Source organism: Lethenteron reissneri, chromosome 11 (assembly GCF_015708825.2).
Source record: "Lethenteron reissneri isolate LAM-NWPU_2019-01 chromosome 11, ASM1570882v1, whole genome shotgun sequence".
In the NCBI taxonomy this organism is placed as follows: Eukaryota; Metazoa; Chordata; class Hyperoartia; order Petromyzontiformes; family Petromyzontidae; genus Lethenteron; species Lethenteron reissneri.
Window position 1 is genome coordinate 9,784,890 of NC_083789.1, and position 142,775 is coordinate 9,927,664.

General features: G+C 49.4%; 2 protein-coding genes and 11 non-coding genes across 16 annotated transcripts; 4 read left to right on the forward strand and 9 right to left on the reverse strand.

Annotated features, from left to right (window-relative positions):
• Positions 1–37,420: 37,420 nt before the first annotated feature.
• TRNAI-UAU (transfer RNA isoleucine (anticodon UAU)) lies at positions 37,421–37,514 on the reverse strand. Its single transcript has 2 exons — positions 37,477–37,514; positions 37,421–37,456 (listed from the first exon to the last, which is right to left on the reverse strand). It is a non-coding gene; the product is annotated as a tRNA-Ile (tRNA).
• Positions 37,515–38,791: 1,277 nt separating this feature from the next.
• Positions 38,792–38,885, forward strand: TRNAI-UAU (transfer RNA isoleucine (anticodon UAU)). Its single transcript has 2 exons — positions 38,792–38,829; positions 38,850–38,885. It is a non-coding gene; the product is annotated as a tRNA-Ile (tRNA).
• Positions 38,886–40,702: 1,817 nt separating this feature from the next.
• On the forward strand, positions 40,703–40,796 carry TRNAI-UAU (transfer RNA isoleucine (anticodon UAU)). Its single transcript has 2 exons — positions 40,703–40,740; positions 40,761–40,796. It is a non-coding gene; the product is annotated as a tRNA-Ile (tRNA).
• Positions 40,797–42,000: 1,204 nt separating this feature from the next.
• TRNAI-UAU (transfer RNA isoleucine (anticodon UAU)) lies at positions 42,001–42,094 on the forward strand. Its single transcript has 2 exons — positions 42,001–42,038; positions 42,059–42,094. It is a non-coding gene; the product is annotated as a tRNA-Ile (tRNA).
• A 1,162-nt stretch (positions 42,095–43,256) lies between these two features.
• On the reverse strand, positions 43,257–43,350 carry TRNAI-UAU (transfer RNA isoleucine (anticodon UAU)). The gene is made up of 2 exons: positions 43,313–43,350; positions 43,257–43,292 (listed from the first exon to the last, which is right to left on the reverse strand). It is a non-coding gene; the product is annotated as a tRNA-Ile (tRNA).
• Positions 43,351–44,130: 780 nt separating this feature from the next.
• TRNAI-UAU (transfer RNA isoleucine (anticodon UAU)) lies at positions 44,131–44,224 on the reverse strand. Its single transcript has 2 exons — positions 44,187–44,224; positions 44,131–44,166 (listed from the first exon to the last, which is right to left on the reverse strand). It is a non-coding gene; the product is annotated as a tRNA-Ile (tRNA).
• Positions 44,225–45,035: 811 nt separating this feature from the next.
• On the reverse strand, positions 45,036–45,129 carry TRNAI-UAU (transfer RNA isoleucine (anticodon UAU)). Its single transcript has 2 exons — positions 45,092–45,129; positions 45,036–45,071 (listed from the first exon to the last, which is right to left on the reverse strand). It is a non-coding gene; the product is annotated as a tRNA-Ile (tRNA).
• Positions 45,130–46,323: 1,194 nt separating this feature from the next.
• Positions 46,324–46,417, reverse strand: TRNAI-UAU (transfer RNA isoleucine (anticodon UAU)). The gene is made up of 2 exons: positions 46,380–46,417; positions 46,324–46,359 (listed from the first exon to the last, which is right to left on the reverse strand). It is a non-coding gene; the product is annotated as a tRNA-Ile (tRNA).
• A 1,255-nt stretch (positions 46,418–47,672) lies between these two features.
• On the reverse strand, positions 47,673–47,766 carry TRNAI-UAU (transfer RNA isoleucine (anticodon UAU)). The gene is made up of 2 exons: positions 47,729–47,766; positions 47,673–47,708 (listed from the first exon to the last, which is right to left on the reverse strand). It is a non-coding gene; the product is annotated as a tRNA-Ile (tRNA).
• Positions 47,767–48,550: 784 nt separating this feature from the next.
• On the reverse strand, positions 48,551–48,644 carry TRNAI-UAU (transfer RNA isoleucine (anticodon UAU)). Its single transcript has 2 exons — positions 48,607–48,644; positions 48,551–48,586 (listed from the first exon to the last, which is right to left on the reverse strand). It is a non-coding gene; the product is annotated as a tRNA-Ile (tRNA).
• Positions 48,645–49,953: 1,309 nt separating this feature from the next.
• Positions 49,954–50,047, reverse strand: TRNAI-UAU (transfer RNA isoleucine (anticodon UAU)). The gene is made up of 2 exons: positions 50,010–50,047; positions 49,954–49,989 (listed from the first exon to the last, which is right to left on the reverse strand). It is a non-coding gene; the product is annotated as a tRNA-Ile (tRNA).
• A 4,142-nt stretch (positions 50,048–54,189) lies between these two features.
• HAAO (3-hydroxyanthranilate 3,4-dioxygenase) lies at positions 54,190–74,326 on the forward strand. Of its 2 annotated transcripts, none has more exons than XM_061550087.1 (10): positions 54,190–54,884; positions 55,996–56,074; positions 59,604–59,687; positions 62,619–62,725; positions 65,393–65,482; positions 67,558–67,601; positions 67,976–68,124; positions 68,561–68,629; positions 69,393–69,475; positions 72,940–74,324. In XM_061550087.1, exons 1-10 carry the CDS (start codon positions 54,802–54,804, stop codon positions 73,031–73,033), a joined length of 882 nt encoding a protein of 293 aa, XP_061406071.1. In that variant the 5' UTR covers positions 54,190–54,801; the 3' UTR covers positions 73,034–74,324. The 2 variants fall into 2 exon arrangements, with proteins under 2 accessions (XP_061406071.1, XP_061406072.1); XM_061550088.1 differs by lacking the exon at positions 54,190–54,884 and adding an exon at positions 54,891–55,521 and having other exon boundaries at positions 72,940–74,326.
• A 3,227-nt stretch (positions 74,327–77,553) lies between these two features.
• On the reverse strand, positions 77,554–104,321 carry LOC133341435 (metastasis-associated protein MTA1-like). Of its 3 annotated transcripts, none has more exons than XM_061550072.1 (20): positions 104,043–104,321; positions 101,606–101,673; positions 101,248–101,341; positions 98,828–98,948; positions 98,192–98,255; positions 97,806–97,923; positions 96,784–96,892; positions 95,341–95,440; positions 93,665–93,853; positions 92,777–92,851; positions 92,601–92,659; positions 91,847–91,959; positions 91,488–91,705; positions 87,669–87,897; positions 86,671–86,760; positions 85,656–85,805; positions 83,881–83,916; positions 83,275–83,306; positions 82,309–82,466; positions 77,554–80,383 (listed from the first exon to the last, which is right to left on the reverse strand). In XM_061550072.1, the coding sequence occupies exons 1-20, from the start codon at positions 104,068–104,070 to the stop codon at positions 80,242–80,244; spliced, it is 2,193 nt and encodes a 730-aa protein (XP_061406056.1). In that variant the 5' UTR covers positions 104,071–104,321; the 3' UTR covers positions 77,554–80,241. The 3 variants fall into 3 exon arrangements, with proteins under 3 accessions (XP_061406056.1, XP_061406055.1, XP_061406054.1); XM_061550071.1 differs by having other exon boundaries at positions 85,665–85,805; positions 98,828–98,972; positions 104,043–104,320; XM_061550070.1 differs by having other exon boundaries at positions 98,828–98,972; positions 104,043–104,320.
• Between the last annotated feature and the right edge of the window lie 38,454 nt (positions 104,322–142,775).

Here is a 142,775-nt window from a genome sequence, read left to right on the forward strand (position 1 = left end):
ACAAAACAAAACCTCAAATATACAGGCGGCAGGGTCAGGATGGAACCCACGCCCTCCTGTATGCCAGGCAAAGAGGGTTAACATCCCACCACCGTGGCGCCCTACTGGACTGCCCTCACTACTAGACAGCCTTCACTCGTGTCGTGTGCGTGTGTATACGCTGCCGTTAGGGATAGGAGTCAACGGTGTGAATACTCAATGAGTTTACGATCCTTTGTGTATCCACTGCTGAATGAAGGCCTCCCTATGCACACCGTGGCGGTCGTCGGGGTTGTTTCACCGTACTTCACTTTCGGTGATTTGGCGAAACGGTTCATCCAGCAATGGATTGATCCATGGCTTTATAATATATTCGTATTGATTGTCGTTGTTTTGTTTGACTTCGCCGAACACAACAGTGGATCAGATCAGATGAATTAGCATTCTGTTATTTGTTGGTGCGCGCGTTAAAATTAATCAAGTTAGACTGCACGGAGGAGTCACCACTACCTCCCCCGACTGGTGGACTAATGCCCACTTGCAGGAACAGCTGACACTGGGGGGGGGGGGGTGCCCTTCGAATGTCTGCGCTTTGAGTTGCCAATACTTTTAAGGAATACGAAGATGGGTATCCTGAGCAACTACTCTAAACCAAGGCTGCATGGAGGGCCTCGACGATGCTGCACGCAGAAACGGCGTCTGTTTTCATAGTGGGCGGGGTGATTTACGGGAACCTTGAGCCGATTTAGATACCTGTAAAGGGATTATTGTGTTCAGATTCTGGGACAGTAACGCTTGCACGATCGGCTTTGACCGCTAGAGGGAGACACAGAGTTCTCATCAAAGCTGAAATTTATTAACCTGTATCGATACATAAATTGATTGATTAATATCAACCAAGTGCTGACTCATTCATTCAGGCTCTCAATTTGCATCGGAGGCAATATTCTTGTTGGTTCCTTTGTGGTGAACATAGCGGCCTCTAGTGGCTGGTCACGTGAACCCATTGCATCCAACATGTTCCCCCTAATTGGAATTTCCGCTTTACACCAATTTGGACGCCTCGTTTGTAGATTTGACGATCAATTATTCATAATTCCTTCTCTACCCCCATCATCATCATCACTATCCGCCGTGGTCAATCCACCGCCGGATGAATGCCTCCCACCCCTCGCGATCCTGATCCTGGCGCTACGTAATCACTCCACCCAGCACGAGTTGATTTCACCGCTCCGTCTCCTCGCTGCGTCGCGCTCTCGACGCAACAACCCCCACTAGGGCAGCACCTGCGTCGTGAGCTGAAGTTAATATCGTTGCTCCATCTCCGCGCGGCGGAGGAGGGTGGTCCCGGGCGTGTTTGTTCCTCCTTTGCCTGCCATTCTGTCCTCACTCTCGACCACCGGTCGACATCTCTTCTGGCAGTGACGCGTCGTGCTCACCGACTCGCTCGCCATCCGTAGTCGCTGTACTTATGCTTTTTAAAGTATATATTTATTTTACCGGGTAAGGCCCACTGAACTGTGTGGATCTTTTTTCCCAGAAGCGACCTGGCTCTCACAAATGAGAGCTCAACGAAGTTGCGGCTCATCACGTGGACATGTATTGCTGCCAAATACTCAAAAACGCGTATTTCCAAACGTGGAGGGGAAAAACGGGAGGAACCCGGACAACAAAAAAATTCACGCGACCACGTGGAGAACGTGCGCGCTCCAGAGCCGACGACATTCTGCGCACCAGGCGAGGTAGTCAACATCCCGCCACCGTGGCGCCTTTAGCGTGCGTGCGATCTACAATCTGAGGTGCAGAGAAAGTTAAATTGACCTCGTGACGCTGCATTGGCGATGGGGCACACAGAGGCGCAAATACCAAAACACCAACACGTTCCTCAACGACACACGGCCGCCCACCCGCCCCTGACGTCAACAAATGCCAAAGTGATTTGCTGTTCACGTGGCCAATTGAGGTGGCGCTCAGGCTCGCGTTTACAGCCCCTGAGCGAGTGGTGGAAATGCCACGTTCCTATGACAAGGGTGAGTCTATCCATAGATCACTTTGTTGACCATGTCCGGATTTGAACTCCACAGGCTTCCGATTGTGAGCCGCTCGCTCTACCGCTGGCAACACGTGGTCGGTTCTAAAAGGCGAGGCAACGACATGAGGCGACGTTTCGGCCAATGGCCCTTCTTCAAAGGGTTAACGCGTACGTAAAACGCTGCCGAGACCGGCTGAAACCAATCTGCGCCCACCCGTGTAGTGATAACGGAAAGGAAGTCCGTTTTGGTTTCGAGGTCAAAAATCTATGAACAGAGGGAAGCTCTCATTTAATAACAAGAAGACGAAGAAGAATGCGCCAGGCTCAAGTGACTCCACTCAATAATTAAGCAATTCCACCTCCACGGACATTGGCCCGTTCGCAGTGGCGTTTCACCAGAGCCGTGTTTTTCGCCGCGTGTTTTTCATGATGGTCGTGATGTTGGAATAAGAGAGCTGCGGGCTGGTGGGTGGGTGGCTGGTTGGGGGTGAGACATTTTTGGCCATGATAGAGCTGGGTTGATCCAAGGCCGGATTTCGCTGGACACGGGGGTTGGGTGGTATTTGGAGGGCAACGGGGAGGGGAGAGGTTGGCGGGGAGGGTGGGAGGGGGGCGAGCAAACGGAATATTTGTTCAGGGCCCACCAAAACTCCAGAGGGACCCACGAAAAAACACATGAATGCATTTGTTTTGTTTGATTAGGAAAAGTAAAGTCGGGCTGTTCATTCACGTTCTAATTTTAAATAATAATAACGATGTCTACTTAGAACACTACTGCTGGGAGAGAGGACGACCCATGGGTGCGAGGAGGAGGAACAGATGAGCGCGAAGGCAGACACATCCCCCCACCCAAGCTCTGTGCTGGTGAGATGTTAACTCCCTCGCCTGGTGCGCAGAAGGATCGTGGGTTCGATCCCGTCCCTGACGCCTGCTCTATATTTTGCATGTTTTCCCCGCGGTCGTGTGGATTTTTCTCCGTGTCCTCAGGTTTTTCCCTCCACAATTATAAACGGCACGCGTTTAGAATGCTTAACTGCTATAGATTTCCATATGATGATCACTGTTTCATGGCTTTATTTTGGTGATTTCGAAAAGTTTACTGGTTTGGCCATGTTTGTTTGTTGTAGTACAGAGTAAGACTGATGGCCTTAATCTAAGTTGTCTTGTGGTTGTTGTTGTTGTTTGACTTGCATCCCACTGGAATTTTTGCACACAGCGTTGGTGTACGGTGTTTTTTCTGCAATATTTTGCTGTCTTTTCTTGGATTTTCTGTTTGCACAGAGTCACATAGTCACTTTAAGATGTTTTCTTGTTCATGTTTTTGTTTTTTGTTTGTTGCGGTTGTACCCGATTCAAGAGCCGAATGGCTCATAGGACTATACCTAATAAATGAACTTGAACTTGAACACTTCGTGGAGTTGCCATTTGCGGCAAGGTCTCTACTGAAAAAGAGCTATTTAGCTCAGTGAGCCTTACCTGCCAAAATACAAAAAAGTGTATTTCAATATTTTGATTTAAAGCTTTCGTGACTGCAGAGATTCACATTCCTGGTTCTTTCGGTAAAGTCACGTAGAAGGGAAACAATACAATAATAAAAATATAAAACAATAAAATTCTCACGACGTTTCGACTGCAACACAAGCAATCATCATCAGGCGATAATGATGAGGTGCTGATGATTGCTTGTGTTGCAGTCGCAACGTCGTCAGAATTTTATCGTTTTATATTTTTATTATTTATTGTTTCCCATCTACGTGCCTTCACCAAAAGAACCAAGAATATGTATTTCAACATGTGAAAGTGTTATCGCCCACTTAATCCTTGTCTACATTGCGGGAGGAAACCGGAGCACCTGAAGAACCCCCACGCATGCGAGGGGGAAACATTCTATCCCGTACAGACACACAACACGTGACCTCCACGTGTTGCTCTTCTCCTGGCAGAGCCATCGTGGAGGAAGCTTCACAGCATCCGTGTGTGATCCACCAATCCTCGCTGCTGCCCCTACGGAGAGCTGATTACAGGCAGCGGTCACGTGCAGGTCACCCACCACCGCCGCCGCAGTCTAGGAAAGCAAGGGCTGCTGTGTTATGGCTTTAATCAAACAACATGCTCAGCGCTACCTTTGTTGGAATGCCAACCGGCGATGTGGGTTGTGCATGGATTGTGTGTCTGCGTCGACGTTGTTGGGTGTATGTTACGTGGAGAAGTCGTGTTTAGTGCACTGCGTTACGAAACCCAGCAACCCCTTAGTTTGACTCCCGTTCACTGCGAATAACAAAATCTGAGCCGGTTCTGGGCCTCCCCTAGGTCGACTCAGCCTCAAATGAGTACCTGGTGCGATGGGGAGAGAAAGGCGGCCGGGCGTGGTGTTGGCCACCCACCCCCTCGTGCGCTGTTCCGGCCTTAATAGGTGCTCGCTAACAGCACTTGCCCCAACAGCCTGTTAAAGGATATACGAGGGGTCTTTGTTTGTTGTTGAGTTTTTGTTACGTGGAGCTTCGGGAAGTAATCACGCGATACAATGTCAGCGACAAACACGGTCCACACACACCTCTAAATGACTATTACTATTTTTAGTTTAACCAGATAAGGCCCACTGAGTTATAAAGCTAATTTTTCAGAACGATATGGCTATCACAAATGATAGTTCACCGAAGTATCTTATCACGTGGACATGTATAGCAGTCAAATACTCTAAACGCGTGATGTTGATTCGAAATGTGGAGGGAAAAACCAGAGGACCCGGAGGAAGAGCCACGCGACAACCACGGGGAGAGAGACGCCGCAGACTCCAAATATACAGCACCAGGCGTCGGGGTCGGGGTCGAACCCACGACCTCCTGCACACCAGGTGAGGTAGTTAACATCTGGCCTCCTCAGCTCCCCTCACCCTCACCTCATCCTGACCGTCACACACACACCTCATCCTCACCTCCCCTATCCCCACACTCCCCTCACACCTCACCGGGGCCGCGTGAGTTGCCCACGTGGTTCTCATTCCCCCCGGCGGCGATGGCCGGACTCGGAGCAAAACGCCACCGCGTCGCTCCGAACCGAAACACGAAAACCGACCAACCGATGAAACGACGTGGACATGGCAGACCACACACGTGGTGGGTTGTGGCACCAGATGACCACTGTGGGGTTGGTGGTTGTGGTTGGTGCTGCTGGTGGTGGTGGTGCTGGTTGTGGTGCTGGTGATGGTGCTGGTGGTGCTCGTGGTGGTTGTGGTGCTGGTGGTGGTGCTGGTGGTGGTGGTTGTGGTACTGCAGGTGGTGCTGGTGGTGGTGCTAGTGGTGGTGGCGGTGCTGGTTGTGGTACTGGAGGTGGTGCTGGTTGTGGTGCTGGTGCTGGTGGTGGTACTGGTGCTAGTGGTGCTAGTGGTGGTGCTGGTTGTGGTACTGGAGGTGGTGCTGGTGGTGGTGCTGGTGGTGGTGCTGGTTGTGCTACGGGAGGTGGTGCTGGTGGTAGTGGTGGTGAACTGTGAACTATTCAACTCTGCTGGTCTCGGGTATCCACAAACACAGCCGCCCAGCCACAACAGCGGGGGCAGGCGAGGCTGCTGTTGCTGCTGTTGCTGTGTGTGGGGGGCATTCGGTTCAGTAACAGAGACCCTGAACCGGACGGTCGCAGTTCATGTTGTGTATCAGGTAGCGCGTATTCTGCGCGCAAAGTTTTGTTTTGTTCAATTTGGAGGTCGAATATCTGAAATAGAATGTGCACGATAATAATAATAATATCGAGAAGAATAATACATTCCAGCCATTCTCCAAAATTACCAGCGGATTAAGAAGGCCGCGTCAGCCACGGTTGAGGCATGTGGAGGATTGGGTGTGGGGGGGGGGTCGTGACTGTTTATGCAATTACTTGAACACTGCTGGTCAGCGTGCGGGTTGGTGAAGACCATCACTCGCCACTGATGTTAGCCGTGACCCCGGAATCGTACCGAGGTCCGCTGGGTTTGTTGTGCAGTGCACTCGCTGACTGCACGAACTGCGTTTGTGACAATTCACCGTCAACTAAGCACAGGCTCACCGGTTTGTTTTCATGCAAAGCGGCAGCATACTCTGATGGTGCATTTTATTTGAGTTGTGCGCCTTTTGGCGTCATCTGGTCCAACACCATGTGAGACTAGGCTCTAAGGAAAGCTGTCTCGGGTGTGGACCAATCAATTTCAAGGACAGTGCATACATCATCAGAGTTGTGTTTTTGTTTGCATTCCGACTGCAGGTATTGTGGTCAATGCAAACAAAAAAAGGTGTCAGTTGTGTTGCCAGATAAAAGGGTAAAAAACCAAGTATCATATTTTGCTACTGGCAAATGAGGTTCCAATGGTGTAAATCACTCATGATATTGGGCAACATTTGTTCCCTGCGGAGTAGCCATCCACAGAGTACACAAGGCAGCGTTGAGACGGACACGCGCATTAAAGTGCACGCGCCTCTTAGAGGGACATCATTCGGACCGTTCACTCAAACAAACGGCGGGGTGTCGGTCCAGCCCACGTCGCTCTTTGAGTGGTCGAAGCTAACCAACTAGAAACTATCTCAACTTGTTATTTTTTATTTTAGCAGGTGAGGCCCCACTGAGCTCTATAGCTCGGTTTCAGAAATGTACGGCAGCCAAATAATCTAAACGCGTGTCGATCATACACAGTGGAGGGGAACGGGAAAAAAACCCGCAGGGCTCGGAGAAAATTCCACGCGACCACGGGGAGAGAATTTTTGACTTTTAAACAACTTTTATTGCCGCCAGCAGCAAAAGCACTGGAGGCGATTTCGATATGAAATACACAAAGTCACCAGCAAACAAATGAAAATAAACGCTGCAAATCCACGCGCTGTGGCACGGGGAGAGAGAGAGAGAACACGCAAACTCCAAATATGCAACAGGCGTCGGGGTCGGGATGGAACCCACGACCTCCTGTACACCAGGCGAGGTAGTAAACATCTCGCCACCGTGGCGCCCACGACGGAGTGGCATCCGCAGGAGGACTGACTCGCACTCCTAGTCCCACCTTGCAGACGGAGCGATGAAAATCGGCCTCGTTGGCAGACCGGTGGTGTTGCTGGCTGTGTATTAACACACCACACCGGGTACGCATTTTAAGGCTGAGTCGATGAAGGGTGACGCCCAAGACATTGGTTTAGATACTCGCCACCGTTATTGACCGTGAGCGGGAATCGATCTCGGGTCGCCAGGTTCGTAATGATCACGTTCAACATACATACAGCAGCGCAGTGCGCTAACCGCAGCGCCACCGCTCCCCACGCATACGTACACCTCCCTTCTTAGCAGGCGCTCTATTATCGCGAAGGCGTATGCACTATTCGTTGAACTTCTTTCGCACCGTACGTAGCCAAACGCGCTAATCGGAGGTGCTCAGGAAGGATAACAAACTCAACACAAAAAAGCAGTTCTCAAGATTCAGAAATGATAGGTGGCGGTGACTGCTTTTGGGGGGGGGGAGGGAGGGGCATCATCTAGCAGTGGATAGATCACGGCTACTGCTGCCGCTGATGATGAGGATCGTTAGATCAATACGGGTGTAAATAACATTCCAGATACGAGCCCGTGGATCTCTGAATTTGACTCGTGCAGCTGTAAGCCTCGCGCCGTCACTGGCTCAGCCGCCAAGGGCTGGGCCTGGGACGAGTTTGCCGTGCGTCAGTCGGCACGTGACCGTGATACTCACAAAGGCACACAAAGGCAAAGATCCCCCGTATAGCCTCAACGGACTGTTGGGGGCTAGTGCTCTTTGCGACTGTGAAGGCCGGAACGGTACACGACTGGGGTGAGGTGACCAGCACCACGCCCGGCTGCCTTTGTCTCACGAGTGGCGATGTTTACACACCGCACCAGGTACTCATTTGAGGCTGAGTCGACCTAGGGGAGGCCCCAGGGCCGGTTTATATAATCGTCACTGGTGTTGGCCGCTGGGTTCATAGCGCAGCGCGCTAACCGTTACACCACCGCTCCCCACACACACATGCACACACACACGCACGCACACATACGCGCACACACGCGTGCACACACGCACACACACACGTAAACACACGCGCGCACACACACACGCGCGCACACACACACGTTCACACACGCGCACATACACGTGCACACACGCACACACACACACGTAAACACACGCGCGCACACACACACGCGCGCACACACACACGTTCACATACGCGCACATACACGTGCACACACGCACAAACACGCGTGCACACACGCACACACACGTAAACACACGCACACACACACAGGCGTGCACACACGTACACACGTGCACACACACACGCGTGCACACACGCACGCAAACACACGCACACACACACGCACCCGCGTGGGCCGCATTTCTTGGAAGGAACGATTCAACCTCCCGTCTTAATTATGTTTTCGATGTCTTCTGTATCGCGGTCGTCTTGGTTCCGCTTCTTATTTTGTTGTGTATTTTTGGGGGTTTGTTTTGCGCCGAGTTATGTTTTGTTAATGAAGGGTGGTTGACCGAGGTCACCCTATGCCGGTCTCTCCAGTGCTGCACGCGGTTAACCGACATGGAAAGAGCAATCTTACGCGGTGCCAGAGGAGGAGGGGGGGGTCCATAGTCACACACATTGTCTTCATCATTGCATTATTACGGCTATTATTAGCATCATCATCATTGCGCAAGTGACCGACGAACGGCGTTTTAACGTCATGGGAAAGACTTGCGTTTATTTTCCAGGACATCTACGACTTAAAAATAAAATGAAACAAGACATTTAAAATATGAGGAGGACCTGGAAGGGAAATATGAAGAAGTTGGAACCACGTGCGTTGTGCGTCACTCGTGGATGGTGCCTCCGGCTAGAGGAGGCTACGAGGTCCTTCTAGAGTTTTCCAGAACTCAGCCATCGTTGGAGCACAAAGGGCGACGTGTGATGGTGGCGGTGATGGCGATGCCGCACCAGTACTCGCTTCACCGTTGCGAGTCTACGCGTCTCTGTGGGAGTCTGTGGATCTCAAAGGGATTCATATTCTTAGGTTTTTTTCGGTAAAGTCACGTAGGTAAAAAATTAAAATTAATAAAAGTAAAATACAAATAAAATAAAAATCATGACGTTTCGGAGGCAACACAAGCTTCCACGATAGATATCGTGATGTGACGGTTCCACCTGAAGACGGAAGCTTGTGTTGCCTCCGAAACGTCGTGATTTTTATTTTATTTCTATTTTACTTTTATTAATTTTTTATTTTTTTACCTACGTGACTTTACCGAAATAAACCTAAGAATATGAATCCTTGCAGTCACGAAAGCTTCAAATCTAGGATCTCAAAGGGAGTCGATGAGACTCATGGATCAGTGATGATGATGATGATGCTGCTGCTGATGATGATGATGATGCTGCTGATGATGATGATGTACTGGTGCTGGACTCCCACCGGACCAGTTTCCATGGGAAGCTGTGTGTACTGCGAGCGCCATTCTGATGGAGAAAACGCTCACGATGAAGGCACTGCAGGCGCGGTCCAGACTCTGGGTGTCTACGTGAGTCTCTGATTCTCTTTAATAAAACTAATTTACACTTTCCATTGAGTCTGTGTGAGTCGATGGGTCTCTGTGCGAGCCTATGGTTCTCTGTGTGAGTCTACGGTGCTTTTTGTGAGTCTATGGTTCTCTGTGTGAGTCTATGGTTCTCTGTATGAGTATATGGTTATCTGCGTGAGTTTATGGATCTCTGCGTGAGTCTATGGTTCTCTGTATGAGTATATGGTTCTCTGTGTGAGTCTAAGGCTCTCTGCGTGAGTCTATGGCTCTCTGTATGAGTCTATAGGCCTCTGTTTTTGAGTGTCTGGCTCTCTGAGTGGATGGCTCTCTGTGTGAGTCTATGGTTCTCTGTTTGAGTCTATGGTTCTCTGTTTGAGTCTATGGTTCTCTGTGTGAGTATATGCTTCTCTATGTGAGTCTATGGCTCTCTGTGTGAGTCTATGGCTCTCTGCGTGAGTCTATGGTTCTCTGTTTGAGTATATGGTTCTCTATGTGAGTCTATGGCTCTCTGCGTGAGTCTACGGTTCTCCGTTTGAGTCTATGGTTCTCCGTGTGAGGAGTCTATGGATCTGTAACTTGAGAAACTACTGCAAGGACATTCCAGTTTCCCAGCGAATCTACGTGCACGCGTCACGCACATCGGATTGTTGAAAAAAAATGGAACGCGGGAGTTGAACTTCTCTGAAGCCTCCTCGATCTGGACCAAAGGAGCAGCCACTTAATGTGAATCTAAGATGTGATGATGCTCATCATCATCGTCATCATCATCCTACTTACATCATCACCACCCTCATCCTAACAGGTAGGGCTTTTGAAACGTCGCGTAACTGATTGCTGCCAAATTCGGTGGTGAGAATTGTCCTTCAGCTGGAGCTGAACGCCTCGCCAAAGGCTTGCACGCGTGGCAATTTTGATTTTGTATGACTCCGTCGGTCGGTGGATGGTCTTGCGACATCAGCTTTATATATATAAGTAAGACGATGATGATGAGGATGTATGTGGCGAGATCAAACATTCGGCATGGCTTCTGCAAACACATTACGCGTGGCGTGACGCACAAAGCAGTCACAGTCACACACAGCCCCTCCCCTCCCGCCATCACCCTCAGCTTCTGCTGCTTCTGCTTTACAGTACAGTGAAACCTTGGATTGCGAGTAACTTGGTCTGCGAGTGTCTTGCAAGACGAGCACATTTTTTAAAGTAAATATTAATTTGATAAACGAGCGAGGTCTTGCAATACGAGTAGTACGTGTGTACGCTTTGTCTGCCGAGCGTCACGTGATCACAACCGATATACGAGTGCTTTGATATACGAGTGCTTTGGGTTACAAACACGTTTCCGGAACGAATTATGCTCGCAATCCAAGGTTTTACTCTACTTTGTTTTGATTCCAAGTTCTTCGCAATCTCCTGGGAAATTCAAGTCGCTGAAGGAGGGGGTGAAACCTCAAACCCTTGGCAGCGATCAACACTCGCCGGGTTCTCTGTTCAGAGAAGATGAAGGAAGAGGGAGGAACGAAACGGAAATTTCGTTCGTTCGAGTTGAGTTGGCCGCATTTGCGCTCCGCCGTTCGTGCATGCGCCTCGATTTTTCAAGGTAGTGTCCCGATGATGTCTGCCTTTGATTGGCATCTTGTATGTGCTGCGAAGGAAGGATCAGTGCCCGAAACGTCGCCTATTATTAGAGGCTATCGACGCCTCTGTTGGTGTTGTTGTTTTTGATTGGATGGCATCGGTCACGTGTATCTCGTTTCCAATTAAGATTTCATCACCCGAGTTTCGCATGCTCTATAGCAGGGGCGGGGAACCTTTTATCTGCCAAGGGCCATTTGGATATTTATAACATCATTCGCGGGCCATACAAAATTATCAACTTAAAAATTAGCCTGTTATATTTGGTCAAACATTTAATTAACTCACCCCTAATGCGATGGCTGGAACTGCTTCTCTTTGGCGATGCGTGTGATGTTAGCTGGTATTGATGATGTTGCTGCTACTCGCAACTGCTTTTCCAGGTTTGCTCCTAGATTTATTGAATTTCGAGTCCCACCTGCGGTTGCCTTGGCAGGGCCACACCACATGATTCCGCGGGCCTCATACGGCCCGCGGGCCGTTCGTTCTCCACCCCTGCTCTATAGAACGCACGTATTGAGGAGGTGCGGGGATACCCAGCTGCTTGCGAATGGGATGAGAGTTTGTGTGGGAGGGCGATTGCTGGACACGTGAACCATCACGTCAACTCCGGTCATTCTCGCGGCCGCAACTTTTGGCTGGCCATCGAACCCAGGCGGTCACCGCGTCGCACGGCGCTTTCAGAAGCGCGCTTCCGCGGCCGTACGTAGCCAAAGGTGCTCCTCGGAGGTTGAGGGGGAAGGACAAAGAAACCAAACAGGCAAAAAGGCATTTCTACAATAAATTCGCTTGGCAATATAAATGGTTTGAAAGTGGCTTCCTAATATCGGAAGGAAGAGCGTTCCAGACGGCCGCAGAAGCGCGTCTGAAAGCGCGCGATGCGGTGGCCGTCTTTTTGTTCGATGGGTGGCACGCGTGTGCAGGGTGCAGGAGGAGGAAGGCGGAGACCCAGACCAGCAGTGGAGTGGCACCCAGAGATCGGTGACCAAGGGGAAGAGAAAACCAGACGGTGGTGGCGGCGCGGTGGTGGTGCCGGATTATCCCAGTAGCAAATTTAGCGTCAAATGCTGCGGGCCCCGCACTTTCAAGGGCCCCGCGCTAAACGCTTTCAAGCTATCAATTTCGGTTCAGTGATTCTGTACTTGCTCTATTATTATAGTACTATACCGCCTTCAACTTTTATGAACGACTGGGTGTTTAAGGTTAGCGATTTGTTGTATTATCTGGCTGTATAGCAAATGAAAAAATACAATAACTTTACTATGCAAGTAAAAAAGAAAATATTTTAATATTTACGTGTTTTTATTATTATGTAGGGCCCCTGTATAACAACGCATGCTACAGGCCCCGCACTAGCTTAATCCGGCACTGGGTATACCTACGTGACTTTACCGAAAAGTGGTGGTGTTGAGATTGCAAGAGCGGATCTTAAAGGTCACGTGTCAACATTACAACAGCTACAGGATCTGGCAGAAGGAAGGAAGCGATGGTGAGGTGTGGTGCCATCAAACGGGTATTCGTCATGATGACCCCTTGACCTCCCCCCCCCCACGTCCTCGGTGGGAGTTGTAGACATCGCGGTGGGGAGAGACGCCGGGGAGTTTTTTTTCTTTGTTTAATATTTCCGAGATGGGGTTGTAGTTTTTGTTGTTGTTGTAACAGCAAGGGAGGGGGAGAGAAAGGCAACGCCGCCTATGTGACCTTGAACTCGCGCCCCCACACCCACCATCCCCGTGGGGGTGGAGGAGCGGCCAGATTTAGTGGGGCAGTGGAGAGGGGGGGGTAGAAAAGGGATATTAGTCCAGGGCCCAGCATTCCTCCTCTGATCTCCTAAATCAACTGCACTGGTTACAAGTTCAATAACACATCCTGTTTTTTTTTTCGATTTAAAGCTTTCGTGACTGCAGGGATTCATCTTCTTGGTTCTTTCGGTAAAGTCACGTAGAAGGGAAATAATAAAAGAATAAAAATAAAACATAATTATTGTATTATTTCCCTTCTACGTGACTTCACCGAAAGAACCAAGAAGATGAACACATCCTGTGCTGCGCGTTGCTCTTTCTCTGCCGTAGAGAACAACGCGCTTTGGCTGGCTCGTCACGTCCCCACCTCGGTCTCCTCCTCGGTCTCCTCCTCCACCACCTCCTCGTCCTACTCCTCCTCCTCCTCGGTCACTCCTCCATCACCTCCTCTTTCTCCTCCGTTACCTCCTCTTCGTCGAGTCTGACACTCGGACCAGACGACGGGAACGTCGCATTCCCCTCTGCAATGCACTCCCTCCATGGACGATTCCCCATGGACTCGCGCACGCGCGCACACACACACACGCGCAGACGTAGACTGTGCGTGTGTGTGTAGACTGTGCGTGTGTGTGTAGTCTGTGCGTGTGTGTGTGTGTCTGCTCACGTAGAGTGGAGCTCTCGCAGCTCCGCTCATCAGGAGCTCGTTCCCTACCTCCACTTCGCCCCACATCGCCGCGGGTGTCTCCCTGCTGTCGTGGGAATACTCAAAGAGCTTCCTCTCTGCTCGGTTACCTCCCGCGCCTCCCAATGTCCCTTGTTCAAGTTCGCAATGTGCGCGTCGTCAATGCTGCTTGCGAATGAGACTTCAACGGCGGCTGTAACGCTGCTGCTGCTAATGCCTGCCTGCTGCTGCTGATGCCTGCTGCTGATGCTGCTGCTGATGCTGCTGATGCTGCTGCTGCTGATGCCTGCTGCTGCTGATGCCTGCTGCTGCTGCTGATGCCTGCTGCTGCTGATGCCTGCTGCTGATGCCTGCTGCAGTAGCAGCAACAGGCAGCAGCAGTTAACAACAGCAGCAACAGGCAGCAACAGTTAACAACAGCCAGCAGCAGCAACACTTAACAACAGCCAGCAGCAGCAGCAGTCTGATCCAGCAGCAGCAGCAGGCATCAGTCTGATCCAGCAGCATATGTAAGAAGCGGGGTGGGATGTGTGTGTTTGTTGCCCGCGTGATTGTGGAGGCTGCTGTGAGGGCCTCTCTGTAGGGAGTGGTGGTGCCACGCGCGTCACGGATCAGCGTGGAGCCTGAAGCAGCAGCTGAGACAACACTCGGGGGGGAGGGTTGCAGTGGGGGGGGGGGGCAGTTGGGGGGGGGCAGTGGGGGGGGGGGGCTGGCAGTGGGGGGGGGGCAGTTGGGGGGGGCGGTGGGGGGGGGCTGGCAGTGGGGGGGCTGGCAGTGGGGGGAGGGGTGGCAGCGGGGGAGGGGTGGCAGTGGGGGAGGGGCTGGTAGTTGGGGGGGGCTGGCAGTGGGGGGGGAGCTGGTAGTAGGGGGGGGGCTGGCAGTGGGGGGGGGGCTGGTAGTGGGGGGGGGACTGGCAGTGGGGAGGGCTGGCAGGAAGGCATGGGGGTGAGGAGGGGTGGGGGGTGAGGAGGGGTGGGGAGTGAGGAGGGGTGGGGGGTGAGGAGGGTGTCAGGTATAGATGGTGGATGAGCTCCGCGAATGAACTTCACCGCAACTCTCCTCCTGGTCATCTGGCATGAAATTCGGGGCAAAGGTTCGCGGCTAAAATAAATAAACAAACTGCCTCTGTCTTTTATTATTTACTGCAATATTAACAGATTATTATCAGCGCGGCTGTCTTCTCATTGGTCTCTCGGCTTCAATAACAATTCAAATATTCTCTCATCCGCGTGCTCCTCTTTCCCGTCGTCTCCCTGTGGACGAGTTCCCCCCAGCGTGCTTCTCTCTAGGCCAAGTTTTGTTGTTGTTGTTATCGCGTGAATTGTTGTGCGGTGTGGTTTTTTTCTTCCGTTCCCAGCATTTTTGCGTCGATGTCCGTGCCTCTGATATCACGTAGCCATCCGTGCCGATCGGAGGTGCTGTGCAAACTCCACGTGTGTGCCAATACGACGTTTCGGGCAATGCTCCTTCTTAAAAGAACATCATTTTTCTGCGTGTGTGTACGGTGAAGAAGGGCTATTACCCGAAACGTCGCGTATATATATTTACTTTGAAGGCCACACACGCAGTGCTGTTTTGTGTTATGAATCGCTCTCGTGCACCGCTGCCAACGCATCGCAATCATCGACACCACGAGCAGCAACATCAGCTTCGCCAATCGCCAAGTAACTTGAATTCAATGTCAAGGATGGATTTTCCAAAACCACCTTGAATCTTGTCATCCTTCCCCCGCACCTCCGATTAGCACGGTTGGTTAGATAGGGTGCGAAAGAAGTTGAACACACATATCTGTATGTGTGTTCACCCTGAGACGTTAACTACCTTGCCTGCTTTACAGGAGCTCGTAGGTTAGATCCCGACCCTTGACACGTGTTGGCTAAATGTCGATTTAAAGCTTTCGTGACTGCAGGGATTCATCCTCTTGGTTCTTTCGGTAAAGTCACTTAGAATGGAAATAATAAAATAATAAAACTAAAACATAATAAAATAATATAATAAAATAAAATAAATCAATTTATTTAATTTTATTATGTTTCATTTTTATTATTTTATTATTTCCATTCTACGTGACTTTACCGAAAGAACCAAAAAGACATGTTGGCTATTTGAAGGTTGCGTGTCTCTTTGCCCGTGGTTACGTGGATTTTTCTCCGGGTCCTCCGGTTTTTCCTTCCACGTTTAGAATCAACGCGCGTTTCCGGCATTTGGCTGCTATAAATTTCCACTTGATAAGCCACTTCGCTGAGCCATCATTTGCGGTGGCCAGGTGGCCTACGCAGTAGCTCAGTTAACCTCAACCTGGTAAAATAAAATCATTGTTGAGTTCATACATCTCTCTCCCTTAGGCCCTTCATGTCATCGACTTGTCCGCCTTCGACAACTGCCCTAGGTACGCTGACGTGTGCTGTTACCCCATTTGTTTTCTTCTTGTTGTCATTGTTTAGTGTGCACAGCCAATGAAAGGCACAGGCGCAGCCCTGCAACAGCTTTTCTCACGACCCCGTTGGTGGAAAGGTCTTCGCTGAAGAGAGCTCAAGAGAGGCCCCGCTCAGTGGTGGGGGGGGGGGGGGGGGGGGCTACGTTGGCCTATTCGTTCACGCTGCTCAAACGCCGTGTGGATGATGTGGGAGTCGCCACATTTACCCCACCACGCGCCACCTGCCGACCAGCTAACTGCGGCATACTGTGCTCATTGCAGAGGTCGCAACCGGGTACCCGATACCCGTACCTTACCCGATATCCGGCTACCCGTACCCGGTCGAGTACGGGTACGGGTACCCGTTTGCGACCCTGGTGCGGCCGGGTACGGGTAGGCCGTGAGTCACTGGTGAGTAACTGTTTGTCACTCATTTCCCAACGTCTTGTCTCTTCTCACAATTCAAGTTCCGAGAATCAACCCACCCGCGCCTACAACATGGCTTCATCCCAGAGGTCGCAATCAGGTACCCGATACCCGGTACGGGTACGGCCGGGTACGGGTACGGATACCCGTTTGCGACCCTTGTGCGGCCAGGTACGGGTACGGGTAAGGAATCAAAACCTTCATTGACACTGCTGCGTACACAGAGGGTGAGGGATGGGGTGGTGGGGGCGGGTGGATTGTGGGGGGCGGGGGAGGTTAGAAAACTCGACCCATAAAGAAACTCGCACAGTTGTTTTAGCTGCCACGCCGGGAGATGGAATCCAAACCAGTAACTTTCTGGATTGCAAGCCCAGTCAGTGGTGCCCTGCCCTCATTGCACCAACTGTGGCACCGTGCCACCCCTCCCAACAATTACGAAGTGACATTTTTCTTTTTTCTAATTATTCGACCCTGATATAATTCGCTTTAATTGGCCATTCAAGATCGAGAGAGAGAGGGAGGGTGTCGGTCATCGAATGCCATACCAGGCACACAAGAAGGACCGCTGCCCGGCGCATCGGCCGATCGTGATGTATTTCCTTTGAAGGGACCACGCGAGTGCTTTCTATCTATGGGGTCCCTGTTTTTTGCCGGTGTCAAGATGATGATGACGACGATGAATAAATGAATGGCACTAAAACAGGAGGCGTGAAGATATCCCAACGCCAAATAGAGAATTATCGCAAGGCGTCGCGTTTGTCTTAACCACACAGACTCGTGGTAACAAAAAAAACACAAGCACCGTGTTTTCGACACGTGTTTTTTTAATATATATTTTTTGTTAATTCTTATAGCCGATAACACTGTTTTGGCCTTAAAGTAAAACAATGTCAACGTATCGGGCAATGCCCCCCCCCCCCCCATTCTTCATAGTTACGTAAGAAAGGGCCATTGCCTGAAACGTCGCCTATTTTATATATACAGGGTGCTTAAAAATGTTTTAAACACTTACATGGGACCATCGGAAAGAAAACTAATTCTCAGAAGTGTCAACACTTTCTTTCGTGAAGCACCCTGCATATAAAATGCCCTTGAAATTGGCCACAGTGTTGTTTTTCTCTCTCTCTGGGGGTGACGCTCGCACAGAGACGAGATGTCTCAACGGGTTCCCAGCTGGTGCGACGTGTGGGGGGGGGGGGCGGGGGGGGGGTGCGAGAGGGGGTCCCGGTGCTGATCGGCGACATCGCTGCATTTTGCAGTTGCGAAAGCGAAGTGCGTTTAAATTTCGATTTAAAGCTTTCGTGAGTGCAGGGAGTCATCTTCTTGGTTCTTTCGGTAAAGTCACGTAGAAGGGAAATAATAAAATAATAAAAATAAAACATTATAAAATAATTCTCACGACGTTTCGGCCACAACGCAAGCAGCCGTCCTCAGGTGAAGACCAGGTCTGTCGGGGAGACAGCGTCTGAATGAAACACCGCCATGCTTGGAGCGTATATTTAAGCTGGGTTGGAAGGGGAGAAGGGCGCCTTGACAAAATAATTATTTTGTCAAATAATTATTTTGGTCTTCACCTGAGGACGGCTGCTTGCGTTGTGGTCGAAACGTCGTGAGAATTATTTTATGATGTTTTATTTTTTTATTTTTTTATTTCCCTTCTACGTGACTTCACCGAAAGAACCAAGAAGACGAAGTGTGTTTGTGCGCTGCTGCGGAGCAACGGAAGCGGGGATCGCGACGGGATCGCCGATCTTTGCCGATATTTGGCAATCAAATGAAGGGGGTGGTGGGGGGGCCGTGTCGCGTCGTTGCTCGATCCATTGATCCGTTGGCGGTGAATCGACAACAGTGAATAACTCGAAAACATGAATGGTCGCAGGTTCGATCCATAGCCGCTGACGCCTGCTGCTGTATATTTTGAGTCTGCGTGTTCTCTCTATCCCCGTGGTCGCGTGGATTTTTCTCCGAGTCCACCGGATTTTCCCTCCACGTAAAAAAAACCCCCATGCGTTAAGAAGCAGTGGTTCTTAACTCGGGGTGCACGCACCCGCTGGGGGTGCAATATGCCCTTTCTGAGAGCAGTAAAGGTTAAGAACCACTGGTTTATAAAAAAACATAATTGCTGCAATAAATGTCCGCTTGATAAGCCACTTCGTTGAGCTATCATTCGTGGCCAGGTCGCTTCTGAAAACGAGCTCTATAGTTCAGTGGGGCCTTACCTGGTAAAATAATGTTTTTAAAGTATTTTTAGTTTGGTGGTGCAACTGGTTATTATATACATACATTTGTATGCATATTTACACTTTTGTACCAGGCTAGGTAAGGCCCACTGAGCTGTACAGCTCTGTTTTCAGAAGCGACAAGGCCACAAATGATTGCTCAACGAAGTGGCTTACCATGTGGGAATTAATAGCAGACAGAAATTCTAAACGCGTGTTTCTAAATGCGGAGGGGAAAAATGTAAAGGACGCTGAGACAATCCACACGACCACGGGGAGAACTCGCAAACTCCAAATATACAGCAGCAGCAGCAGGCGTCAGGGTCGGGATCTATCTCAGGCGCTCCTGCAGAGCAGGCGAGAGAGATAACATCTCGCCACCGTGGCATTTAATTCAAGTCTAGGCAGACTTCCGCTCCTTGACTCACCCCCTCTCTCTCTCTCTCCACGTCCACACACGAATACAATGATTGCTTTGGTCCGTCAGCGTTTATGTTATTGGCTTGCCAGACCAATATCGCATGAAGCAGCGATTGTTGAAAGCGAACAAACTCTGGACCGGTTTCAATCTCCCGAGTATCATCAGTAGAGCCAGGCTTTGCAAAACAAAAAAAGCTGCTGCGTTACCAAATGTGTTTTTGGCAAGGGAACTCCATGTTAGACATTGCACCTCAGTGAACAACGCAACGTGATGTACATGTGTGTGCTGTACGAAGAATCTGGTCGCGTGGAGCAGTGGATAGAGAACAGAAGGACAACTTTGTACATGTGTAAGGTTGCACTTTAGCCTGGCACACAAGTGTGACGTCGTGGGTTGAAGGAGATGACCAGCTGGTTCAGAGGTCAGAGATCAGAGTCGGCACCGCGAAGGTCCAATGATCGGATTCTGGTTTTATCGGCTGCCCGTGGTTCAAACGGCTTCTCCAATTGAGCCGAGATGATGTGGCCTCAGCACAGATACCAATTGCTCATGTGGACCCACGGACTCACTCAAGAGAGACCCACACATTAACCTATCGACTCATGTAGAGCGACTGCCCACGCAAACGTAAATAACTACAACCTTGGGTTGTTATACACTTAACTTTGTTAACTTAACTTAGTTCAACTTCTGCTATCGATATTTCACGCGGCACACCTAGCCTGGCACCATGCTTGTTGGTGATGTCAACGTCACTTCCTGGCGAATGTTGTTTTTGTGTGTGCGTATGCGTATCTGAGTACGTCTGCGTGGAGTGGTAGCGCGGTGGTTAGCGCATTGCCCTACGGACCCGACCACCCGAGTTTGAGTCCCGGCTATGGTCAAATGTAGTTTACGATTATTATCTGCCGATTATCAGAAATTCCGGGTCGACTCCTAAGTCGACTCAGCCACAAATTAGTCTGTGGTGCAGTGTGTAAAATTTCAGCAATGGAGAGACAAAGGCGGCCGAGCGTGGCGACAACCACACCATCCTCGTGGCGGCTTCAGACAAATACGCACACGTGTTACACACACACACACGTGTGTGTGTGTGTCTAACACACACACACACGTGTTAGACACACACACACACACGTGTGTGTGACACACACACACGTGTGTGTGTGTCTAACACGTGTGTGTGTGTGTGTGTCACACGTGTGTGTGACACACGTGTGTGTGTGTCACACACACGTGCATGTGTGCGTGTGACACACACACACACACGTGTGACACACACACACACACACGCATGCACGTGTTAGACACACACACACACACGTGTGTGTGACACACGTGTGTGTGTCACACACACGTGTGACACACACACGTGTGACACACACACACATGTACGTGTTAGACACACACACACACGTGTGACACACACACACGTGTGTGTGTCACACGTGTGTGTGTGTCACACGTGTGACACACACACACGTGTACGTGTTAGACACACACACACGTGACACGAACGTGTCATACACATACACACGCACACGTATGACACAAACACGTGCGTGTCAGACACAGACAGGTATGACATACACACAACAACAACAACATTGGCTACGACGTGGCGGTGACGTCACCACGGCGCTTGTGCCAGGCTAGGTGCACTCCGAGCTCACGTGAAGTGTCGTAGAAGGTTCGCTGACAGGATGTCAGGGGACAGACCCAGCAGGTGCCATGGGTTGACTGACTGAGATGACTGGCAGATGCACCACCTGTGCCCCCTACTCTGCCAACTTTCTGTATTTTATCCGCCCGGCGCTCAGCTCGGCCGCCTTTGTCTGTGACAGTCCCACCTGATGACGGAGACTTGTCGTTGCCTCCGAAACGTCGTGATTTATTATTTTATTTCTATTATCAGTTCTATTATTTTTATTATTTATTTTTATTTTTTTACCTACGTGACTTTACCGAAAAAACCTAAGAGTATAAACAAAACTAATCATGAATTGGCAGAAAACATATATTTTTAAAACACCCAGTGAAAAATCACTCAGAGTGGTTATTTCTCTTGGACAAACAACGTTATTATTATTCTGATGGCGCACGCTGCTGACCATATTATATCCATGACTGGGAATTGCCGGCAGGTAACAGGCGGATATCGTGGGTTTAGCGAGAAGGGGGGAAAGGTTGAGAGAGAGAGAGAGACCGGCGGGAACTGCACGGGACGCTCTTGAAGAGGGCGAGTGCGATCTAGACATTGATCCGGGGGATTGCATCGGACTGGGAGCCCGGTGGAGGGATGATGGGGAGGGAGTGCTGTCGGGGAGTCACGTGCTCTCGTTTAGGGTTTGCAGGATGAGAGACGTCTGGCTGTCGCATCTGGTTTCATCACAATGGGCGCTTCGCCATCACTCAGCCGCGTTATTGATTTTCCCATGGTGCCTCTTCTCACGATGTACATTTTGATCAATTGACGCCGAATTCAAACCAGGTTGTACAACAACAGCAGCAGCCACCAAGTGGCGGTGACGTCACCACGGCGCCTGTGCTAGTCTAGGTGCCACTTTGAGGATGCGTGAAGTGTCGAAGGCTCGCTGTAGGCAGGAGATCACGGGACAGACCCAGATGCCACGGGTTAACGTGTAGAGTATTTGACTGATATACATTTCCACATGATAAGCCACTCCGTCGAAATATCATCTGTGGCCAGGTCGCTTTATATAAAAAAACGAGCTATTTAGCTCAATGGGCTTTACTTGGTAACATAAAAATTATGTTGAATCGTTTATAGACTGACTCCGATGACTTGCAGATGCACTACCCTGTGCTAATCCACTGTGCCATCTCGCTGCGTTTTATTGGCCCGGGCGCTCCGCTCGTTTATTGGTGAGCGTCGCTCCTCCAACTCCCGGTAGTTGTTGTCGTTGTTGTCGTCGTTGTTGTTGTCGTTGTTGTCGTTGTTGTCGTTGGGCGACTTCCTCCAACTGGCCAGTAGTAGTAGCATAAGGCAACTTACAAACCCAACAACTACTTCCCACGCAACCGCGTGAAAAATTTGCCGCAGACGGATTTTTGTTGTTGTTCGTCTTCTTCGTTGAGCCTGAATGAACCCTCGCGTCTGAACGATGTCTGTGCGGCTTTGCGGTGGCTGCATCTGTTCTGAGCAAAACACTTCCTCCGATGTGACTAATCAGATGTTGGAAGGAAATGGCTTTTGGGAAAGGATAAAAACGCGCGACTCAGCGCAAAACACGAGCAGTTGGCTCGGAGACGAGATGCCAAGCACATCGTCACGCACAGACCAGCAGGTGCTGCTGGTGGGGTTATTGAGCGTAACTTATTTGGAGTTTGCGTCTCTTTCTCTCTCTCTCTCCCTCGCTCCCCGTGGTCGCGTGGATTTTTTTTATTCTCAGGGTTTTTTTTCTCTCTCTCTCTCCACATTTAGAAACGTGCATTGAGATTATTCAGATTCAGTTTGCTGTTGTGGATTTGCACGCGATAAGCTACTTAGGGCGAGCCATCATTGGTGGCCAGGTAGCTTCTGAAAAGAAAGTTAATGCTTGAGTGGGTTTCACCTGAAATAAAATGAAAAAGTTTTATTTTAATATTTTTCGGGACTTTGCACTCCTGTCGAGTTTCTTGTGCACGGTTTGTTGTTGCGACGTTCTGACCCGCCCCTGCGGGACATTTGTGCAAAAATAGCTTTTATAGCTCATCGAAATCTTCCAGTGTGAATAAATATTCCCGATTCTGTTCAAACGGGGGCCCGGGCTATTTAAAGAGTGAGCGTGATGCCAGCCCGTGGCGGTGTAACGGTCAGCACGCCACTCTTCAATCCAGAGGGCCGCAGGTTTCAATTCCATCTTGAGGCCTCGGCAAGTTCAATGAATCTCGAGCCATACGATGGCTTCTTCAGCACCGCAGCCGTGGGGTTACATTAACAGACTGACACGCTAATCTCTAGCAACACAATAGCCGAGGTATGCCCAGCTCTGCGATCTTACATTTACTTGCAAATTCCATCTCTAGCCCCGCCTGTTTACCCTTGGGTTGTACCCATCTCAAACCTTTATAAACTTTGACTGCAGTAGCTCTCTCGCTACATTTATTCCTGCCTCAGCAGTCCGCCTGCTGTAGTTTTCACCTGAAGACGATTGCTTGTGTTGCGATCGAAACGTCGTGATTTTTATTTATTTTTTTATTTATTTTTTATTTTTCTATCTACGTGGCTTCACCGAAAGACCCAAAGATTAAGTTTCTTCAATTATAATTTAATAATACCCCCCCCCCCACCCCCCCCCCCCCCCCCGTCGTGTCAGCCACGGGGTTGTTGTTTTGTCCCCGCCTCACCACGCTGGTCGGTGCGGGTTGGTGATGTCTGCTTGCCAGGACCGGCGACACAGACACCACTCACTACTGATGTTAGGCCGTGGCCGGGCCCATGACCTCTGCCCCCTCCCAGTGATCGCGTACCCAGATGAAACGGGTTCGGTGTGCACGGCGTTCCCCCGTCATCAACGTGTCCGACTCTTCGACCGCCACTGCATCTCCGCGTCCACCCCACGTGTCTGTCCTTGTGATGAGTTGGCACAGGAAGGGGGCACAGGCGGTGCATCGGCACAGTCATCTCGGTCAGTCAAGCCAGGGCACCTGGGTCTGTCCCGTGACCTCCTGCCAGCGGGCGTTCGAAAACTTCACGTGGTCTTAAAGTGCACCTAGCCTGGCACAAGCGCCGTGGTGACGTCACCGCCACTTAGTAGAGAATGGCGGTTGTTGTTGTTGTTGTTGTGTGGGGAGCGGTAGCGCAACGGTTAGCGCGCTCTCGCTACGAACGAACTCACCCACATTCGATTCCCGCTCACGGCCAACGCCAGTGATGATTGTCTGAACCGGTCCTGGGCCTTCCCTAGGTCGACTCAGCCTCAAATGAGTACGTGTTGCGGTGTGTAAACATCGTCACTGGGGAGACAAAGGCGGCCGGGCGTGGTGCTGGCCAACCACCCCCTCGTGTGTCGTTCCGGCACTCATAGCTGCTCGGTAACAGCACTTTGCCCCACAAGTCTGTTAAGGCTACCCGGGGGATCTTTGTCTTTGTTGATTTGTTGTGTACGCGCCGCACTCGGAAAGGGCCGTGTGAGCGCCACATCAAGTGCCCTCGATCTTCTCGACCCCCCACCCCGACCCTCCCCCCTCCCGTTCCCTGTGAGCGCGCACAGGAGGAGGCAGTGAGGCACTCATCCCACTCAGCCACTCGCACCGGGGACACGGCCGAGGGGGGGGGGGCGCGTGAGAACCGCCCCCCCCCCCTCGCTCCCTTTGTTTCTCGAGTGGCATCCCCCGCCCCACCCCCCGCTCCGCCCCCATCCCCCCCCCGCCCCCTCCCCCCATCCCCCCCCCCCTCCCCTGGGCTGTGGCGACCAGAGTGGCACATTGAGCGGTGACACGCAGAGAGAGAGAAGGGGGCAGTGCAGGAGGAGATGAAAGGGGAGATGGTGGCGGAGGAGGCGGATATGAGAGGGGAGATGAAGGGAAGACGCGGGAAGGAATTAGAGGAGTAATAATGATGATGACGACGGCGGTGGTGGTGGTGGTGGAGTTGTAAGGAGCGATGCAGGAGGAGGTGCTGCGTGCTGGAGGAGGAGGAGGATGAGGAGGTGATGGGGGAGCGACGGAGGAGGATGAGGCGGTGTCTTTTATTTTTTTAAAAATCGGAATTCTTCACCCTCGCCCCACTGGCCCGCTGAGCCTGCGGGAAGCCAATGAACAGCTCCTGTCTACGGTCACAGAGTTTCCCGGTAGCATGAAGCCATCTGATTCCAAAAAACACAGGATGAGATGGTACTATCCTTTGTGCAAGCACTTCCAAGAGTTCATGAACAGTGAGCCTGGTGAAATTTGGGGAGCGCATCGTCAGTAGTGAACCTTTTCGTGTTTTACCAGGTAAGGCCCACTGACAGCTCTTCTTTCAGAAGCGACCTGGCCGCAGATGATGACCCAGCAAAGTGGCTTATCGTGCGGAAATATCCAGCAGCCAAATAGTCTGAACGCACGTTTCTAGAAGTGGTTTGGAAAAGTAAAAAAGAATCCACGGGACCACGGGGAGAGAGACACACGCAGACTTCAAATATATACAAGCGCAAGGGTCGGGATCGAAACCACGACCTCCTGCATACCGGGCGAGGTAGTAAACATCTCGCCACCGTGGCGCCAGTCCAGTGGCAGATTACACGTCCCAGGCCTCCCGTCACCTCCACCGCCAAAGGGGCACGCAACAGGCGGCGTCCTCTGCTGTGTGCAGGAGGTGTCTGCCCCCCCCCACCCCTCACCCCCCCCAAGGTGTCACGCGCGACGCCGCAAAGTCTCCCCGTGTCTGCCGCAAGTCCTGGGGAAGGGCGTGGGGAGAGGGGGTTGGGGCGTTGAGAGGGTGGGGGGTGGGTGGTGGGGGGGTCAAGTGGACGTCAAAGGGTTAAACTGCCGTCCGCCGAGTGACGACTCGTGACGCCCCTGCCGCTGTGGGAATGAGACGTCGGTGGTCGTGGAAGGGGTTGAAGACTCCGTCAGAGATGGTCCTGAGATGATACGCGTGTGTGTGGGTGTGTGTGGGTGTGTGGGTGTGTGTGGGTGTGTGTGGGTGTGTGTGTGGGTGTGTGTGTGGGTGTACGTGTACGTGTGTGTGCGTGGGTGTACGTGTGTGTGTGTGTGTATGTGTGTGTGTGTGGGTATATGTGTGTGTATGTGTGTGTGGTGGTGTGTGTGGGTGTGTGTGAGTGTGTGTGGGTGTATGTGTGGGTGTGTGGGGGTGTGTGTGGGTGTGTGTATGTGTGGGTGTACGTGTCTGTGTGTGTGTGAGGGTGTACGTGTGTGTGTGTGTGTGTTTGGGTGTGTGTGTGGGTATATGTGTGTGTATGTGTGTGTGTGGTGGTGTGTGTGGGTGTGTGGGTGGTTGTACGTGTGGGTGTGTGTGTGGGTGTGTGTGGGTGTGTGTGTAGGCGTGTGTGTGGGTGTATGTGTGGGTGTACGTGTGTGTGGGGGTGTGTGGGTGTGGGTGTATGTGTGGGTGTATGTATGGGTGTATGTGTGGGTGTGTGTGTGAGGGTGTACGTGTGTGGGTGTGTGTTTGGGTGTGTGTGTGGGTATATGTGTGTGTATGTGTGTGTGTGGTGGTGTGTGTGGGTGCGTGGGTGGGTGTACGTGTGGGGTGTGTGTGGGTGTGTGTGGGTGTGTGTGTAGGCGTGTGTGTGGGTGTATGTGTGGGTGTACGTGTGTGTGGGTGTGTGTGGGTGTATGTGTGGGTGTATGTGTGGGTGTATGTGTGGGGGTGTGTATATGTGTGGGTGTGTGTGGGGGGGCGTGTGTATGTGTGGGTGTGTGTGTGGGGGTATGTGTGTGTGTGGGGGTGGGTGTGTGTGGAGAGTGGCGGCGCAGCTGTTAGCGTGCTGCGCTATGAACTCCGGCAAACCGGGTTCGATTCCCGCTCACGGCCAACACCGGTGACGATTATATTATCTGAACCAGTCCTGGGCCTTCTCCCCTAGGTCGACTCAGCCTCAAATGACTACCTGGTGCGATGTATAATCATCGGCACTGGGAAGACAAAGGCGGTCGGGCGTGGTGCTGGCCACCCAACCACTCGTGTACCGTGCCTACCCTCATTGGTTCTTGCTAACAGCACTTGCCCCTACAGTTTGTTAAGGCTATACGGGGGATATTTGTCTCGTAGGTATTTTGAACTTCATTCGCACCGTACGTAGCCAACCGTGCTAATCGGAGGTGCGGTTATGATTTGTTTTTTTGCTACTAAACTTTGGCTACACAAATCCAGCTCTGAGAAGAAACAATAATATTATTTGGTTCTTTCGGTAATGTCACGAAGATAAAAAAACAAGAAATAAAGTGAATAAAAATGATGAGAATGAAAAATAAAATAAAAAAAAACATAAAACCACTAATGTAAACAATAAATATTGAGTTTCGCCATCCGGCCACGAAGGTTATGCCCGGTGGCAGGAGGGCCGCGTGCGCGTGGGAACGTGTGCGGACCAAAAGTCGCTCGAAGTGGTCTCAGAAGTAGCTCTGTGATATCCCGCATCGGTGGTCCCGTCCCCCCGACGCGAAGGGCGATGGAACAGTCCTGCGAGCGATCTAAACGTGGCATTTCATCGCAAGACAACCTCGCGTCTCGTGTACGAGACGTTACGTGTTTGTTAGGCATGATGTTAATGTGCTCCACGTGACCAGAGCTCGGCTCTGTGGGTGACCGAAATATTCTCTGAAGACACAGCCTGTTTCCCCTGGCCCATTGAGTGGGTGAGTGAGTGGGTGAGTGGGTGAGTGGGTGAGTGAATGGGTGAGTGGGTGAGTCAGTGAGTGAGTGGGTAAGTGAGTGGGTAAGTGAGCGGGTGATTGAGTGGCTGAGTTAGTGGGTAAGTCAGTGAGTGAGTGAGTGGGTAAGTGAGTGAGTTGGTGAGTGGATGGGTGGATGGGTGAGTGAGTGGGTGAGTGAGTCAGTGAGTGAGTGGGTGAGTGATTGAATAGGTGGGTGAGGGGGTGATTGAGTAGCTGAGTTAGTGGGTAAGTCAGTGAGTGAGTGGGTAAGTGAGTGAGTTGGTGAGTGGATGGGTGGGTGAGTGAGTGAGTGGGTGAGTGAGTGAGTTGGTGAGTGGATGGGTGGGTGAGTGAGTGAGTGGGTGAGTGAGTTAGTTGGTGAGTGGATGGGTGGGTGGGTGAGTGAGTGAGTGAGTGGGTGAGTGAGTGAGTGAGTGAGTTGGTGAGTGGATGGGTGGGTGGGTGAGTGAGTGGGTGGGTGAGTCGGTAACTCTGAGACGTGGGGGACCGAGCCTGTGCATGCACTGCGCCAAGACTCTGGAACTCCCTGCTGCTGCCACTCGTGATTCGACAGGCGAGCTCACTCACCCCGTGTTCACGTCTTCTCTGAAGACTCAGCCTCTTTCCCCTGGCCCATTGAGTGGTCGAGTGAGTGAGTGGGTAAGTGAGTGAGAGGGTGAGCGAGTGGGTGGGTGGGTGAGCGAGTGGGTGAGTAAGTGGGTGAGTTGGTGATTGAGTGGGTGAGTGGGTGGGTGAGTCAGTGAGTGAATGGGTGAGTGAGTGGGTGGGTGGTTGGGTGGGTGAGAGAGTGACTCTGAACCGTGAGTGATCGAGCCTGTGCGTGCGCTGCGCCAATGTTCTTGATCCGCCTGCTGCTGCCACTCGTGATTCGACAGGCGAGGTCACTCGTACTGTGTTCACGTCTTCTCTGAAGACTCAGCCTCTTTCCCCTGGCCCATTGAGTGGTCGAGTGAGTGAGTGAGAGAGTGAGTGGGTAAGTGAGTGAGATGGTGAGCGGGTGGGTGGGTGAGTGACTGGGTGAGTAAGTGGGTGAGTGGGTGAGTGAGTGGGTGAGTGGGTGGGTGAGTCAGTGAGTGAATGGGTGAGTGAGTGGGTGGGTGGTTGGGTGGGTGAGAGAGTGACTCTGAACCGTGCGTGATCGAGCCTGTGCGTGCGCTGCGCCAATGTTCTTGATCCGCCTGCTGCTGCCACTCGTGGTTCGACAGGCGAGGTCACTCGCCCTGTGTCCACGTCTTCTCTGAAGACTCAGCCTCTTTCCCCTGGCCCATTGAGTGGGCGAGTAAGTGGGTGAGTGAGATGGTGAGTGGGTGAGTGAGTGACAGGGTGAGTGGGTGGGTTAGTGAGTGGGTGAGTAAGTGGGTGAGTGGGTGATTGAGTGGGTGGGTGGGTGAGTGAGAGAGTGACTCTGAACCGTGAATGATCGAGTCTGTGCGTGCTGCTGCCACTCGTGATTCGACAGGCGAGGTCACTGGCCCTGTGTTCACGTCTTCTCTAAAGAATCAGCCTGTTTCCCCTGCAGGCCTACACTTCCCATGTGTGACCAGTGGACTCCAGACTACCTGGTAGAATTTATATTTCCTAACTTTTTGCAAGGCGCACTCAGATCCCTGGAAACAATTGTGCCTATAAATACAATCATTATTATTCGATACTCTCTGGACACCATTGCAAACGAGATGTTCTATCTAAAGGGATTATCCAAGTTAAGTGTTTTATGTTTCTATTTTTTAATGATGCCGACAGCACAATGGGGGTGAACGTTTTTGGTGGAAAAAAAACCGAACTTTTTTTTTAAGTGTTCTGCGCTGAGTCAGTCCCATGACGATTTCAAGAGGGATTACATCATTGGGCTGGCATAGTTCAAAGGGCAAATCTCCCTCTGACCCTCTGGCAGCCTCTTAAGTAAGCAGCGACTGCGTTTTCTACTTTTTAAAAATCTATTTGATCTATTGTGCATTCACTTCAACTTAAATTGTTCACTTCTGCCAACTTGCAAAATAGGACCCTCTGAAGGGAACACACTCCACCGAATAGTCAATAACAATGTTTTATTTTCTTGGTTCCTTCAGTAAAGTCACTTAGAAGGGAAACAATAAAATGCTCACGACGTTTCGACTGCAACACAAGCAATCATCACCTCACCATCATCATCACCTGATGATGGTTGCTTGTGTTGCAGTCGAAACGTCGTGAGCATTTTATTGTTTTATACTTTTATTATTTTATTGTTTTATATTTTTATATTATTTATTGTTTCCCTTCTACGTGACTTTACCGAAAGAACCAAGAATATGAATCCCTGCAGTCACGAAAGCTCTAAATCAAAATGTAATGTTTTATTTGTATAAATGTGCGTTATTCGTGCAAACTACGTCTCAACGTCAACGTAGAATCTGTAACGCGTGCAAGTTTCGCAGGGAGGCGCAAGGGTAAAGCACAGAAGGGCACCCCCGGTGAGCACGGCTTGGCTACGGAGGGCGCGGTCTAGGGCGAATGTTCCAGTTCTGTCCAGGGTTATGGCCAGGCCCAGCGCAAGAGTTACAGCTGCGTCTGCCGCTGGGGATTGAGTTTTGACTCAGGGAGGAGGACGCCCCTGCCATGCATAGTCCCATGGGATGTTGGCTATCAACAACAAGGCAACTCCTATGACTAATTGGGAATGGGACGCAAGCGTAGGATTGATCACCCTGTCGCTGGCCGCCTTTGGGGAGGGTGTATAGTATGAAAGGCCGAAATACCCTAGGACCCAAAGGTTCACTACTGACGATGCGCTCCCCAAATTTCACCAGGCTCACTGTTCATGAACTCTTGGAAGTGCTTGCACAAAGGATAGTAACATATCATCCTGTGTTCTTTGGAATCTGAATACGAGGTCCGTGCAATCTCGCGTCGTCTCACGCAAACACCATCGCAGCCCTGCTCACCCGCTCGTCGCAGCTGGGGGGAGGGGGAGGGCTGGGGTGGTGGTGGTGGGCTGGATGGGACGCTCACTGATAAGGGGCCATCTGCAGTCCACGTCTCCTCTGCCCATTCTCCATCTACTGCTCTCGGGGCGATGAAACTGTCAAGTGGTTCCTCGACGCGGCGGCTGCGATTCGTGACAGCTGCTCGACGTTTCGCACGGCCACGTGGTAGAATGAATAGGAGGGGAGGCAATAGATAAATAAATACACAGATCAACTGAGACACGACACAGACGCGGGCAATTGAAGCCTCTCCCCATTCGGTCTGCACGTGACGCAACCTCTGAGCGCACTGAGTTGTTTCAATGCAGCAGTGCTGAGAACGTGGCGCGAACGTGAATTCGATGGATGACGCTGATTAAGATCGTCAACTTTCGCAACGTCTCTTTATTTGCGATTGTTTTAATCCACAATGTCCAGTGCTATCAGGACACCGGAGTCTCAAGTACAATCTCCAACCGACGACAAGTTTGTGAATGACTCACTCTCCCTGTTTCTGAAGAAGGAGCCATTGACCGAAACGTCAGCCTACTGGGGTGTATCCTCAGGTCGTACGGCAGCGTTAATGACCGGGACGTGTAACGGTGAGTGCGGCGTGGCCTCAATCCGGCAGCACCCTGAGTTGAATTCCCGTCCATGGTCAACATCCGTTGAGAGCTACAGTACATCTGAACCGACACCGCACCAACTTGGTGAAGTATGGCCAAGCAACCCACAGCCCCACGACCCTCACGGCAAAGGGAGGACGTCGTTCACCTTGGCGAGAAGTTATCGCCCTCGCCTTGTGTTCAGGAGGTTCATGGGTTCAATCCCGACGCTGACGCCTGCTGTATTTATGGGGTTTTGCGTGTCTCTCTCTCTCGCTGTGGTCGCGTGAGTTTTTCTCCAGGTCCTCCGGTTCCCCCCCCCCCTCCCCCCACGTTTAGAAACGTGCGTTTAGAGTATTCGGCTGCTATACTTTTCCACGTTATTATCCACTTGGTTCAGCTATCATTTGTGGCCAGATCGCTGACGAAAAATTGCAAAAACAGCTCAGTGGGCTCCACCCGGAAAAAAATAATACGCACAAATAGTTTAGTTTTTTCGTCCGGCACTCTTGACGACGGGCTTGACGAGCTGATACCTCGTTGAATCCCAGCACCTCGTCGCGTCTAATATCGGAGATGAAATGCAGACTCTGGACTCGGTGGCAATGTCCTTCTCTGTACCACGCCGGGCGAACTTTGACCCCAAGAAGCAGGGGCAGGAGGTGGGGGCTGATAGAGAGTGGGGGCGGGGCATTTGCGTCCAAGGGAATTCACATGCCCACTTAATTCGTAAATTCGTTCATTCACTGAGTCGCTCGTGGATTCGTTCGCTGAGTCGTTCGTGCATTGGTTCGTTCACCGAGTCGTGCACTCGAGTCCCGCGTCCTGCACAGCACGTGGCCACGCGTTCCCACTCAACCCAGTGAGAGCTCGCTCGCCTTCTAGCCCTCTGTACCAGCGGCCTCAACGTGCACCTAGCCTGGCACAAGCGATTTGGTAGCGTCACCGACACTCGGTGGCGAAAGGCTGCTGCTGTTTCGCTCTCCCTCCCTCCCTCCTCTCGTTCATGGGTTCTGCTTAAGGCGCGGCTCCGGCTGGTGCACGCATAACCATACACATGTCGGTGATGTGCACGTCTTCTTCGAACGCTGGGGAGCCGGAAAAGCCCTCTGTACCAGCGTGGACGGCACCCTCGTGTTCACCTTCTGAAGCGCTCGCTCGTCACCGTGGCGTGCGCGATGACCACCACCACCACCACGTGGCTTTTATTTCGTGTTGTGCGCGGTGCTTTTAGCGCCACAGCGCGTGGATTTGTAGCGTTTATTTTCATTTGTTTGCTGGTGACTTTGTGTATTTCATATCGAAATCGCCTCCAGTGCTGTTGCTGCTGGCGGCAATAAAAGTTGTTTAAAAAGGCAAAAGTCTTGTAAAAAAAAACACTGTCTACGGTGGACACGTCAATCCCCCCCCCCCGTCTCTCCTACTCTCCTACTCTCTCACTCTCTCCCACTCTCTCTCAGGCTTTACGACTCTCCCTCTCTTCTGCCTCTCCCCACTATCTCGCCCACTCTCCAACTCTCCCACGCTCGCCCTATCTCACCCACTCTCTCCCAGTCTCCCTTCCTCCCTCGCGTTGCGCAACAGACGCGCGTGTTCTTCCTCGCCGCCGCCGCCGCTGCTGCTGCGAGGAAAGGGCGCGCCTCTTTCCCCGAGGGGCGGCGGGGAAACGCGGAATGCCCTCCCTGCAGCAGCAGCAGCGGCAGCCGCAGGGAGCCGCACGGAGCCACAGGAACGATGAGGGCGGTGCGGCCTCAGGGGTTCACAGCGTGGGTGCGAGGAGTGGTGGCGCAGCGGTGGGCGCACTGCGCTACGAAACCTCGGGCGGTAGTGCAGCGGTTAGCGCTACGCTGCGCTATGAACCTGGCGGCCCGGGTTCGATTCTCGCTCACGGCCAACACCGGTGACGATTGTCTGAACCGGTCCTGGGCCTTCCCTGAGTCTACATCAGCCTCAAATGAGTACCTGGTGCTGTGTGTAAACATTGCCAATGGGGAGACAAAGGCGGCCGGGCGTGGTGCTGGCCACCCACCACCTCGTGTGCCGCTCCGGCCTTCATAGGTACTCGCTAACGGCACTTGGCCCAGCAGTCTGTTAAGACTATAGGGGGAGCTTTGTATTTTCATGAGAGAGAGAAGGGAGAGCGAGGTGAGTGTGAGAATCTGCGAGAGAGAGGGGGGGCGATTGTGAGAGAGAGAGAGAGAGGGGAGCGCGAGGTGAGTGTGTGAGAGAGAGGGGAGAGCGAGGGGGGAGAGCGAGGTGAGTGTGAGAGAGAGCGAGGGGGGAGAGCGAGGGGGGAGAGCGAGGGGGGAGAGCGAGGTGAGTGTGAGAGAGAGAGCGAGGGGGGAGAGCGAGGGGGGAGAGCGAGGCGAGTGTGAGAGAGAGAGAGGGGAGAGCGAGGTGAGTGTGAGAGAGAGAGGGGAGAGCGAGGGGGGAGAGCGAGGTGAGTGTGAGAGAGAGAGAGAGGGGAGAGCGAGGGGAACCGCTTCCTCCGGGGTTACCGGAGTAACGCCGCTTCCCGTCAGCAGTCGGGGGAGTGCAGCTGCACGATTTGTCCCCGTGCTCGACAAAGTCTGTCGAGAGGAGCGGTGGCGCAGCGGTTAGTGCGATGCGCCACGAAACCCCGACCATCTGAGTTCGGTTTTTTCCGAGCACGCCGAATATCCGAACCGGTTCCAGGCCACCTCCATACCGAGTCGGCCTTCACTGAGTACTTGGTTACTGGGTGTAAAACAAATACAACATCAGCGCTGGGGAGGCAAATACCCCCACCTCCCACTGGCCTTCCGTAGGTGCTCGCGAAAAGCCCTTGCACAAAAACAAGTATGTTGAGGCTATACGGGTGATCTTTGTCATTTCGTGCGTGCCTACGTAGAGTACACGTGCATCTAACTCTGCGTCCAATGAGCACCTGGTGCGGTGTGCAAACATCGCCACTGGGAAGACAAAGGCGGCCGGGCGTGGTGTTGACCACCCGCCACCCCCCTCGCGTGACCGCAGTGCCGGCCTGCATAGGTGCTACTCACTCACAGCACTTGCCCCAACATTCTGTTAAGGATATACGGGGGATCTTTGTCTTTGTCTTGTTTGCGTTGGGGGTTTCTTCCAATGAATTCCCATCATCCTATTCGTGGGGGCAGTCTGCGTCTTGTTTGTGCGTCTGAGCGCAACGTGTTCGCTCGTCTGTTGGGGCAAGTGCTGTTAGCGAGCGCCTCTGCGTACGCGCATTTGTCAGCCCAAGCTAACGCGGACGGTGCCAACGTTAACCTCGGGCTAAGTTCACGAGGGGTAATCCGGGATAACAGCTGGACACGCGGTGGTCGTCGTCGTCGTCGTCATCATTAGCCGGAGTATTATTCATGGCGATAATGTCATCATCGTCCTGATTAGTGTTATATTGCCGCCGCTGTGAGAGACGCGGTTTCAGTCGCGAGTCGAGCGTTACGTTTCAAGGCCGTCCCACTTGCGGTGCAGCCTGGACAATAAATATGACGGGAAACTGGAGCCCTCCAGAATGTTCCACAATATAATACCAAAATAACAAAGGGCCAATAAACCGGCCCCCTTCAGCGTGAGTGCGTGCGTGTGTGTTTCGGGGAGCGGTAGTGTATCGGTTAGCGCTACGCTGCGCTATGAACCTGGCGACCCGGGTTCGATTCTCGCTCATGGCCAATACCGGTGATGATTGTCTGAACCGGTCCTGGGCTTCCCCTAGGTCGACTCAGCCTCAAATGAGTACCTGGTGCGGTGTGTAAACATTGCTACTGGGGAGACAAAGGCCGCCGGGCGTGGTGATGGCCACCCACCTCCTCGTGTGCCGTGCCGGCCTTCATAGGTGCTCGCTAACAGCACTTGCCCCTACGGTCTATTAAGACTACACAGGGGATCTTTGTCTTTGTTTCAGCAGTTGTGCTTGGAACCCTTGCGACCTGAGTTCGATACCAGGCCGCCACGGCTACCATAACAGCCAGTGGCGAAGGATATCAGAATCTGTGCTGGGGGCACCCCCCGTACCCCTAAATCCCACAACACCAACCACCACTTCACCAGGAATCCGCACTGACCAGCGTAGTGAAGTATGGTCAAACAAACCCCCATGGCCAACATCGTGGAGGCAGGCCCTCCTTCAGCGGTGGATTGATACACATGATATTGAAATACTCTGCAAGACTCGTATTTCTATTGTATTATTAATATTGTTATTGCCTATATTACGAGCCGTCACTCACAGCCAAGTGGCCGTAACTCAATTTTCAGTTCTCTCCTCCAGTCGGCAAACGGCAGTGAGGGATGAGTGACTGTCAACACGTGGCATTGATGGACAGAAGGCGCTTACATGGGCAGGGCACGGGCTGGGGGCGAGGAATGGGCTGATGCGGTACAGGAGGATGTGGAGTTGGGTGGACCTATCGATAACTCGCTACCTCTCAGCGGTGTCAATGTCGGCCTCTGTGGAAGGAGGGACACGAAGGACGCTGCTCCTGCTGCTGCCCAGTAGGTGGCAGTCGCCCTCCGGCAACAACGGAGGGCAGAGGAGGGACGCTCATAACAGCGAGCGGAGCGCCGGGCGGCTAAAACGCAGCTGGGGAGCACAGGTAGCGCACCTCTGCCCAGTCATCTCAGTCAGTCAACCCATGGCACCTGGGTCTATCTCCGTGACCTCCTGTCAGCAGCGAGTCTTCGACACTTCACGCGGCCTCAAAGTGCACCTAGCCTGGCACAAGCGATTTGGTAGCGTCACCGACACTTGGTGGCGAAAGGCTGCTGCTGTTTCGCTCTCTCTCTCCCTCCTTCGTTCAGGGGTCTGCTTAAGGCGCGGCTCCGGCTGGAGCACGCATAACCACACACATGTCGGTGATGTGCACGTGTACCAGCGTGGACGGCACCCTCGTGTTCACCTTCTGAAGCGCTCGCTCGTCACCGTGGCGTGCGCAATGAACACCACCACCACCACGTGACATTTCTTTCGTGTTGTGCGCGGTGGATTTAGCGCCACAGCGCGTGGATTTTTAGCGTTTGTTTTCATTTGTTTGATGCTGGTGACTTTGTGTATTTCATATCGAAATCGCCTCCAGTGCTTTTGCTGCTGGCGGCAATAAAAGTTGTTTAAACGTCAACGAGCATCGCCCGACAAAGAATATTGGAACACAAAATGAAATAAAAAATGCGCAGAGAAGCATGGAGAGATAGGTAGGTATGTGCACGCTTTGAATAGGGTGCAGAAAGGGGCGCCACGGTGGTTAGAAGATGTTAACTACCTCGCCTGGTATGCAGGAGGTCGTGTGTTCGATCCTGACCCTGACCGTATATTTGGAGTTGTGCATGCTCTTCCCGTGATCGCGTGGATCTTTCTCCTGGTCCGTCGGTTTTTTCCCTCCACATTTAGAATCAACATCACGCGTTTAGAGTATGTGGCTGCTATACATTTACACGTGATATAAGCCACTTCGTTGAGCTATCATTTGTGGCCAAGTCGCTACTGAAAAACACCTATCTATTCAGCTCAGTGGGGCCTAAGCTGGGAAGAAAAAAAAGTTTCGTTTCATAATAAGGAACACGTGGATCAGAGAATAAAATCGAGTTGGAGACATCATATTGTATGCAAGTGGATAGATCATGGCAGAGGGACCACGGTAATTATGAAGTCAACTTCCAGAGCATCGAGTAAGTGAGCCACTGCTGGACAATGCTGCCACCTGCTGTCGGGAGTAGAGAATGAGACGTGGGCCCTTTGAGCAGGTGGCCACGGCTTCATTTTGGCAACGGTGTCGATGTCTCAAAGTCGCATCGACACCTCGAGGGATGAGTTTCGCAAAACCAGAATGGGCCCTCGAACCGCTTTGTCCACATCCGAGCGAGTGGCTGCGCAATCGAATTGCCCACCAAAATCGTCGCGGGTAAATCTCGTTTCATTTTCACAGCAGAGCACGCGCGGACGCCACGATACGTGTGGGTGAGGCGGGTGGCACTGTGAGTTCTGTGCAAAGCAACGGAAAATGATTCGTCATTGATTTTTCGGGTTCGGCCAATGTAGAAATTATTTGGGCAAAATTATTTTTGTTGCAGCGGAACGTCATAAATTGTCACGTGGTGTCGGAGCATTGCACGCCCCTATTTATTCGTGTTATTATGATGATTCATGATTGTAACAATTTTCTCCACCAAATCGAGCAACGGTTAGCAGACGCGACGTTATGGCTTAAAAACTGCGTCAAGCATCTGCAGGAAGATCCGAGAGGCCAGAATTAAATCCTGAAAGTCAGAACCGACGCGGTAAGTTAAGAACGAGACAATGCAGCCACCATGCTTTCTGCAAATCTCACCGCAGATCGATCAGATTTTTTTTAAGTGGCGAGTGTGTGGGGGGGGGGATGTCATGTATTCCCACAGCTCCATCATCACCGATGCCCCTGAGAGGTCAATTGAATAAAAAAAAACCTCTGCTCCAGGTGAGGATCGAACTCACAACCTCGGCATGGCCAGGGCAAGTACTGCCTTATAAGTACCGCGCGCTAACCGGTTGCGCCACTGGAGCATTCGGATGCCCTGTGAGTGTAGTGACCTCTTAAAAGTGTCTACACAAGAATGGCACGGAAGAGAGATAATCTATGAGAGTGACAGAGCGGTGGTACAATGGTTAGCGCGCTGCCCTTCGAGCTTGGCGACCAGGGATTCGATTCCCCGCTATCAACACCAGTGACGATTATGCAAATTAGTCCTTGCGACTCCCCTAGGTGGACTCAGCCTCAAATGATTGCCTGGTGCGATGTGTCACCATCGCTATTGGGGAGACAAAGGCGGCCAGGGGTGGTGCTAACCACCCACCCCTCCGTGTGTCGTCCCGGCCTTAATCGGTGCTACTTTAAAGCCCTTTAACTGGTAGGAACCTCCTGGTTACACCAGCCTACAGGGGATTATTGTGTCCGTCCGTCGTGAATCCAAAAATGGGAGGGGAGGGGCTGGTGGGGAGGGAGGGGCTGGGTGGGGAGGGGAGGGTGGGGAGGGGCTTGGTGGGGAGGGTGGGGAGAGGCTGGGTGGGGAGGGTGGGGAGGGGCTGGGTGGGGAGGGTGGGGAGGGGCTGTTTGGGGAGGGTGGTGCTGAGAGGGGTGGGGAAGGGGCTGGTCACCCCGTGGTGCCCTGATAAAAGTCAACGTTTAACCTACTCACGCCGACTTGTGCCTGCCTCACAGTCGGCCATATTTGCGGAATACACCACGCCGCCGTTGACCCTGGCCATTGACTGAGCAACCCGACGTTCCTACCAGCTCCCTCCGCAGGAATGTGTTTCGGCTCACGCCGTGGTGGCGAGGTTTTTACTTCCTCGCCTGCTTGTGCTGGAGGTCGTAGGTTCGATCGCGACCCTGACGCCTGCGGTATATTCGGAGTCTGCATGCTCTCCCCGTGGTGGCGTGGATTTTTCTCCGGGTCGTCCGGGTTTGCCCTGCAAATGTAGAATCAAAACGCGCTGAGAATATTTGGCTGCTATAAATTTTCACGTGATAAGCCACTTCGTTGAGCGAAAGAATCATTTGTGATCCCAGGTCTCTTCTAAAAAAGGGCTCTAAAGTAACACCTATTAGTCTAGGACAACACACGGAGGGGTGGGTGGCGAACACCACACCAGGCCGCCTTTGTCTAACCAAAAGCGATGGTTGCACATAGCCGTGAGCGGGGAATCGAATCCCTGGTCGCCAAGCTCGAAGGGCAGCGCGCTAACCATTGTGCCACCGCTCTCTCATAGATTATCTCTCTTCCGTGCAATTCTTGTTTAACCACTTTTAAGAGGTCACTACACTCACAGGACATCTCAATGCTCCAGTGGCGCAACCGGTTAGCGCGCGGTACTTATAAGGCAGTACTTGCCCTGGCCATGCCGAGGTTGTGAGTTCGAGCCTCACCTGGAGCAGATAACTTTTTTATTCAATTGACCTCTCAGGGGCATCGGTGATGATGAAGCTGTGGGAATACATGACATCACCCACCGCCACCTTCCCCCTCACACACACTCGCCACTTAAAAAAAACTGATCAATCTGCCGTGAGTTCGAGATTTGAAGCTTTCGTGACTGCAAGGATTCATGCTCTTAGGTTTTTTCGGTAAAGTCACGTAGGTAAAAAATTTAAATTAACAAATTAAAAAATTCACGACGTTTCGGAAGCAACTTCCGAAACGTCGTGAATTTTGTAATTTGTTTTATTTTACTTTCATTAATTTAAATTTTTTACCTACGTGACTTTACCGAAAAAACCTAAGAGTATGAATCTGCCGTGAGATTTGCAGAAAGCATGGTGGTCATATTGTCTACCCATCAACCCTTCAAAGGACGTGTCCTGCCCAATTCCCAATGCTACGGTGGCGCGATGTTATCTGCCTCGCCTGGTATACAGGAGGTCGTGGGTGCGATCCCGACCCTGACGCCTGCTGGAAACCTGGAGTCTCTCTCTCCCCCCCGTGGTGGCGTGGATTTTTATCCGGGTTTTCCGATTTTTAAATCCTTTATATTAAGTTCACTTGCTTGCTTGCTTAGAACCGTGCAAATCTTTCGGTCGTTTTTTTAACCCACTTCCCGTGATCCAATCGAGCTGACATTTTCCACACAGACTCGTTGTGCCAGACAATTATTGTTCGTGAAAAAAAATTCCCAAAATTTGACACTTTTTAGGCAAAAAAAATTTATTTTACATATATTCAAATAGAACTCATTCATGGCTTTGGCTGAACGTCACAGTATAGGAGCCCAGAGCGTAACCCCTCCACAGGCCGTGGCGGAGTAGCGCAGTTGGTAGCGCCCTCGCTTCCCATGCCAAAGGTCGCGGGATCGATCCCCGCGTCCTCCACAGGCGAATATATTTTAAATCCTTCATATTAAGTTCGCTTGCTTGCTTAGGACCGTGCAAATCTTTCGCTCGTTTTTTAACCCACTTCCCGTGATCCAATCGAGCTGACATTTCCACACAGACTCGTTGTGTGTGACAATTAATTTTCGTGAATTTTTTTTTCCAAAATGTTACACTGTTTAGGAAAAACAAATTAAATATTCAATTACCAATTGCTTAATACTGGCAGACAATCATCTGACCCACAGATTGCAGCCATCTCAAGCCAGAGGACGAGAGGACTCTAGCCGCCACGCATATGAAGGATTTAGAGTGAAAAACTTTGTTTTTACGGGTTTACTTGTTTCCCCTCCACATTTAGAATCAAGGTGCGCTCAACGTGTTCGGCTGCAGTAAATGTCCACGTGATAAGACAATGTTGGCTGCCGCTCCGTCATTCGTGGCCTGGTCGCTCATGAAAAAGAGATGTATAGTGAGCCTTACCTGGTCAAGTAAAATTGTGTTTATTTTGTTCGTTTTACCTCTTTTTGCACACCTTTTATCCAGAGTCAAACTCACGTCTGGGTCTCTGACCCTCTCGGTCAGAAAACCAGACGTGGGTCTTCTCTCCCAGTATGTCTCTCTCGGTGCATTTGCAAGCGTGCACCACTGTCTCACACACACAGACTGCTGTTCGCTAACACCAATTAAGGCCATGACGACACACGAATGAGTGGGTGGCTAGCACCACGCCTGGAATCGAGTCGCTGGTCGCCAGGCTCGAAGCGCAGCGTGCTAACCATTGTGCCACCGCTCTCTCTCTCTCTCTCTCTCAGATTATCTCTCTTCCGTGACATTCTTGTTTAACCACTTTTAAGAGGTCACTACACTCACAGGACATCTCAATGCTCCAGTGGCGCAACCGGTTAGCGCGCGGTACTTATAAGGCAGTACTTGCCCTGGCCATGCCGAGGTTGTGAGTTCGATCCTCACCTGGAGCAGAGGGCTTTTTTTTATTTAATTGACCTCTCACGGGCATCGGTGATGATGAAGCTGTGGGAATACATGACATCACCCCCCCCCCCCCCCCACATTCGCCACTTAAAACACATTCCTGCGGAGGGAGCTGGTAGGAACGTTGGATTGCTCGGTCAATGGCCAGGGTCAACGGCGGCGTGGTGTATTCCGCAAATATGGCCGACTGTGAGGGTGGGCACAAGCCGGCGTGAGTAGGTTAAACGTTGAGTTTCATAAGGGCACCACGGGGTGTCCAGCCCGACGCCACCCAGCCCCTCCCCTCCCCACCTTGCCCCTCCACACCCTCCCCTCCTCACCAAGCCCCACCCTCCCCTCCCCACGCAGCCCCACCCACCCCACCCTCCCTCCCCACCCAGCCCCTCCCTGCACGACGGACACAATAATCTCCTGTGGGCTGGTGTAACCAGGTGGTTCCTACCAGTAAAAGATCAGATCAATCTGCCGTGAGATTGGCAAAATCATGGTGGTCGTCTTGTCCAGTTCTTAACTAACCACGCAGGTTCTGATTTTCATGATTTAATTCTGGCTTCTCGGATCTTCGTGAAGATGCTTGACAGTTATTAAACCACAACGTGGCGTCCATAACCGCTGCTCGATTTGATGGTGAGAATTCTTATTCGAATCACGCCACAGTGACGAGGTGTTTACTACCTCGCCTGCTTGTGCTGGAGGTCGTGGGTTCGATCGCGACCCTAACGCAAGCGGTATATTCGGAGTCTGCATGTCGCTCTCCCGGTGGTGGCGTGGATTTTTTTTCCGCGTCCTCCGGGTTTGCCCTGCAAATCTAGAATCAAAATGCGCTTAAAATTTCCATGTGATAAGCCACTTCGTTGAGCTATCACTTGTGATGGCCAGGCTGGGACGACACACGGAGGGGTGGGTGACTAGCACCACACCTGGCCGCCTTTGTCTCCCCAATAGCGATGGTTGCACATCGCACGAGGCACTAATTTGAGTCTGAGTCCACCTAGGGAAGTCGCAAGGACTAATTTACACAATCGTCACTGGTGTTGATAGCCGTGAGCGGGGAATCGAATCCCTGGTCGCCAAGCTCGAAGGGCAGCGCACTAACCATTGTGCCACCGCTCTCTCATAGATTATCTCTCTTCCGTGCAATTCTTGTTTAACCACTTTTAAGAGGTCACTACATTAACAAGGCATCCCAATGCTCCAGTGGCGCAACCGGTTAGCGCGCGGTACTTATAAGGCAGTACTTGCCCTGGCCATGCCGAGGTTGTCAGTTCGATCCTCACCTGGAGCAGAGGGCTTTTTTTATTAAATTGACCTCTCAGGGGCATCGGTGATGATGAAGCTGTGGGAATAATTGACATCTTAATTTTAGAACTTTCGTGACTGCAGGAATTATTATTTGGTTCTTTCGGTTAAGTCACGTCTAAAGATAAAATAATAAATTAAATTAAATAATAGCATACGACGTTTCGATTCCAACACAAGCAATCATCATCAGGTATAATGAAATAGCGACATAAAATCGAACCAGAAAACTATAGACAGACATATTAGCAGACAGATATCTTGGTGATTAGCAGACAGATATCTTGGTGATATCTGTCTGCTAATATGTCTATACCTGATGATGATTGCTTGTGTTGCAATCGAAACGTCGTATGCTATTATTTAATTTAATTTATTATTTTATCTTTAGACGTGACTTAACCGAAAGAACCAAATAATAATAATTGACATCACCCGCCGCCACCCCTCCACACTCGCCACTTAAAAAAAATCTGATCGATCTGCCGTGAGATTTGAAATTTAAAGCAGCCAAAGATTCGAAGCGATTTTGATTCTAAATTTACACGGCAAACCCTGAGGACCCGGAAAAAAATCCACGCCCCCATGGGGAGAGCATGCAGAATCCGAATATACCGCAGGCATCAGGGTCGCGATCGAAACCACGACCTCCAGCACAAGCAGGCGAGGTAGTAAACACCTCGCCACCACGGTGTGAGCCGAAACACATTCCTGCGGAGGGAGCTGGTAGGAACGTTGGATTGCTCGGTCAATGGCCAGGGTCAACGGCGGCGTGGTGTATTCCGCAAATATGGCCGACTGTGAGGGCGGGCACAAGCCGGTGTGAGTAGGTTAAACGTTGAGTTTTATAAGGGCACCACGGGGTGACCAGCCCCTCCCCACCCAGCCCCACCCCCCCACCCAGAACCTTCCCACCCAGCCCCTCCCCATCCTCCCCTCTCCACCCAGCCCATTTTTGGATGCACAACGGACGGACGGACATAAAAATCCCCTGTGGGCTGGTTGAACCAGGTGGTTCCTACCAGTATAATAATTCTCACCATCAAATCGAGCGAGTGTGGAGGGGTGGCGGTGGGTGATGTCATGTATTCCTACAGCTTCATCGTCACCGATGCCCCTGAGAGGTCAATTGAATAAAAAAAGCCCTCTGCTCCAGGTGAGGCTCGAACTCACAACCTCGGCATGGCCAGGGCAAGTACTGCCTTATAAGTACCGCGCGCTAACCGGTTGCGCCACTGGAGCATTGAGATGCACTGGGAGTGTAGTAACCTCTTAAAAGTGTCTACACAAGAATGGCATGGAAGAGAGATAATCTATGAGCGTGACAGAGCGGTGGCACAATAGTTAGCGCGCTGCCCTTCGAGTTTGGCGACCAGGGATTCGATTCCCCGCTCACGGTTATCAACACCTGTGACGATTATGAAAATTAGTCCTTGCGACTCCCCTAGGTGGACTCAGCCTCAAATCAGTGCCTCGTGCGATGTGCAACCATTGCTATTGGGGAGACAAAGGCGGCCAGGGGTGGTGCTAACCACCCACCCCTCCGTGTGTCGTCCCAGCCTTAATCGGTGCTACTTTAAAGCCCTTTTACTGGTAGGAACCGCCTGGTTACACCAGCCCACAGGGGATTATTGTGTCCGTCCGTCGTGATTCCAAAAATGGGAGGGTGGGTATGGGTGGAGAGGGGAGGGTGGTGATGGTGGGGAGGGGCTGGGTGGGAAGGGGAGGTAGGGGCCGGGTGGGGAGGGGCTGGTCACCCCGTGGTGCCCTTAAAAAAACTCAACGTTTAACCTACTCACGCCGGCTTGTGCCCGCCCTCACAGTCGGGCATATGTGCGGAATACACCACGCCGCCGTCGATCCTAGCCATTGACCGAGCAACCCAACGTCCCTACCAGCTCCCTCCGCAGGAATGTGTTTAAGTGGCGAGTGTCGAGGGGTGGCGGTGGGTGATGTCATGTATTCCCACAGCTTCATCATCACCGATGCCCCTGAGAGGTCAATTGAATAAAAAAAAGCCTCTGCTCCAGGTGAGGATCGAACTCACAGCCTCGGCATGGCCACGGCAAGTACTGCCTTATAAGTACCGCGCGCTAACCGGTTGCGCCACTGGAGCATTGAGATGCCCTGTGAGTGTAGTGACCTCTTAAAAGTGGTTAAACAAGAATGGCACGGAAGAGAGATAATCTATGAGAGTGACAGAGCGGTGACACAATAGTTAGCGCGCTGCCCTTCGAGCTTGGCGATCAGGGATTCTATTCCCCGCTCACGGCTATCAACACCAGTGACGATTATGAAAATTAGTCCTTGCGACTCCCCTAGGTGGACTCAGCCTCAAATCAGTGCCTCGTGCGATGTGCAACCATTGCTATTGGGGAGACAAAGGTGGCCAGGTGTGGTGCGAGCCACCCACTTCTCCGTGTGTCGTCCCGGCCTTAATAGGTGCTACTTTAAAGCCCTTTTACTGGTAGGAACCGCCTGGTTACACCAACCCACAGGGGATTATTGTGTCCGTCCGTCCGTCGTGCATCCAAAAATTGGAGGGGTGGGTATGGGTGGAGAGGGGAGGGTGGAGAGGGGCTGGATGGGGAGGGGCTAGGTAGGGAGGGGAGGGGCCGGGTTGGGGGTTTGAGGGGTGGGGTTGGGTAGGGAGGGGCTGTACACCCCGTGGTGCCCTTATAAAACTCAACGTTTAACCTACTCACGCCGGCTTGTGCCCGACCTCATAGTCGGGCATATTTTCAGAATACACCACGCCGCCGTTGAACCTGGCCATTGGCCGAGCAACCCAACGTTCCTACCAGCTCCCTCCGCAGGAATGTGTTTAAGTCGCGAGTGTGGAGGGGTGGCGGTGGGTGATGTCATGTATTCCTACAGCTTCATCGTCACTGATGCCCCTGAGAGGTCAATTGAATAAAAAAGCCCTCTGCTCCAGGTGAGGCTCGAACTCACAACCTCGGCATGGCCAGGGCAAGTACTGCCTTATAAGTACCGCGCGCTAACCGGTTGCGCCACTGGAGCATTGAGATGTCCTCCAAGTGTAGTGACCTCTTAAAAGTGTTTAAACAAGAATTGTACGGAAGAGAGATAATCTATGAGAGAGCGGTGGCACAATGGTTAGCGCCCTGCCCTTCGAGATTGGCGACCAGGAATTTGATTCCCCGCTCATGGCTATCAACACCAGTGACGATTATGTAAATGAGTCCTTGCGACTTCCCTCGGTGGACTCAGCCTCAAATGACTGCCTCGTGCGATGTGCAACCATCGCTATTGGGAAGACAAAGGCGGCCAGGTGTGGTGCTAGTCACCCACCCCTCCGTGTGTCGTCCTGGCCTTAATAGGTGCTATTTTAAAGCCCTTTAAAGAAGCGTCCTGGCTATCACAAGTGATAGCTAAACGAAGTGGCTCATCACGTGTAAATTTATATCAGCCAAACATTCTAAGCGCATTTTGATTCTAAATTTGCAGAGCAAAACCCGGAGGACCCGGAGAAAAATCCACGCCACCACGGGGAGAGCGTGCAGACTCCGAATATACCGCAGGCGTCAGGGTTGCGATCGAACCCACGACCTCCAGCACAAGCAGGCGAGGTAGTTGACACCTCGTCACCGCGGCGTGATTCGAATAAGAATTCTCACCATCAAATCGAGCAGCGGTTAGGGACGCGACGTTGTTGTTTAACAACTGCGTCAAGCATCCTCAGTAAGATCCGAGAAGAGAAAATGAAATCCTGAAAGTCAAAACGGACGCGGTAAGTTAAGAACTGGACAAGACGACCACCATGCTGTCTGCAAATCTCACGGCAGATTGATCTGATCTTTTACTGGTAGGAACCTCCCGGTTACACCAGCCCACAGGGGATTATTGTGTCCGTCGTGCAGGGAGGGGCTGGGTGAGGAGGGTGGGGCTGGGTGGGGTGGGGCTGGGGCTGGGTGGGGAGGGGCTGGTCACCCCGTGGTGCCCTTATAAAACTCAACGTTTAACCTACTCACACCGGCTTGTGCCCGCCCTCACAGTCGGGTTTATTTTCAGAATACACCACGCCGCCGTTGACCCTGGCCATTGGCCGAGCAACCCAACGTTCCATCCAGCTCCCTCCGCAGGAATGTGTTTAAGTCGCAAGTGTGGAGGGGTGGCGGTGGGTGATGTCACGTTTTCCCACAGCTCCATCATCACCGATGCCACTGAGAGGTCAATTGAATAAAAAAAGCCCTCTGCTCCAGGTGAGGCTCGAACTCACAACCTCGGCATGGCCATGGCAAGTACTGCCTTATAAGTACCGCGCGCTAACCGGTTGCGCCACTGGAGCATTGAGATGCCCTGTGAGTGTAGTGACCTCTTAAAAGTGGTTAAACAAGAATGGCACGGAAGAGAGATAATCTATGAGAGAGCGGTGGCACAATGGTTAGCGCGCTGCTCTTCGAGCTTGGCGACCAGGGATTCGATTGCCCGCTCACGGCTATTAACACCAGTGACGATTATGTAAATTAGTCCTTGCGACTCCCCTAGGTGGACTCAGCCTCAAATGACTGCCTGGTGCGATGTGTAACCATCGCTATTGGGGAGACAAATGCGGCCAGGTGTGGTGTTAGCCACCCCCCCCCCCCCTCAGTGTGTCGTCCCAGCCTTAATAGGTGCTACTTTAGAGCCCTTTTTTAAAATCGACCTGGGATCACAAATGATAGCTCAACGAAGTGGCTTATCACGTCGAAATTTATAGCAGCCAAATATTCTCAGCGCGTTTTGATTCTAAATTTGCAGGCCAAAACCCGGAGGACCCGGAGAAAAATCCACGCCCCGACGGGGAGAGCGTGCAGACTCCGAATATACCGCAGGCGTCAGGATCGCGATCGAACCCACGACCTCCAGCACAAGCAGGCGAGGTAGTTAACACCTCGCCACTACGGCGTGAGCCGAAACACATTCCTGCGGAGGGAGCTGGTAGGAACGTTGGGTTGCTCGGTCAATTGCCAGGGTCAACGGCGGCGTGGTGTATTCCGCAAATATGGCCGACTGTGAGGGCAGGCACAAGCCAGCGTGAGTAGATTAAATGTTGAGTTTTATAAGGGCACCACGGGGTAACCAGCCCCTCCCCACCCAGCCCCACCCCTCCAACCCCCCACCTCCCCACCCCCCCCAACCCAGCTCCTCCCCACCCAGCCCCTCCCCACCCTCCCCTCTCCACCCAGCCCATGTTTGGATGCACAACGGACGGACACAAAAATCCCCTGTGGGCTGGTGGAACCAGGTGGTTCCTACCAGTATAAGAATTCTCACCATCAAATCGAGCAGCGGTTATGGACGCGACGTTGTGGTTTAACAACTGCGTCAAGCATCTTCAGGAAGATCCGAGAAGCCAGAATGAAATCCTGAAAGTCAGAACCTGCGTCGTAAGTTAAGGACTAGACAATACGACCACCATGCTTTCTGCAAATCTCACGGCAGATTGATCTGATCTTTTTAATTAGCGAGTGTGGAGGGGTGGCGGTGGGTGATGTCATGTATTCCTACAGCTTCATCGTCACCGATGCCCCTGAGAGGTCAATTGAATAAAAAATGCCCTCTGCTCCAGGTGAGGCTCGAACTCACAACCTCGGCATGGCCAGGGCAAGTACTGCCTTATAAGTACCGCGCGCTAACCGGTTGCGCCACTGGAGCATTGAGATGCACTGGGAGTGTAGTAACCTCTTAAAAGTGTCTACACAAGAATGGCACGGAAGAGAGATAATCTATGAGAGTGATAGAGCGGTGGCACAATAGTTAGCGCGCTGCCCTTCGAGTTTGGCGACCAGGGATTCGATTCCCCGCTCACGGTTATCAACACCTGTGACGATTATGAAAATTAGTCCTTGCGACTCCCCTAGGTGGACTCAGCCTCAAATCAGTGCCTCGTGCGATGTGCAACCATTGCTATTGGGGAGACAAAGGCGGTCAGGGGTGGTGCTAACCACCCACCCCTCCGTGTGTCGTCCCGGCCTTAATCGGTGCTACTTTAAAGCCCTTTTACTGGTAGGAACCGCCTGGTTACACCAGCCCACAGGGGATTATTGTGTCCGTCCGTCCGTCGTGTTTCCAAAAATGGGAGGGTGGGTGTGGGTGGAGAGGGGAGGGTGGTGATGGTGGGGAGGGGCTGGGTGGGAAGGGGAGGTAGGGGCCGGGTGGGGAGGGGCTGGTCACCCCGTGGTGCCCTTAAAAAAACTCAACGTTTAACCTACTCACGCCGGCTTGTGCCCGCCCTCACAGTCGGGCATATGTGCGGAATACACCACGCCGCCGTCGATCCTAGCCATTGACCGAGCAACCCAACATCCCTACCAGCTCCCTCCGCAGAAATGTGTTTAAGTGGCGAGTGTCGAGGGGTGGCGGTGGGTGATGTCATGTATTCCCACAGCTTCATCATCACCGATGCCCCTGAGAGGTCAATTGAATAAAAAATGCCCTCTGCTCCAGGTGAGGCTCGAACTCACAACCTCGGCATGGCCAGGGCAAGTACTGCCTTATAAGTACCGCGCGCTAACCGGTTGCGCCACTGGAGCATTGAGATGTCCCGTTAGTGTAGTGACCTCTTAAAAGTGGTTAAACAAGAATGGCACGGAAGAGAGATAATCTGAGAGAGAGAGAGAGAGAGAGCGGTGGCACAATGGTTAGCACGCTGCGCTTCGAGCCTGGCGACCAGCGACTCGATTCCAGGCGTGGTGCTAGCCACCCACTCATTCGTGTGTCGTCATGGCCTTAATTGGTGTTAGCGAACAGCAGTCTGTGTGTGTGAGACAGTGGTGCACGCTTGCAAATGCACCGAGAGAGACATACTGGGAGAGAAGACCCACGTCTGGTTTTTTGACCGAGAGGGTCAGAGACCCAGACGTGAGTTTGACTCTGGATAAAAGGTGTGCAAAAAGAGGTAGAACGAACAAAATAAACACATTTCTACTTGACCAGGTAAGGCCCACTATACATCTCTTTTTCATGAGCGACCAGGCTACAAACGACGGAGCGGCAGCCAACATTGTCTTATCACGTGGACATTTACTGCAGCCGAACACGCTGAGCGCACCTCGATTTTAAATGTGGAGAGGAAAAAATCGGAGCACCCGGAGAAAAATCCACGCCACCACGGGGAGAAAGACGCACAAACTCCAGGTATACAGCAGGCGTCAGGGTCGGGATCGCACCCACGACCTCCTGCTTACCAGGCGAGGCACCGTAGCATTGGGAATTGGGCAGGACCCGTCCCTTGAAGGGTTGATGGGAAGGGGTGGTAAGTTAATAACTAGACAATACGACCAACATGATTTCTGCAAATCTCACAGCAGATTGATCTGAATTTTAAATCCTTTATATTAAGTTCGCATGCTTGCGTGCTTGCTTGCTTGCTTACGACCGTGCAAATCTTTCGGTCGTTTTTTAACCCACTTCCCGTTATCCAATCGAGCTGACATTTTCCACACAGACTCGTTGTGCCAGACAATTAATGTTAGGCAAAAAAAATTATTTTACATATATTCAAATAGAACTCATTCTTGGCTTTGGCTGAACGTCACAGTATAGGAGCCCAGAGCGTAACCCCTCCACAGGCCGTGGCGGAGTAGCGCAGTTGGTAGCGCCCTCGCTTCCCATGCCAAAGGTCGCGGGATCGATCCCCGCGTCCTCCACAGGCGAATATATTTTTAAATCCTTTATATTAAGTTCGCTGCCACGCATATAAAGGATGTATAGTGAAAAACTTTGTTTTTACGGGTTATACTTGTTTTAAGTGGCGAGAGTGGGGGGGGTGATGTCATGTATTCCCACAGCTTCATCATCACCGATGCCCCTGAGAGGTCAATTGAATAAAAAAAAGCCCTCTGCTCCAGGTGAGGATCGAACTCACAACCTCGGCATGGCCAGGGCAAGTACTGCCTTATAAGTACCGCGCGCTAACCGGTTGCGCCACTGGAGCATTGACATACCCTGCGAGTGTATTGACCTCTTAAAAGTGGTTAAACAAGAATGACGGAAGAGAGAATCTATGAGAGAGTGGTGGCACAATGGTTAGCGCGCTGCTCATCGAGCTTTTTTCCATGGATTCGATTCCCCGCTCACGGCTATCAACACCAGTGACGATCATGAAAATTAGTCCTTGCGACTCCCCTAGGTGGACTCGGCCTCAAATGAGTGCCTCGCGCGATGTGCAACCATCGCTATTACTTTTATTTTGTTATCTTTTATACAACGATTTGCAAAAAGCAACGCACAAATGTTATTGTTTGGCACTGCACATGCAATGAACACGTGGATGGAAACTGTGTTTGCGTAGTGTTAGATGCTTATAAACATCAGTGCATTTCTAAATCATTCTGAATGTGGTGGGAAGGGGTGGGATTAGCCCCCCCCCCCCCACTTCCCCGTATCCCCGCGGACTCGGTCTCGCGGGTGAGGGACGAGATTTGTGAATTTCATCTTCCCCAGCCACGAAGCCCCCCCCACGCCCCCCCCCCAGTGCGGTGCGCGTGCGCCCCCTCCTGGTGAACTCCACCCGAGGCGGCGCGGTGGTGGCTCTCGGCGTCCCGTTCTGACAGGCGCAGCCCCTGCAAATGCCGGCTCACGCCACTGTTGGCGGAAGGGCGTCCACTCGAGGGAACTTCTTACCGTCTCTCTCCCTCTATGTCTGTCTCTCTGGCTATCGAAAGAGACGGTGCACTGAGGCCAATATTCCACGTTCGCCGAGACGTCTTGGAAGGCCCCCCACGCTTTACCCCCCCAGCAGTAGCAACCTGCTGGCCATCGACTGAGGTGCAGCGATATACGGCGATGGTCCAGATGTCTTGTGATCCCCAATTAAATGACCCCCACCTAGGCCTCGGCAAGGTAAAAGGTAAAAACAACGAGCTTACCTTTACCCTACCTTGTACCTTACCACAATACAATCACTCTACCCTACCTTTTACCATTTAGCAGGTAAGGTAAAAGGTAAAAAGCAACGAGCCTACCTTTTACCCTACCCTTTACCCTACCCTTTACCCTACCCTTTACCCTACCCTTTACCCTACCCTTTACCCTTACCCCTTGGCATGTCGACACCTTTACCTTTACCCTTTTACCCGGTAAAAAGGGTACAATTACCTTACCTTGCCGAGGCCTACCCCCACCCCCCAAAAGAAATTTACTTCCAAAAATATCAAGTTTTAGATAATTAAACGCGCGTCACAAGACATCTGGACCACGCTGAGTCCATTGCTGGGTGGTTCGAGGAGGTCGTTGGCGCGCTGCGGTGGGGCTGAGTCTGGATTCAGGAATCGGGCACCGTCGTTTCAAGTGGCGCTCCTGGAGGTCGCATGGCACCGGCGACCTCTGCAATGCGCGTCCAGGGTGCTGAGCCATGGGTGTCGAGCACTACACCCGCAGGCATAGAGCACTACACCCGCAGACATAGAGCACTACACCCGCAGACATAGAGCACTACGCCTGCAGGCATAGAGCACTACACCCGCAGGCATAGAGCACTACACCCGCAGGCATAGAGCACTACACCCGCAGGCATAGAGGAAGGTGGAACGCGAGCTGAGCAGGGTGCCGAGACGTGAACTCCTTCGCCTGGTATGCAGGAGGTCGTGAGTTCAATCCCGACCCCGACGCCCGCTGTATGCATTTGGAGTTGGCATGTGCTCTCTCGCACCCCGTGGTCGCGTGGATGTTTCACTGCGGGCTCTCCCGGTTTTTTGCCCCTCCACATTTCGAATCAACGTGCGTTTAGCATAATTTGTCTGCGTATACATTTCGAGCTATCATTAGTGATAGCCAGGTGGGCCTTCATCTGGTGGAGTGTATGTGTCTCTTTGGCAGTCTTTGGGTCTCTAAGGGAGTCTATGGGACTCATGGATCAGTGAAACACGCGATGTGTGCTATGAGATCTCTTTTACCAGTGGCAAAATATAGTAGTAGGTTTTTACCCTTTTAAACTGGTACAAAACTGACACCTTTATTCAAGGCATCATGTTTGCAATAACCACAACACAAGTAGTCAAAAAAACAAACAAAAAGAAGCAACTCTGATAATGATAATAATATGCACATACATGATGCCTTGAATAAAGGTGTCAGTTTTGTACCAGTTTAAAAGGGTAAAAACCTACTACTATGCAATGTGCGGTTTATTTTAGTAGCGTGGAGAGGCGCGCGCTTGGAGCTACCCTGGAAGCCAGAAAGAAGAGCGCGTGGATCAGAGGAGACGCGCAGCTTCGAGAGACGCGGTGAGGACTGCAGGGGGACGTGGGTGGACTTGGGCACGCAATGTGTCACGAGGGATGATGATGATGATGGTGAGGACAACACGGTGTTCAAGACCAACGATGGAGCGGCAGCCAACAAGGGGCTTAGTGCGTGGAAATGTCCAGCAGCCAAGTCCTAACAAACGTGTTGTTCATCGTCTTGGTTCTTTCGGAAAAGTCACGTAGAAGGGAAATAATAAAATAATAATAATAAAACATAATAAAATCATTCTCACGACGTTTCGGCCACAACGCAAGCAGCCGTCCTCAGGTGAAGAACAGGTCTGTCGGAAAGACACTGTCTTTCCGACAGACCTGTTATTCACCTATTAGATTTGATTTTTATTATTTTATTATTTCCCTTCTACGTGACTTTACCGAAAGAACCACGAAGATGAATCCCTGCAGTCACGAAAGCTTTAAATCGAAATTTAAACGTGTTGTTGTTGTTGATTCGACATGTGAAGGTGAGCTGGAAACCCGGAGGGACACGGAGAAAGATCCATGTGACCACGGGGAGAGAGAGAGAGAGACATGTACTTTCTAAATATACAGCAGACGTCAGGGTCGGGATCGGGATCGAACCCACGATCTCCTGCGTACCAGGCGAAGGAGTAAACATCTCGGCACCGCAGCCACCCATCGACAAGGGAACACGCACGAGAGGACATCCATCGCGGAGATGGAGCGATGGAATCAGCTCGCGCTGGGCCAGGAGGGGGATTGTGACATCACATCGCATGACGGCAATGGAGGCTTTCATCCAGCAGTGGATTGATTATGGCTGATGATGGCAATGGGCATTCGTTCAGCCGTGGCTGTGAAATAGCTAATTATCGTGATGAGATATGTTTTATTCGTGATTATTATCATTCATTGATGGTGGAGATTGTGCGCGTCATGTACATTGCGAGAGGCAATTGCACCAAAAACAATGTGACGACGACGACGATGATGATGACGAATCCGAACAAATCGATTCGCCGATGTTGTGTCGTTGGCTGTGGGTCAACAATAGTCGGAGCGTGGAATGCGCTAAGCTCGCAGAATCCTCGAGCCAATGGGGGGAGGGGGTGGACGAGGGGGGAGAAGGGGGGTGGACGAAGGGGGAGGGGGGGTGGACGAGGGGGGAGGGGCAGCGGTGGGGACACGCCCCTCCCCGCAACCCGCCCCACCCCCACCCTAATCAGCTGATTACCGACACCCCCAAGACGACCATCACCTGCACAGCTTGGCATTGCCATTAACACGACATCACCAGCAGCACGGACATCACCGCGGCATCGCTAACATCGCCATCGCAACTCACGCCACTAGCATATCACAACCACGGCGACATCGCCAGGAAATATTAATAAAATATCAATAACATCATCGCCACTCCCTTCCCCCGCCCCTCCAATCAGCCGGTGCACCAATAACAACAGCCGCCAGTCGCCACTGAGTGGCGCTGATGTCAAACCACAGTGCTTGTGCCAGGCTAGGTGCACCTCGAGGCCACGTGAAGTGTCTGAAGCTTTCTGCTGGCAGGAGGTTACTGGACAAAGTGACAGACCCAGCTGAGACGGAGTTGACTGATTTGCGACGACTGGCAGATGCCGTCACCTGTGTTCCCCACTCTGCCAACTTGATGCGCTTTTTCCGCCCGCCTCTCCGCTCGTTGTTGTGAGCGTCGCCCCCCCCCCCCCCAACGCAGATCAGCCGATTATGCAACCACGAGTACGCAAATGATCTCGTCTCGCTGGGGTTTGAGTCGAACGCACGAATCCACGCCTCTCTCCGCCTCCCGCGTCAAACTCTCTCTCTCTCCCCGATAGCATTCCGCGGAGTCAACACACCCGCCACTCACAGCGGCGCGCTGTTCGCCGACGGGACACGCGGGGCCTTCGCCGGGCGGGACGACGTTATTGTTGTTGTTGGTGTGGTGGTTGTTGTTGTTAGAGTTGGTGGTGGTGGTGAACTTGGTGGTAGCGGTGGTGGTGGGGTTTCTGGTGGAGTTGGTGGTGGTGGAGTTTTTGGTGAAGTTGGTAGTGGTGGTGGAGTTAGTGGTGAAGTTGGTGAAGTTGTTCGTGGTGAAGTTTCTGGTGAAGTTGGTGGTGGTGGCGTTTCCGGTGAAGTTGGTGGTGGTGGAGTTTTTTGGTGAAGTTGGTGGTGGTGGAGTTAGTGGTGAAGTTGGTGAAGTTGTTCGTGGTGGAGTTTCTGGTGAAGTTGGTGGTGGTGGAGTTTCTGGTGAAGTTGGTGGTGGTAGAGTTTCTGGTGAAGTTGGTGGTGGTGGAATTTCTGGTGAAGTTGGTGGTGGTGGTAGAGTTTCTGGTGAAGTTGGTGGTGGTAGAGTTTCTGGTGAAGTTGGTGGTGGTAGAGTTTCCGGTGAATTTGGTGGTGGTGGAGTTTCTGGTGAAGTTGGTGGTGGTGGCGTTTCCGGTGAATTTGGTGGTCATCTTGGTTCATGGAGCTTCAGGTGGTGGCCGTGAGAAGGTGGATCGAGGAGAATTCGCGTTTCTTCACTCCTCCCGTGTGCAATAAATTAATGTGAGTGACGCCGACTCGGGATGATCGGTGGGCTTACAGCGACATGCACTCACACGGGGTGGCCTTCGTTGATTTCTCAGTGATTAGGCACCGCAATGGGAACCACGGCCAGAGCGAGATGTATACTGGATGTGGGTGTGCCGCATGCTGACACATGTTCTCGGTCACCGCTAGTCACGAGTTGGTGGCATGTGATTGACTGACAGAGCGAGAGGTCCACTGGTTGGGGGCTGTGCATGATTTGGACATTTCCTCCACACCTAATCCGTCGTGAATTTTATGAGACGTCCAAAAAAAAACAATAACATCACCATTCGTAAATGGGCGATATACTTTGACCTTCGTGGAAATAACGACGATTTTGTAAGCCTCATTGAGTCTCGTGACCCGTTTTCCAGGAGGGCCCTGCCACGTGGCGATGTTTGTCCCGTTCTGAAAGAACAATGCTCGCGTTAGGGGTCATGGTTAGCGTTCGTTAGGGGTGTGTGTGTGGGGGGTATGGCTGGTTAATCTTCTTCTTGTTCTTTCTTTCGTATGGCTGATGGAGCTGCAGAGTAACAGCTACACTTTCACATTGAGGTGGTTCAGCCAGTTACCTGCGGCAGGAGCAGCGGTGTGATGTTATCTTCTTCGCCTGGTATGCAAGGAGGTCAGGGATTCGATCCCGACCCTAACGCCTGGATGGTTTTGTTTTCTTTCTCCGGCTCCTCCACATTTAGAAGCATGCGTCTCGAGTATTCAGATAGTTTTGCTGCTATAAATGTCCAATATGATAAGCTTCTTGATTGAGCTATCATTTGTGGCCAGGTCGCTACTGAACAAGAAGTTGATACCTCAGTGGGCTTTGCCTGGTAGGAGAGGGGTGGTTTAGTTTTTCTTTGTATGTTGTTTGGGGTCATTTGTTTACCTTTCTTGTACTTTGAACTCCTACCGCGTGTCTGTACTGTTTGTTGTTGCAACGACAGAGCTTCATCACTCATCGGATTCCTCCAGTGTAAACGCAAGATTCTGATGCTGTACCCCCGCGATGTCTCCTTCGAGTGTGGATCGGCCATTGCGTCGTTATATAATTATTATTTTTATTGAAATGACGTCACTGCCCCCCCCCCAGGCACGCGGCCCAGCTCAAGGTGATGTTCGTGGGTGGGCCCAACCAGCGCGAGGATTACCACATCGAGGAGGGCGAAGAGGTAATCCACGGGGGGGGAGGGGGGGTTAGAACGTTACGTCAGAGGGTGGGGGGTGGGGGTCAACCTCCACCACACCCCCCTTCTACTGAAGGCGAAGCCCTCCAGACCACGTCGAGATGTTGACTACCTCGCCTGGTACGCAGGAGGTCGTGGGTTCGATCCCGACCCTGACGCCTGCTGCTGTATATTTGGAGTTTGCGTCTCTCTCTCTCTCTCATCATCATCTCTCAGGGTTTTCTCTCCACGTTTAGAATCGACATCACGCGTTTCGATTGTTTGGCGCTTTGAATGTCCACGTGATTAGGCGCTTCGTTGACCTATCATCTGTGATAGCCATGTCGCTTCTGAAATAGAGATCGATAACTCAGTGATCCTTACCTGGTGAAAAAGAAAATAGTTCAGTGTGACTAAATTGTTAAACACATTGGTAGAAAACTGAATTCATGCATTCAGAAAAAATTAAGAGAACATTGTGAATGAGTGATTGAATTTTCGAAGTAACATGTTTTCACATTTAAACTACCAGAGCTCGGCATTTCCATTTAGCTCCTGTACACGTATATACATACATTTTGCCATCGTACGCGAGGATGGAATAAACATTTGTAGCCCACACCCAACTGAACTTGCAAAGGACATTCAGCCGCACGGGAGGATACCTGAGAAAGAGAGCGAGCGAGGAGAGCGAGAGAGAGAGAATACAGCAGTGAGTGGGAGAGAGGGAGTGGATGCGGGAGGAGTCACGCACGCTGTAAGGCAGCGGTCTTCATCGCAAGGCCCGCCGGCCACTGGCGGTCCCTGGTGGCCTCTAGAGCGGCCTCTGACGTGCGGCGCCCCGGACAGTCCGCGAGGAGTGACAACACGGCCCATCACCATCGTCATCCTGCTGCTGTCAAACCCCTTGACAATGGTTTAAAATTTGTGGCGGACCTCACACTGATGATATCTTATTGGCGAAATTGAAGAACACTGCTGTAGAACTTAGTGAAGAACACTGCTGTAGAACTTAGTGAAGAACTCTGCTCTAGAACTTAGTGAAGAACACTGCTGTAGAACTTGGTGAAGAACACTGCTGTAGAACTTAGTGAAGAACACTGCTGTAGAACTTAGTGAAGAACTCTGCTCTAGAACTTAGTGAAGAACACTGCTGTAGAACTTAGTGAAGAACACTGCTCTAGAACTTAGTGAAGACCACTGCTCTAGAACTTAGTGAAGACCACTGCTCTAGAACTTAGTGAAGACCACTGCCCTAGAACTTAGTGAAGAACACTGCTGTAGAACTTAGTGAAGAACACTGCTCTAGAACGTAGTGAAGACCACTGCTGTAGAACTTGGTGAAGACCACTGCTCTAGAACTTAGTGAAGACCACTGCCCTAGAACTTAGTGAAGAACACTGCTGTAGAACTTAGTGAAGAACACTGCCCTAGAACTTAGTGAAGAACACTGCCCTAGAACTTAGTGAAGAACACGGCTGTAGAACTTAGTGAAGAACACTGCTCTAGAACTTAGTGAAGACCACTGCTGTAGAACTTAGTGAAGGACACTGCTGTAGAACTTAGTGAAGACCACTGCTCTAGAACTTAGTGAAGAACTCTGCTCTAGAACTTAGTGAAGACCACTGCTCTGGAACTTAGTGAAGACCACTGCTCTAGAACTTAGTGAAGAACACTGCTCTAGAACTTAGTAAAGAACACTGCCCTAGAACTTAGTGAAGAACACTGCTCTAGAACTTAGTGAAGAACACTGCTGTAGAACTTAGTGAAGAACACTGCCCTAGAACTTAGTGAAGACCACTGCTGTAGAACTTAGTGAAGACCACTGCTGTAGAACTTGGTGAAAACCACTGCCCTATAACTTAGTGAAGACCACTGCCCTAGAACTTAGTGAAGAACACTGCTGTAGAACTTGGTGAAGACCACTGCTCTAGAACTTAATAAGCAATGGGGAGTCGCAGCCTTTCTCCGTGTGCTGTGAGCACAGCGGCGCGTCTCTTGAGAGCCAGGCCCGAGTGCGGGCTCGAACATTAGTAGGAGCACAGATTGAAAAGGTAGAGCAATTTTAGATTGGAAGTTTTCGTGACTGCAATGATCCATACTCTTTGGTTCTTTCGGTAAAGTCACGTAGGTATAAGATGAATTAAATCAGGAGGAGCATTGTTAAATGAACCGTGGTAATCTTCTTGGTTCTTTCGGTAAAGTCACGTTGAAGGAAAATAATAAAATAATAAAAATAAAACATAATAAAATAATTCTCACGACGTTTCGGCAACAACGCAAGCAGCCGTCTTCAGGTGGAGAACAGGTCTGTCAAGTAGACAGACGGCTGCTTGCGTTGTGGCCGAAACGTCGTGAGAATTATTTTATTATATTTTATTTTTATTATTTTATTATTTTCCTTCTACGTGACTTTACCGAAAGAACCAAGAAGATGAATCGCTGCAGTCACGAAAGCTTTAAATCGAAATTGAACCGTCGTAAGTCTGCTGTGTTCGTTGTCCCGCCTCTTCGGTGTCGCTATCTATTTTTTTATAATCTTTGCGACGTCTTCCCAACTCCTCCTTCTTCCGCCGTTTCAGCTCAACTCGGTGTTGATTTGTTACGCAGAACAACCCACGTGGCCAGCTACCAAGCTAGTTTCGGTGGCAAAAGGTGTCAGTTTTGTTGCCAGAAAAAAGGGGAAACCCCCTATTAGTAGAACTATCGTCGGCGTGGAGAGGAGGCCCAGCCAGCAGCCAGTCAAGATATTCGACGAATATATTTTGTTGTTGAATAGCAGCTTCATGGCGATCGCTGTTCATACTCTCCCTATCAGTCCACAGTTCACGTGTACCCTCGAGTTACTAATTCACCTGCGTCAACTCACGCCATGCTGCATATGATTCAAGACAAACGTGTAAATATGTTTTCCCCATTCCATACGGCAACACCTTGACCAATGTTGTGCTCTAGTAAATCCTCAGAGAGCCACAATGATTTGCAACGATCAAGGTCCAGATTCAAATTTCATCGCAGCCAAATCTGTCAATGCCACCACCACCACCATCACCACGGGGTGGGGGGTGCGAGGGGCGGGGCACGTGTGTGTGTGTGGGGAGCGGTGGCGCTGCGCTACTAACCCGGCCACCCAGGTTCGATTCACGTTCACGGCCAACACCAGTGACGAACATCTAAACCCGTCTTGGGTCCTCCCCTAGGTCGACTGAGCCTCGAATGAGTTGCTGGTGCGGACGGTGTGTAAACGTCAGCACCGGTGGGGTAGACAAAACAAAGGCGACCAAGCGTGGGTTCCTTACCATGAGTCCCTTACCCTGAGTACCTTACCCTGAGTCCCTTAGCCTGGGTCCCTTACCGTGGGTTCCTTACCGTGGGTCCCTTACCGCACCACCCCGTCCTACGCCGCGCCTGATGTGATCGGCGCTCGCTCACAGTTCTCCCACCTCCTCCTCCTGCCAGCGGTCTGTTGAGATGACACGGGAGCCCTTCGCGTCTCTCGCTGTGTTTGTGTTGCCCACCGCTCTGTGGCGAGCAGCTCTTCTTCCAGATCGAGGGCGACATGTGTCTGAAGATAATGGAGCGCGGCCAGAGGCGGGACATCCACATCAAGGAGGGAGAGGTGAGGAGCCGTTGCTCGGTGACCCCCCAGTGGCGCGGAAACTACACTAAACTACTAAACTCTTTAAACCAGCATTGGAACCTCATTTGCCAGTAGCAAAATATGATAATTGTTTTTTTACCCTTTTATCTGGCAACAAAACTGACACTTTTTTTTACAAGGAGTCGTGTTTGCATTGACCACAATACCTGCAGTCGGAATGCAAACAAAAAAGTGCGACTTTTGGCGTCATCTGGTCCAACACCATGTGAGACTAGGCTCTAAGGAAAGCTGTCTCGGGTTTGGACCAATCAACTTCAAGGACAGTGCATACATTATCAGAGTTGTGTTTTTTGTTTGCATTCCGACTGCAGGTATTGTGGTCAATGCAAACATGACTCCTTGTAAATATAAAAATAAAAGGTGTCAGTTTTGTTGCCAGATTAAAGGGTAAAAAATTAACCCGTAAAAACAAAGTTTTTCACTATAGATCCTTTATATGCGTGGCATCGGTTTTATTGTATTATTCATCTCTGTTTTTCTTGAGTAAGAGTTTCATTTTTATCACATTGGTATTTTTAATAAAATATGAAAAGAAAAGTTCCTAAAAAGTGGAAAATTTTGGAAAAATGTTTTCACGAAAATAAATTGTCACGCAAAATGTTAGCTCGATTGGATCACGGGAAGTGGGTTAAAAAACGACCGAAAGATTTGCACGGTCGTAAGCGCGCAAGCAAGCAAGCGAACTTAATATAAAGGATTTAAAAAACAATTATCTTTAAACCAGGTGTGGCCCACTGAGCTGCCTCGCTCTAAACCAGTGGATCTGCACCTCGGCTGCACGCTGCGCCCCCTGGGGGTGTGAGATGCCCTTTCTGGGGGTGCGAGGCAAGGCCAGATATTGTTTTTAGAAGGTAAATCATCAAAAACACAAATTAAGCACGGCCACGTAAGTTACAACTAATTTGTTTAATCAAAACCAATGTAGAAGGGAAATAATACAATTAAAAACAATAAAATTCTCACGACGTTTTTACACCTGATGATGATTGCTTGTGTTGCAATCGAAACGTCGTGAGAATTGTATTGTTTTATTGTTATTATTTTAATATTTTCCTTTTACGTGACTTTACCAAATCAACCAATAATATGAATCCCTGCAGTCACGAAATATTTAAATCGAAACAAAACCAATGTATGTATTAACACCATAATTTATTTAAAGATTAAGAACCAAAGGGGTGCATGGCTTCAGTAAAGGTTAGTAACCACTAATCTAAACGCACGTTGATTCTAAATGCGGAGGGAAACCCCAGAGAACCCGGAGAAAAAAAATCCACATGACCACGGCGAGAGAGACACGCAAACTCCAAATATACAGCAGGCGTCGGAGTCGGGATCGAATCCACGACCTCCTGTATACCAGGCGAGGGAGTTAACATCTCCTAGCCACCGCGGCGCTGACATTATCAGCTCAGGCGGTGGGGCAAGCGGTCACGCGAGACCCCAATGTTTGATTTGTCTCACGCGGCCGCACCTCGGGCTTGCTCCTCTTGCCTAGTCGCAGCATCACTGCGCTCACGGTCTCGAACATTTCAACGCTTGCAGGGGCGCTCCGCCTTCGCCAAGACGCAGCCGTTCGTGATCTTTGAGTTCACGAGCCCGCTGATGAACTCAACTCACGAACGCCGCTCATTCTGCCCAAGGCGCTTTTGTTAACGCGTCTAAATACATAGGGGGGTGACGTCCCCCATGGTCGTTAATTATCCGATTGTAAAATCGTGGAGTTGTGCGTGCAGCCATTGGTAGCATGGTTGAGACCACGGACTGTCAATTCATTGGGGAGTCTGGTTTCAATGACATTGGCTTTTTGTCAGTGCAGAGGTCTCTGTGTAAGTCCATGGAACTCTACGTGAGTCTACGCGTTGCCACGCAAGTTATCGGCGACCGGGTACAGACAATCAACTCGCTCCACTCGTGAACCCGGTGTTCATCGCAATGACGACGTCTAGATGTAGAGATTCATATTCTTAGGTTTTTTTCGGTAAAGTCACGTAGGTAAAAAATTTAAATTAATAAAAGTAAAATAAAAATAAAAATCACGACGTTTCGGAGGCAACACAAGCTTCCGTCTTCAGGTGGAACCGTCACAGCACGATAGCTGTATCAGCTATCGTGCTGTGATGGTTCCACCTGTGATGGTTCCACCTGAAGACGGAAGCATGTGTTGCCTCTGAAACGTCGTGATTTTTATTTTATTTGTATTGTACTTTTATTAATTTAAATTTTTACCTACGTGACTTTACCGGAAAAAGAATATGAATCCTTGCAGTCACGAAAGCTTCAAATCTAGAATAGATGTCGAGAGTCTATGGATCTCCGAGTGAGTCTGTGGGCCTCGGTGTGAACACGTGCTTCTCCACGTGAGCCATTGGTGCCCGAGCCGAGACCATCAATTGACTACAGTGCATTGACCTCGAGGCTACTACTCCAAACAAATACAAAGATCGCCCGTATAGACTTAACGGACTGTTGGGGCAAGTGCTGTTCGCCAGGACAGGTTCATCGCTGGTGCTGGCCGTGACCGGGAATCGGACTCGGGTCGCCCGGTTTGTAGCGCATGCACGCTAACCGCTGCACTACCGCTCCCCACACACATTCACACACGCGTACGCATTGACACACACACACATACAAAGATCCCCCGTATAGCCGACACAGACGAGCTGGCAAAGTGCTGCTCACGGGAACCTCAAACCGGAGAACCCGGTTTCATCACAGGCGGCTAAAACGTCAATTCGAACGCAGAATCAAAGCGGTGCCGACGAAGCTCCCTGACCTCTGACCTCCACGGCTGCCTCATGCATTCCCAAGTCCCCCCCCCCATCACCACCTCGTGAGCCCCCCCCCCCCGACTCGTCCCATGTCTTTGCCCCCCCCCCCACCTCGTAGATGTTCTTGCTGCCAGCTCGCATCCCGCACTCTCCCCAGCGCCGCGCGGGCACCGTGGGTCTCGTGGTGGAACGAGAGCGCCAGGAGTCGGAGCTCGATGGCCTCAGGTTTGTGGGGGGGGGGGGGGCTAGTGGGGGTTAGGGGGGGGGCTAGGGTGGGGGGTGGGGCGGTGGATGGTGGGAAGAAGGGGGGATGATGATGGAGGAGGGGGGATGGGTGGGTGGTGTGGGGGGGTTATCGTCCGTGACGGTGGTGCCCTCTGTGTGATACCACTTGGCCACGTGGTTATGTTGCCAGTCATATTGTAGAGAGAGAGAGAGATTGGCAGTCATCGGCACAGCAGTGGAGTCTTGGGCCCTGAGCTCTAAGAGTGGCAGGGAGCCCACGGCACGGATTGCTGGGGGAGGAAGTTCCAGGCAAGAGGGGCACCAACAGCAGCAGGGGCGACACTGGCGATGTTGCCATTGTCTTGGTTGTAGAGATCAGCCCCGATCTTTTAAAAATGTTATTTTTTATTTTATCCTTTAATCTTTATTTATATTTATCCAGCAGAGCCACACTGAGTCGTCAGATAATCTTTCAGGAGGGTCCTGCTGCTGCTGCTACAGTGGGTTTGTATTATTTAAAGATGCTTCCAGCTGATTAATGATGGGTGTGTTTATTGTTATACACGTGGGTGGATAACCGGATGAACCAGGAGAAAACAGACGCCTTGCGCGAGGGGGACAAACGCTATATCCCCGTACAGATAGAAACAGATGGCGACTGGTCCACTTGCTCTAGCCAGGGCACGGTATCTCCTCGACGCCCGCACGGGAAGAGAGTTTCACCGCAACATCTGTGCGGTGGTGATCCATCAACCCCTCGCTGCTCCTCCATCACAGGCAGCAGCTACGTGCAGCAGCGTAGCGACCACCACCACCACCACCGCCACCGTCAATCGGCAGTCTCCCAGATCTATCACGACACCGTGGTCGATCCGCTGCTGGATGACTGATGCCCTCCACCCCGTTGAAGCCTTGTCGGTCAGAGGGGTCATTTGTCCACACTTCCGCCACCCCGTGCCTCCCACGCTGGTCACTCAGGGTGGGTTGTGCCGTGGTGAGGGCCGGGGCTGGACCACCTCGTGACGGTGGTCGTGGCCGGGTTTCGACCTCGTCTTGCAACGGGCTCGGCTCGCTTCATTTGCACGCCCTCGTTTCCTCGCAAATCTATCGAGCCGCGCGCGGCCCAAACGAAACTGGCGAAGCAATGCATCCGCTCGTGAGCGTAGCAACAAGCTCTCATGTGTCTGATGGCCATCATCATCAGCAACAACAGCAGCAGTAATTTTATATCCACTGCTGGATGAAGGGCTTCATACTCCGTCGCTATCGCCCACGATCTGGTGCCGTCACCATCCATCTCGTGTTTTTTTTTTAAACACGGACCCCAAAAATAATAATCGTTGTTCGATCCAGAACTCGGAGGCTGCGCGCGATCCGATTCCACCGCTCCGTCTCTTCCACCGGTGGAGCGGTGCTCGCAGTCAGAGAGCGCGCACAGGCGACGGATGCCGCAGTCACTCCCCGTCCCCCCCGCCCCCCGAAGTGACTGCGGCACAGATCCAATCGGCGCCGCGGAAAACCCGAACCGGATCATTGGCCCGCGGCACGCTGGACTGGAGTCGCACCCGTGACCCCGGAGATGAGGGTTACCTAACAGGCAGAACAAAGAGACGCGCACGCACACACGCACACACGGGGGCAGGGAGGGAGGGCACAGTATGAACCAATGGGAGCACGAGAATCCATGCAGCCCAGGGAAACGCCCATCGAGAAACCTGCCCTGAATGAGGGGCATCAGTGTGCGCGCGTGTGTGCGCGCGTGGGGAGCGGTGGCGCAGTGGTTAGCGCGCTGCGCTAGGGACCCCCGGCAACCAGAAATTCGATTCCCGCTCACTGCCACCAACACCAGTGCCGATTATCTGAACCGGTTCCTGGGCCTCCCCTAGGTCGACTCAGCCTCATATGTTTGTTTTACTTGGTGCGGTGTTTAAATGATTAATACTAGAGAGACAAAGGCGGCCGGGTTTTTCTCGTGCGCCCTGTCAGCCGCCAAGGTGCCCGCTAGCAGCACTTGTCCCGCCAGCCTGTGTGAGCTATATGGGGGACATTTGTGTTTGTGGGCATCGATGTGCACGCGCGTGTGCACACGTGTTTCAATTGTGAATGTGCGTGGGGAGAAGTGACCTCGAGGTGAATGTACTGGCCCGAGTTCAGTGACGAATATGTGAACTGGTCATGTGCCTCCTCTAGGTCGACCCTGGCCTAAATGATTACTGCCGTGTGTAAATGATTAGGGGGGCCACGGTAGTGAAATGCTAACTACCTCGTCTGGGATACAGGAGGTCGTACGTTCGATCCCGACCTTGACGTCTGTTGTATATTTGGAGTTTGCATGTTCTCCCCATGGTCGCGTAGATTTTTCTCCGGCTCCTCCTGTATTTCCCTCCACGTTTGTAAACACGCGTTTAGATGATTTGGCTGCTAAACATCCCCACGTGATAAGCCGCCACTTCGTTGAGCTATCATTTGTGAGAGCTGGGTTGCTTCTGAAAAACAACCCTATATAACCTGGTCAAAATAAAAAAGAAATTCGTTTAAGTTAACATCACCACCGGTTAGTGTTTCTGGCCACACCACCCCTTAACAGGTGCTTGCTTGCTAACAGCACTTGCCCCAATAGTCTATGTAGGCTATATGTGCGGTTCGGATCTTTATCTTTGACCCCAGATACTACGTTGGCGGATCATTGGAGGTGTTGTTCGAGCGATGGTTCCGCTGTGAAGACCTGGTCATCCAGCTCGCTCCCATCATCAAAGAGTTACGTTCGGTCTCGCCGAGTGCCAATGCTGATTGCCAAGAGGTGTCCTGCCGTGGTTCGTAATAGATTCCTGGGTCGTAAGATGGGGTGACACTGCAGAGGCGAAATGTTAACTACCTCGCCTGGTATGCAGGAGGTCGTGGGTTAGATCCCGACCCTTGACGCCTGCTATTTTGAGTTTGCGTGTCTTTCTCCCAGCTGGTTGTTCTTTCTCCAGCTCCTCCGGTGTTCCCCTCCACATTTGGAGTCAACACGCGTTTAGAGGATTTGGCTGCTATACATTGCCACGTTATAAGCCATTTCGTTGGGCTCTCATTTGCGGCCAGGTCGCTTCTGAAAAAAATAGCTACATAGCTCAGTGGGCCTCATCTGATCAAATAAAAATAGTTTCGTTTTAGCTTAGTGTGTCGTAAACCCCCATACCACCCGACATAGCCGATTAATAAAGCGGCCGATGTATTACTACTTTAGCAGCAGCAGCGGCGCATTGTTAGAGAGAGATCCACAACATCTGACAATATACGCATGGCGCGTTTACTCGCGGTGTCTTCATCACGGACATCATCGTCATCGTAATCATCATCGTTGTGAGCAACATCATCATTCGCGTCATCATGACATTCGGCGTCATCATCATTGGCATCATCGTCGGCGTCATCGTAATCATGATTATAATCATCATCATCGCCGTCGTTTCCATCTTCAGCGCAATCAGCATTTTTGTCAGCGACATCATTGGCGAGCTTTGAACATCATTATACCTCCTTTGCCAGTTCCAAAATATAATAATAGGGTTTTTTCCCTTTTTTCTGGCAACAAAAGTTGAACCTTTTTACGAGGAATCCTGTCTGCATTAACCACAATACTTGTGGTCAAAATGCAAACAGAAAACACGCTCTGATAGTATATGCATTGGCCTTGAAACTGATTGGTCCACACCAGAGACGGCTTTCTTTTGAGCCTCGTCTCAATTGCTGCTAGACCAGAGGACGCCAATGCATATATTATCAGAGTGTGTTTTTGTTTGCATTTTGACCACAGATATTGTGGTTAAAGCACACACGTGATTCCTTGTAAAAAGGTTTGAGTTTTGTTGCCAGAAAAAAGGGGACAAACCCTATGATGAGCTTTGAACACTTTCATCCCTGGCATTACGTTTGTATTGTTCGCCTTTTGGCTTCCTCTGGTCTGACACTGCGGGCGAGACAAGGCGATAAAGAAGGCTGTGCCTGGTGGAAGCCAATCAGATTCAACGATAATGCAAAAATACTTATCAGAGCTTGATTGTTCGCATATTTTACCACGAGTATGCGAGGTGTATGGAGACGTGATGCCTTACAATGGGTTACAACATCCTAGCAACCGTCTTATTGCCAGAAATGGTGAAGCCTATTAAAACAAATCCATCATCATCATCATCACCGGCGCCTTCATCGCAGAAGAGATAGGGAACCGGTATTTGAGTGTCCCCAGTGCGTTTTGGCCCAACTCCAGCACCGGCACCTCGGCCAAGTTCTTGGGTTGCCCGGTGACACAGACCAACCCTGGCCAAGTGTCACCCAGCCAGATTCACTGCCATAGATTTCCCTGCGTGTGTTGTGGCTGTGTGTGTTGTGCCTGTGTGTGTGTGCCTGTGTGTGTGTGCCTGTGTGTGTGTGCCTGTGTGTGGCGAGCGGTAGTGTAGCGGTTAGCGCGCTGCGCTACGAACCCGGCAATCGATTCCCGCTCACGGCCAACACCAGTGACGATTATCTGATACCGGTCCTGGGCCTCCCCTAGGTCGACTCAGCCTCAAATGAGTACCCGGTGCGGTGTGTAAACATTGCCACTGGGGAGACAAAGGCGGCCGGGCGTGGTGCTGGCCACCCACCCCCTCGTGTACCGTTGCTGGCTTGAATAGACGCTCATGAACGACACTTAACAGCACTTGGCCCAACAGTGGCTCATAGCTTGGGTTTGCATGGCCACATGGTGGCACAAGGTGGCTGTACAACTTACGCGACAAATTACGTGCTGACCGCCTGAGCGTCACCCCCCCCCCCCTCCTCGTCCTCACCGTATTTGTCTCCTTCAGGTTCTTCACTTCTGAGCAGTACCGGACCAAGACACCCCTTACCGGTGAGGATTTCGCCGTTTTGCAGGCACCGAGTCAAAAATAGTTGTTGGCTGGAGAGACCGGCATCTATTTTTCTCAAGAGAAACTTCCTTTGCGCGTGGCCTGCAATGCAACACTCTGAGAGGCAAGGGCTGGCGGATCACCGCACGCGTGACAAAGTTACGAGACTCCATGGGCATCGAGTTGCAATCACTACGATTTAAGATGATGTTGGAATTTTCATTGTGAAAAATCACCCACCAATATGGCAGGCGGAGGAGCTCATCAATTCAGCAGTGGATTGACAGAAGGGCTTGTACCTGTAGCTTGCTCGTTTTCCTGATTCATCACTGCCCCCCTCGCCCCCCCACCCCTTGTCCCTCCCCGCCCCCCATAGCTGCCCAGAGAGTGGATCCCCCGTTCCCGCTGGAGGTGGAGCGAGAGGTGGAGCCTCCGCTGCTCTTCTCCCCGTGGCTGGAGCGCCAGCGCCTGAACCTCCAGGAGGGGAGTGCCCAGTGCCCCTTCCAGGGCCGCTACGAAACCCAGGTGGGCCCCCCCCCCCCCCCCCCCATGTCCCCCCTCCTCTGAATCCCCCGCCCCAAGTTCCCCCCCAAAAAAAATCCCCCCCAAATCAACCCCCCCCCCCCCCCCGCAGACGTAGCCGGACCAGCTCCGTTACAAGGGTTTACGCAGCTCGGCGCACGTGGGGACACCCCTCTGTCTCCCTTAGCAAACGCCCACTGACCGGCGCGGTGAAGTATGGTCAAATAGAGGCCACGACCCCTCGCGGCGTGGATTGGGCCCCTCGTCATCCAGCAGTTGATTGGCTGAGGGGGATGTGGCGCTGAGGGAGAAAGACAGCGTGCGCATGGGCGGAGTGGGAGGAGGTTCATTTGTTAAATGTGCGTGGTTTTCACACATTTTAAATTCGTCATATGTTGTGTTGTATAACATACGTGTTGCGTTCGTTTGTGTGTCGCAGCTTAAAATCTACGGAGCCGGGCAGAGCGAGGGTCACGGGGAGGAGGCTGACACGTGGATCTGGCAGATGGTGCGTCCACTTGGGCTGCAATGCTCGCTGAAATGTTAGCTCCCTCGCCTGGTATACAGGAGGTCGTGGGTTCGATCCCGACCCTGACGCCTGCTGCCGTATATTTGGAGTTTGCGTGTCTCTCTCCCAAGTGGTTGTTCTTTCTCCAGGTCCTCCGGTTGGTCGCGTCGGCTTTTCTCCGGGTTCTCCACTTTTGCCCGCCACATTTAGAATCAACGCGCGTTTAGAGTATTGGGCTGCTGTGAATATCCTCGTGATAAGCTATCACTTGTGGCCAGGTCGCTTCTGAACAATAGCTATATAGCTCAGTGGGCCTTGCCTGCTAAAACAAACAAAATAGTGTAGCTTATAGTTTAACATGTTTAATACGGTTAATGAGGCTCATCCTCATGCTGGTCTCATGGGTTCTAAAATAATAAACTAAAAACGATTTCATCTTACCAGGAAAGGCCCACTGAGCTTCATCGCCCTTTTCCAGAAGCAGTCTAACCACAAATGATCGCTCAACGAAACAGCAGGCTTATCACGTCGACATTTATAGCGGCCAAATGTGGAGTCTAAACGCGGAGTGGAAAAACCGGAGGACCCCGTGAAAAATCCACGCGACCACCACGGGGAGAACACGCAAACTCCTGAATACACACGGGTCGTCAGGGCCGGGATCGAACCCACAACCTCCTGCATACCAGAGGCGCGGTAGTTACCATCTCGCCGGCCGCGGTTACACAAAACCACTTTGACACTTGTCGTGCGGACGATGCAGGAGGGGACTTCTCAAGTGGCGGTCGGAGACGTGACCCTGCCCCTGGGTCCTGACGACAGCTTGCTGATACCCGCAGGGACCAGGTACACGCACTCGTATTCCCTGCTCTCCCACCCCACGTTCTGTTTCACGATTCGTATTATCATTGCGTAGTTGCGGAACACAGGCCGAGGAGCCCAATATGTTAAGCGGCCGACAGCAAACAGTCCTCTACTGTCGGCAAAGTTCGGAATCAGTATTTACACTGGAGGGATCCGATGAGCTATGAAGCTATTTTGTCACAGATGTGGAAAGTATAGGACAACTAAGAAAATCACACAAACAGCAATTTGTAAAACAAAGTTTTTTTCTTGCTGTAGTTGTGCCACCTGTTGACGATTGCTTGTGTTGCAAACGAAACGTCGTGATTTATTTTATTTCTACCTACGTCACTTTACCGAAAGAACCAACGAGTATGGATTCCTGCAGTCACGAAAAGCTTCCAATCAAGTTAAAATTGCATACGTCCACCAATTCCCAAGCGAGGGCAAGGCAGCAGAACAGCAGCAAGAAGTCCCAGACCACACCAAACATCGACACACAGCCCACCGTTAGAATCGCACATTACGAGTGTGACTCGTTTATTGAATTGAGCGAGGTTATCGTTGTTATACGCTCGTTGGGGGGAAAGAGACGACGATGATGGGAGGAGCGAATTCCAGAGTGGAGCAAATAGAGAAGTGAGGGTGACCTGCAGTGTGGTGAGTGGGTGAGTGTGTTGTTGTGACCTGCAGTGTGGTGAGTGGGTGAGTGTGTTGTTGTGAGCTGCAGTGTGGTGAGTTAGTGCGTTGTTGTGACCTGCTGTGTGGTGATTGGGTGTGTGTGTTGTTGTGACCTGCAGTGTGGTGAGTGGGTGAGTGTGTTGTTGTGACCTGCAGTGTGGTGAGTGGGTGAGTGTGTTGTTGTGAGCTGCAGTGTGGTGAGTGGGTGAGTGTGTTGTTGTGGCCTGCAGTGTGGTGAGTGAGTTAGTGTGTTGTTGTGACCTGCAGTGTGGTGAGTTAGTGCGTTGTTGTGACCTGTGTGGTGATTGGGTGTGTGTGTTGTTGTGGCCTGCAGTGTAGTGAGTGGGTGAGTGTGTTGTTGTGACCTGCAGTGTGGTGAGTGGGTGAGTGTGTTGTTGTTACCTGCAGTGTGGTGAGTTAGTGCGTTGTTGTGACCTGCAGTGTGGTGAGCGGGTCTGTGTGTTGTTGTGGCCTGCAGTGTAGTGAGTGGGTGAGTGTGTTGTTGTGGCCTGCAGTGTGGTGAGTGGGTGAGTGTGTTGTTGTGGCCTGCAGTGTAGTGAGTGGGTGAGTGTGTTGTTGTGACCTGCAGTGTGGTGAGTGGGTGAGTGTGTTGTTGTTACCTGCAGTGTGGTGAGTTAGTGCGTTGTTGTGACCTGCAGTGTGGTGAGCGGGTCTGTGTGTTGTTGTGGCCTGCAGTGTAGTGAGTGGGTGAGTGTGTTGTTGTGGCCTGCAGTGTGGTGAGTGGGTGGGTGGGTGTGTTGTTGTCAACTGCAGTGTGTTGAGTGGGTGATCTTCCTAACTTTGATTTAGCTGTACAAATCATGTATCATATAAAACAAAAAAACGGGAACTTACATAACCCGTTAATATACAAACGCTGAGTCAACGTTGGGCTAACGTTGAGTGAACGTTGGCATGTGGTTGGTACCATTCGATCAACCTCTGGCCCAGCGTTCCATATCTCCTGGGAACCAAGTTGAAAAACGATGCAGTGTTTAGCATCAAGGGGAGGAATTGTATTTCATACGAAGAAAACCCCCCACCCCAATCAAGTAACACTCATTGTATAGCCCTTTGGAGCCCTGGCAGAGATAAACTAATTGGCACTCGAAATGTATTTCTACGGCAGGATACCGCATCTAAGCTTCTGCACCCAAAGAGTGACCAACGTGGAAGTAGCAAAAAGGTCACACGTAGAAGAAGACCTCGTGGCGCAGGCAGCGATGAGAAGGAAACTGGAACGAGTTGAACACACATGTAGGATGGAGAGCAACAGGACAATTTTAAAGTGTGCTGTTCGGTAAGGTAAAATGTAAGGAACCAGAAAGAAAGGAAGACCTAACAGAGAATGGCTTGACGACGACGTCATGAGAGATTGGTGCCAGAAAGATGTGGCCACCACTACTTGAGCATATTGGCACAAGACAGAGGAGAGTGGAAAGAAATGTCGAAATGTGCAGTGGACACATTCGAGCGATCTGCCCATGGATTCTGATCATGATGACGATGGGCCCTATTGCCACGATGTTACATTTTCTTAACATGGGCCCTTTGGCCTGTCATGCATCCCTTTGGAGGTGAAGGTTGACAGAATTGAGTCGAATTTTGGGAACGTTTCAAAAAGCCCCCTGGGGTTGTGAAGTGGCAGTACAGAGAGCGGGTGAGTCAACCCTCGTGTAAAAGAGCATTGGGTGTTGTTATCTCAGGCCCCGCATGTGGCACCGTTGGTCTTGGCCGCGTGGGGTTTTAATCTCTGCGCTGCAACCGTTGTTTGTGAAACGCAAAAAAAAACGGGCGCCACATTCATCGTCAGCTGCTTGTCTGCTCGGTTCTGAGATCTTTCGACGGAGGAAATTTGACGATCGCTCAGAGTCACCACAAGCTCTCACGTGGCTAAAGCTACGCAGGTGTACGTTTGCAATCTTTGCAACACAGCCATACGCACCAAGACCACAGTGCGGGCTTCCCCTTGCTTCATGCGGCAGTAGTAGATGCGTTCCCAAACAACGGGCACGCAAATCATAATACTGGTCAACACACTTTTCTGGCATAAGGTATTCCAACGGTTTTGAAGTAATTTTGGGGTGCTGATTGAAAATCTGGCATCAGTTTTTGTCTATCCCATCAGGTTTTTGATATATCAAATATTGCATTTTCAATCAAAATTGCAGAAGAAAAATATTAAATAAATGTGGATATCTACATGAAATGATATTATAAGCACACTATCCTAAAAAGACAGCACCATATTTTAACACTAAAACAGTCACTGACTCGCAACAACTTGCAATCATAAGTGACAGAGTTAATTTCGGGTAAAATCAATGAAAATGGGGTATGCCGATAGCATAAAAATGAGATGTGATACCGCAAATCTGAGATCAGATTTGGAATCAGCACCCTGAAATTAGTCTAAAACAGCTGCAAACGTCCAGGCCAGAATTGTTCTTGTTGTTGACCCGTGTAATCGTGTCACGTGGACTGCACAGTCACCCAACCCACAATGCACCGTACAAGGCAACCGCCTGCCGACTAGTGCATACAATACAGTACACACACAATGTTGTCCCACGTCCGACCGCTGAGTGAGCGAAGTCAATGAGCACGGTTGGCTACGTACGGTGCGAAAGAAGTCCAATATACATACATAGAATTCAATAGGCATGTAGCGAATTTTTTGGTTGAAATAGGTTTGGCCGCACATACGGGGAATCGTGGAAACCGAACCCGCACAGAGCGAGGGAAACATGTGCTGTTATCCCCCCCTCTGGTCCGTGCCACGCCAGGTACCAGTGGAAACGAGACGCGGGCTGTACGAGTCTCTACCTGGTGCAGAATCCCTCTCGCAAGCTGCCCTACAATTCCCGCTGGCGCAGCTGAAATCAAATCAAGCTCTCGAATCATGTGTCCGTTTGGTATGAGCGCCGTCAAAATGTTTTAACTATTTAAATTGTACAAGGTAAGGGCCCGCTGAGCTATACAGCTCTTATTGAGAAGGTACGTGGCCACAAATGATAGCGCAATTAAGTGGATAATCGTGTCGAAATGTATAGCAGCCGAATACTCTAAACGCGTGTTGTTGATTCTAAATATAGAGGGGAAAACCGGAGGACCTGGAGAAAAATCCACGCGACAACCACGGGGAGAACACGCGAGCTTAACGTATACAGCAGGCGTCAGGGTTGGGATCGCATCCACGACCTCCTGTATACCGGGAAAAGTCGCTTCACAGGCGGGGATTGTCCGCAAATGTTCTCGCAGTAGGGGGCGATGTCGCTGCGTGGTTTTACTCAATTAGATCATTTGCGATTTCAAGCTTTCGTGACTGCAGGGGTTCAACTTCTTGGTTCTTTCGGTAAAGTCACGTAGAAGGGAAATAATAAAATAATAAAAATAAAACATAATAAAATAATAATATAATAATACAAATAATCCATAATAAAATAATATATTATAATAATTATTTTTTTATTTTTATTCTTTATTATTTCCCTTCTACGTGACTTTACCTAAAGAACCAAGAAGATAGATAATTTGCGAAACTTTTTTTACTTAGCAAATTTGGATTGTGACGTCAGCAGGCGTCGCCTTACTTTTTTGAGAACGTCATGCGATCTTTAAGGTCCACTGTAAAGCTGACGGTGCACGGTATTAACGGTTAATACACACCCGATTAGTGTGGTTGGCTACGTACGGTGCGACAGAAGTTCAACATACGTGCATACACCCCACAGTGTTAATCAGGGCGGCCTCTGAGTTTGAACCGCGAACCTCTGCAACGAGCTGTAAACGCGCGGCTACCACTCAGCCGAGAGACAAACGAGTCGTGTTACCGCGATATCGGACGATGTAAAATCCACGATAATTGTATCGGCCGTTTTAAATATATATCGTCCTCGTGATTATATAATCGTTTAAATTTTACGAACAAATATATATATTTTATCCTGAAGTAATGTTTTATTGAAATAATAACAAACTTGATCATTAAAATTGCGAGCAAAAAAAACCCGTTATCCATTCGATTCATGTGTTCGGGAGGAATTGATGGCATGGCGATTTTGTGACGTCATCACTTGCGTAATTCATTTACGGTAATAGTTCAATTAGTTTTACTCTGACAGCACTGTGCTTTCTAAGCGTTATAAGTCATAATAATTTGAGCGAACTGCAGTTTAAAAACGTGAATGTAATCTGTATTTGTACTGGACGTACAGCACAGCACAAACACAATACAACGATTAGGGGCCGTCCATAAATGACGTCACGCACCTAGGGGGGGGGGGGAGTCAGAACATTTGTGACGATGTGTGACGAGGGGGGGGTGGTTGAGAAATGTGACGTCACGTAAAAATGCGCAACCTTAAATAAATATAGACAACACGTTCTACTTAATTAAATAGACTTTTTAATAAATGTTTTTCCCTACAACATCAGAGTATAGCGCCACATTAAATACGCACTACAATGACAATAGTTTAAAGCGAGTTTAAGCATGTTTATTTTCGGGGGGGAGGGGGGGCAGAGCTTTGTGACGTCATATTTGAGGGGGGGTCTGACTTTTTGTGACGCCGTGTATCGATTGGGGGGGGGTCAAAATCTCAAAATCGCGTGACGTCATTTATGAACGGCCCCTTATGCTATATCCAAATAAGAGTGTTTTGCATGTGGGAGAGTATTGGCGCGTGCGGAGTAAACGCGCGAAAGGGGCGACAAAACGAACATTGTGCACAGATGGGTTCATGAACCCACTTTGTCCAAATCTCGACGAATCTGAGGGCAGCTCAAACCGAGCGGGCAAACAGCGATGGCAACGTCCAATAGGATCACAGATCGAGGTCACGTGACGGCACGAGGTTATGCGATCTGTCGACCAATCAGGATGGCAGCCTCCACGTGGCCCACTCTGTTCAGTGAGAAATCACGACGAATTCCATCAACGTGACGACCGAACATCGATCATCGATCTCCCGGTCTCCGGGGCAACAACACGCAGTTGCTCATCACTTTTTCACAACTGTTTTCACTGAACAGACACAATTGTGCCAGTCTATGACATCGCCTTTTATCGCACCGACTTTTTGTTGAGATCGAGTGGGCTTGGACATGACTCCGTCGCTCGAAGGGATGATGACCGGTGGACAAGTGATGACCGAACGGAGAGAACGTGCTCAAGAGGACGATGACCGAGGAGATGGAGTGACGAAATCAACTCGCGCAGGAGCTGGATTGTGGTATCGCGAGAAAATCTAAGGGGGTGGTGACAGCGTGGGTAGGCCTTCATCCAGCAGTGGGTAGACTATAGTTATTGATAATTGTGGTACATCATGAATTAAAATTTAAATGACATTTTAGGCAAATTGAGTAAAATGACGAGCATTGCTTTCAGGTAAAAAAAAAATGCCGTTGAAATTTCGTAGCTTTATTTTCTCGACTGCGTGCAATACTTTGTAGTTTTATCAGAAAATTTAAGCAAACATTTCCCCCATCTTTAACTATAGACGGCACATGCGAGCAGATCATAATTGTTGTCCCAAATACTCTTTCTCAGTATTCCCCTACTTTTTAAATACAATATTTGTATTCCAAATTGTTGAATATATTCGACAATTTTTTGAACAAGCTAACGGAATTGTCAGGTTTTTTGGGGATTTCTTTTCAAACAATTGTGAAAAATGCTGTTCCACAGTGTGTAAATGTTTGGCTTTAACTGTCACCAAATAAGTCCTCAGAAATTGAAATTAACAAAAGTCGAATTATATACATATTTATTCATCACGCTTTAAAACTGCCAGATACAAACTTTCCTAGGGTTGTGTCAAAAAACAAGCTTAATGTAAAAAAAAACCCTATATTTTTGTAATCAAACAACCGTTGCACATATGCGATATTCATAAATACAGTACTTTTTGAGGGGAAAAAACATGTCAACAATGTTCCCCAAAAAAACCCACCACTGAACCTTTTACATAATCTTTCAATTGTATACATTCAGCCCGAGTGCGGTACACATTTACATTGTCAGACATAGAAAACAGGCGACTGTATTTAACAGTAAACTGCATTATCTGTGGGCCAAAAAAACCACCCGAATACTAATGCTCTCCGCTTTCCCTCCGTATCGTTAGTCACCGCCCCCACTTCATCATACAATTACCTACCGCCCACCTCATCCCAGTGGCACTCCCCACCCTCATCCATCTCTGCCACTTGTTTAGTCACGTGGCCCCAAACGCACACCCGATCTTGGACCCCAGACCCCCCCCCCCCTCTTTATCCCGTACCGATTTGGCTGTCTCTTCACACAATTCCCCCGGCCACCCGTGACGTCACCGAGATCGACGCCGAGAAGGTTAGGATCGTGTCCCGGGCTGATGTCACAGCCTCCATTTGCTTTTCGCAGCCGTTGTTGGACTCGATGCGCGCATGCACGCACGCACACAAATGCACCCCCCCCCCCCCGGTTCCCCGAAAACTTTGACCCACGATCATCGCGTTTCCATTGCAGCAAGGGAGTCATCCCCCTTGTCCGCATTCCACACGGCAGGATTTGCTCCCCAAAAAGGGCTTCTCCTGTACATTGAGATTGCCAGCCAGAGCCGCGTCCGTTTCAAGTTTACGAGCCGTTTTACGTCCGCGTCGACGCCTGTGAATGCACTTTGTTCATCTTCAGCCGCGTGGGGGTTTTTCAATTCAATCCATTTGCGAGCGAGACACTCAAAAAGTGTGCAGAGCGCCACCTGGCGGACACACTAAGGGTAGTGGCAACTCAACGCCAGCATTTAACGATACATGTTTTTGCTGTAATGCTGTTGAGTTGTACCGCGTTGTTGTTTGACGTTTCACTCCATGCGCTTTTGGGAAAGGAAGCTTCTTCGTGAACTCAAGCTCCCAATACGCGAATTGAAACCTGACACTTCATGCCCTAACAAAGCGGTACAACCCAAAAAACAGGTCAGTGCCAACACACATTGAGGCTGTTTCAGGGAGACCCAAACAAATACATCTATACACCAGATTGGACTTAGGGGAGACAGCCTCAAAATCAACTCTGCTTATTTTAATACTGAAATGTAACTTAACGTAAACATTGCAAGAACAGAGAAACTAAGGAGTGGAAGAGGTTTTGTGCAACTCAATTGTCAGCTGCCATGCGACAACTGACGGGAAGACAGACATTTGAAGGCTTCAGTTTATATTTGGAAGCATGTGACTGCCGACCGATGCAAACGTGTCAACGTTTTGCAGTGTTCCTCTAGCACATCCGATTTTTTGGTCAAAACGTGTTCAAGCCTCCCATCAACAAATGGGGGCAAATCACGAAAGAAACGAGGCTTTGGCCATTTCTTCAAGATGCGACTGTGGGGGAGGGAGGGCGAAACTTAACAACATGAGGCAGATTCCGAAAGGGTACTTATTTTATTACTGAATACCGTACACGGGGCAGATGGCAGAACAGCCAGTATATTCCAAAGGGCATGCGATTAACACTCCGCTCAATCCTGGGGTAGCGGCCCAAGCCCGCTACCGTGCTTGAAGCGCCACTTGCCTCCCGGGATAGCGCTGGAATGCATTTACCATTACACAAAAAAATTCAAACGAAACGGAAGAAAAGTGTATATACAGATGAGCAAAATTCAAATTGGTAAACCAAGCGTTTGAACAAAAAAAAAGTTAGCGGAGGTATCGCGTTACACTTCAAAATATAGTAAAAGCAGGGAAATTACAACTTGCACAAAAAAATGGACAATTTCAGCTCAGGCCACTGGACTTGGCAGCATATGCATTGATAATACACACGCCGCCAAGAGCCCAAGTCGCATTTGGATACAAAATGTAAAACCTTTAAAACAATTAGGTCCGTGTGGCATTTTGCGCCACGTTGGGGTAGTGGCTCGACGTGTTCAATTCTGCCAAATACTTTGTTGGAAAGCGAATGCCGCAAAAGCAGTCTACCAAATGTTAACCAGCAGCAGGCTGGAAAACCACTGATCACTCGGTGCAGAAGTTCAAAGCACTGCACTACTACACATGAACATCAAAATCAATTTATTGTATACCGTAAATATATATAAAAAAAAATAATTGCAAAGTTTCCGCTCATTTCTATTATATCCAAAGGAACCCTTTCAATGCACTGCAAAAACCCAGATGGTTAAAGTGTTTGCACAAGGTTGGGCATACATTTCGCAAATTGCGTTTTCTTCTCCCATGCAAAAACTGAACATGTACAATTACTACAAGGCTAGACACAGAAAGAAGAGACGGGGCCGCACACGGGGCAATTCGGTGAGTTTTACAGATCGACTAGGGATTGCAGGTGTGCTGGTCTCACGCGGTTTCTGCTCCATAGCAGCCGCACGCATAACTTACAGAACTGTACACAAGGTCCGTATTCGTTGGGGCCGATGGCTTGGACGACACGGGGTTGTTGTGGAGGTGGCTTAGGTGAACGAATGTGGAAACGCTCGTTTCTTAACCGGGAGGGATCAAGATCCGGTGGATTTGACACAACGGAAGGAAACATTGCCGCAGCCTCTCCCCCAACGAATACACCCACCGGTTGGAAGAGACTCAAAAGCAACATGGTAAACGGCAAATGTGTATTTTTCACACACAGGTCAACGTCTACCAAAGCGGTAATACCTGAATATGAAAAATTTACGTTATCAACGGTTAAATAATATTCAATCTGAGAGAAAGAGAGCAGACTTCTAATTGGTACTCGTGTGATTTTGGAACCATCAACAAACACGGGCGATGGAAACTATAAAGCAGTAGACAGGGGTGATGCTTCATTTACTAAATAAGAATCAGGTGCAAACAATATAGAAATCTGTCTGTTCCTGAACTCGAGTAAAATTTCTTACCCACCACTTTGTTCTATTTAATTCTCCTCCCTTCTGTGCCCTGCACGCGCCATTGCTTGCCATGGCGCACTCTTCCACAGGAGCCTTGCTCATACAAAGCGGTGTAAATGCTGCAGCAGGTCACAAGCGTTAAGGCTCCACTTTGCACGCACGGCTGGCGCTTTTAAGATGCCACACACCTGAAACGTAGCGGTCGCGAACGCAACCGCGCTTGTACACAAACTACGCCAGTTAAACAGGGAGGCTGCAGAATTGCAGCAACACAAACATGGCCGTGGTGAAAAACGGCCCAAAAGGGAAACATTACTTCTGCATGAGTTTGACACCAATGGGGAACTGCTTTAATAACCTAAATTGTTACAAACACGTTGTTACAAATGCCTGACGAGAAGAACACCACCTTTGGCTGAACCCCACTTCAAATGTTGGAACTACAAACGTCCATCTGTCATTTCAAGTAACACAAATCCACCTTCATTACACTGAACAACTTTCTAACCTGGAGACAATGAGTCAACCTGCCATTTCCTCGACACCTACGCCCCTTCCAAACCCACTCCCCCCCCCCCCCACTCCATCAATGCCCATCCCTGCCCCTTTTAACTCTTATAATTGTGCTCAGCCTAAATGTACACCAGCTAATGTACACGAATTTAACGGTGACAAACGAAGATCATAACTTATCAAATGCGTGATAAAAAAATAAAGTAGAACTGCCGCCCCCAATAAGTGGCAGCGGCTTCACTGGAGAGAAGGCAGAAAACAGGGCTGGTTATCCACTGTTCCAACCTTACAAATTACTGCCAAGGCATTCCACACAACTTTCTATTTAAAGGGTTCCAAAAAAGTTTTTTTAAAGTTTTTTTTTCATGTACTGTCATTTTTTTTCCTTTTTATTTTTTTTACATTTAAAAAGTATTTACTCAAGAAGATTCCGCCATTGCAAAAGCACTACCCGACTTTATGTTAATGACCACACGCATTTTAAAATGACAAATAAAAATAATAACAGCAATAGTATTAATAACAATATATTAAAAAGAAATCATAAGACCGGAGACAGAAGAGGGCTCAATGGTGATTTTTTTTTTAATAAGCCCTAGTTGCATTCTCCCGTGCAGCTCGTGGAGCTGCTGAACGAGGGCAACCGTGACAAGAGGGTGCGCTTCTTCTGCCGCCCCCCCCCCTCAGCCGCAGAGACATCACTGCTGCCCCCCCTCAGTCTTCGATGACGATGGGCTCCGTGTTCACAGGCAGCACTGCACGCTGGGTGGACGAGCTGGGACGAGTGGCGATGCGCTGGTAGGGACGCCGCGCCGAGCGTTTCATCTCCAGCGCCACCAGCAGCTTGCGCACTTTCCTGCGAAGGAGATAGACAACGGATGTAGCGATTCAGATTCACCTGCTTCACGATGCGATAATTACGCGATAGAAAGCTGGTCGCGTACGGGTCTGTTCTTGCAGTCGTAAACAGCCCTTAAGTCAGTTCGGTACTGTAGAGAGCCCCCCCCCCACTCCCCACACTATGGGTCGTGAGAGAAACCTGATCATCCTCAACACGCGCCGAGTCAGTGCGGGGTGGCGAGGGCACGAGTTATCTTAAACCCTCAAGGTTTTGCCCACCTTTAATACTGCCCTATATTTGTAGTATGATAGCATAACCCTAGATCAGCTCCTCAAAAAACTTAGTTTCATGATTGTCGTCAGAATAAGCCTTCAACTCAGCTCAGTACAACAAAAAACACTCAAGGGTGCCGTGACTGCCTGGCAGACTGATGTGCATATAAAGGTTCTTATATTGTCAACCATGTACAAGTGAGTTGTTACAATTCAGGGTCATGATTTGAATCTAGGTATGTACCAAATATTACAATATTTAATTGCATGTCAAATTCGATTTACCTCGATTGTTTTCACAATTTGATTATTTTTATTCTCTCCTGTGTGTAAATTGTGAAGTGATCAGACAAAAAAAATAGTGGTATAATTGAAATAAACTATATGAATTGAAAATAATACATTTCCACACTCACAAACGGATGAAAAATATATGCATAGCGCACAAAGTCAAAGTTAAACAGTACAATTTTCATGCAAAAACATGGAATAAAACAATGCTGTCCTTCTCACTCAATTTACAAGTATGCAACATCGATAAAATAAAGTTTCACTTATCTCTACGACACATAACTTCATTGAATCCCAGTTTAAAATGTTTTGTTGTGAAAGCAAAAACTCCCCTGATTGGCTAGACAAGTTCCCATTGTGATAATTGGTTCTTTACCCTTCTATCTGGCAACAAAACTGACACCTTTTTGCAAGGAGTCATGTTTGCATAGACCGCAATACCTGCAGTCATAATACAAACAAAAGAACATAACTCTGATAATGTGCACTGTCCCTGAAGTTACCCATATGAGACTAGGCTCGAAGGAAAGCTGTCTCGGGTGTGGACCAATCAACTTCAGGGACAGTGCACATTATCAGAGTTATGTTCTTTTGTTTGTATTATGACTGCAGGTATTGCGGTCTATGCAAACATGACTCCTTGCAAAAAGGTGTCAGTTTTGTTGCCAGATAGAAGGGTAAAGAACCAATTATCATATTTTTACTGGCAAATGAGGTCCCCATAGTGAAGTTCCCATTGTCTTTATGGCAACAATACATCGAACGTAGCTAATTTAATTATTTCATGCATGGCAGTGTGGAGATTTTTTAGAAAAAAAATGGATTAATCTTTGTTTAGGAATATAAGTAAATTACCTGAGTTATTTCCCTTATATTTGACCTTAAAAAATGCCTGATTCTGTTTTTCTATTAATAGGCCGAAGCAGTGCCTTTTCTTACCTATATCCCCTGCTGGACTCCCTGGGCCAGGCTACCCAGGCGAGAGAGGAGAACGGGGGTCAGACTTACCAGGCTTTATTGTCTTATACAAATGGGCCAAGATTGAGTATAATGGATCAGTAACAATCAACCGTGTTGCAAAATGAAAGCAACTGAATGTTTTCACGCGAAATGCTGCGCAACATTTGAACAATGCAATAAAACTACACGCGGAAAAGTTGCACCATCTAACGTCACGTAGAATAAATGTTAATCGGTGAATCTTTACATCCTGAGCAATCAGGGTAAAATGGCATTGGAGGTGCAATGGAGGACATTTGGGTCCAATGAGACACCAGTAAACCACTGAGTTCACCAAAAACGTAACTCTCACATTCATGAAAAATCCTGAACATCAGCAACACCAAAGGGCCTGCGCCATGTGAGCCTTGCACACACCTTGTATCTGCTGTGGCCATGAAAAAGACGTCATCTGGTGCATTGATGCAGTTGAGTCTCCGCCGCTTGGCCATGGGAGGAGTGGCCCCCTTGGCCACGAAACGTGCGCTCCCCGCAAACGGCTTCCCGTTCACCAGGTAGCAGCGGTTCGCAGACACCTGTCAAGATAAATATCCCCCATATAACCATACACCATAGTTTTGGGGCAAGTGCTGTTAGCGAGTACCTATAAAAGCCATCACAGCACGTGAGGGGGGGTCGGTGACCAGCACCACACCTGGTCGCCTTCGTCTCCCTAGTGGCGATGTTTACACACCACACCGGGTCTCATTTGAGGCCGAGTCGACCTAGGAGAGTCCCAGGACCGGTTCAGATAATCGTCACTGGTGTTGGCCATGAGCGGAAATCAAACTTGGGTCGCCGGGTTCGTAGTGCACTAACCAATGCACGTCGATGGAAAACAATTAGTGAGCAGATATTACAACACATCAGGGGGTGGTGAAGTGATTGCATTGTCTGGCCATCTGCCTCCCAGTGCTGATGTTTAAATACACTCCACCAGGATGCTTCTTTAATCAGGGGGCTAAACCCTAAATATCGCCGCATCAACTTTCTACACACATACATTCACCACAATATAATGTAAAAAAATATTGATAAAGTGTCTAAATCCAACGACATCTCAAAAAGCTGTACCTGTGCAGGAACTGTAGGTGTATTTGGTTCATAAACAGTCATAAGCAGAATAAAAAATAGGTCTTGAGTCTGGACTTGAACAAGGGCAGGGAGTCGGACAACACGGGTGGCTGGGGGAAGGGATTTTTTTAACTATTTCCCATAAGATAATCAGTATCAACTTCCCATTAAGCTAAACGGAGTCATTTACATTACAATTATGAGCATTATAAAAAATAAGATATTCCAAACAGACACTACGGTGTTTGCATCCAAAGCAAAATTACTCACCGTTGGCTTAACTTGAGTGTGATTCTTCGCAACTGTTAAAATACAAACAAATCACTTATAAGTTAACAAACCGTGCACGTATGCTATAAATATATAAACTGAATTGTAAATGTTGTGTTTACTCCCCAACACACCACGTGACAAACCGTACTAATTGGCTGTGTCGGGTGGTGGCGGGTTTAACGACACATTTATATTCACATGCTCTAACCCCCCAAAAAAAACCTTTATTATGGAAACCTAGTTTTGTCGATTTGGACTATAAGAATTCGGAGCACACAAGATGACAAACAATAGGATGCTGTGGGAAACGCACTACGAAGAATACCTGCACGAGAAAGATGCTGGACTCGGGGTGTAACATGGAGAGGGAAACCGTGTACCAAAGGGGGTGAGGGGAGCCTTTGTATGCACATTGCCAACCATCTTCGCATAGCCCAAATGCCAACAATCACGACAAGCCAGTGGAAACGCTGACACATAAAAGTGTTACGTGAAGCTGTCCATAAATGACGTGCAGATAATACAAATATATAACCATGACTTGCTCCAACAAATGAAGGGGGAACTTCCAGCCATACTATTGCCCATAATGTTAAGACTTACCACGACAAGGCATCAGCATTCTCTTCTTTGTGTTGCCTGGCAAGGAGAAGCATCACAACAGTCATTAGAACTTGCTCATTGTAGAGACAAAGCCATTCACTTTTTAATACAGAGTAATAGTTTTAAAGTTTTACACAAGACTGACTAATGCACATGTACACAGAATGGATGTATTCATTAAGATCCATAAAGGGCATTATCTGAATTGAAAATATCACTATATTCCAAACCTACATATTTGTGTTCCACTTTGCATGCTGCCTGTTTGGATTACACACAATTATGGATGCGCTAACAGTGACGACTAAAAATTGAAGAACAGCCAACATTTTAAAAGAGGATGAGAGAAGGATAACGTGTCGATGTTAGTAAAATTAATGGAGATTGATGAAAAAAATAAGCTGTTCACAGACCACCCATTCACAACTTTCGAATAGCAGGTTCCATGACAGTGGCAGTGGGTTTCGGCTCTAAGCAGTTCCACAAATTTGTCAAAATCGTACAAACCAATTTTGAAATTAAACAGCCTGCAGAAAATATTTATACATAATTGCAAACATCTTAGCTGCACTAATCGGGTACAAGAGGAGAATAGTATTAAACTGGCAACACTGCTCATTTTAAAACGCCGAATACAGAATTAAGAATGAATGCATACAGTCCCAGCATGATTAAAATGTAACGTATTTTCCCGCATATAACTCGCGGGGTAGACCACTTTTTACAAACCAAACAAGACCTTGCAGGGTATATGGAGGTGCGGGTTATTCCAAAAATATTTTACACGTGTGACATGTCATAACTCGTTAAATGTTTTCATGGTAGGACTATCCACTATGCAACACTTACCTTTGACGAAAGCACTGCTGAATAAACCACTCCCACTAAAATTGCACATGTTTTCACGTTTTAAATGATTCTAAATGTTTGTACAATGAAACGACAATGTTTGAAGTTGGCGCACTTTGTTTACCGTAATATTTTCAGTGGCTGTAGGGGGGTGCGAAAGTTTCAGCTGAGGCTATGGTATGCACAACGGGAAGGGCCTTAACAAGCGTCTACCAGACGCGGAATCATAATTGCTGAGTCCCTTAGGCCATTGCTATTGGCTGAGCACTATACAGTCACGACCATGAGCTTTGTTTCAAACTTCCAATGGCTTTGTTGCCAGGAGGCAATGGCGTTACCGTAGTGCCGCTATTGTCTGCGCAGTGCGCAATCTACCAGTGCTAAAACTGTACAGGGGTAACTACCGGTCCAGTAGCTGTAATATGATGAGGTCGAATGCTGGTAAGCCTAACAGCACGCTTACTTACTTATCTCCCAGTTATGTGTTACTTATTTATTGGATATTTATTTGTTACTTATTTACTGTTTAAAGTTAACTCGTTTCCGGTTATTTTGTTTTCTTGGTGCACGTTATGATTTTAATAGTGGAATGTATTACAAATGTAAACTTTGTATTAATATGATGGAATTAAGCTGCAGTAACGTCATTAAAGATATGAATACATACAGGGTATATGGAGGCGCGGGCTATCTGAATTTTTTTTTACACAAAACGCTATTTTTGCGGGGTATATGCGTCTGCGGGTTATATGCGTATGCAGGCTATATGCGGAAAAATACGGTACATGTGGCCTGTCAAAGGTATATGAAAGTCCTATTTGGCCCTCGGGAATGAAAATGTTCCTCACCCCTGTGCTAGACACAGGTCTCGCAATGTACCACAAACACCCAGCCAGCACGCTAGTAAGCGCTGCTTGGGAACTCACCGTCCGTACCGTTGTGTTGATCGTAGCTACGTTTGCCCAGGATGGTGGGCGAGCCGTGGTTGAGCACCGAGAGCACCTTGGTGGGGGTGATACTGCTCACAGTGCGTGGCGGTAGGGGCTGTGCCACACGTATGGGGCACGGGTGTGCCTCTGCATGGGGGTGGAAAGGATGGAGGGAAAGTGGCAAGGGGACACAGGGGTGACAACTGTCAGCGATGATTTTTTACACGTAAATGTCAATATACTGCTGGATGAGGGCCACCCCAAACCATGGAGCTTGTGGGGTTTATTCACTTATAAATCTGCATGATCCACCAATTCTTACCCTCAAAGTGCCGAATCAAAAGCATGCAGCAACATCCTCGGCTGATTTGGTATACGTCAGGGGTCGGCAGCCAAAATAACTCGAGCCATTTTATTTCTTGGTAGATAACTCAATATTTCAAGAGCCGTAATAATGTAAGCTATTGAATAACGTCACTATGCAGTCCTTAAAGAGCTGCATGCGGCTCTGGAGCCACAGGCTTCCGACCTCTGGTCTACGCGGACATCTCAGTTGCAACATTTAACACCCAAGGATTTCAGAATAATTTCCATCAAAACCGATTTGGTGAATGCAGTGCGAAATGCTTTCATTTCACTTTTACAAAAATGAGTGTAAATATGAATTTTTGCCGCAATCACAAAAATTTTTGTTGAACTTTTTTTCAAATGCATTGATAATAATTGTGGGAGTTACTTTTATGAAGACGTTTCCATTCAAAATAGAACAGATCCACAGGAGTGCTGTAAGCCTCTCTGCTGTGCATTATACCGGAGGACCCGTGTATTTACTGCACGCCCTAAAAACCCTGCCAGCCACAATAGTTTGACAAGACGCCAATGCTGGAATGTCACAACTTGTTTACAGTACAGTGATGGTGACGGCACAACGGTCATTCGGTCGGTAACGTGTACAGGCGTGGGTCGACGGTGGTGATGGTACGTTGTGTACATGTGCAAGTCTTGTATATACCCATGTACTTGACCACGCTCTCCAATGGCTTCCGCACCACAGGCTTGACCTTGAGAGGGGTTTTGGCTGCTTCAGGCAAACGTGCCGTGCCTGCACCACGACAACAAAACACAATGACAAAGATCCCTACGTGTAGCTTTACAGATGGTACACTTATTAAGGCAGCAACAGCTACAAGTACTCTGGCCAATTGCTTTTGTGTCCCCAATGCCAATTTTCACACACACTGCAGCTGGTACCCATATAAGGTCGAGTTAACGTAGTGTAAGGTCCAAGGCAGGTTCAGACATCACTTGGCACAAATTATTGCCCATGGCTGGGAATCAAACTCGACCCACTGGGATCACAGGACAGTGCACCATAATTTATTATTTATACCATGTCTCCCATGCAATGTATTTTGAGCATCAGTAAAAGGGGTATTTGCAATTACAGCGTAAATACATTTAAAAACAACACAGTATAGACAATATACACAGCAATTGAGAATAAACATTTTTAATCTAACCACTGTATCAACAGTCCTGACAAACACAAAGGAAGACTGTCCATATTTCTACCAAAAACAAATATTCCACTAAACTCTTTGCCAAACTGTTGGGACAAGTGCCGTTAGTGAGCCCCTCTTAAGGCTGACATGGCACGCAAGAAAGTGGTGTAGCACCGGCCCGGCCGCCTTTGTCTCCAGAATGATGATGTTGACACACTGCACCAGGTACTTACTTAAGGCTAGATCGACTTAGTCAAGGTCCAGAACTGGTTCATAAATGCATCACAGATGTTGGCAATGAAGCGGGAATCAAACTCGGGTAGACGAGCTCATAGCGCAGCATACTAACCATGACAGTACCACTCCCCTATGTTTTGCTTGACAACACACTCATACGCTGGCAATACCATCCACGTACACAGGTTTCATCACCACAAGTGGAAACTGACGAAACACATTCATCACTGGTTTGGCGTTCATTCCGGATGACTGCAATCAGTTGCCTTACACTCTGTCTTGATGGTCGTTGCATTGATGGGCTGGAAAGGGCGACGCGCTGCCTGCCGCCCGCTGAAAATGTCACAACAAAGACGGCGGGCGATGCGCGTCAGCTTGGTCGTGTGCAGGTAGAAGGCCTGGCGTGTCTTGAGGGCCACGCGCGAACTGCCCTGGCTTCGCACCGACAGGCCGTGTACTGCTTGACAGTGGCGGTACAGGTGCCCCTGTGTGCGGAACTCCTACACGGAGAGGTGCAAGACAGAACATCCATGATGGTTAAGAACCAACAATGAAAGGCGTCGTCTTAGTGACTTTAATACATTTTACAGGGTACTTTTATCAGGAAGGTCCCAAACAGGGTGGCATATGTAAATATCACTCAATGATATTTTGTAAATGTTACATTCACAAAGCTCATACTACCATTAGGACAATTTAAGATGCTTTTTTTCCAAAAAGAGGTTTGTGTTCACCACTCAGAAATGTGTATAAATATAAAAAATCATCATCCAGACAAGCATAAACGCAATATAACAAATAAACTATTTACATAAGTAAAAACATGTAAAATTAATTACATTTATAAGCATAATGGCAAGATTTAATGGGATTGTTTCGTCTCTGGGTAGCTTCAAATTGTACAGAAATTAAGACAGTAGGTGGCTCTATTTATTTCTGACATGGACATCGGCTCCAGAGACCAAACAAGCCACAATCAGGGCAAAAATCCACATCCTGATTAAATGAATTGCCTTGCCTTTTTCCCTCATTATTGGTGGTGGAGACATTGGCACATTTTTGCCAAAAATCGGATGAAATGGAACATTTGCCAGACGTGAACTTCGGAATAAACATCCCATTATTTTAACAAGAGGCAATGTTCCAAATGTGCTGATGATACAGTACCTTCCCAGAGAGACTAAGAATCCCACTCCTCCATAATTGCTGTGAACCCTCCCCAGATGATAGCAAAGGATACCACTTTTCAGAAGTATGGATTGCTTCTCCCCTGTCTGAGGCCAGCTTTCCCAATTTATTTTTGTAAATTCAGCCACCAGTTCACCAAGGTTTGATTCTTCAAATGGAGTCTGCACATTATATGTTGCAATGGCCAAATCGGGAAGGCATCCTGCTCTCAGTAAATTTTAAGAGCATCCTCTACCCCTACAGCTACCCTGCAATGGACGTGTTTGATGAAATAAGAGTTGCAAGTAACCGTGATTCAGGCTGCACTACCAGTCTGTAATGATGCGAGCTACGACTGTGTTTACAGGATAACGTTCAACCTGAATAACAGTATATAGCAGGTAATTTTATTAAATATCACAGCATTTATATTATAATTATATGAAGATGTACAGCCGTTTTGTTTTTTCACTACTGGATGAGAGCTTCCTAACGCCATATTGGTTATGGGGTTTTTGACCACTCTTCACTACACTGGTCAGAGAGCGAAAATAGACGTGAGAGCATAGATAGTACAGTATAACGGATTTAGCGAAACTGCCCTAATGCTTCTTGGTTCTTTCGGTAAAGTCACGTAGAAGGAAGATAATAAAATAATAAAAATAAAACATAATACACATAATAAAATAATACAATTCTCCCTTCTACGTGACTTTACCGAAAGAACCAAAAAGATGAATCCCTGCAGTCACGAAAGCTTTAAATCGAAATTTGCCCTAATGCCGTTATATAAATACTAGCCTTTTGCCTGTCCAAGGACGGGTGTATTACAGTAAATCTGAAACTTGCAAGCGAAAAGCAGACCGCGACGTGATATTCATTGCATTAATGCGCGTGCAATTTGTAAGAGCGCGGTGACACAGATCTATTTCATTTTCAGGTTATAATCCCTTGTTCATCATGACGTCCTTTTTACTTTGATGTCTCAATAGCGTTACGGAGATCGCGTGACGTGAGGGTTCTGCCTTTGCAGTGAGGGTTGTAAGTTGACGCTGAGGAGGGGGGAGGAGGCAACTCGGCCCTCCATGTGGAGTGACGTCAGCTGCTAATTATTATGAATGGGGGGTCCATTTGGAGGACGTCACCTGCTCATGATTATTAACGGGGGGCTGTTCGATGTGGAGTGACGTCACTTGCGCATGATTATGTGAGGGGGGTAGTGCTCCATATTGAGTGATGTCACCCACTCATGATTATCAATGAGGGGTGGGGTGGTGTCCATTTGGAGGATGTCACCTGCTCATGAATATTAATGAAGGGGGCTGGTCGATGTGTAGTGACGTCACGAGGTTAAGGGCATGTGCCTTAATGTCATCACAATTAAGGAAATAGTATTAATAATAAACAAAACAAGGGTAAACAAGAATAATTTATCACAGTAAACTACCAAATATTCAATTTCACGAATAAGTAATCATGTAATTTCCAACCCGTTTTAGGTTTCAAGGGCACATGGGACAGAGTTGCCCAGATAATATGGAGGTTCTTGAACCACGACAACTTGAAGATAATTCAAATAGAATGCTCCAAAAACAAGCATTGAAGCAGTAGACCAAATGTGAAGAAATGAACACATTTCTATGGGAGAGTAAAACAACATCGTAATGGGTGAATAATGTAAAAAGTCGGTAAAAGGTGCAGAGTACAAAAGGTAAGTTGGCCATTGAATCGAGGAATGAGAGGGGTGAGCGTCTTGCTGCATTTACAATGAGGTTTTACGACCACCGACAACACACATACTGCGAAGCCGATTCTGGACAAGACTATATAAATTCCCAATACACCTAGCTCTTGTAGACTATGGAAACGTATTTGCCAAAGAGGATATCGATGCAGTCAATCCCAAATCACAATCCAAGGCTTAAATAAAATAAAAAAGTACTTCCAAATTAAAACCATTTACAAAAACTAAACATCTACAAAGGTTGCATGAAAAAAGTAACAATACAAGTTCCCTGAACAAATGAGTATATCTGTTGGAGGAACACAACTGGAAGACAGCATAACCTAAGGCCCGTTATTGATGGCAGATTAGGGTTTAATAAAGAGGCAGACGAGAGTGGGTTGGAGTGCCTTTGGTAATCTAACCTTAAGAAATATTTGAATCAATGCTAATTAACTGCTATATCATATAGAAACATGGACATTCACAAGGAAAATTAACAACTTAAGATTATGCAAAGCAGCGTTAAGATATGCATGCTTGGAATAACAAATGTATGTATGTTGAATTTCTTTGGAACCGTACGTAGCTAACTGCTAAGCGGAGGTGTGGGTTGGGGGTAGGGAATACACTTCAATCGTGCAAATTTGAACAGATTGGCCAACACGTGAATAGTAAGTACCGTGAGATGGTGATATTACACTGAGACACAGGAAGAGAAACACAACATAATTAGAGAGATTATATTGACTTTTGACTTAAAACTTTCGTGACTGCAGGTATTCATATTCTTTGGTTCTTTCGGTAAAGTCACATAGAAAAGGGGGGGTGGGCAACACAAGCAGTCGCCCTGATGACAACCGCTCGTGTTGCGATCAAAACGTCGTGGTTTTTATTTTTGTTATTAATTCTATCTACGTGACTTTATCGAAAGAACCAAAGAATATCATATTGACTGTCAATAAAAGTTCCAGAGCTGCATACGGCTCTGTAAGGACTGCTTGGTGACAACATTTATTAAGGACCACCATCTCATATTCAATTGCATTGCAGTTCTTGAAATATACTATTTTCATTACCGATTTCGAAAAAAAGGGTCTTCTTATTTTGGTTGCTGACCCCTGGTCCAATAGAGCGAATCTGCAATGCCTGCATTTAGCAGTGGACAAATCATGAAGATGATGATGATGAAGACAATACCTTTCCACAACCATTGACGGCACACTTGAGAGTGCCTTCGCTGGTCTGGATGGATAGGGGCAGGCCAGTGCTGGCACGGTTCGGGCCCGGGCGCTCCCCGTCGAGGCGCGTAGGGAGACGCAGCCCGCCGTACTTCTTCCAGTAGGTCCAACACGAGGAGCACAGGCGGCACTGCATGGCAGGCGGGCCCCACGAGTACCACTGCTGTGACTGCGATGCTGCACACACAAGCGCGCACGTCACAACCAGTGTCATTGGCACGTGTCACACAGGTCGAGAAGCGAAGTAGGACAAAAAGTAATTGTGCAGCAGCATGGGTGAAGTTAATGCACGCTCGGACGTAGTGGGTGGTGACTCACCAAAGCAGCTCTCACAGGCTCTGCCGGTTCCTGAAGCCTGGCCGGGCCCTGCTGTGCCCGAGCCATTGGGCACCCCTTGCTTGGTGAAGATCTGGTTGGGGTTGGGTTTGTTGCTGCACAGAAAATGTTGAGGGCAAGATTGGAACAATAGATGTTCATTAGGCTTGTGAGAGGCCTTCACACGATGGCTGATAAAGAAAATGATGCTGCACACATTGTTCTACAAGCATTACCTTAAGAATGGCCAAATTATCTCAATAAAAATCTTAATAAAAGGGTCTCAAGAATGCGAGGCTTTCCGTCACTGAATGAGGTTAGATAATTTAGTATTAGAAAATGCTATTCAATGTAATGACACAAACTTGTTTATAATCACGTGAGCACTCACCGAGACTCAATGATCTTTTACAAATACAACCTAGGATAAATACACAATGCATATTTACTGAATTTCTAGTGCATACAAAAACAGCAGTCTAAAAAATTTTTTCACCAAAATATTAAAATGAAAAAGACAATGCAATTCAAGGGTGTTTCAACAGTCATGTTATAACTATTGAGACATCAAAACACAAGCCTCAATCACTCAGGGAATCGAGTGATTCTGGCACGTATTTCAGCTCCTCTAAAAACAAATCCTCAAATCCTCCCAAGAAGGTGAAACACCTTGTACCTGAACCATTTGGATTATGCGATTGTGTGCGACAGCTACAATGGCAAAACTCTAAGGCAGAAGGAGAAAAGGATTACTCACTAATTGGGGATGTACACCTGCTTCAATTTGCTCTCCGCTTCTGCAGCCTTCAGCCGCTTCTGTACAAAAGTAGACAGAAAATCAATTTCCTGTCAATCGGGACTGAACATTGGCATGCACAAAGAAACAAGGCAAAAAATATCAACGTGTGTTTTTTCATGGAAGCAACGGATTACCTGTTGCACGTATCGGTCTGTCGTTTTCCACATGTAGTAATATTCGATGATGCTGGTGAGCGACTTCCAAGGAAGCTGCACAAAACAGCAATGTTTGTTCATACAAATTACAGGCCAGGACTTTATCCTTTAAAAACAATGGTCTAAAGGAAAATACATCTCAAAGATTTCTGCAGATAAGCATGCAGGATGTGTCTGAGTTTGTCTGACAAGTTTTAATGTTCAACAATGAGAAGATACTTTAAAATCACAAACGTGTGTGTTTTAGATTATGGGACATCATTGCATTGATACATGTCACTCACTTGCTACTCTACTGACATCACTAAGTGCCATAAAGGCACAAAAGACAGCATTTAAATAGCTTATTTCTCAAGGTATATATCAAAAACCTAACAGATATTTGTTTTTTGTGTACTCTCCTTTAAATTGTAAATTCAAGGAACCCTGGGAAGAGAATGCATGGCAATTAACATAGATCACATCGCTGCTCTTGCCAACATTAACAAAATAACATTTGGGATTTCCTTCCATCCTTCACGAACAAAACGGCTATTTATTTTTAATGAGCAGTTCTTCATTTCATGTTCCCAAACACAGTGGTGTCCTTGACTGCCAGAGCAGTGATTGATAAAATAAATGTTATATACAAATATTTATTCGGTTCCATGTATTTCTTTGGGCTTATGGATAAGCAGGCAAGACAAGGGCCCCTGGAGGTTTGCTAAATGAAATAGGTAAGGTCGGCTTTTGGGAAATAAAGCAACTACTCCCAATGAGCACTGCTGCAGATAAAAATGTGGCTATTCTAAGCCTTTTCTAGGAGCCATGGGGGTTAGACACGACCGCTTACAAGCATTGCCACCAAAGTGGGGGGGGCTCACTTACAAAGTCGAGTCGAATATCGGTGAAGTCCTTCCCATACTTCTCAAGTGCCTCCTCGAAGAGGTTGGCCTCAGCGGCTGACCACTCCTCCATCTCGTCGCGGCACAGGACTGGCCCGCCCTGCGGCACGAGCAGGCCGATGGCCTTCGCCACTTCATACGCGCTCCGGTGAAGCGTGTCCATCGCGTGGAACTATTTGGAGATGCATGGCAAAGACATCGAGCATGAGTCACATTAAAAAAATGCTGCCTTTCCCAGAAGTACCCACAAGAAGACGACAATATAAAAATTTGTTATTGTCATCATCAATTTCCTATTAACTGCTTCTACGTGGAATGCCACAATCCATCTCACTCCTGCACTGTAATTGATTTATTCGATTCACATGTATGGTGGTCCTCATCTCTGGCATGTTCTCTTGGCTACCATTCCATAACCTAGGCTCCCACCTTCAGAATCATTATCTACTTCTCGGTCAAGAAACCTTGAATTGAAAATACATTCTAACTCATCTAAACTGCAAGCTAATACATGGCTACATAGTCACCAATTGTACTGCAAAACAAATCTGTCCAAAACCAAAAGAGCCATGCCTAATGTTATTACTATTCAAATTTACTGACCAAAAATAGCATAACAGCAACAATAATTATAATTAACTGACTTTAACATAAGCCAAGATCATGATGTCACCACGGCCAATGTCGATGTGGCCACACCTATCAACATCCTTTTCTCTTGATTTGAAGCTTTCGTGACTGCAGGGATTCACACTTGAGACAGTAAATCTTGCTGTGACGGTCCCACCTGATGAGAGAGACTTGTGTTGCCTCCGAAACGTTGTGATTTATTATTTTATTTCAATTAGTATTTATATTATTTATTTATTTCTACCTACGTGACTTTACCAAAAAACCTAAGAGTATGAATCCTTTTCTCTACCATGTCTCACAGTTGCTACAAAAGTCTGCTCTTAAGATAACCCAACATCTGGCATGAGGTCTTCTCCTTGATTGCCACTCCAATTCATGCCTCGGTAAACCGCCCTTCTCCCCATCCTGCAAATAGTTTTCACCCATCGCAATCTCCTCATTCTGATTAAATCTACAATACTTTCCTTCCATATCCATTCTGAGCACAAGTGGACTACACAAAGTCACTAAAAGATTTAAAAACCTACATTCAACCAAGTACATGATACGATGACATCTTGCGCTGGTGACCATCTCCTCCACCCAGGTTAGGAACCGGACGTTTCATTACTTCTGACAGTATAACATTGGTTTACAGCAAAGGTGGGGAAAACTTTTCCTTCCTCAAGGCGAATAGAACTATCAATAACTGTTCCGGGGCCAGCCATTACCACACACCTCAAAGTCACATCTGCCCCACAAGAGGCCCTATGCAGTAAGAAAAGGGACTATGCATGCTAAAATTAGAAACAGAGTCTTGCAGGTCAGAAATGTTCCTCTAATACCTTACTAGTATGGCTAAGATGCTTGCAGTGCTGACAAATATTGTTTGCGGGACCGTTTAAAAGGGGTAGGCATGTGGCTGCGGACAGAATTAAATTAAGTTGCAGGTGAGTTATGGCTCATGGGCCGCAAGTTTGCCTCCTCAGCTTAACAGGATTCAGTGACAAAACACGGGCCAGAAGGGGGCGCTGGGGCCAGGCTCACCAGCGTGATGTCGCGGGAGGCGGCAGCGGCACTCATATGCAGGCTGGGCTGCCGGACGGAGCTTGTACAGTCCAGTGCACGGGCAAATGTACCCACCGAACTGTGGGACCATGCATACAAAAATCAGGCAGTGACACCCACGAACACAGCACACATGCATTACGTGTTTTTATCATTAATCAACAATTACAACACATCCTTAAGATTCAATTCACATGCGTATACTCTGTGCACTTGTAAAATATATAAAACTTTAAATCTTATCCAGACATGGCAGGCTGCACTGCTTTGGAAGTATGGGTTGGTGTACATAAACATGTACAGTCGTTTTGTTAATCTACTGCTGGATAAGGGGCTCCCCATGCCATGCAGGTTGTGGGGGTTATTTGACAATATTTCACCACGCTGGTTAATACGGAATAGTGAAGGCAGGGAGCCTATACACAAGATGATAAATGGTTTTGCTCTAATGCACTCAGCTTGCCACCATTTAGCAACAGGATCCTAAAACAACCTGTCATGCATAGTTGATCTGTGAGACTACCAAACCCAAGTTGGTCATGACAACAATACAGCAAATGGCTTTTGCGAGTCGTCTTTGGGGACATTTGGGGGGTTATCCCCTCGAATAGGTGCATTATGAAGTTCATCCAGGAAGTGAAGTATCCTTCCACATCTAAAACTCTCAATAAAAATAAGGAATTGGTCAAACATGCCAATGCAGGAAACCACTGGGGCTTTCCTGCAAAAACAGCATTTATTCACTGAAGCTTTCCTGAATAAATCCTGCTACAAAAAAAATGCATTTAAATACCATATCAATACAACCATATCTTATTATTATTTTATTACATCTGGTTCATTTATGGAATACACCAACCGTATTTACGGCACAATCAAAACTGCCATTCGAACAAACAGGTGGAAAGATATTGTATACATGCAGAGCCAATAGCACTGGCTCCATTGTGTAATTCTATAAATCTATCAAATGCATTCGACAAAATTAAGCGTAACACGCCTTTCACAGATGGCAACCTCCCCAGCACATGCCTCACTACACTGCCTGCAATAGCATTCATAGAGACAGAGGTACAACATGGTCAAGGCGATATCACCATGGTTCCAGTTACAGGTTTGTTTCACAAATAGTAATAATGTCTGGGCTGAAGCAGTGGCATAGTGGTTAATGGACTGCCATATGAACCAAGTGACCAAAGTTCCATAACTGACCAGCGTAGTTAAGTATGGTCAAACAACCCCATCACCAACATAGCATGGGGAGAATTTCACCCAGTAGTTTTACTGACAAAGGGCCAAATATTTACCACAATATTCACACAATTACCCAAAAAGAACAAACACAAGGCTCGAAAGAAAAGGAATGCATAGCCCTCCCTGTTCCATAGCTATTCTAAGGTTAGGTGATCACGAATGGCATACCGAGCGATCACCATAAACTGGTCAATCTGCCGGTCCGTAAGTGGGCTCTCGGGGTCCCAGATCTTTGTTTCCAGCTTCACCTGGTCCCTGTCATCTTCAAAGTCGGGGCCTTGATTACACATACACACACACAAACATACCAGTCTCAGAACCAGTCGTACAGGACTCAACTACCGGGATTCCACTAATTTGGTCTTTCACACATTGATTGTTCACAATGGCATATTACAATTTTCACATTTCCCTCCCCCCCTGCCCACAAAATTAAAGATGCATAACCACCCATGGGTCAGGAGCAGCATTATTCTTATAATTGAGGCATTTTATCAGAGCTGTTGCCAGTGCTGTGTGAAATACATTTTTCGGCTGTTTAGGTGTGAAGCCTCATTACTTGGGTGTACTGCAGCTTTCCAAGCAAAGCGCAGGGCATCCTAGTTTGTCACACCACTGCAGCCATACGACACAACTGCCACCACCACCATCACTATTTCACAACCACCATCGCAAAAAATTCACAACTGTTGGGAGGTTTTTCTTACTGAAATTTAAGAAAATGCAAAGATGATACAATGCCCCAATACAACATTCTAAGCATTCATCAATTAATGAACGCACACTTCAAATGTTGACATTTACAGTATTTGCTTTTGGTGTTTGTATTGAAATTTTCGCCAAAATTAACATGGAACAAATCTAATGGGGTTACTGTTAAAGTTAAATATTTATAAATACATGACAAACAACAGTGTTCCCACAGGAAGCAAGCAGCCATGCCCATCCAACCCTTAACCAGAAGTTACGCTACCATGTGATGTTGTTTCGGCCTGGGGAATATTGCCCGCTCAAACTGAGATTGACAAGCTGGAGAGAAGAGCAAGGTGATAGATATGCCAGTAAAATTAAGGAAAACCTTTTTTTTTACATTTTAAACCATGCCCAATGACATATAACAATTTTTAAATAAGGGTAATAGAATCGTTGGTCTGGCTAAAATAGTGTGTGTGAAAATGTACTCAACGTACCTTCTTTCAGCATGTCTGGCACATCTGCCTGGTACCTTGGTCCAACACGGATTTCCCCTTTGTCGGCTAGTAAGGTTTTCTGAGCTGGGTCGTATACCAGAGAGTAGTAGAAACAGTCCTGTTTATGAAAGAAAAGAAGCATGTAGCTTAGAGATGCAAGGCAGTCTCATAAACAGCATCATTGACTATTCCTTTTGATAACACCATACCGCGAGAAAGTAAACAAAGTGGAGAATATCATTTAAAATTTCAGCCACGTGCAACAATCTAGAAACAATACATTCGCTATGAAGCATCAAAGTCAACAAGTCTACAAATAAAACGAACAATATATATAAATTTACAATCTCAAGATACACGATTCTCTAACTCTAAGGCGTTCTCACCTCCCTCTCCAGGTACGATGACAGGGCTTCAGTTTCATTCAGCAATGTCACACTACACTTCCCCCTAAAAGCAGGAATGGGCATTACGTTAATTGCTTTGCACTGATTGGCTATTGCAGACAGCCTAATGGACGAAGGAAAAGTGGCTTCACATTGACAATGAACAACTTAAATAATCCTTATGATCAGCAACCAAGCAAAATATAACTAAGTAAATTATAGCGGCAACCAAAGACTATTGCCAGTGTTAAAAATGCAACATAAGGCGATTTGCCCGAAGTAAACAAGACTATTACAAAATCTCAGGTAACCATACAACAGCATGAGGTGTAAAAACATATATTGCATACTTGATTTAGCTGGTTAAAATATGGGGAAAGTATCCGAAGTATGGGGGTTTTAGTCATTGTAACAATTTTCAGCCTTCGGGCTGTGAAATTAAAACCCACCAGCTCCTTAATTTTAGCTAAGGAACATATCATACACATAACATGTAAATATCTGCTCCAGTCGAACCAAAATTGTATCTGCATTGCAACAGCTGCCACAAATCCAATGTGAAACTGGCATAACGGACCCTGACAGAGTTCCACATGGCACTTGGGTGCTGAAATGAAGTGAGAGGTATTCACGTACCTGATGTGTGTGGCAGCGAGGCTCTCAAACTGTCGAGAAAGGAAGAGCTCACGGTGTTTGAGCTGATGCCTCTGCTTCTCAGAAAGGTCATCCACACTCTCCATTTCTTCTTCCATCTCCTCTGTTTCATGCAACAAAGAACCACCTAACGTGCGTCAGGTCAGTTTTACGCATTAGAAACGCAAGCCACATCACGGCAGCATGTGACAGAAGTAGTTACACAGGTCCTGGTAGTTTTACCTATTTGTTACTCTTACAACCTTTGTCAATCCACCGCTGGATGAAGGCCTTACCACACCATGTCAGCCGTGATGGTTGTTTGAAACCACTTCTCTACGTGGGTCGGTGTGTGATGGTGAAGTGGGGGGTCCCCCAGGACAAATTCAGGTATCACTCGCCACCGATGTTAGCTGGAACTGGGATTTGAACCGAGGCTGCCAGTGCGCTAACACAATTGCATCACCATCATCGCTCCATCCGCCATTATATGTTTACGTTCATAAGACACAAACAGGGAGGGTGAATTAATTGGAGCACCTTATCAAAAACTGTGCTGTTGTAAATATGACATTCCATGAAAAATTTGAGAATATATAACAAAAAAAAGGAAAAACCCAGTACAACATTCCAATTTTAAAACGTATGATAAAATAAGTGAGTGTGGCATCCCTATTCCCAGGTCATTCTTGCAAATAAGCCTACCCTGGTCTATTGAATTATAACCTGGTTAAACAAATAAACTTGTCTATTCATACACTGAATGATTTATAGGATGAAAATGCATTTATACTCTTCAAAATCTCTCTTGGTGAAAACAACCAGTTACAAAAACTTGAAAGCATCAATAACTATGAGCATTATAAAGCCAACTAAATGTGATTTACCAAATATCACTCTGCAATTGCTCCTACAGTATTATTCACGTACATTTAGATGATAAAAATATGCTCAAATTACCGACTATTTAAGCCAAAATGTAGAAAGGGGTTAACCTTTTTCTACATCCACAGCCATGGTCAGTAAAACTCTAAGGCAGAAACAATAGACGTTTGTATTAAATGTCCATTTGCTCATCCTCTTTCAGATGGGACATTAACTCTTTCTGTATTCACCCCCTCCACTACCACCCCGTCCCCCTGCCCCCACCCATTATTCCACGCAGGCGTCAAATGCGGAGTGACCCAAGCCACACGACTCGGCACGTCTCACTTGCCGTGACCTGTCTGCACAGGTTACAGCCCCTGCCAGCCCAACCAGGAAACCCCTTACATGCTGCGCTTCAAAAACATCTGCCTAATGACTCCAGCAAAACTTAACCCCTTCCCAGCCCCAGTATTTGCCTGCAGGCACAAACGTCATCTACAAGGCCCAATGCTGCACATTTTTCTACATAAAATGACACAATAGAGATGAAGATTATACTTTCCAAGCATTCGGTCACTGACGCAACATCCATCTTCTTTAAAAGTGCTGTTAGAATTAAACAAAATAACCACTACTTTTGGAGCACATTCCTTTGACAGTAAATAACCGCAAGGCCTGATGGAACAATGCACTGTATGCTGTAAACCACAGCTGCATCTTTTTACACCACTAATAATGTAATGAACCTTAACTGATCTAAAAAAAATCACATCAGCAGGGTTCCAATGCTTTCCTGTTCTCAACGTTATTTTTAATGAGGATCTGAGTAAATGGAGAGGTACACAACAACGCCACATCTCCATACACGAGTTTGGTTAGGGCATGGAGACACTTCTTTTTGTTCCTGAATACAACTCTTCACAAGGCCCATGACACATCTTTGTCCACTGGAAATGAAAAGTATGCAATGTGGTACTGGTTTTGCAAAATGGTGAGGCTCTACACACGTGCAATTTCAGTAAGTGCTCAAAAAGGAGGTCACATTGAGAACCCTGGGCTCTTTCAAGATGAAGGGCAATCATCATCGTTAGCCTGAATCAATCCACTGCTCGATGAAGATCTCCCAAGGCAATGCCATCTCTCACAATTCTGCTATGCAGTATTCCACCTCGCGCCTGCACACGAATCTGTTTTACTCACGCCATCTCTTCGGTCGACATTCTCTCGGACACTTCCCATTCTTTGGCTGCCGCTTCATTACGATGGGTGTCTTTATTTAATGGAATAATTTGCACCACAGTTGTGTCTACTACTCACAACGAGGCAAATGCCAATATAAAACTAACACTGAAACCAGATAGATGTGCCAGATTGCTTCAGTCTAAAGCTAAGGCAACAAAGCGATGTGAGCCATCGTGTTTACGGAATACAAAATCTGCTGGTTGAATTTCAGTGATGGATAATTAAGAGGATATATTTTTTTTCTGAGAGTCCCATTAAGAATGATATTGCCACCTTGCCTCAATGTTGCGTTGAAGGCTCTCTGCAGCACTTACTGGCATGTTTATCAGCGAGCGTGATCAACGTGCTGGAGATGTCCCTTCTCCTGTAGAAACACACGACTTTGGCCTCCACGTTGCCACTCGGCGTCTGTGACCAGCGACAAACACATTCAGAATTAGTACAAGTCTCAACTGCATGGTGTTAATGTGGTGAAACCGCACAAGTACATAATGACCACTAAAATTAAACATAACAATCAGTAAGTTTGTTTAAAAAACACTGAAAGAAAAACATTGCATTTGGGGACTTTTTTTAAATACTATCAATGACTTGTTGGGTTCCGGAATGGACAACACTACTCTATTATACCATGGGGCATTTCAAAGTGAGCAGTGGGTCAGTGAAGTTCACCTTATTGAGTTCTTCAATCCTTCTGATCAGATAGGGGTTGCTTGAAGAGTTCTCAAAGAAGACATAGTCTGCAACGAAAGCAACAGATGTGGTTACAATAAAGGAACTGGGACCAGCGAAGAGCCACGACGCAACATTCAGGGGATCAGACACAGCAGTAACCCTATGCTGCTCTCAAGAGTGAGACAGGCAACCTCAGGCTGGTGCAGTGGCCATTCACGTACATGTACGGCCCTTTTGTAATCCACTGCTGGAAGTGAACATCTCCACGTCGTGCGGGATCGTGGTAACTTTTTGACCATACTTCACCACCGTGGGTGGTCATTCCCGACCCGATAACGACCGTGCACATGTGTATGATAATGTATAACAAGTATTGGTGTACATAGATAGGAGCCAAAACGTTTGGTCAAATTACGAGTGAAATTCAAGCGTGGCGGGGCAACAAACCCCAACGCAGAGGGAGGCGACTACAATGGCACAGGATTTAATGTGGTCTTTCACTGCCCCCTACACGCGTACATACGTGAAATACTGTTTACGGTGTGTATATAACTTCCAAATATATGTACAATGTACATAAATTAGAAATGAAAACGTTGCGGCCAAGTGAACCCTGAACCAGGTAAGGACCCAAGGTCCAGGCATCAGTAATGGTGGTGGTTCAGAGCCCCACAAATGGACACGTGCGACTAAGCAGTTACATGTAGGTCCTTTCGACAATCCACTGCTGGACAAGGGACCTCCCCCTGTTGCGCAGTGGTAGTTAGGTTATACTGACCATCCTTTATTTACAAAGCTCGTCAGTGCGGATTGGTGAACGTGACTATATATTAGTACACAAATAACATTTATTGGACACGAAACAGTAATAATGATAAACGTATCTTGGCCAAAGTGGACGACACATGGCCGAGTAGATGAAAGTTACTCTCGTCCCCCAGTGTGAAATGGATACTGCCGTACAACTCTAAAAACTATACACACGAATAGTACAACCAATGATACAATTAAAGTCAAATAACGTCAATAAAAATCACAATTGCGTTGCGGATAAGTGAACAGTGAACCAGGACCAAGTGCAGAGAGGAAGTGACCCCTTCGCTCTCAGGGCTCAGTATCAAGTTGTTTTACTGCCCCACGAATGTAGCTGTGACCACATTGTCGTACGCGAAAAGGGACGAGTTTTAAAAAAACACACGAGTTAAATTATAAACTAAAAGTACCGTGGACCAAGCGGACCCTTACACGCACAGCCGAAGGAAGCGACCGGTGTTGTGGTCGCTCACAACTAAGTGTGAGCGAATGCACTCAAAACTACCACACGTGCACACACCATGAGTATAGGAGAGAAGAAAACACCACGTAAAACCGCGATTATAACAATAAATTAACAGCAAGTGTCGCGGATCAAATGAACCCTGACGCAGGGCCGAAACGAAGCGACCATCACCAAGTCCCCGGTGTGAGTACATCCAGAGACCCAAACAAGTGGACGAGCGACTACACTACAGACCCCTAAGCCAGTACACACAAACAAGACGGGCTTGACCACTAAATGAGTTGTGTTAACAACAATAATAATGATATAATAACAAAGTGTGTCGCGACCAAGTGAACCCTGACGCAGGGCCGAAACGAAGTCCCCGGTGTGAGGTCGTGCACAGAGACCCAAACAAGTGGACGAGCGCCTTTACTACAAACCCCTAAGCCAGTACACACAAACAGGACGGGCTTGACCACTAAATGAGTTGTGTGAACAACAATAATAATGATATAATAACAAAGTGTGTCGCGACCAAGTGAACCCTGACGCAGGGCCGAGCCCTCGGCTATCCTGGATGTGTCACCATCGCCATTTTTAATCCCGGACCGTGTTTCTACATCGGCGACCACCACTACCACCACCCCCCTCTCTCTCTCTCCTCCTTCTCCTCCTCTTCCTTCCTTTACTATCTCTCTCGCTCTCACGCACTCCATTCGGTCCACACTCAGGGCCGACATCGGCTGCAGAAGCGACCGACCGACGCCGAGACATTTAAGGGGGGTGATGTGGTTTGGTTGTATTCACGACGGCGTGTGCCGTGCTGGGGGTGCTTTGTTAAGTTGTGGGGGGCCCAAGGGGGTGCCCCCCACTACCCCCCACACACAACACAACAACGCGTGAGTGTCTGGAAAGCGAGTGGGAAAGGGGAATAGGGGACCCGGCGAGAGGACGGCAAATCGCGAGAGGCCGCCGCGATCCGAGACGACTTTCGTCGGCGGCGGCCACGACTCTCCTCAATCGCGCACGAACGAGACTTGCAGTAGTTCAAAGACAACAATAACAATCTTAATCGCGTAGAACCCCTCGCGAAAGGGGACCCGTGCCGTCGTCGTCGTCGCGAAGGGACTCTCTCCCACCCCCCCTCCTCAGGGGTTAAATCCACTCACTCACCTCCAACCCGGTACATGTTCGCCGCCATCCTCGCGACGTGAGGGGAAAAAAAAAAACCCGGACCGACTCCGCTTTTTTTTATTTCTTCTCCTTCTTATTCCTTTTCGTCTTCCGTCACTTTAATGAGGTAAATTTCGTCGCCTACTGTTGTTTTTGTTGTTGTTTTTGTTATTATTGTTGTTTATCGCCGACAAAATTGGCGGGAAAGGGGTTCGGCCGCGCGCGCGCGCGCGTCGTCTTCACCAGCGCCGGGGCAGCGCTCGGCGAGAGCGGCTGGGGGGGGCGGGGCGGGGGGTAGGGGGCGAGGGGCGGGGCGAAAGGGTCGGTGGGGGGGCGAGGGGCGGGGCGAGAGCTCAAAGAGGGGGGGGTGAATGCAATGGATAGAGCGGTGGGGGGGAAGTGGGGGGGGGGACCGAGGAGCGCGTGGCGAGTGCGGGGGTTGGGGTGGGGGGAGCGCGAGGCGAGAGCGAAGGGGGCGTGTCTAAGAAGGGGCGGAGCGTGTTGGTTGGAGGGGACGAGGGGGGGGGTCTTGCGCCCTCCCTCCCTCCCCGCCCGCTCGCACGCACGCGACACCCGAGCGCGAGCGTCTAATGCCCACCACCCCCTCCCCCGAGCGAGTGGCCGAAGCCGAGGCCCACTTCCGCCGAGTGACGTCACGCCGTCTTCGGCAATCTTCGGAAGAGGACTCGGTCGCCCGCGCGACGACTTGGTGGCCCCCCCCACACCCCCAAATGCCCCGCCCCCTACCAACTCGTGCCCCTCCCCCGCCCAGAATGGGGGGCGGGGGGGGTGGGTTTCAAATTTTGCATGAAACTTTCAAGAATTTTACTTTCTAATAAATTAATTTATTACAATTTTCGTTGTGGGGTGACGTTGAATTTTTTTTGCACAGGGGGTATCAGAATACTGCCTAAATAAATGACATGATTGTTTTTTTCCCCTCGCCTGGCTAAATGAAGGATTTTTTTGTTTATTAATCGGTTACCCTTGAACGGTATCCAGATATAATCTCTGACACTCATCGTGTTATGTTTGCACACACCTCCCTCGCACTTTTGCACAATCGAAACATCTATTTAATTAGACCGCCTGCAGTCTTTCACGAATTAGGCCAAACGGATCCCACCACCGTGTTTTTTAATTATTTTTTTATCCCCCTTCAAACTCAGCGGCGTTGAGGTTCATATTGCCAAAAGTTCACTTGGCGCTGCAACTTTACACGACGCTGTTCGAATTCGGCGAAAACGTCGCACGAAACGAACGCAATTTCACATTCACTGTAATTTGGGGCAATGTCGTTGCCCTGGATATGGTGGCTTGCGTTGCCCCGGCAACCACGATAGGTGACACGGATGTTGGGAGTTTTGTGTCACAAAAGCCACTCAACTTTCGTGTCCCCTGGACCAGAATTGTGCTGCAACATTAATTGCCCCCCACCCCTAAACCCACCCTGCCCCTCAATTAGAACAACAAAAACAAACTACACTATTCGCAGGATTGCGTTTACGTCCAGTGATAATGAATTTCTAATCAGCAGTGAGTTAATTGGCCCGTGAGTGTTCACCTGAGGAACTGCAACTGTATTGCTGCGCAGATATTAATTGCTCACACTTCTTAGCACACGTTATGATTCGACTGATTATGTGAAGCAAACCTGCCGCAGTGGGTTTTCGCCTAGCTAAATAAAGCATGTTCGTAAACATTAAGTGTAAATGGCTGAGACAGAGATGGAACCTTTGATAAAAAATTATATAACCATAGATTCCTCTTTTTAGGACGTAGCATCCTCGATTAACAAGGTTGGCTATATAGTATCTCCGATTAGGACGGTTGGCTACGTACGATGCAAATTAAGTGAAACATTCGTACATTTTAGGCGCGAGTTTCGGTGATTAATTCTATTAACTGTTTCGACCATGCTTGGATTTTATTAAACACAGCTCTCACATTGACAAAGCAGGATTGAGGCTGGTGATTACTCCATGGATATGGGACACACTGTTTCAGTAGTATCAGGTGTTATAGGCTTTGGTAGCGAATTGGCCAGGAGGTGGCAGTACAGCAATGAATTTTGGAATCCAGCCGTATGATCCTTTGAGTGCTATCTCCTCCTATACCATTGCAGGTTATCTCCAAGATCTCCAATTTCCTCCCACACGAAGCCCACTCATTAATAATGGAATTGGCCTAACATCCCAAGAGTCCCAAGGCTCGGTGAGGCTTTCCCGTGTAAATTAAAGGCATTATTATCACTCATACACCGATATCAACAAATCACCTCGTTATTCGCCCGATTTCATCACAGGGGGGCCAAGGCAACGAGATGTTAACTCCCTCGGCTGGTATGCAAGGAGGTCGTGGGTTTGATCCCAACCCTGACGCCTCAATATTTGGAGTTTTCATGTTCTCTCAGCATGGTCGCGTGGGTTTTTCTCCAGGTCCTCCGTTTTTTCACTCCACATTCAGAAACACGCGTTTAGAGTATTGGGCTGCTGTACATTTCCACGTGATAAGCCACTTCGCTGAGCTATCATTTGTGGCCAGGTGGCTTCTGAAAAATAATCTATATATCTCGGTAGGCCTTACTGCGCGTTATCATAGGCAGTACCGTGTCAAGTAGTCTCGCTGTGGGTTGCAGAGGGGAATTTCAGAACAATTCAACGCTGTACTGTTCTTCTATGTTCCCCGTCTTCACCAACCCGCACTGACCAGCGGGGTTGATTTATGAATGGTTAAACAACCCCCACCGACCGACACGGTGGATTGAACATACTGCCTGTACACGTCCATGCTGTGGGTTTGACAGTGGGGTTAGTTTTAATTGTGTATCACACTGTGACGCCATTCCAAGTTTACCCTCACACACAGAGAGAGGTGGGAGGGGTGGGGCTTTTTTATTTATACACGGAGCTGTGCGAATTATTTATAGTGCCCTGGAAATGTGGAATTTCCACGTCTGTCTCAGGGCCACCCGATCCCAGTTTGGGCGCGGAGACGTGTCAACGTTTGCTTTCGACTGTACGTGTCGTTTTGTAAATAACACCAATTTATTGGTCTTTCTGTTGTTTCGGCGTCAAACATGGAAAGGACTAAAATCTTCCAACTACTCCTTGTGGTGCCAGGTTTAAGTGCAACATCTGCGCAAACTAAGTGAGACTTAGTGGCGAGATGTTAATTACATCGCCTGGTATGCAGGTCGTGGGTTCGATCCTGACCCTGACGCCTTTATATTTGGAGTAAGCGGTGCCTCTCTCCTCTGTCGCGTGGATTTTTCTCGGGGTCCTCTGGTTATTCCCTCCACATTTAGAATCATGGGTTTAAAGTATTTCGCTTGTATACATTTCCACATAAGCCACTTCGTTGAACTATCATTTGTGGCCAGGTCGTTTCTGAAAAAGAGCTACATAGCTCAGTGGACCTTACCTGGTAAAATAAAAACAGTTTAGTTTAGACGAGAGGAGGCGGGGTGATGCATTTAAGCTAATCAGGGGGGCTAATGATGACCAGTAAAATTCAAACATACCCGTGCATACCTGTAATAACCTCTTTTATACAGCTACATAGGTATAGAGGTCACACAGATACACATAACAACAGCCGCCGTTCGCCACTTCATCGACGGTGACATCACCACAGCGATGGTGCCAGGCTAGGTGCACTCTGAGGCCACGCGAAGTGTTTGAAGTCTCGCCGGCAGCAGGTCACCACAGAAGTGATCGAGGTTGTGTGGGTCAAATGACACGAACACACACGCGCACACGCACACACTCTAACACCAAATACTCTCAACAGTTACCGATCTCAGGAAATGCTAAACAAATACATACCACGAATACCTAAGGCCATTTTAAAACTTCCTGTTTCCAGTTGCCCTAGCCTATTTTTGGTGGATCGGTCAAAACTGGTACTTGTTGGGGATGGGGGGGTGACGGTGGTGGGGGGGTAGTGAGGGCAAGTGAATGCTGCAAGACAAACCCCCTTTTGTGATACCACTCTCCGTGCTACTCTGGGTTTTAAAAAAAGTGCAGTGCAGCTATACGCTCTCGATGTGCCACCAAACTCTGAACTCCACGCCGGGTGTTGCGAGATGCCTTTTGTTTGTGGCCCTCCGTGCTGACTCACGCGCCTCCGTGTTGCATCGCCGTGCGCGCGGTAATTCCCAATGACCGGCGTGTATCAGTTTCCCTCCTGGATTCTGGATCACGGCGCAAGGTCAGCGCGCGTCACACGCTCAGCTCGCGCGTTCTGACTGCAGGCCAGGTTTTGCTAGGGGCCCTTTGTGTGTGCCAAGCGCTGCTGGGCCAAACACTGTCAATTAAGCTCGGGATGACCCAGCGCCCGGGATGGACTCCAGATGAGTGTGGATTATGGATTTCTGCAGGGCACCGCATCGCCGAGAGGCATTATCCTGGAACGCCACCTGCATTCACCGCATTGTGTCTCTATTCAATACCAACCCCCACCCCCACAACCCCCAAAGCTTGTGCAGTGCACGTCGCTCTTGCAAAAACTGGAATGGATTCCTGGATAGTGGACTCTCGTAAAGAGCAGCTGTTGTCTTTGGGTGCCAAGGTATAACAAGACTTTACATACTTTCCTGAAATGTAAATTATTATTTTTCTTACTATTGTCTCTAACCATGGATGCTTCCCGATGCATTCATCCAGCAGTGGATTCACCATGGCTGATTATTCTGACGATAGATTCTGCCCAAGGCTCACCGAGCTACAATAAAGTAATCAAGTGAACAAAGCTACGGCAAACATTTTGAAAACTGGCTGCCTTATTCTGAGCAAGCGAACGCCGGTTGACATTTGCACCACGATTGAATGAGTTGATGTTGGTACCCATTGACTGGTACCTGAGCCATTGTGCTCTCAAACCAGGCACATTGGGCAGATGATGATACTGTGTTATAATTCAGCTATGGCATCATCGTCATCATAATCGTTATCCCGAGTCATTTAATTGACTTGCTTACCCCGTCGCCATCCCTTACAATCCTGCAATCCCACCATCAATCGTTCTCTTGCGTGGTCGTAATTTCTGGCCCATTCTCTCCCTGAGTTGCCGTTTCCTCACCAGTCTCAACCTTTTTGCAAAATCCCTTCTAGCCACGACGCGTCCTGCCCGAGCCCACTTGATTGCCCTGCGCGTTCACTCGGATGCATCTGGTTTGATTTGGTTTACTGATCCGCGTGCGACTAATCTCCCAGTGTAATTCCGAGCACGCATCTCTCATTGATACATCTGCAGAACCGTGAAAGATGACGGCTCGCGGCGAGGCCTTCATCTAGCAGTGGATCGATCGTGGCCGATGATGATGATCTCTCCTTCATTTGCGCACTTAAAAAAGAAAGATCTTTCATTTTTTGTATGTTGATGCATACGATCCACATGTGCAAAGTAGGCTTTGGGCCTGAGAGAGCCAGCGGTAGAAATTCCACGTTTCTGTGGAGAGAACTAATACGTCCATAGCTCAACCATTGCTGACTCCCCTTTAAACCGTGAACACGTATCGACCACGCGGCGTCTCTCATTTTCTGATTTGCATTCCGTTCCGTGCTGGATGAAGACTGGATGAAGACCTGTCCATTCCGTGTGGGTCATGGAGGTTATTTGACCACACCTCACCACGCTGCTCAGTGCGAGTTGGTGAATGTGGGGGGAGGATGGGCGGCAGGCCAAGGACCGATTCAGATATCCCTCGCCGCTGATGTCAGCCGCAGCTGGGAATTTAACTCAGAAGGCCGGATTCATCCAGGAAAATCTCACCGAGTAATTAGGAGGGTCCTGCTACATTTCGGTGTTGGCTGATACCATGAGCGTTTGACTTCGTGTGGATGAAGAAGAACCCGGAGAACGCCCAGCGTGCATATGCGAGGAGCTCGCACTCGGCACTGCCATCTCCTGGCCACACCACACAGCCCCACCCTATAACACCTGGCAAGCCTGCTGGTGGTCAATAAGTACTTACCAGGCTCCAACCTGCTTAGCTTCAGAGTTATGACGAGAGCGGGCGCCTTTAGTGTAATTTGGTCGAAGGCTGGTTACAACTCGTTCGGCCTCTCACCTAACGATCCCTGGTTCGTATCCTTTCCTGGTTCTCCTTAGTTCTGTTCCGCCTCGCCTGATCACCGCTTGCTCTCCCTCTCATCTCGCCTTGTCCTCCCCTCTTCGCTCAACTCACTTCCCCCTCTCCTCACTCGCCCCTCTCGCTCCCCTCTCCTCCCACCTCGCTCCTTCTCCTCTCACCCCGCTCTCCCCTCTGTTCCCATCTCGCTCTCCCCACTCATCGCTCTCCTCTCACCTCAATCGTTCCTATCCTCTTACCTCGCTCATCCTTGTCGTCTCACGTCGCTCTCCCCTTGCCTCTCTCCTCGCTCACCCCTCTCCCCTCACCTCGCTCTTACCCCTCGTCTCACCTCGCGTTCCCCTCCTCCTATTTCGCTCTCCACGTCTCACCTCGCTCTCCCATTTCTTCGATCTCTCATCTCCTCTCTCTCTCTCTCCCCTCTCCTCTCACCTCGCTCTGCCCTCTCCCCGCGCTGTGATGGTGGTGGTGGTGGACAGGGTGGTGAGTGATGTCCACTTCAGTGCGCACGCGTGTGACGGTGTTGCAATGAGCGGCGGGGACAATGCCTGTATCCCATTTGAGCGGATGCGTGCTGAGTGCGTGACACTCATTAACGGAATTGGCCAAACATTCAAATGCAGGACCCTACTGAAAACTATATAGGAAAAAAATGGATTGTAAAATGGCAACGCGTGTATTAGCGAAACGTACCGAAATGAAAAGTGCGCAAAGAAGCACACAGAGAGACGCGTGCTCGGAATTACACTGAGACAAAAAGTGGAACACACGGATTAGAGGACACACGCAGCTCGATGGCATCAGTCAGCCCGTTAAGGAAAGTCGACGTGCGGCTTGGGCAGGACGCCCGTGGGGCGAGAATAACCACGGAGTGGCAGCCAAAGTAGGCAGTTAGGGACGGGTACATCCTCCACGGAGATGGAGTGACGAATTGAGCTCGTGCGGAGCAGCTGGGTGCAGTTACATCTGCAGGTCCGTGAGAAATGGCGACTGCTTTCAAGAGGGCCTTCATCCGGTCGTGGCTGATCATCGTGATGATGTACAATACACACGCAGCACTTTGTCGATACACTGCTGGATGAGTTGCTTCCCCACGACGTGGAATTTATTTGAGTATACTTCACCACGCTGGTTAAATGCCAAGATCGAATGCATTCGGGTTGATTTGGTAATTGGCAAAAAGTGAAATAACAATGCATGTTCTTGCCCAGAATAACCTCAACAAAGAAGGTTCACGCTTATTACTTTTTCTTTCAGAATGGGCCTGCAGAGATGATCGGTTCTTGAATCTGTCTGTGCGGAGGTCAGGGTTTAGCCTCGTACGCGTGGCATTCTCTGGAAGCTCTGGTTCCCCTCACGCACAGAGCCACCCACACTCATTATTGGCATTGGCCAAACATCCCAAAAATAGCAGCACCCTCATGAAAATCAGTTTTGAGACTCGCTGAGGCTTGCCTGTGTGTAAATTAGTGGACATATTTAGAAGAAAAAAAAACTGCTCGTATAGCTCATCGTATTCCTCCATTATGAACACACATTTTGATTCTGATATCGTAGTGAAGTATCGTGAAACGAGCCCTCGTACCGAAAAGTATCGGACGGACTTCATCCAGCAGTGGATTATTGTTACTACTGTACCATACTTTCAGCAGGACAAATTGCGGAGTTTGAAACGACATCGCGCTGATCAGTCACGCCCTGGTCCACAGACCCACACAAACAAGGGACGCCAGAGGATCCACAGTTACCGTAGTATCCGTCTTTTACGACCTCCCCACCTCCCATTCTGTATTTTAAAGCAAAAGTTGGGGGTGCGTCTTAAAATACGGTAGACGTGGTGTCCGTGTGTGTGTATGCGCGGGTGACCAAAAGTGTACGACTTTATTGGCACCGGGCACAAGTCTTTGACGCGTCTTAATGTCCCATTGCGTCTTATAATCCAGTGAATACGGTAATGTGTGTGTGGACTCACGCACACTCACCACAGCTCACTTTGTTCAAAGCGGCCCCCCCCACCCCTGCTGCGTGTTGTGTTGAGTGAGACACAGTGAGGGGGAGGGGTGGGTGTGCATCTTGGGTGTGTGGGACTGTGGGTTGTAGGAGAGATGAGTTAGGGGGTATTTATGGGGTTGTGCGGGCTCTGGGTGTGGTGTGGGGAGCGGTGGCGGAGCGGTTGACGCGCCGCGCAAAGAACCCGACGACCCGATTTGCGCACACGGCCACCAACACCGGTGACGATTATTTGAACCGGTCCTGGGCCTCCCCTAGGTCTACTCAGCCACAAATGAGCACCTGGGGCCATGTGAAAACATCGCCACTGGGTAGAGAAAGGCGGTCGGGCGTGGTGTTGGCCACCCACCCCCTCGTGTGCCGTTCCGGCCTTCATATGTGCCCGCTAACAGCACTGCCCCAACAGTACGGGCGTCTTTGTTTTGGTGGGCGAAGCGGTGGCATAGTGGTTACAAACCCGGCAATCTGAGCTCGATTCTCAGCCACGGCCAACATCAGCACGTGCAGAACAATGCATGGGCTGCTCCTAGGTATACTCGGCCCTAAATGAGTACCCGCTGAGGTGTGTGACATGTCAACACTGGGGATACAAACGTGGCCGGACGTCGTACTGACCACACAACCCACTCATACAACGTGCTGGCCTTAATAGGTGTGTACTCGCTATTAGCACTTGCCCGAAAGTCAGTGGAAGACTGTACAGGGGATATTTGTCTTTTGCTACTTGGGCTGTGCATGTGTGAAGGTGTATGGGTCTGGATGCGTCGTTGTTGGGCTGTGTGTTGGGTGTGTTGCTACGTGGGTGGTGGGGCAGTGGCTCAGTATTGTAAGGGGGGTGTGAAGAGTCTGAGAATATGTGTTGCGGGATGTTGAATATCGCTAAAAGTGTGCAACAGCATGTGTGCGTGTTTATACAGATGAGTAGATGCCAGTATAGTGTGTTCAAGGCTATACGGGGGATCTTTGTTTTGTGTGGGTTTGTATGATTGTGTAATGCTGTGCGGAAGCTGCCCGGCTGGTCACTCTGCACAAAGGTCTGGGTCTTCTCGGCCTGCGCAATTATGCCCTCTCTTGTGTACTCTTGCGAAATGTGGTCTCCTTAGAGGAAAACATGTGCCAACATTGAGGCTGGCCTGCCTACGATCTATCTTGGCTTTCACCAGACTGGATTATGCGAGAAGCTCACAGACGTTTGAAAGATCTGAACACAGTCCCATCATTTCGATTTAAAGCTTTCGTGACTGCAGGGATTCATCTTCTTGGTTCTTTCGGTAAGTCACGTAGAAGGTAAATAATAAAATAATAAAACATAATTTTATAATTCTCACGACGTTTCGGCCACAACGCAAGCAGCCGTCCTCAGGTGAAGAACAGGTCAGACGCTGTCTTTCCGACAGACATGTTCTTCACCTGAGGACGACTGCTTGCGTTGTGGCCGAAACGTCGTAATAATTATTTTATTATGTTTTATTTTTATTATTTTATTATTTCCCTTCTACGTGACTTTACCGAAAGAACCAAGAAGACAGTCCCATCAGTGAACTCCTCAGGCTGGCGAGGCTGCGTTGGCTTGGGTCATGTAGCCCGCATGCCCAGCCACCGCATGTCCAAGCAGCTTCTGTTTTGGCCGGATAGAGGGAGCTAAATGGGCGCGGCACGCGCTGGAGAAGAGATGGGCTGATGCGGTCCGGGAGAATGTGGAGCTGAGTAGACTTGCTAATGATTGCTACCAGTGGGGGCAAGACCGGCCTCTGTGGAGGAGACTTGTGAAGGACGCTGCTACTGGGCAGTTGGCAGCAGCCGTCCCCAGCATTAACGGAGGGCAGAGGAGCGACGCTCACAACAACGAGCGGCTGCAAGCAACTTGTGCAATCAATTGGTCCATCTGCCAATCATCTCAGCCAGTTAACCCATAACACCCGGAGTCTCTCCCGTGACCTTTCAGTGAGCATTTGACAATTCACGTTTTCTCAACGTGCACCTAACCGGGCACAGGAGCTGTGATGACGTCACTGTCACTTCGTGGTGAATGGCGGCTGTTTTGTGTGTGATTCTGGATGTATGTATATAGTATTTATAATCTTGTTAACCCTGGAAAGTCTCACCGACTCTCAATACTGTGTTTTCAGGAGGGTCTTACCATGTTGTCGTAGTTGGGGGAGGGGAAGGCGACGTTGCTGCTGTGTGCAATCCCGATTGAGTAATTGCAAGGAAGGTTTAAACATCGGGATGTTTTGGCAAATACGAGTTAAATTCGATGTGTTTTTTCTTCTTCTATGGGACGAAACCGTGGAACCCGGAACGAAAACCCAAGTCAGGACAGGGGGGGGGGGGGGGGAATACAAGCTCCATGCAGAATGAATTGCGCCCGAGTCGGGATTTGAACACAGGAACGTTTTGCTGTGAGGCGTCACGCGGTGGAAACACCGTGTGCGTGTGTGTATTGTAGGGTATGTGCATGAATGTGTTGCAGGGTGCATGCATGTGGCGTGTGTGTCCGGGCGTGTGTGTCCGGGCGTGAGAATGGCCACCCACCCCCTCGTGTGCCGTGCCAGCCTTCATAGGTGCTCGCTAACAGAACTTGCCCCGACATTCTATCCAGGGTATACGGGGGATCTTTGTCTGTGGTGCTGGCCACCTACCCCCTCGTGTGCCGTGCCAGCCTTCATAGGTGCACGCGAACAGCACTTGCCCCAACAGTCTGTTCAGGCTGTATGGGGGATCTTTGTCTTTGGTGCTGGCCACCCACCCCCTCGTGTGCCGTGCCAGCCTTTATAGATGCTCGCTAACAGCACTTGCCCCATCAATCTGTGTCTTTGGGCCTGCCCTAGGTCGACACAGCATCAAATCAAATATCTGATGTGCAGTGTATAAACATCAGTACTGGAGAGACAAAGGCGACCGGGCGTGGCCTCGACCACCCACCCCCTTGTGTGTCGTACCGGCCTTAAAAGGTGCTCGCTAACAGCACTTGCCCAAACAAGTCTGTTGAGGCTATATGGGGGATCTTTGTACAGTATTGTGTCTTTGGTCAGTCATCTAAGTCAGTTAACCCTTGACAACAGGGTCTGTCCCGTGACATGCCAGCGAGTCCTCGACACGTTACGTGGCCTCAGAGTGCACCTAGCCTGGCACAGAAGCTCCGTGGCGACGTCACCGCCACTGAATGGCGAGTGTGTGAATGGGGCCGAGAATGGTCCCAGGGAGTGTTGCGTGGAGCGACATACCAGGCGGCTTCCGTACATTACGCAGCCGATGGGAAAATAAATAAATGCATTTGGTATCGGTGCCATTCTTACAGCGCAAAGGGTATCACGCAGGGAAGGCAATTAGGGTTATGCTTTTTAAGCGTTACTGACGAATTTCCGTCTTGAGTCTACGAATGCAAAGCCGGTTGAAAAGATAATGTGACGATTGATTCACTGTGAGACCTCTGCTGCTGCCGCCAAACCAGACCAAATCATTAGCACACTGCCCAGATAGGGAACTCCAAAGACAAAGATCCCCCGTATAGTTTTAACGGAATGTTGGGGCAAGTGGTGTGGGCGAGCAAAGATGAAAACCGGCACGGCACACGAGGGGGTGGGGTGGCCACCACCACTCACTACCGGCCGCCTTTGCCTCCCGAGTGGCGATGTTTACACAGCGCGCACCAGGTACTCATATGAGGCTGAGTGGACCTAGGGGAGGCCCAGGACCGGTTCACATAATCGTCACTGGTGTTGGTGGCCGTGAGAGCAAATCGAACGCAGGTCCTCGGGTTCGTAGCGCGGCGTGCTAACCGCTGCGCCACCGCCCATCCATTACTGATGGAGAGTTCAGGCGGGGGGGGGGGGCAGTTCGGTGGCGCAAAATACCCAGGCAGGTATTTTTTATTATTATGGTGGGGCTCATAGTAAATCCTCATGTTTATTCTTTTTTAAATCCTTTAGATTAAGTTCACTTGCTTGCTTGCTTGCGCGCTTACGACCGTGAAAATCTTTCGGTCGTTTTTTTAACCCACTTCCCGTGATCCAATCGAGCTGACATTTTCCACACAGACTCGTTGTGCGTGACAATGGATTTTCGTGAACATTTTTCCAAAATGTTACACTTTTTAGGGAAAAAAAATGATATTTAATTACCAATTGCTTAATGGTGGCAGGCAATCATCTGACCCATACATAAGTGGCAGCCATCTCAAGCCAGAGGACGAGAGGACTCTAGCCGCCACGCATATAAAGGATTTATAGTGAAAAACTTTGTTTTTACGGGTACATTTTTTTGACTTTGCTTCTGAGTAGGGTTCTCATTTGCTTGGTTATGTATGTAGATGTGTGTCGCACCGTGCCAACCGCGTATACGGGATTTGTTCCTTAAATATAGTTAATGTACAGCGTTGTGGGATGCTGTTGGCATGAATGATTATATATAACATGATAGTATTATTATTGTGATGTATTTATGGCTTCAGCTCAAGCAGCAGAGTTTCCAACTCCTTCTCAAGAGTGAGCAGCAATCATCAGAATACATAACACGGTTGATCAGTAGACAGGATCTAGGCATATCGCAGCCTCCCATTGTCGCAGATGAATTACAGGGTTGCGATTTCCGCACCAATTTCCGCAAACATGCTGTTTTCGACCGCATTTTGCTGTAGTTTCTGTGACCCTCTTCCGCACAAATTTCCGCAATTTGCGGTGATTCCTGTGAAGACTTCCGCAAATCGTGACTTCGATTCCCGCCTTTCTCGGTGCCGTACTCGCGCGGTTGGCGCACATATCTTGCGTATGCCCATTTGGCTCTGCTGACTTCTGGAAAAAACGATATGTATATATGAACTATGGATTCCTGCATTCAGACAGCGTTGTTGGTGCGCACGAACTGTGAAAAAATCAATGAGAGCCGCGAGCTCTTGTGCGTCGAAGTACTTGTCGATGCCGTCGATGAAGCACACTTGCCACAAGTACACGACGCCACCGTTGACATGTTTGTCGCCGATAGGAATCCCTACGGTTGCATCTTTCCGGATCGACGCAACCCCCGGCGTTGTGCTCAGGCCCTTTTGCCCAGCCCCATGATGTCTCCTAGCGTCTGCCATTCGGAGCCCTCGCAGTACTCGTAGCGACAAAGGAAAAACAAAAAACTGTAGCATTTTCTTTATTCATATTCTGTCGATATGCAAAACTATTCATCGTCGCTCAGATTGCAGCGCGTTGGGAAATCCACTGGCAATTTTGGTCAAGCGCTCAGATACCCACGCTGTTTTCGATACGCTCAGATACACACGCGTTTCCGCTCAGGTAATATCCTCGTCCAGCGTACGCTCATTTGCCTCTGTCGTAGCTACTTTATACCTCCTGCGAATATATACACTTTACTGCTAACGATTAAAACTTTGGCGCACAGGTCGGTCGGCTGTGAGAGGGCTTTCTCTCTGCAAAACAACATCAAGCCCGAGGAGTGGTTGCTCCTCTCGTGCAAGCAGTTGAACGCGCTTATAGTTTGCGCCCGCGACAAGCCAAAACTCAGCATCTTTCACGCCGAAGACGACATGAAGCGCTGGAAGAATGCGAAGAAGTGAAAGTACATGTGCTCGTAATCACGGCTCCGCATTTGAATAAAGTATGTGGTTCTTGTGCGGAAATGCGGAAATCATATATTCATTCCAATCAGTAACTCAAAGCCCTACGTGATGCTGGGCCTTGCATGTATCCTTTCCAATAGAACGCATTAACGTGTTGTTAAAAGCGCGCGGTCATAGGAGTAGTCTTTCCACCGTTTGCGGTTGACTTTAGCAAAAATGCGGGAAAATTTGAACCCTCCTTCCGCATTTTCCATGCGGAAATCGCAACCCTGAGATGAAAATTTCACTCGCATGGCCAATTACATTTTAAAAAAAATATGTGATAAAAAATATGTTAAGCCAGAGGACATCTCTGTCACACCCCCGAACGCGGACAGGGAATAGCTCTAACTTCAAAAGATGCAGCCTTACCCGGGCCTACTCACCATCAAGAAAGTCCTTAATGATTGTGAGCAGAGCGTCAGGGACCCTGAAAGAATGAAGAATAGCTCAGAGCCCTAGCCTATTGATGATGTCGGTTATGTTGAAATTCCATATACCTCTGCTGTCGCAGACGAACAGAGAATATGGTGTCCGTGTAGGGCCGCCCTGGTCTAAAGCCACATTGAGGCTTCATGGCAAGGCCATGATGTATAAAACTTTTCGGGGCCATTTTTTGCACACTTAGGAGGGAGATTACCTATTATTTACCGTGAACAGTGCGGTCTTTCTTCTTAGGAAGGGAACAATCAGGGTATCCTTCGAATATTATTGATACCGTCTATTGATCCAAGCAGTTATAGCAATGTAATATAAGGCAGCCTGCTCACAAACACCACCTTCGCTCAGCAATTTACTTGGAAGATCATCCCTGCCCAGAGCTTTATTTGGTCCCAGGCTCTGGGTCACTATTCACACGTCTTCGGCAGCTGCACCCAACAAATCTAGCGGTCTCCTGCCATTCTTTCTGAGCTGATCTAGCCCATGCTTTCATCTCACTACCCATCATAAAACTGCTAACATTGTTACAGGCATTATAGTCCTCCAATAAGATGACTCTATCCCAAGGGGCTCCCACTAGCCAACATCTACGACAAGAGATCATAGAAGGCATCTGCTTCATCAGCTTTGCCCGTGTCCCTTCACAGATGTTTTCTTTTTTAAATCCTTTATATTAAGTTCGCTTGCTTGCTTAGGACCGTGCAAATCTTTCGGTCGTTTTTTAACCCACTTCCCGTGATCCAATCGAGCTGACATTTTCCACACAGACTCGTTGTGCGTGACAATTAATGTTCGTGACTTTTTTTCCCAAAATTTTACACTTTTTAGGACAAAAATATTATTTTTAATTACCAATTGCTTAATAGTGCAATGCAATCATCTGACCCATAGGTGGCAGCCATCTCAAGCCAGAGGACGAGAGGACTCTAGCCGCCACGCATATAAAGGATTTATAGTGAAAAACTTTGTTTTTACGGGTTATACTTATTGTTGTTGGGGAATAGGCCACTATCACTGAGTGCCTCTTATTGATATCCCACAACAGATTGAGGATCACGGCTTCTACACCTCACCTCCGTGCTCCCATGCGACCTTCATTATTTAATTCAGTCGAAGAGCCACTCCCAGTTGTTTGACGTCCTGCCATAAGTAGAGGGCTAGCCACCCCTCGTGGTGACTGGAATCAGACCCAATCATCTGGACCTCCCGTATTCTTCCACAGAGATCCAGGCGATACCGGTCCAGCTCCATCCAGTGGAATGACAACATCTCCTTCCCAGTGAGAATGGTGGAATTCCACGTGGTCAGACGTAGCGATTTGATTGTTGTTTCTGGAGGCTCACCAAGACAGGGTTTCAACTCCCTGATTCAGCCAGAAGGTTTGTATGTGTGTATGTATGTTGAACTTCTTTCGGACCGTACGTAGCCAACCGTGCTAATCGGAGGTGCGGACCAGGTGACGTCGGGGGCATCCGTTCCCTTGTGGCCTCTGGCGCATTCCTGCTTTGATTTGATAGATGGCGGTGATGAGGTTACTAGCCCCTTGCACCAGACCATAGCCACCGTCTGCCCCCGTGGTGGATGTGAGCGCGCCGTGACGACAATCAGCCGACTAGCGTCAGCCTTTCCTCCCCTGTGGTTCCGCTCACAGCTCGCCACAGCGTTACTGCACGTCTGACACCACGTGTAGGCGAGGGCAATTCTGTTAGACACAAACAACAGCAACACCGACTCACACACACACAGCAACATATCCTCACCCACGCACACACCATTAATACGCCCTTACCCACACAAAACCAGCAATTAAACCCTTATACACACGCAATCAGTAACGAATCCTTCCTTACACACTACCAGTTACAAAAAAAAAAACAAAGATCCCCCGTGTAGGCTTCAGACTGTTGGGGCAAGTGCTGTTAGCGAACACCTATGAAGGCTGGCACGGCACACGAGGGAAGTGGGTGGCCAGCACCACGTCTGGCCGTCTTTGTGTTTCCGATGGCGATGTATACACACCGAGTCGACCTAGGGGAGGCCCAAGACCGGTTCAGATAATCCTGACTGGTGTTTGCCGTGAGCGGGTGGCCAGGTTCGCAGCGCGGCGCGCTAACCACTACACTACCGCTCCCCACCCAGCAACACACACAGACCCCCAGCAACACAGAACCCCACACACACAATAACACAAAGACAAAGATCCCCCGTATAGCCTTCAGAGACCGTTGGGGCAAGTGCTGCTAGCGAGCACCTATGACGGGCCTGCACGGCACACGAGGGGGTCGTGTGCCCAGCCGTCTGTGTTTCCCCACAGCTAGATCCACACACACGCTACCGAAATCGATTCTCCCTTAAATTAGTACCTGGTGCGCAAGATTCTGTTCAGGCTTTTGCGCGGTGGGGGGGGGGGGGGTATCTTTGTGTTTGTGTGTGCGTGGTTTAAGCATAATGCTGGATGAGTGTGCAGATGTCCATGGGAGTATGTATATGCGTGTGGGTCTGGGTGGGTGACTTTGGTTCCTGCCCTAGGTCGACTCAGCCTCAAATTAATACCTGCTGTGGACCGTGTAAACTTCAGCACAGGGGAGACAAAGGCGGTCGGGCGTGGTGAAGGCCATCCACGTGTGCCGTATCGGCTTTCATCGATGCTCGCTTACAGCACTTGCCCGCACAGTCTGTGAAAGACTATCCGGGGGATCTTTGTTTGTTTTTGTGAATATCTATACCGACCTTGGGCCTCCCCTAAGTCGATTCAGCCTTAAATGAGTATTCTGTTGCGGTGTGTAAACATCACTAATGGGGAGACAAAGGCGGCCGGGCGTAGTCACACGACCCCCCTCGTGTACCGTGCCGGCCTTCACGAAGGTTATCGCGAACAGCACTTGCCACGAAAGCCATGTGTAGTCTATACGGGGGATCTTTGTCTTTGCTTTGCTGTCTTTGTGTGGGACTGGATGTGCGAGATCGCACCCGAGTTCGATTCCGGCTCACGGCCAAAAAGCGGCGACGGGGTCTCCCCTAGGTTAACTCAGCCTCAAAACGAGCACCTGGCGCGGTGTGTAAAACATCGCCACGAGGGAGACAAAGGCGGCCGGACGTGGTTGCTGACCACCCACCCCCTCGTGTGCCTTGCCGGCCTTCATCATAGCTGCCACTACCCAACAGCGCCCACAGTCTGTGAAAGGCTATGGTGGTGGGGAGGTCTTTGTTCGCTCCCAGCACTTGGCCCCCGCAGCCTGTTGAAGGCTACACGGGGGATCTTTGTCTTTGCATGTCTGCGGTGGACCCCCCATTTGCAGGACGGGTCACAGCGTCCTGAGAGCTGCACTGCCCCCCTGCGGTCGATCACTGCACGCGCGCACGCAGCCCCCCCCCCCTTCACCGCAACAAACAGCCGCCATTCACCACCAAGTGGCGGGAACATCACGCTCTCGTGCCAGGCTAGGTGCACGTGCAGTGAAGGTGACGGGGACGGAACCCAGGGGATTCATGGGTTCATTTACGGAGACGACTGGCCAATGAATGCGCCCAAAACAGTCCTCCTGCAGACAGCCACACGACCTTCCCTCGGCCCCGTACAAAGACAAAGATCCCCCTTATAGCCTTGCACAGAGTTTTGGGGCAAGTGCTGTTAGCGAGCACGTATGTAGGCCGGCAGGGCACACGAGGAGGTGGGTGGCCAGCCCTACGCCCGGTCGCACCGGGTACTCATTTGAGGCTGAGTCGACCTAGGGGGGTCCAGGACTGCTTCAGATAATCGCCACTGGTGCTGGCTGCTGAGCGGGTTCGTAGCGCAGCGCGCTAACCGCTACACTACCGCTCCCGATACGCAGAATCACAACCCTTCCAACAACAAAGACACATATCCCCCGTATAGCCTTAACAGACTGTTGGGGCAAGTGCCGTTAGCGAGCACCTGTGAAGGCCGGCACGGCACACGAGTGGGTGGGTGGTCAGCACCACGCCCGCCCGCCTTTGTCTCCCGCCAGGTTACGGTACTAATCGTCATCTCTGTTAACGGTGCAGAGTCTGCATCTAACTCAGCAACACACACGGACGGAGCTGTTAGCACTGGGTCGCAATTCTCTTGAACAAGAGCCGAGAAGCAGTTGGTCAATATCTCCTCCTAATCGATTTCAAATAAATAATCATCCGGCCACGTTCGATCCACCGCTGGATGAAGGCACCTCCCAATCCGCCGCCTCGAGCGCCAACCTCGCAAGATCCCCGCAAAGCGCGACAATCCAGCCGGACAGCCGCACAGCGAATCGAATTCATGGCTCCATCTCCCTCGCCGCCGTCGGTCACGCCGTCCTCTCTCGGACGCGTTCTATTCCTTGAGCTGCCGTTCCGTTATTACTCCCGAACGACGTCCGTCATCCCTTCGAGCCGCGACGCATTCCTGTACAACCCAAAAACGGTGTCGATCACGGCATTCACCTGCCTGTCTCCTCTTGCACAGTAAATCCAGTCCCGTGTATTTGGATTGGCCAATGATTAGTCTGCAAAGAGTAGCGACGCGGTGTCTATCCGCTGCTGGACGAGGGCCTCGCTACATCCTTAAACTTGACCATACTTCACCGCACGGGTCTGTGCGTGTCGGTGAAGACGCGGGAGTGGACACTACAACCGTGGTTTCTTGTTTTTTATATCGGGGATTTGTTTCGATGTGCACGCCACAACACACTCAGTAATGCCCTCTCGCTGTGGTTGTGGCTATGCACGTTAGTAGCGTGACACCTGCGACCCCACACGGCGTTTGAAGGCGGTTATACTTCCCCACGCTGGTCGGAGTGTGTTGGTGAACACGGGGAGGTCAGTGCCGGATTAAGCTAGTGCGGGGCCTATAGCAAATATTGTCATAAAGGGGCCCTAAAAAAATAGATAAATATTAAAACACAATTTTTTTAGCTTGCATAGTAGAGCAATTGTATTTTTTTATTTGCTATACAGCCAGATAATACGACAAATCGCTGACCTTAAACATAGTCGTTCATTAAAGTTGAAGGCAGTTTAGTACTATAGTAATAAAGCAAGTGCAGAATCACTGAACCGGAATTGATAGCTTGAAAGCTATCGAAAGCTTGAAAGCTTGAAATTTATCAATATGCTACTTTTGCTACGAGGATAATTCGGCACTGGGGGAGGAATGCCAGACGTGGGAGCATGGAAGGTACAGTACAACAATCCATTTTGCAGCCATTGTCAGCTGCCCACCGCGTAGCGCATCAGCAGCCGATAATAATAATAGTACAATTTGTAACGCGCGCAAATTTGCAGACGTAGTGGCCGCAACTCAGAGGCGCGGAGCCAAGCTCAGAGTCGCTCAAAAGCATGATTGTAGAGGTGGGTTTTTAAGTGTCTCTTGAAGGAGGCGATTGAGGTGATGCTGCGAATGTGCAGAGGGATATCGTTCCAGACTGTTGGGGCTGCCACCGAGAAGCGGCGCGTAGACATGACCATCCTGGATCTTGGTATTGAGAGGAGGTCGTGAGTCGCGCTGCGCAGGCATCTGCCGTGTGCTGAGCTGCAAGTTGTCAATAATGAAGAAAGATAACCTGTTGTGCATAACCAACAAACAACTAACATTTGTCAATAACGCTACCGAAACAGAAACATATAACAGACGACGTTTTGGGCCATGGCCCTAATTAATAAAAGTTTTTTCCTTTGCCGTAAAGGTTGCCTATTATATTTGTTTTCTTTATAAGGCAGTGCCAGTATCGGCTGTGCTTGTTCACCACTGACATAGACGCGGGGGCATAGAAGTAGAGCACAACCATTGATGTGGCTGCACTGCCCTCTGCTGCCCACAGTGTAACCCTGCAGCAGCAGCCGATGGCACCTGCTTTTTCTAATGCAAGGTGGTGGTCACACATCCGAGCCGTATTTATCCATGGGGCCCAATCCAAATCCTTCACTTGTTGGTACCAACAGAGATAACCTCTTTTGCACAGTACGTAGCCAAGCGTGCTGATGGGAGGTACTGGGGAAGGACAACAGACTCTACACAAAAAGCCGTTCTAAAGAAATTCGTTTTTAAATCTAGATGATATAAAATTGCATACCTCCGATGGCTTCCTAATATCGGAAAGAAGAGCGTTCTAGACGGCCGCCGAAGCGCATCTGAAAGCGCAAGATGCGGTGACCGTCTTTGTTCGATGTCTGAGTCAAAAGCCGCCGTTGCTGCGAGGATTGCCGAAGCGCTTGAGTTTTACGAGCATCTTTAAATCTCTCTCGGTGAGTAATGCAATAACGCCATTTAACAAGGATGTCATCACAGAACCCACAGCAATTAGCCGCACATTGCCACGGAACCCACGCTCTCGACCACACAGTAACCCCACTGCAGCCTGCACTCTCATCAACGGAACGGGGAGAAGGAAGAGCAAAACGACACTAACTCTCCTGAATGAATGCGTGTTGAGCTTCTTTCGCACCGCACGTAGCCAACCGTGCGAATGAAATGGTGCCGAATTCTGCTGTGGCCATGGGACTCTGTCCGGCCTCGAACCGTTTGCTTCGATTACGCGATCGGGCCGCATTTTGAGCGGTTCCTTCATCGGCTAAACGGTGGCCGACTCTCTTGTGACCGACACCCTCCCCACCCCCCTCAGTACTGCAGTCCAACCGTCCCGGCATTGGTGGCCAGGGTCAAAGTTCAAGCGCAGCAATGAGATCTTCAGCATGCAGCTTCTACTGCGTGTCTCCTGTACCCCCCCACCTCCCCCCACCCCCACACCTCTGACCCCTCCAACCCATCCAACATCCCCCACGACCCCCCGTGATGATGACCTCTTTATTATAAAAACACTGGAGGGCGTGGTCATTGTTTGTAAGATCCATATCAGGGCAATTGAACTCAAAAAGCTCATCGCCAGCAGAGGCACCATTGAGATGCATTACCCCACGTTTGTAATGGTTGCCTAGGAGACTAATAACGTCGGGACTGTTTTGGTTAGTATTGCTATCATTATTGTTGTTGATAAAATCCAATATCATTGATTTCTGTGTGTGGCGTGTCTCTCTCAGATGGAACATAGCACGTGTTGTTTGACTCGCGGCGCACTAGAGCCGACTCTTGTAATATTTACGAAAGGACCCCCATATCGTACAGAGGGCACATGACCTGTAGGATCATCACTTCACCAACATTGATTCAAGCATGCCTGATAACTATGCTACCGATGAGACACTGTGTGTCAAAACCAGTCCCTTGCCTTTAAGATCGGGACTTCACCAGCACTGATTCAAGCAAGCCTGATGACTCTGCTACCGATGAGACACTGTTTGTCGAAACCGGTCGTTGTCTGTAAGATCCGAAGTTCAGCAGTATTGATGGAAGCAGGCCTGACTCTGCGATGAGGCACTGAATGCTGAAACTGGTCCAGAGTTTTGCTCGTCTTGAAGGAATGCTGTTGAAATGATGCACTTCTGCAAGGCCGTGCGGCTGATGGGTTGTAAAGTAAATACTTACCGTTTATTTTTTATGTGGAGAGACAGAGATGTGGAGGACACAATGATTATCTTTTCTGTTATCTATCTTCTCCGCAATGACGCAAATGCTTACTATGAGTCAGTGTTCGTCACACATTTTCGGAGGGGGCCACTTTCGCTGACAAGACATCGTCAGTGTCAGGGCTGTCACACATTGGGTTTGGCAGCATGATGGGGCGGTGTTGTCACTCGTTGTGTATTGTCGGGGGCCCCGCGTCAGGGGCAGAGGTCGCAATCGGGTACCCGATACACGTACCCTACCCGATACCCGGCTACCCGTACCCGGCCGGGTACGGGTACGGGTACCCGTTTGCGACTATGGTGCGGCCGGGTACGGGTAGGCCGTGAGTCACTGGTGAGTAACCGTTTGTCACTCATTTCCCAACGTCTTGTCTCTTCTCACAATTCAAGTTCCTAGAATCAACCCACCCGCGCCTGCAACATAGCTTCATCCCAGAGGTCGCAATCGGGTACCCGATACCCGTACCGTACCCGTACCCGGCCGGGTACGGGTAGGGTACGGGTACGGCCGTGTACGGGTACGGGTATCCGTTTGCGACCCTGGTGCAGCCGGGTACGGGTACGGGTAAGGAATCAAAACCCATTTGCGACCTCTGGTCAGGGGCCGCACTAAAGGCCACCAGGGGTCGCCAGTGACCAGCGAAACTTGCAATGAAGAACGTCGCTTTGAGTTAAGTCCTCTTGTAATAATTGTTTTTTTTTACCCTTTTATCTGGCAACAAAATTGACACCTTTTTTACAAGGAGTCATGTTTGCATTGACCACAATACCTGCAGTCGGAATGCAAACAACATAACTTTGATAATGTATGCACTGTCCTTGAAATTTCAAAAACAGGTGTCAGTTTTGTTGCCAGATAAAAGGTTAAAAATTCCAATTATCATATTTTCTACTGGCAAATGAGGTTCCAATGGTGTAATTCCTCTTGTAATATTAATACATGGGGAGGCCGTCATCCAGCAGTGGATTGACCAGGGCTGCTGCAGCTGATGACGATATTGAGTATTTGTTCACAATCAGCTTCGCGCCTTTAATAGTGTCCGAAAAGCCTCACTGAGACTCAAGATTGGTTTTAGGGAGGGTACTGCTACACTGGAATGTTTCGTCCATTCCATGATAACGGGATATCGGCTTTGCGTAGGAGGCAACCGGAGTTCTCAAAGACATTTTCAGCGCGCCAACGAGGCTGGCGACACTCAAAGGCGATCCGCACAGATGGCCGCAATAATCCGTTGCTGTCCGGCCATCTCCTGGCCACCGAGCGGGACAAGCCTTCAATTATCCTCCAAAAGGTCCCACACGGCAAGTACTCCAGACTGATTGGGGGGCTCCTCCTAACCCGTGACATACTCCAGACCGAGTGGGGGGCTCCTCCTAACCCGTGACATACTCCAGACCGAGTGGGGGGCTCCTCCTAACCCGTGACATACTCCAGACTAAATGGGGGGCTCCTCCTAACCCGTAACATACTCCAGACCGAGTGGGGGGCTCCTCCTAACCCGTGACATACTCCAGACCGAGTGGGGGGCTCTTCCTAACCCGTGACATACTCCAGACTGATTGGGGGGCTCCTCCTAACCCGTGACATACTCCAGACCGAGTGGGGGGGGCTCATCCTAACCCGTGACATACTCCAGACCGAGTGGGGGGGCTCCTCCTAACCCGTGACATACTCCAGACCGAGTGGGGGGGGCTCATCCTAACCCGTGACATACTCCAGACCGAGTGGGGGGCTCCTCCTAACCCGTGACATACTCCAGACTAAATGGGGGGCTCCTCATAAAGCGTGACATACTCCAGACCGAATGGGGGGCTCATCCTAACCCGTAACATACTCCAGACCGAGTGGGGGGCTCCTCCTAACCCGTGACATACTCCAGACTGATTGGGGGGGCTTCTCCTAACCCGTGACATACTCCAGACTGATTGGGGGGCTCCTCCTAATCCGTGACATACTCCAGACTGATTGGGGGGGGCCTCCTCCTAACCCATGACATACTCCAGACCGAGTGGGGGGCTCCCCCTAAACCGTGACATCGCGCCGGTGATGATTCGCGTGCGACGACCCCGAAGTCGACATTGACTCCCTCGCCCCTCCACTCCTTCCCGTCCCTACCCGACCCCTCTCGTGATCCCTCTATCGTCGCGGTCACTCATTGCTCAACCCTTCCACGCCCCGTGCCTTCTAAATCGCTCGATTGTGTCACCGTTGTTTTGTTCTTGTTCAAACTACGTCGAGGGCGGTGAGCGAAGGGGTCTTATTACACTGGTCAACAACAACAAAAAACATTTTTTTTTGGCCTGGACTTTTGCAGCTGTTTTAGACTAATTTCAGAGTGCTGATTCCAAATCTGAGCTCAGATTTGCTCTATCACATCATTTTTATGCTATCGGCATACCCCATTTTCATTGATTTTACCCGAAATTAACTCTGTCACTTATGATTGCAAGTTGTTGCGAGTCAGTGACTGTTTTGGTGTTAAAATATGGTGCTGTATTTTTAGGATAGTGTGTTTATAATATAATTTTATCTAGATATCCACATTTATTTAATATTTTTCTTCTGCAGTTTTTATTGAAAATGCAATATTTGAAATCTCAAAAACCTGACGCCAGATTTGGAATCGGCACCCCAAAATTACCTTAAGACCGTTGGAATACCTTATGCCAGAAAAAGTGTGTTGACCAGTGTTATTTATAATGAAATATCAAGTGAGATTCGATGATGAGCTCCCCCATCTCCTGCCCCACGCGTCTCAACTCTGCAGGGGCTCGTGACCGCACCTCAGAGGTCGCAAACGGGTTTTGATTCCTTACCCGTACCCGTACCGGCCGGGTACGGGTAGGGTACGGGTATCGGGTACCTGATTGCGACCTCTGGGATGAAGTCATGTTGCAGGCGCGGGTGGGTTGATTCTAGGAACTTGAATTGTGAGAAGAGACAAGACGTTGGGAAATGAGTGACAAACGGTGACTCACCAGTGACTCACGGTCTACCCGTACCCGGCCGCACCAGGGTCGCAAACGGGTACCCGTATCCGGCCGGGTACGGGTAGCCGGGTATCGGGTACCCGGTTGCGACCTCTGCCGCACCTACAGGGCATCGACCCGGCGTCCGCCACTTCCTCAGCCCGAGCCGATGCCGAGCGAGGCCCCTCGTCACCGACACGACGCCTGCGAAACGTCACGGTTACTCGAATTAGAAAATGTTGCGGTTCACTCCCCAACACGTGACGAACCTCACGAGTTTGCTGTGCGGGATGATGGCGGGGTTCACGACACGTTCATATATTCCACGCGATCTAACCCAAAAAAATCCTTGATTATGAACTCTCTCCACTGTGACCTCCCCCCCCCCCAACTACGCGCCCACATCCCTAATCAGGCTAAACTCGAACACGTGGAGTTCGGCTTTCGCCACGAACGCCACTGTTCACATTCGATGCTGTTTTTTGGGGGGTGGGCAGATCTCCGCGTAAGTGACGTGGCAAATCAAGTAAAAGAGTCACTTTTATTATTGCTTACACACGTGGCGTCTTTCTGGCACAAATCTGCCACCCGAAGCGCCATCGTCACATTTAAAGCTCAACGTAAAAATTCCAAAAATTCTAAACAATGAGACAATATTTATATACTTTTCACAGTTGTTTAAACTTTAACAATAAATAAAGGCACGTTGTAGCCGCGAGCTAAGTGCTGTATGCAATTGCAAAGCGATGTGTTGTTGTTGAGTTATGACCAAGGCCATGGAGTCAACATTGGGGAGGACCACATCTTCCAGGGGGTCTAGGGTCCTCCCCCCAGAAAAAAAAATCTAAATTTGAAAACTAATTTCCTGCCTAAAATATAAAAAAAATTCACTAACACATGGGATGGACTTTTAATAAATTTTTTACAATAATGTCTAATAGTGTATTGTATTACATTGCTCTGTTTTTTTCTTTTTTACCTTTTCTTGTTTCATTGTATGTAATGGCAGAGATTAGGGATTGATAAAGTACAACCATAACCACAAACATATAAACAGAAATCTATTTTATAGCAATATATTGGGGGGGACAATTTTAGCATATTTGAATATTGGGGGGAATGTGTCCCCCCCAATTATAAATTATAATTACGGCCTTGGTTATGATTATCAATGTAGTGATGATGGAGTCAAGCGTGTAGTTTGTATGTTGTATGTACGTACGTATGTTGCCATTTTTTCGGCATCGTACGTAGCCAATCGTGCTAATCAGAAGTGCGGGGAAAGGACAACAAACTAAACATGAAAATCAGTTCGAAAGAAATGAGTTTTCAATCTGGATTTAAAAGTGCATAGCTCCGGTGGCTTTCTAATATCGGAAGGAAGAGCGTTCCAGACGGCCGCGGAAGCGCATCTGAAAGCGCGCGATGCGGTGATCTTCTTTGTTCGATGGCTGAGCCAAAAGCCGTTGCGAGGATGCCCGGAGTTTGCGTGATGCTTCGGGGAGATTGTTCCAGAGGAGTGGTGCTGCAACTGAGAAAGATCTGTCCAACCACGTGGTGAGTATTCTTGGTTCTTTCGGTAAAGTCACGTAGAAGGGAAATAATAAAATAATAAAAATAACACAGTAAATTATCACGACGTTTCGATTGCAAAACAAGCAATCATCATCTGGTGTGAAAACCACAGCAAGAAAATTCGAAAAAAAAATTATTGCTGTGGTTTTCACACCTGATGATGAATGCTTGTGTTGCAATCGAAACGTCGTCATAATTGTATTGTTTCATTTCTTATCATTTTATTATTTCCCTTCTTACGTGATTTTACCGAAAGAACCAAGAATACGAATCCCTGCAGTCACGCAATCTTTTAATCCTAATTTGACCACGTGGTAAGTGTTTGGTGGTTTGGAGGAGGAGTGTTTGGGTTGTGGAGCGACGTGATCTGTAGGTATCGCAGTCGCCTGATGAAGCTAGTTGTATTTACTGGCGAAACGTCGTACTCAGATTGTAGATGTTGTGGCTTGGCTCTCCAACACACCGGTTAGTGCTGTACTAGTGACGAATTGGCCACGTTCTGTTTCCGTGACAACCCTTACTAGTTGGCTGTGTCGGGTGGTGGCGGGTTTTAACAACACATTTATATATTTACGCGATCTAACCCAAAAAAACCTCTCATGGATGATATTGGTCGCGAAAGCCTACGTGTTAAACATTGCTTGATCTGTATGAAGTTTCTGGTCTAATGTGGAAGAGCTCGGTTGGGTATTGCTGCGCATGTTAATAGGATTCCGATTTTGAAGTCGAGTCTGTATTTGATTGGTAACCAGTGGAAGTTGTGGGATTATTATTTATGGAGGTTGCGTCGTAAAAAAAAGCCCTCAGCCACACGACACGGCCGATTAATAAAGTTGTCACGTGAACGAAGGGTGCCAACGCAATAACTGATTCAGCAGCAGCACCACCTGTAGTGTTGGAAAGTAAAATCTCAGACCATTTCACAAATGGGTCCGGACGTTTATTTGGCTGATCGTCACAACCGGCATCGTCATGCAGTTTCCAGAAGTGTGAAAAGGGGCCCTGCTTTAGCTGCTGCGAGATCTGACGCCACAGGGTGCATAATACGATTTGTTCGTAAGAAAGAAAAAACGATGTCGTAGCTTTAAAAAGGCTGTCGATGTTTGGCTCCTTGATAACATTTTAGCCATTCGATATTTTCTCAAGTAAGGTTCGTACAGTGTAGCATTGCTATTTTTAGCCCATGACCAAATCAGCCCGCAATGCGCCCCGATCGCGTCAAATCTCGAAAGCTAAGCAGGCTTTTTGAAGCCTGGACAATGTTTGGATGGGCGACCGCCATTCCCAACAGGTTTAAGAACGAAACAGGAGGATTTCTCCACAAATCCGGCTGTCTGTCGCTTGATGATGCTAGTTGTAATTACTGGCGAAACGTCGTTAACTCGAATTGTAAATGTTGTGGGTTTACTCTCCAACACACCGGTGCGCTGAATACGTAACGGATCGAATGTTTTTGTTTACGTGACAAACCTCACTAACTGGCTGTCGGGTGGTGATGGGTTTAATGGCGCATTTATATAACATAATTATATTTTATATTTCACCCAACAAACCTCGATTATGGATAATATTGCTCGCGAAAGCCCACTGGGTGTGAAACTGATGTTGCCATCGGCTGTTGTTTGCCGCGGTGCAACATTACATTGTTGAACCGTACGGTACTTCTATGACCCCCCCCCCACGTCTATGCTCCATCGCCTTCACCAATCAACCCCGCACTGACCAACGTGGTGCAGTGATGGCCAAAGAGCGCCACATCCAGCAGTGGATTTAACAAAGGTGCTCTACGCTCGCATGCATCGTTGCTCGTTCTCTGTCCGCGCGCATGGCGGTTCAAGAGCTGAATGCCACAATACCAGGGTCTGAGGCTCACGACGAAGAGGGCTTTAGTGGGAGAGAGTTCCTTTCCATGCCTGGCCACGTGAGGCCACCAGGTGGCGACAAGGCCACGTGTGTGCCCACGTTGCATCAGCTCCTGGCAACCACCACCACCACCACCACCAGTCCATCTTCCCTCCATTTGACACGCGGTCACCACCCCCACGACCATCCATCCCACAAGCACTATCCAGGCTCAAAGCTGCTTAGCTTATGTAGTTACTCAACAGAAACGTAGAGACATATTTGAAATGTTAATTCAGAATCAGAATCTTTATTTATCCGTGGAGAAATCCGATGAGCTATTAAGCTACATTTTTTTTAAACAAATGTCCACTCGCCCATGGTCAAGTCTACACCCCCGACTCTTTGAGACCTCGGAAGCTATGCAAGGTTTTTGTTGACCCACCGCGCAAAGACGGTCGCTGCAGCCCGCTGCTGCAGGGATATATTGTGGGCAGCAGAGAGCAGGTGCAGGAAAATGAGTTGTATTGTACTTCTATGCCCCCCCCCCACCTCCGCCAAAATTTGATCCTCGCCTTCAGCGTGTTGGACGTCACGGTTCAACTAACCGCCACGTGACCTGCAATGGTGTGAGGAGGCCCTCATCTAGCAGTGGATTGACAACATTGTGTTGTATAAAGTTCGTGCATTTTATACAAAGACAAAGCTCCCCCGTGTAGCCTTAGTAGTTTGTTGGGGCAAGTGGTGTTACAAGTAGCACCTATGAAGGCCAGTTCGGTACACGAGGAGGTGGGTGGCCAGCAGCACGCCCGACCGACTTTGTCTCCCCGCAGCGTGTACTCATTTGAGGTTGAGTCGACCTAGGGGAGGCCGAGGACCGGTTCAGATAATCGCCCACTGGCGTTGGTGGCCGTGAGCGGGAATCGTCGAACTCTGGTCGTCGAGTTCGTAGCGCAGCGCGCTAACCACTGCACCACCATTCCCCACGGATGGTGTGCAAACACACGAACTCTCTTGGGATGTGAATACGGTACAGTGTGCACATGAATAGCCTCGCCGTGTGATGTGTACGGCATTAACTCCGCTCTCCCCATCCACTCGTGCGTCTATCGCCACTCGACATCGTGCCTGCCCCATTTGCTCAGAGCAATTAGCGGCGTTCCTTTCGCCAGCGGGCTTTGCAAAGTAAATAAACCATGGCAGGTTCGGCGTAAGAGCCTGGATCTCACGCGCCGCTCGGACCACGCATCATCATGATCGTCAGCGCCGTGAGCCATGATCTATCCACTTCTAGATGGAGGCCTCTCCACGCCGTGCCAGTCGAGGAGGTTGTCTATCTCACCAGGCTTTAAACTTTCGTCGACCAAGGCAGCGGAGCATAGTGGCAACGTAGAAGTAGAGTATAACTATGGGTATGGCTCCACTGCCCTATGCTGTCCACCACGTGGCATTTGGATGGATACACTGGATACGGAGAGACGGATAGCTTTCAAAGATATTTTGTTTATCCAGCTTGAGAATTCACGAGTCAAGGATGCTCAGTAAACGTGGATCAGCGTTGGGTCAACGTCAGTCCAACAGCTACAACCGCGTGCAGACGTTGCCACGTGTACCGCGGTAATTGTCCCGTTTACAAAAGTGACCTGGGTCACGGAAAATGACAAGAAGCAATGAGGTCAAAACAAGTGCCGCCGAAGCAAGCGAAGCGCGCGGCTGCAGACGCACGCACCTCGCATCCGTGCAATGTGCACTGATGCCTACTTTATTCGAGGGTGATATTGGCAAATAAAATAAAGGTTTATTGATTGACACAATCCCCGAAACGCCTTCTCATCCCTCCCCCCCCTCCGCCCGCCTCCTCCCGTCTCGTGAGCTTCCAGGTGTCATACCCTGGCTCGCCAGGAGACGGCAGTAGAGCAAGTGGACTCATCTCGCTTCTGCTTTCATCTGTACGATGTAGGGGGGGGGGGATAGAGCGTTTCCCCCTCACGCAAGGCGTGGGTTTTCTCAGTATTCTCCGGTTTCCCCCCGCACCTCCGATTAACACATTCCTGCGGAGGGAGCTGGTAGGAACGTTGGGTTGCTCGGTCAATGGCCAGGGTCAACGGCGGCGTGGTGTATTCCGCAAATATGGCCGACTGTGAGGGCGGGCACAAGCCGGCGTGAGTAGGTTAAACGTTGAGTTTTATAAGGGCACCACGGGGTGACCAGCCCCTCCCCACCCAGCCCCACCCCTCCCACCCCCCACCCAGCCCCACCCTCCCCACCCAGCCCCTTCCCAACCTCCCCTCTCCACCCAGCGCCACCCCTCCCATTTCTGGATGCACGACGGACGGACGGACACAATAATCCCCTGTGGGCTGGTGGAACCAGGTGGTTCCTACCAGTATCACGGTTGGCTACGTATGGTGCGAAAGAAGTTCAACATACGTGAATCGGCTGAAAACATCTTCAAATAAAATTCCAATGTCGCAGGAGCCTCCTGACAACGAATCATTGGACGGAGTGTGTCCTTCCTGGCGAAATGGGTAATTATTACAGTGAGATATGTTTTCATTTTTCTGCTTGTTTAGTTTGTTACGAATGTTCAGTGCCCACCACTGCAGAAGCCACGTGGCTCTGGGAATGAACTTTGACTTACATCATCTCTTCCCCACGCGTCCCAAGACGTGGTCTGTCTCTGGGATTCCTCACCCCCCCTCCACCCCGATCTTGAGCCATCGCCCTCATCCAAACACGGATGCAATGGAAATAAAATGTTGACAAAAAATTAAAGAAAACACAGACGAGGGGAAAAAATAACTCGACCTTGGAAAATGGAAATAAATCATGAGAATGTTTGGTCCAAAAACGGCTGCGTTTCCGAACGATTCCGCGTGGACCAAACACACTGCGATACAACAAGAGGATGTCCATGACAAATGACGCCTCATTCCTACATCTGTCGCTGCACATACATAATACATAATAGACATTTGTTTGTATAAATAAATGAATGATATTCTTGTTACAAAACCCATCGACGGCATGGCCGTCTGGGAGTGCATGGGCAGGCCGTTTCAAATGAATCCTCGCCAGCTACGTGACGTGAGACGTGTGCTAGTAACCATCAGGCGCGAGCCGCTTGGCTAAGTTGTAAACACCCTGAATTCTCCGTGACAAAATAAAACGCGCAAACCACACACCTCAGAAAAGTACGTTTCACACTTCCCGTTAGTCGCCCGGCCCTCTGGGAGTGGATATTATCAGCAGCGTCGGTTCAATACAAGTGGAATGACAATAGAGCCTGCACGCGGTGTGAGTGGACTAGTTGCCACAGGAGGTAATGACAGGGGAGTCAGCCTGCAGTGCTAATCCACTAGTGGCCACGGGAGGTAATGACAGGGGAGTCAGTTGTAAGTGTGAAGGGACTGGTGGCCACGGGAGGTAATGGCAGGGGAGTCAGTTGTGAGTGTGAAGGGACTGGTGGCCAAGGGAGGTAATGACAGGGGAGTCAGTTGTGAGTGCGAAGGGACTAGTGGCCACGGGAGGTAATGACAGGGGAGTCAGCTGTGAGTGCGAAGGGACTAGTGGCCACGGGAGGTAATGACAGGGGAGTCAGTTGTGAGTGCGAAGGGACTAGTGGCCACGGGAGGTAATGACAGGGGAGTCAGCTGTGAGTGCGAAGGGACTAGTGGCCACGGGAGGTAATGACAGGGGAGTCAGCTGTGAGTGCGAAGGGACTGGTGCCCATGGGAGGTAATGGCAGGGGAGTCAGCTGTGAGTGTGAAGGGACTCATGGCCACGGGAGGTAATGACAGGGGAGTCAGCTGTGAGTGCGAAGGGACTGGTGCCCATGGGAGGTAATGGCAGGGGAGTCAGCTGTGAGTGTGAAGGGACTAGTGGCCACGGGAGGTAATGACAAGGGAGTCAGTTGTGAGTGTGAAGGGACTGGTGGCCACGGGAGGTAATGATAGGGTGTATCAGCTGTGAGTGCGAAGGGACTGGTGGCCACGGGAGGTAATGAAAGAGGAGTCAGTTGTGAGTGCAAAGGGACTGGTGGCTACGGGAATGTTCGAGAAGGGAGCGTGGTCAGGTGACGGAAGAGGCCGGTGGAGTCTGCCGGTGGAGCGAGCGTCCAGAGTCAGCGAGAATGACCGAGAAGGGGGGCGTGGCCTCAGTCGGTATAAAAGGGGGAGATGCGCGGGAGACTCGGGGCTGTTGCAGTGGGGGTCTCCACCTGACGTCAAGGGAACGCGTCTTCAATAAAAGTGCCATCTCAAGAGAAGTGTGTCAAGTCGTCATTACACAAGCAACACTGCGCCGGTTTCGACATTCAGTGTCCAGTTAACATCACCGCCACTCAGTGGCAAATGGCGGTTGTTGTTGTTGCTGTTGCTGCTGCTGTTAACGCCGCTGATGAGACACTGAAAGACAAACCCGGTCCAGAGAGTGCTTATCAAAGATGCACTCCCCAGGAGGCCGTGGGTTGTGTAAAACGTACCTTTAGTATTTATTTATGGAGAGAAACAAATATAGGAAGGAGGTGTATTGTCTGCTCATTTATTTTGTGATAGAGAATGATGTTTATAAACGTTAAACTACAAAGTGGTTACACGCGGCACGCGCCTGATGCTTGCTACACAAGTGTCACGTGACTTCGGGGAAGCGAATTATTTTGAAACAGCCATGCCTCACAGTAGACAAAGATATCCCGTGTAGCCGACGTGGACCGCCGGGGCAAGTATTGTTAGCGAGCACCTATCCCCACATACATAGACACAGATTGAAAGACAAACATCTCCCGTATCACCTCTTAACAGACTGTCGAGGAAAGTGCTGTGAGCGAGCCCCTAAGAAGATGGGCACAGCACACGAGTGGGTGGGCCGCCAACACCACGCCCGGCCGCCTTTATCTCCCCATTGTTGATTTTACACATCTCAGTAAATACTAATTTAAGGCTCGGTCGACCTAGGGAAGGTCAAGTATCGGTTCAGATATTCGTCACCGATGTTGGCCTTGAGGGTTGAATCGAACTTTGGCTTGATGGGTCCGTAGCGCAGTGCGCTAACCACTGCGCCACCGCTCCCCAGACGCCAATACGGGTACCCCCACAGAAACACGGAGCTTGCAGCTTTCCCCGTGTTTCCCCCCCCCCCCCACTCTTCCCACGCAAACAAACGACCTCACGCCTCGCACTCTTCGTCGAGCACGCCAGCGTAGATCCACACGATTTCAATCAAGCCGCTAATTGTTTGATAATTGCTCAATTTGAATTAGCATCAAATATATCCCATTAATTACGATATATAAAAAAACCTAAATACCACAGTTGGCGTAATAACGCTCGTGGCTTGCCGGGAAGTTGGAGTTTGGGTTGGGGTGCCTGGGTAACAAATTAAAACCAAAAACCCAGGATCAATATTTGACCTGGTTAATCATTTTAAAGTTTTGTCTCTCCCACCACTCCACCCCCGGTGAGGTCAAGGGCCGCGAAGTCATTGCTACCCCCCCCCTCTCCATAGCCCACCCACCTCCCCTATCAATGAATTATTAATTGACCCGGCCACCCTTGCCGGCGTGGGATTCCGATGTTGTGCCGCGGTCGCTTGGATCGGCTGTGTGAATGTCATGCCCACCCCCCCCCCCCCCCAATACAACCGAGGAGACCCAGGGAAGTTGCAACCTTTGACTTTGCGAACTTGCGGTGTTGTCCACGACCGGGAGTCGAATCCGTGTCGCCGCTGGGGATTGCGAGCGGCATCGGAGTGAGTTAACCGCTGCGCCTCGACTCCCCCCGCTTAGTCAACTCAAATGATGAGTACATTTCGCATTCGTGCCGGACTTACAGTGCAATGCTACCGCGAAGGAATGAACCGCTGTGTGTAGCAGACGGGTATAGTCTGTAGTAGTTTAGGAGTAGGTATGTATGTTGAACTTCTTTCGCACCGTACGTTAGCCAACCCTGCTAATCGGAGGTGTGGCGGATGGAGGGGGGGGGGCAACAACCGAAAGACACACACCAAAACAAACTTGAGTTTCATTGATTTTTCGATTTAAAGCTTTCGTGACTGCATGGATTCATATTCTTGGTTCTTTCGGTAAAGTCACGTAGAAGGGAAATAATAAAATAATAAAAAATAAAACAATAAAATTCTCACGACGTTTCGATTGCAACACAAGCAATCGGTCATCAGGTGTGAAAACCACAGGAAGAAATTTTGTTGTTTGTTGATTTGTTTACACGGATGATGGTCCCGTGTAGCCAAGTCGCCCCGGGGCTCTCTTGCACGGCAGATCCGTGGTGTTGCCCGTGCACAGCAGCAGCAGCGACACAACAAAGACACGGACACCGACACGGCAGAGGACAAGTGGAGCAGGCTCCTCCTTAAACAAACTTCTCGCAACTTAACAAGCGGGGCGTCGAAACGGTCGCGCACGGAACGCACGCGAATGAAAAAAAGAAGCAACTAAAATCCCGTTGCGAACATAATAATCAGTTTAACACGTAGGCTTTCGCGACCAATGTTATTCATAATCAACGTTTTTGGGTTTAGATCGCGTGATTTATAAATGTGTCGTAACCCTCCACCACCCGACACGGCTAATCAGTAAAAAAGTGTCACGTTGACAAAAGACAAATAGTTCACTGCTTTAGCCCACCGGTGTGTTGAAGCCACAACATTTACAATTTGAGTACGACGTTTCGCTGGTAATTGCATCCAGCATCATCGGGCAATTCGCCAGAATTCTGGCGGGCTAAAGCAGTGAACTATTTGTCTTTTGTCAACGTGACACTTTTTTACTGATTGGCCGTGTCGGGTGGTGGAGGGTTACGACACATTTATAAATAACGCGATCTAAACCCAAAAACGTTGATTATGAAGAACATAATAATGTTGAGAGCAATATGCGCTGGAAAAAAAGTTGGCCGCACTTGCAAGTCAACTCCGCGTCCTGGTCTAACAGGGACATTGTCGCGTTGAGCGCCGTGCGGTTTTAATAGGTGCTCGCTAATAGCACTTGCCCCGCCTCCCCTCCCACAGTCTATAACGGCGACACGGGGGACCTTTGTCTTTGTGTGTGTTTTAACGGGAGGTCGGTACGGCGTGGTGTGCGGTGTGTGCGTAAGCGATTTGGTTATCCCATAAATGCGACCCCCCCCCCTCCTCCATGCCCCCCCTCCCTCTAGCTCCCCCCTCCCCCTCTCACGCTACCCACACCCCCAACCCCCTATCTCCAATATCCCCACCCATACCCCCCGCCGCCGCCACCCTACGCCGGCTGAAAGGGGCTTATTCATGGACATGCATTGGGGAAATGAAGTTGATCCGCATACAGAGGGGGTATGAGGGGGCGGGAGGGTATGAGGGGGGGGGGGTGTGGAGGGATGCGGGGGGCGGGGCGAGAGAGAGAGGGGGCACTCGCCGGGCGCCGCTCAATCCGGTCGAATCCTCTACTCGAGTTTAGATGATTATGAAGATCGTGAAGATCGTGGTGATGATGATGATGACGCTGATGATGATGAACGCGATGATAATGATGATAATTGTGATGATCATCTCGGTGATAATGATCGTGATCACTATGATGATCGTCATAATGATGATATTGATGACAATTATCGTGATGGTGATGATGATCGTCATGATCGTGATGATGATGCTAATGATGATGATGATATTAATGCGTTTGTTGTGACGATTGTGCTGTATATCTCTCACATGTGTTCCCGGGTTGTATCGCGTGTTGTTTGGCACGATGTCCGACGTTCAGGGCTGAAGAAGCTCCTAGCACGTGGGGCGAAACGTCGGACACATTGGGCCGGGGGGGGGGGGGGATTCCGCCGTCCCTAATTCATCATGGAATGAATGACTTCACTCTCCAAACCAACCTTCTTCTCTCGCGGTTTGCAGGGCCGTGTTAATCATAGAAACCGAGGCATTTTATTGCGTGGAATAAAATAACGAATAGAATGTGTGGGGGGAAAAAATAATTAATCAAAGTAACTTTTCCACACGCACACACATATATACAAACGTACAAAAGCAGGCATTGTGTCACGGCGAGTCTTAATTATTTATTTTGTGTATATGTGTGTGTGTGTGTTTGTGTTCCCGGATATTTTTAGAGTCGGTATATAAAACGTTACACCCCGTCCAGAATCTCGCTTCACTCTCCTCCTCCGCTCGGGCTGGACTCTCCCGTACACCCCACGCGCCTTCCTGTGGAGGGCTTCCGTGGTGACAGCCGTGTCCGTGGATGGACCGACGCAGGTTCCATCGCGGGCTGGTGGTTGGCGGCTGCCTGCAGAGCCGGCCGAGCCACTAAGCGACCCTTGCAATTGCAAAGGGCCCCGTGGCCAGCAGAGGGCCCCCTAGAGTCACTGCTAGCTAGTGGGTGAATAAGTATAACCCGTAAAAACAAAGTTTTTCACTATAAATCCTTTATATGCGTGGCGGCTAGAGTCCTCTCGTCCTCTGGCTTGAGATGGCTGCCACCTATGGGTCAGATGATTGTCTGCCAGTATTAAGCAATTGGTAATTAAATATTTAATTTGTTTTCCCTAAACAGTGTAAAATTTTGGGAAAAATTTTTCACGAACATGAATTGTCTCGCACAACGAGTCTGTGTGCAAAATGTCAGCTCGATTGGATCACGGGAAGTGGGTTAAAAAACGACCGAAAGATTTGCACGGTCGTAAGCAAGCAAGCACGCAAGCACGCAAGCAAGCAAGCAAGCGAACTCAATATAAAGGATTTAAAAAATCAAACATCAAAGGGGCCTCCAACCAAATTTTTGCTTAGGGCCCCCAAACGTCTAGGGCCGGTTCTGGCTGCCTGTAATCGCGCACTTCGGAGGGGTTGGTGGGTCACCACCACACGGATGTCGTTGCGTGAACTCCCTTCCCCTGGGGGGCGTCGGGGAGGTGCCGTACCCTGGCTCGCCAGGAGTAAGGTGGATTAATCTCCATCTGTGTCCATCTGTACGGGGATAGGGTGTTGCCCCCTCGCGCAAGGCGTGGGTTTCGTGCGGGCGCTCCGGTTGCCTCCGCACGTGAATAATAATAATAATCATACTAAACACAACTCATCATCAATTAGCTGAAAGCATCTTATAATAAAAACCCAATGCAACTGCAAAAATGGTCCTACGGCTCCGTGTGGCTATACGCTTGGAAATGATGTGTTGTGAGCGAAGACCAAGTTAGGCCGGAACGGTGCACGAGAGGGGGTCTGCATGTGGCCTGGACCACGCTCAGCCGCCTTTGTCTCCCCAGTGCTGACAGTTACACACCATAGCATGCACTCGGTTGAGGCTGAGTCGACCTAGGGCAGGCCCAAGACCGGTTCAGAGTCGCCCTAGGAGACACCTATATCATTGTATCATTACTACCATTGAGTTCTGAGCCTCACTGAGTCTCAGAACTTTTTGCGGGAGGGTCCTGCCAAGTTTTAGAGGTAGGGAGGGATCATGCTGCATGCTGCGTGTAAACCCGATTGAGTAAATTACGGGCAACTGTTCAGCATTGGGATGTTGTGGCCAATATCAGTAACGTTGTGCGTGTTGTATTACCTAAGGCAGAGGTGGGGAACCTTTTTATGCCAAGGGCCATTTGGATATTTATAACATCATTCGCGGGCCATACACAATTATCAACTTAAAAATTAGCCCGTTATATTTGGTCAAACATTTAATTAACTCGCCCCTAATGCGATGGCTGGAACTGCTTCTCTTTGGTGAGGCGTGTGATGTTAGCTGGTATTGATGATGTTGCTGCTACTCGCAACTGCTTTTCTAGGTTTTCTCCTAGATTTATTGAATTTCGAGTCCCGCCTGCGGTTGCCTCGGCAGGGCCACACCACATGATGTCGTGGGCCTCACACGGCCCGCTGGCCGGACGTTCCCCACCCCTGCTCTATAGTAAGGCATGGTAAATAAGTAAAAACCCAGAGAAAACCCGTGCAGCACAGAGGGAATACGTACAAACTCCACACAGAGAAGCGCCCGAGACCCCGGGATCGAACCCATGCTCTTCCTCGCTGCGAAAGTAACGAGCGTCATCACTGCGCTGCCACCCGTCGTGAGGGTATCACAATCGGAATCTGGATTTATACTCGGAGGAATCCGATGAGCCTTTTCACAGATGTCCAGCTATAGCTGCTTCATTCCTCGCACTGTTAAACACCGCGCGGGGGCGAACCCCCGATTAACCCTCCCCCCCCCTACCCCGATTAAACCCTTCAATGGCCCCCTTTGTGCGTCATACAAAGTCCAGGGCTCACGCCGCGCGAACCGGCCCAGGTAAATGCTTGACGAGAAGGCTAGAGGTACCAGCGCCTCCAGCCCGAGTCCGTGCAAGTGTCCAACGCTCCCCTCCTGACCGATGAATACAAATGAGTCGTCACGTTCATCTTCTTGGTTCTTTCGGTAAAGTCACGTAGAATGGAAGTAATAAAATAATAAAAATAAAACATAATAAAATAATTCTCACGACGTTTCGGCCACAACGCAAGCAGCCGTCATCAGGTGAAGAATAGGTCTGTCGATAAGACAGAGTCTGAATTACACGTCCTAGGCTTGGAGCGTCTATTTTTAAGCTGGGAGGGAGGAGGAAGAGCGCCTTGACAAAAGAATATGCATATCAAGAGGAAAACATTACTTTAAACCCCCCCGCCAAACTTCCTACGCATTTCA

Coding starts and splice junctions, on each gene's coding strand:
- HAAO (XM_061550087.1), top strand. CDS start 54,802: ATGGAGCTTCAGGTGGTGGCCGTGAGAAGGTGGATCGAGGAGAATTCG. Junction 54,885..55,995: donor CCCGTGTGCAATAAATTAAT/GTGAGTGACGCC, acceptor CCCCCCCCCCAG/GCACGCGGCCCAGCTCAAGG. Junction 65,483..67,557: donor CTCGCTCCCATCATCAAAGA/GTTACGTTCGGT, acceptor TGTCTCCTTCAG/GTTCTTCACTTCTGAGCAGT.
- LOC133341435 (XM_061550070.1), bottom strand. CDS start 104,070: ATGGCGGCGAACATGTACCGGGTTGGAG. Junction 95,441..96,783: donor CAGTTTATGGTGATCGCTCG/GTATGCCATTCG, acceptor ATGGTCCCACAG/TTCGGTGGGTACATTTGCCC. Junction 80,384..82,308: donor ATGGCCACAGCAGATACAAG/GTGTGTGCAAGG, acceptor TCTCCTTCGCAG/GAAAGTGCGCAAGCTGCTGG.